This window comes from Amblyomma maculatum, chromosome 11 (genome assembly GCF_055883805.1).
Source record: "Amblyomma maculatum isolate TAMU_Amacu chromosome 11, ASM5588380v1, whole genome shotgun sequence".
Taxonomy (NCBI): domain Eukaryota; kingdom Metazoa; phylum Arthropoda; class Arachnida; order Ixodida; family Ixodidae; genus Amblyomma; species Amblyomma maculatum.
This window is the reverse complement of record NC_139354.1, coordinates 120,921,263-121,065,441: the sequence shown is the minus strand read 5'-3', so window position 1 is coordinate 121,065,441 and position 144,179 is coordinate 120,921,263. Positions and strand designations below refer to the sequence as shown.

Sequence of the window (144,179 nt, the reverse complement as noted above, 5' to 3'; positions counted from 1 at the left end):
GCCTATAGGGGTAACGTGAATACCAGGGTCCTAGCAGGCTGATTCTGACATAACCGTCCCATATGAAACGAGAGACCCAAGTTGGCAACTCCTGCCAACTGCGACAGCGCCACGCCGACCGCTTCAGTTGGGAGCCCATCTCTCGCTTTTGTGTCACGACGGGTACGACGTCACAGTCACGTGGGTAAGTCGTGGCTATCACCGCGCTATGCTGAAGGCTCGAAACCTAGAGTAGTATTGCTTTCGAAGTAAAACAAAGTACAATTACCAATTACAAGTTCACGAATTTTAATTTGCAGTTTCCGAGTACACTATTTTACTGCTAAGGTAGTGGTAGCTAGCATTTTGAGAACAGGGCTATTTCATCTCAATGCCTCTGCACGAGATCACTGCACTGAAACTTTTGACGAAATCAACACCGCTCTCTAATGACGAAATAGAGCTACAGGACGCTGCGTTAGGGCATGAAATCGGGTGTAATAAAACTATGTTTTACCTGCCCTCAGGACAAGAAATGCGCTCTCAGGCGTTCCTCTCTGACAAAGAATGCGGAATCAGTACATAAAATCAGCAGCTGTTCATAATCTTCTTCCTCTTGTACTATTTTTGTTTGGTCGTCGCGTCTGGGTTAAGCTCAAAACCCTATTATTGTTCACAATCGCGCAGATATTGAGGGAAAAAGACTGTGCAGCCACCCTCTGGAGATAGGTTATCTTTTACAATATAGAAAGGAGGTATAACGGCTTTGGTCAATTGGGTTGAACGTCCCAAAGCGACAGAGGTTGTGTGATAGTAAAAGAGTAGAAAGCATATGCAGTGTCTCTACCCGAAATCGCCTCTTTATGCCAAAAGAGGAGTTAGATGCCCATGAAGAATTTATTTATAGACTTATGTTGGTGTTTGCGTAAAGGAGAGACTGGCTTAAAACAACAAAACCAACAAGTGACCCGAAAGCGTTTCAAATTATGCTCTCTTACACTACTTGCAAATTTGCGCGAACACTGCTCTGAAAACTTGATGCCATAAATACGTCGAAGCAATCTTCAGCTCAGACATGTTCGCTTCAAGTGTGCTCTGATTTCTGATCTAATTTAGAGAGAACTTGGGGAAACGACGTATACCTACGCCAAAATAGAGATTCCTGGAAATAAAATATGTTTTGTTTCGAAGATATTTTTTTTTGTCTCGTGGCGGGCACCGGTGCGGCTGTGTAAGGTATCTCCGGAGTTTAAATTAAGCTGTACATAAACATATCCAATTGGCAGTGGTACAGTGCAGCAGGCGTGCATACTTAAGCAAAAATACTTTGCTTCTAATCTCTGTGCCTTGGCTGTCTCGTTGTCATAATTTCATTTCCTTGCATATCAGGGAAGCATCGCTTCATACAAAACCTACCTTCAAACACTAACAAAAACAGCTTCTAAAATGTAGAGTTTCGCGCCGAATGACTTGAGCACGATCTGGACCACACTGTTTTGAATAAATGTAGATATGGGAAAAATATTTTAGAACTTTGGAATAGCATCTTTGCAGTATTATCCTCCCTCGGGGGAATATTGTACGAGCGCAATAAATGACATTTATATTTGTGGTTGTTATCTTTATAACACGAAAATTTTACCTGTCCCATTACAAGAACTGCTGTCTATATCGTTCATATGTTCACAGAGATGGTCCTAAAATACTGAAGTCTCAAATATAGAGTGACATTATCAACCGGGTTTTGTGACGCACTCAAAAAACTGAGCATTTACGATGCGCTGCTGGATCCATCCAGTTGATACCGAGGCCTCGCAGCTTTAAACAGCTATTTACCTATATATATATATATATATATATATATATATATATATATATTCGCCAAGGACCAAACTTTATATGGCAATAGTCTGCAGATAATAACACGACAGTGTTAAAGATATATATATATATGTATATATATATATATATATATATATATATATATATATATATATATATATATACACTCCAACTCCAGCCGTCATCACCGGATTTTCGGTGGACGGCATCTTTAACGCTGTCGGGTTATTATCTGCAGACTATCGCCATATGAAGTTTGGTCATTTGCGAATATATATATATATATATATATATATATATATATATATATATATATATATATATATATATATATATTCGCCAATGACCAAACTTCATATGGCGATAGTCTGCAGATAATAACCCGACAGCGTTAAAGATGCCGTCCACCGAAAATCCGGTGATGACGGCTGGAGTTGGCGGCGGCATTATGACCAACAACTCTCCAACAAAGTGCATGTAGGTGGTAGCTGGCAGCTAACATGACCGAGCACTAACATCGCGTAAGGCTGCCTGACATTACGCTAGGCAGTAGCTACCTGCACGGGCCTATCTTTCATATGGGAGGGTGATATCAAAGGGCCTGCCCCGACACTTGCATTAACGTTACCCCTAGGCCACATAGGCATGCTCATACGGCTTCGTTAAAACAAGGTTCTGTATGGGTTAGTAGAGTACTATATAGCGTCATACCCTCAAACGCGAAGCTTAACTGGCATCATAATTTTAATATAAAAATTGTGACACAACTAATTCATGACCGTCGTCCCGGCTTGTGTACTACGAATTCTCATTCCACATAGCATAGACTGCGGCATATAGACAGCGGCGAACCGGGTCATGTCTATCGGCGCTGTCCCTACCGCCGACTGGGCCTCGAAGGTTTTTCCGCCGATTCTCCGCCGCCTCGCTACGGCGAACGGCCCCGAGCCGTTGAAGATTTCGTCAATGACCAGCGCCGTGGTGTTCCGTCTCGTCTGCGGCAATCTCGATCACCGTTGCCCAGGGCTCGCCCTTCGTCATCTGCTGCAAGGTCCTCATGGGCAGCGCAGGGCCGATTGCCCAGCTCCCAGCGGGAAAACTGAAACCAGCGACCTTCGGGGGTAGGCTCGCTGGAGATCGCTGCGCGGGAGACCATCCATCGACGCGGACACGGAAAAACTACGAATCGACATTGGAAAAGTACGCGGTTGCCGATTACATCGCTACCTCGACGCCACCACGACGCACCCGCAACGACGACGAATTACCGGTGGAACCGACGACGCAACAATGCACCCTCAACAATGAGGAATTGCCGGTTGAAATGATGAAGTGACAATGCACCCGCAACGACGACGAATTGTCGGTGGAACGGACACCGCAAAAACGCGCCTGCAACAACGACGAATTGCAGGTGAAGCATACCGCGTACACCGACGCAGAGCACTCAAACACTCAGAAGCCTGAGATTCGCGAGCAGCTGTCGTTGGACATACCAGTAATACTGGATGGTCGCCATGTTCGAGCTTTGTTGGATACTGGCGCTGATTATTATATTTTGAGCAGCCAGTTTGGCGCGATTCTGAAGCAGGTTTTGACTCCGTAGGCTGGCATACACGTTCGCACTGCGGGTGGTCATCTGGTTACTCCTCTAGGCATGTGCACTGCCAGGGTTCAAATTCAAGAGTCGACATTTGTGGTAAGCTGCTCGTTCTGAAAAGCTGCTCACATGACCTAATTCTGGGCGTAGATTTTCTTCGTGAATATGGCGCAATTATTGACCTCCGTGATTTTAAGGTCTCGTTTTCTACTGAGAAAGCAGTGGCCCTCATCAGTACACAGCGACCACTCAATGTGCTTCGAGTTTATGCGGACAGTGTCACGCTGCCACCCCGAACCAGCACCTTCGTTAATGTCAAATGCAATGCACTTCACGATGGTGACAAAATAGCCGAAACTAACGTCTCGTTACTGTTGACGCAGGGAGTCTGCGTGGCTCGCAGTTTGATCCATCTTAACTGTGGTCTGTCCAAGGTATACCTGTTACCAATCGTACGCACGAGTATCGACACCTTTTTCGGAACACTTCCGTAACTTTCGCGGAACGCATATCTGAAGTCTCCGAGTGCTTGTCCACAGAAACTGTGCCACCACCCACATCCCTCGACAACCTCGATATTAGCTCAGAGCTATCGGTGAGCCAGCGTGAACAGCTGTTTTCATTGTTACTCGAATTCAGAGAGTGTTTTGCATTATCTTCAAAAGTGCATCAGACTCCCATTGCCAAGCACCAGATCGTGACATTCGATGATGTGCACCCAATTCACCAGCACCCCTACCGCGTCTCTTCGACCGAGCGTGAAGTTATTAAGTCACAAGTTAAACAAATGCTCGAAGATGATGTTATCCAGCCTTTAAATAGCCCATGGTCCTCCCCAGGTGTTCTAGTTAAAAAGAAAGACGGCACGTGACGTTTTTGCGTCGATTACCGCAAGCTGAATGCCGTAACCAAGAAAGATGTTTAGCCCTTGCCGCGGATTGACGACTCTCTCGACTGCCTTCGGCGTGCGAAGTACTTTTCGTCAATCGATCTAAAAAGTGGCTATTGGCAGATTGAGGTAGATGAGCGAGATAGTGAAAAAACGGCCTTTGTCACACCCGACGGACTTTAGGAATTTAAAGTTCTACCTTTCAGACTTTGTTCCGCGCCGGCCACTTTTCAGCGGATGATGGACACTGTCCTCGCCGGGCCTAAATGGCAGTGTTGCTTAGTCTACCTATATGACGTGGGTCTTCGCAGAATCGTTTGCACAACATCTTAAGCGCCTGCGGTCAGTACTCGAAGCCCTTCGATCTGCTAACCTGACACTTAAGCCACAGAAATGTCACTTTGGCTACCGAGAGCTTAAATTCCTCGGTCATGTCGTAAGCGCTGCCGGCGTGAAGCCCGACCCTGACAAGTTTACTGCTGTTGCGGAATTTCCGATTCCACGTGACAAGAAAGCTGTTCGCAGATTTCTCGGCTTGTGCAGTTATTACCGGCGTTTTATCGATGACTTCGCTGATCTTGCTGAACCGCTGACTCGGCTCACCCGGAGAGACACCCCTTTTGTTTGGAGTCACGAGCAAGCTGCTGCTTTTACAGAGTTGCGTCTTCGTCTCCAATCGCCGCCTGTTCTAGCCCATTTCGATGAGCACGGTGAGACAGAAACCCACACTGACGACAGTAACATTGGCCTTGGGGCGGTTCTCGTGCAACGCCAAGAAGGTGTGGAACGAGTCGCCGCCTATGCCAGCCGTGCTTTATCCCGCGCCGAGATGAACTATTGAACTACTGAGAAGGAATGCCTCGCCGTTATTTGGACTGCTGCAAAATTTCGCCCCTACCTTTATGGTCGCCCATTTAAAGTGGCCACTGACCACCATTCCTTGTGTTGGCTGGCCAACCTGCGTACTCATGCGGCCGTCTGGCGCGATGGAGCCTTCGCCTACAGGAGTTTGACCTCACTATAGTCTAAGTCCGGACATAAGCATGAAGATGCTGACGCGCTCTCTCGTGCGCCCGTCGAGCTCGCTTCACCACACAAGGGTGACTCTGGCAGTTTTCTCGGAGCTGTTGATGCTTCAGATATGTCTCATCAGCAGCGTGCTGATCCAGAGTTACGAGCCCTGATCGATTATTTAGAAGGTCAGCACGCCCCAATACCTAAGTGCTTTTCTCGGAGCCTCTCAACTTTCGGCCTGAGAAGTAGTGTACTCTTTAAGTACAGCTCTAGATCCGATTCGAGAACTTACCTCCTCGTGGTACCCGCAGCTCTGCGAGAGAAAATCCTTTCCGCGTGCCACGATGAACCGACTTCTGGCTACTTGGGCTATACTCGCACACTTGCTAGAATACGAAAGACATTCTTTCGTATTCGAACGATGCAGATAGCGCGAGTCGCTGCGCTCTTTAAAAAAGGCGATAAAAACGACTTAGGAAACTATCGACCGTTATCAATCCTTCCCGTCTTTTCAAAAGTCTTCGAAAAAGTTATTTTAAAGCGACTATCCGAATTTGAGCAGAAACATTGCCTGCTGACTGATTGCCAGTATGGCTTCCGTAAGGGTTTAGGCACACAACTCGCACTGCTACAACAAAAAGAACACATACTAAATCAGTTTGAAGAAGGAAGACTTGTGTTAGGAATTTTTATTGACCTGTCAAAAGCATTTGACTCCATTAGTCATCAACTTTTAATTAAGAAACTCCAACACTATGGCTTTCGTGGTAAAGCCGCATCTCTTTTATGCTCCTACTTGGAATTTCGTAGACAAATAGTCGTCATAAACAACCACAGTTCTAACCCATTATCTATTTCAGCAGGCGTCCCACAGGGCAGTATATTAGGACCATTTTTATTTAATATGTACGTGAATGATATTGTGAATATTGATGCAACCGTGAAATTTATCATGTACGCGGATGATACCAGCATATTATTAACCGGTAAAACTAGTGACGACCTTGTTGATGCTGCTAATTTAACATTAATAAAACTAGACGAATGGACGCGTAAAAACAGCCTGACGATTAATGCAAACAAAACAAAAGCCGTATTTTTTCGAAGTAAAAACAAAAACCTAACAATACAAAAGTCTATCTACTTAAATGCCACTCCTCTCGAAATAACTTCCAGTATTAAGACATTAGGTGTTATCTTTCAGCAGAATATGTCATGGGATGTCCACGTGGACAGTATGCTTATTAAGCTGGCACAGGTAATTGGGCTAGTATACCGCAATCGCAATTTACTACCACCAAAAATCTTACTGTTAATTTATAATACCCTATTCTCCTCCCGACTCAATTATTGTCACTTAGTTTGGTCTACGACAACTTATGGAAATTTGCAGAAGCTTCACAAGTTGCAGAAAAGGTTTGTAAGAGTAATAGAAAATCTGCCGTTTTATTCACATACGTACCATCTCTTTCCCAAATACAACATAATTCCTGTTACCAAGCTATTTGATTATATCCTTTGCAAGGCAATTAAGAATGAAAACGCCAGCAACAGTTCATTTCTACATCGTCTAGCCAGGTTACAACAAAACGCTACTACACGCCAGACACGTTACACGGAGCTCTGGAAAGTAAGGACGTTTCGCACAACATACGGCCTACAAACACTACAGAATAAACTACCCCGGTTACTAAATGATTTAAATCATAAACATATCCAACTTGAAAAGGTGACGTTCAAAACACTCCGCCGGTATTTCAACATGTACTAGGACACTTCGCTTGCCATTCCTGTTTACTCTGTCACATTGTTGTTTACCCTGACTGTACCGCTTGTCTGTATTCACTTTGATTTGAATTTTATTTGAAGCAAAAATGTGCTTAATTTATCTGTTACTTTCGCTAAACTCATTGCCATCGCACATGAATGTTCCATTGCTTTTGTAAGTGCTTTCTAGCTTCATTCTAACACATTTTCTGTATAATTTTATGTAGTTTTTATGAGTGATTGTAATTGCAGATGTTTTCATGTTTTGTTTCTATTTTCTTTTTGGATGAGACATGCCGTTTCATTGCGCCTATGATGCTGTCAAGTGTATAGGGGGGCCTCCGGCTTTGTCAAGCTGTCGCTTGTGACAGCTTTTACTGCGGGTCTCCCGCGCCATGTATTCATTTGGCGCAAATAAACCATTATTATTATATTATTATTATTCTACTGGCCCAGCCTTGCCACTGTAGTTAAGCGCTATGTCAAGAGCTGTCGGCAATGTCAGCGTCGGAAGGTTCCGCAATCAAAGCCTGCAGGCCTCCTCGTGCCCATAATACCACCACGCGCATCGTTTGATCAAGTCGGCATGGACCTTCTCGGTCCTTTCCCCGCGATCCTCCGGTGGCAACCGTTGGATAATCATCGCCACAGACTATCTGACTCGATATGCCGAGATCAAAGCGTTACCTAGTGGTACAGCATCTGAAGTTGCCCATTTCTTTGTACACCAGATCATGCTGCAGCACGGTGCTCCGACCTGTATTATTACTGACAGAGGGACAGCCTTTACTTCACAAATGATGGCCGAAGTTTTTCATCTCAGCGGTACGGCGCATCGGAAAGCTACTGCTTACCATCTGCAGACCAACGGGCTTGTGGAAAGGCTTAATAAGACCATTGCGGACATGCTGGTGATGTATGTCGACGCCCAGCACAAGACTTGGGATGCTATCCTACCATATGGGACATTCGCGGAGACGACACGCTTCGCGCCGTTTCGCCTAGTTTACAGCAGGGAGGTTCGGACGATGCTGGACTCAATGCTCCCTTGCGAAACAGATACCAAGCTTTCTACCGACGCCGAGCTCTTTTCCCAAGATGTTGAGCAAGCACGCCAAATAGCACGCGTCCACATCGCCCAGCAACAGGACAAGGATTCACGTCGGTACAACCTCCGCCCCATCAAGCTTCCTACAACACCTGGGACCAGGTGTGGGTGTGGACTCCTGTTCGACGCCGTGGCCTATCAGAAAAGCTGATTTGTCGTTACTTCGGACCATATACAATCTTCCGGGGCCTCAGCGACGTTAACTATGAGGTGCTCCCAGATGGCCTAGAGCAGAGAGGCCGTCGGCTACCTCGTCCAGAGACAGTTCATGTCCTACGAATGAAGCTGTATTTTATGCGGTAACTGAAAAACGGCATCTGCAAACTTTTTTTTCTTCGTTTGCTTTTGTCCACCTGTGTGCACGTGTACCGTGTGCGTCACGCTTAAGGAGGGAGGAATTCCAGGGGGCGCTCGGAGCGAAAGACGTTGAAGTGGCGCTCGGAGAAAAAGACGAAGTGAATCGGCTCCGGACTAGCAGGACGTACCTAAAGCTTGAACCGTGTAATTCTACCTGCACCGGCTCTGTTAACCTAGCCCCAGTCGCCAATACCGTGACATTATATCTGCTAGTCAAGTTGGAGGCTAGGTGACTATAGCGACTAAAACTAACGAAATATCAAATAAGTACAGTTTTTGCCAAACGTAACCGAGCAGACAGCCGGAAGGCGGAGCATGCGCAGGGCCGAGCGATGGCCGTCGATGGCCGCTGCTATCCGACTGCGAGTTTAGGTTTGCACTCTCGCTTTCCTTCATGGCATTATAAAATGTAGGCAGACAGCATGTGTGGCGTACGATTCCATGCCTTTCGAACGCTATGCTATTCATAGAGGATGCTGTGCACATCAAAACTCGTTGAGCACTCATTTTGGGCTGGCTCCGTGATGCCGCGCTCTTAGTTGAATGCTATTCGTGTTGAATCTCAGTATACAGCTTGTGGGGTATTGAATGATATAAAGGGGGACGGTCTTCCGCACCGCTCCTAGTACTCCGCAGGTGCTGCGCGTCCTTGATAGCGACCCGCGGAGGGAACAAAGAGGACAAAGGACGGGGAAGACACAGCGGTAATACTCGAATGCTATTTATTGCACTTGCAAATAATACAGAGCATGCTGGCTAGCTATACATCAACAAGGTTTTCCTTGGAAGGGCAAGGCTACATAAGAAGGGCTTTCGACTCACCGGCTGGGGAATGGGGGTGCGATTTCGGCGGCGGACATTTGAACGCGCCGTGAATATGGCGGCCGGGATCACCAGTGCGCGCCGCATTCTTCGGACGAAGCCATACCATGGCGTTTGCCGCGGGAGGCGGCGAGAGCGTGCGGTATTTACCGGTCGCTTCGCCGTTGGGAACCAGAAGATTAGCGGTCGTGCACCACGGGTCCTCCCGTGTGCGCTGCGTACTCCGTGCCCGCTATCCCCCGGCATTTGCCGGGAGAGGCGGCGGGAGACGACCGCTCTCGTTGCCGGCTGGATCCAGAAGCTCTCTCTCGTTTTCTTGCGGGAACCCGCGTAGACGTCTTGGTGGCGCACCCATCGCTGGTCTCCTTCCCCCAAGGGGAGGTATTTACCTCCTCTCCCAGCCGGCGCTGCCATGAAGCTCGTTGGGGTGGTGGTGGTCGGTCGCGGCGAAGGGGGAGGAAACTGGTTTTCCACATCCCTCCCTCCTTTAATGTTCACCTATGGTTGTCGAGAGCTGCTCCTTGGACACCATCCGAGAGGTAAACGCCAGGCTTAGCAGGGCGATCCAAACATTGGTGTCATCCGACGAGCAGCAAGGTGAAGGGGCCCCGGCTTTTCATCGGCAGGTCCCAGAAGCCAGCGTGACGGGAGGGTGTTGTTCCCGCTGGCGCGCCTTTGTTGGTAGGTAGGGGTTGGCCTCCTCTCCCGTCAAGCCGGACTGGTTCCGTGAGACTCCGAGCTTCGGTGATTCACGGCCGCAGGGCAACAGGCAGGGACGTAAACAATGGCAGCAGGTCCAGGCGGCTTCACTTGATATCTGCACAACCCTCTGGATCTCCAAAAAGGTTGAATAAATTGAGCAAATGACCATTTGGTAAAATGCGGGCCAATGCGAGTGCCAAACAATTTTATCCGGCACCGCACTGCGTTCCGTTATTCCGAACGAAGCACGGGCATCCGCGGTTCGTTTGCCGGCATAATAATCTGGTTCCACGAAATTTCCGATTCTCCTTTTCAGCCCAAAAATACCAAGTTCATTTGAACGAAGTTAGCTTTCTCTAATTCAGCGAGATGTTCGGCTACATCGAGGTGAATATAAAACAAGCAAAACGCATTTGCGCATGCTGTATGCCACGGTTATAGACTGTCCTCCGACGTGCGACAGGCAGCTCCCAAAAAGAGCCTTAAGCCTATTCGCTCTAGCGCTAAGGACAATACCTAGAACGCAGCGCCCCGAGGATGTGCATCTCCGCCAAGGAACCCAGGGTGGCCCTACTCGCTCGCTGCCATCCAAAGGCAACTTCTGAGCGAACGGCGCCCACCGCGTCCAGCGGTGTCGGAGCGCCCCGGTGCTTTCCGGCAATCACGGCTGCAATACCAGTCAGCCGATAGCGGCACCTGGCTCCCAGAGCCAGAGACAGAAGAGGGAATATTTACAAGTTACAACTACTATATACAAGAAAAGTAGGGCCACCGTCCCGGCTGAGGCACTCACTCGCTTCCGGCGTGCTGTTCTCCGTGGACGGCTCGGTCTCGTGCTCCATGTACGGACCTCGTGGCTGTACCTCTCAAAGGTCTCGGGAGTCGGCATACACATAAAACACACACACACACACAAATAAAAATTGCTCCACACACACACACACATACACACATGCTCAACCATTTGTTCTCGCTGCAACTATTCTCACCTCGCCGTCAAGAAAGCATATTAGCCTTGCTAGCATAGCGATGTCGGGTCAGGCCTAATGTTAAAAGTCCGGGCAGGCACGCCGCGAACTGACTATCGTCCTTTGTCCCTAGGGAGGGGTAAGTAGCTCAAGTGCTTCTGCACGAGAGAACCACGTTGAGGCGCCATTGTGGGGTATTGAATGATATGAAGGGGGACGGCCTTCCGCACCGCTCCTAGTACTCCGCAGGTGCTGCGCGTCCTTACTAGCGACCCGCGGAGGGAACAAAGGGGACAAGGGACGGGGAAGACACAGCGGTAATACTGGAATGCTATTTATTGCACTTGCAAATAATACAGAGCATGCTGGCTAGCTATACATCAACAAGGTTTTCCTTGGAAGGGCAAGGCTACATAAGAAGGGCTTTCGACTCACCGGCTGGGGAATGGGGGTGCGATTTCGGCGGCGGACATTTGAACGCGCCGTGAATATGGCGGCCGGGATCACCCGTGCGCGCCGCATTCTTCGGACGAAGCCATACCACGGCGTTTGCCGCGGGAGGCGGCGAGAGCGTGCGGTATTTACCGGTCGCTTCGCCGTTGGGAACCAGAAGATTAGCGGTCGTGCACCACGGGTCCTCCCGTGTGCGCTGCGTACTCCGTGCACGCTATCCCCCGGCATTTGCCGGGAGAGGCGGCGGGAGACGACCGCTCTCGTTGTCGGCTGGATCCAGAAGCTCTCTCTCGTCTTCTTGCGGGAACCCGCGTAGACGTCTTGGTGGCGCACCCATCGCTGGTCTCCTTCCTCCAAGGGGAGGTATTTACCTCCTCTCCCAGCCGGCGCTGCCATGAAGCTCGTTGGGGTGGTGGTGGTCGGTCGCGGCGAAGGGGGAGGAAACTGGTTTTCCACAAGCTCCCGTAGATAAAGTGATCTGAAAAGTGTTTCTTTTTTTCTCGTTTAAAATGTTAGCACAGTGAGATAGAACACGCCCAAAAACATCGGAGTGGTTTTACCCGCGGTTTCTAGTCTTTGATGAGGACACTGCGTTGAGCTTAACGCGAAAGCTGGCGCGCGCGGCCTCAACGAATTCTTGCGCCGTTTAGCGCTGACCCATAGGTTCGACGCCTGATAAGATAGCTGACCATCGACTGCACATACCGTGCCGCATGACTTCAGGCCTAGAATCAAGAGCTGAGTAGTGCAAATATCTGTCCAGGCCAAGCGATCAGGCATTATAGTTAGACGTGCTGACGGTTGTACCTTGAATTTGGCTACATACGAAGCAGTTCTCACATGATCCACAAAGGAGAAGCTAAAAACTTTCTGCTTATACTGTACACTACGCAGGGAGTTGTGTAATGAAAAAGACTAATGTTAAGAGACTGGAAACATGCAGAGCGGATGGAGCAAGAAACGGAAGTTGAAATATTGAGTCGCAAACAAGTAGAAGAAAAGTATGTCACCAGGGTTTGCAATGCAAAGACTTGCTTACCCAGTGTCGGTAGGTTGATGTAAAGTTATGTTTTTTAATATGATAAGGACTTTCCCAGCGATCACGTTGTTGCTGTTTGCCCACGTCCCGTTGAAGTAGATTGATAAAAAACAGGCCTTTTCCCTGTAGGGGGTCTAGACAAAGCGGATGCTTATGATACGAGCTTAAGATGAATTTTCTCCTGACTCAGTGCCTACCTAGATTCTCTTTGGGGAGATATTCAAAACATGTTTTTTTTTCTATCTTGTTATGGGAATCTATAAACATATGCACAAAGAGCAAACAGTAATTATCCCTCTCGACTACCTCTTATTCAGACCTGTTTTGCATGTGGACGATGCGATGTAGTTCAGTTTTTTTTACAACGCAGCAACAAAATGCTTTTTAAGATTGTAACTGAACCAGAGACTATTTCTAGCTACTGCATAACGTCTCGGCGTGTTATCACCAGAGAAGCAGTGACATGCGAATAAAGCTTAAATGCACTAGAGTCAAAGTATTCTTCACAGGCGCCAGATTGCTGTACATTACCGCACGACACGGAGATAGCGTAGAAGCACCTAATAAAGGGAAAGCATATTTTATTAGAGCAGTTCGACGTGTTTTATGTATGCCGCGTGAAGGGCGTCCATGTCCGAGCAAATCCCTTTGAATGACGCAGGTTGGACAGGGAAGGGCTACCGAATGTTTAAAATCCACGCGTTGTGCGTCAGTCGAATATAATTCTTATGCTAGCATGCTTTTAGAGTTTGGAGAGATCAATGTAATTACACAAGTCATCAGCAGTGTCTAATAACAAATCCTCACCTTGTCCTCTGGTTATTTTCTTGATATTCATGGGTCTGTTTTGGTCATCATCAGGTCTTCTTTGCTGTGAGGATTCAACCAGACGTTAATAACGGCCAACAAAGAACGTATATCAAGCTAACAGGCAGATATTAAGATGATGCCATTAAGATTCCATGATAGAAACGGCGTAACTGGCTTCGTCTCCTGCTGATGTCTCACCTGGTATTCCCATCATCTTCGATGCTCAGAACTATATATGATGTCTTATTTTTACACGTGATGGCCTATAATAGTCGGGGCCGTGAAAACCTGTTCACTCCAGTTGTGTAACTTCTAACCATTCGTTTATTAACCTCAGATATTGACCAACTATTTTGTCACATTAGAGAGGAACGAGTCACTGAAAAAGTATGCAGATAGGTAATAAAACATCTATTATTTACAGCAGTAGTATTGCTTTGTTTGAAGTTGTGATAGCTTATGGCTGCAAGCACGTATCCTTGCGAATTATAATGACGTTCGTCTGCTATTGTCGAAGCATTGATATACTGAAGGAAAGGCTTGCGAATTTCTGCCATATTCTTTATTTCGTAGCAAGCAATCAGTGAGGCATAAACCAGCGCTTTCTATTACGAGTTTACGAGACGGTTTGTTTGTGACATCCGGCACAGTGTTCCAGTCTTTCTTATAGGAGCATTTCCAGCTTGCGGACTTCAGACAGCGTACAGCGCAGGTCCTCATACGATTTGGGTTGCAAAGATATATACCGAACATCATCATCATCATCATCATCATCATCATCATCATCATCATCATCATCATCATCATCCCTCTGACTATACCCACTGCAGGGCGAATACATCTTCCATATTTCTCCAATCAACCTGATTCTGTACTAGCTGTTTCCACTTGACCCCTGCGAACTTCTTTATCTCATCCGCCCACCTAACTTTCTGCCGCCCCCTGCTACGCTTTCCTTCGCTTAGAATCCAGTTTGTTACCCTCAGCGACCATCGGTTATCCTCTCTTCGCACTACATGTCCTGCCCATGTCCATTTCTTCTTCTTAATTTCCACTACAATGTCGGTAACTTGAGTTATTTCTCTGACCCACTCAGCACGCTTCCTATGTGTTAACGTTACCCCTACCATTTTTCGTTCCATAGCCCTCTGCTTTGCCCTAACTTAAGTAGAACCCTCTTCGTTAACCTTCATGTTTCCGCCCCATAGGTGAGTACAGGTAAGATGCAACTGTTGTATACTTTCCCCTTGAGCGATACCGGTATGCTGCTAGTCATAATCTGCGAGTGCTTGCCAAACACGCTCCATCCCAATCTTATTCTTCTTGTTATTTCCTTTTCATGGTCCGGATCTGCGGTTACTACCTGTCCTAAGTAGAAGTATTCGTCTACTGCTTCCAGTGCTTCGCTACCTACTGTAAACGGCTGTTCCTTCCTGAGGCTGTTGAACATTACCTTAGCCTTCTGCATATTGATTTTCAAGCCTACCTTTCTGCTTTGCCTCTCTAGGTCGCCAATAATTCTTTGCAGTTCATCTTCAGAGTTACTTAGCGAGGCAATGTCATCAGCAAATCGCAGATTACTGAGGTATTCTCCATCTACCCTTATACCTACTGCTCCAATTCCAAGTCTCTAAATACTTCCTCTAAGCAAACTGTGAATAGTACTGATGAGATTGTGTCTCCTTGCCTAACACCTGTCAGTATGGGAATTTCGTTACTTTCTTTATGCAGAACTAGGGTTGCTGTGCAGCCACTATATATACCTATACAAAAGCACAGTTGAAGAGGTACTTGCCCGCCCAGTTTCCATATACTTGTCACACAAACCATTTCATATATATCGGCGCGTGTTTACTTGTCGCCGTTCTCATCCACTGAGCAGGGGAACCCAACGGCCGAATCTCCTGCTGTGTGCTGTTTGCAGTTTGCGAGACCCTCCTTCAAAAGATCAAGAGCGGAACACGAAGAAGTACTGGAGAGGATCATCGGAGGTCGCGGGAGCCGCTTGTTGTGCCTTATATTCACAAAACCTCGTACAACTTGAGGAAAGTAGCCAACAGGCATGGCGTGAGTGTCGGTTGTAGGCTTCCAACAAGTTGGGAAAGTTGCGCCTCCGAAGATAAAGCACGACTCTCCATTTGCAAAGTGTTCTGTTGGAGGGGTGTATGCTATGTCTTGACGTGTGGAAAGCTGTACGTTGGCCAAACTGGCCGATCAATCAATGAGCGTTTGGGGGAACATGCACAAAATTTGTCAGATTTCAAAGACAATTATGTACATTTGGTTGCGCACGTAATCAAGTAAAACGGATGCGGGGCCAGGTTGAATGAGACGAAGATCCTTGGAAATAGTAAGGATAAAACGGGACGTGTTAGTTTGGAGGCTTTTCACATTAAGAAGTTTGGCAGCAGGTGTATCATCATCCCCTAATTATCTCTTCTGGCCTCCGAAATTAAGTTTTTACATGCTGTTATTCATTAACGAGTTTTTTTCTGCTCCCTTGCGTTCTCGATGGTCGTTTCTTGATTTCCCCTATCTTTCTCCCCATCCTTCTTTCTCTTTGGAAATTTCAGCTATAGAAAATCCCTCGTGGATTTCAATAAATTTAGTTGTTAGTAGCACCTGTGTCTTGTCTTCTTTCTTTTGATGTGTTTAGTTCGGCGCAGTTGTTCACAGTACAAGTATGAACCGACTAGCCGAAGAAACGGTGTTAAAGAACCTCGGGCAAACGCCTTGGCGGCCTCGTTACCGGGATTCCTGCAATGCGCAGGCACCCATATAAACTCTATATAGAGGGGCGGGTTGGCGGTGGCTGAGCTCAGTACTCTGAACGTAGAGTGTGAACTCTACCACGCGCAAATTTTAGTATCGTAGTTTTATTGTCAGAAATTATGTAGCGTGCTTCCGTGTATCTAAGCACGTAGGCGATTGCTGCTTTCTCGGCTTCCTCCGAGGAGGTGACCGAGTGGAGGGGGACAGTAGCAAGAGGTTGCAGGAAGGAATTGGTGATGACCAATACCGCTCCTTCTTTCGTGCATGAGGCGTCCTCCCATACGGCGTCCGTTTCGGAGCCGTAGTATTTGTGGAGCGCCTTTGCTCAGGCTCGGCGGCGTTGCTCGTGATACTGGAGGTGCATGTTGCGAGGGACATGCTTGACGAGAAGGTCTCGGTGGAGGGGGCGAGGTACAGGAAAGATAGTAGAGTCATTCGCTGGGACGCGAATGCCTAAAGTCTCCAGGATATGGCGACCGGTGGAGGTCTTGGTGAGACGCAGGTATTGGGCTTGGCGATGGGCCTCCACAAGCTCCCTAACTGTGTTGTGGAGGCCAATCTGTAGAAGGCGTTCTGTGGAAGTATTGATTGGGAGGTTTAGGGCCGTCTTGAACGCCGTGCGCAACATGACGTCCGAGGCATCCATTTCTTGCCTGTTGAGTCGGAGATAGGGGACTGTGAATAAGGAACGGCTGAGGACGAAGGCGTGAATTAGACGACATAGGTTGTTTTCCTTCATGCCTCCCTGATAGCTTTAAACTTGGCAGATGAGGTTCGATATCACGCCTGTCACCTGCTTTAGTGTCTTGAGAGTTAAGGTGTTCTTGACATTGTTCTGGATGTGAAGTCCCAGAACCCGGAGCGTATTCGCTTATGGGACGGGACGGCCATTGAGTTCAGTCGCAGTGGGTGTGGTGGGGCATCCGCAGGTCGTGGGGTGAAGTACAAGTATTTCAGACTTCTCTGTGGAGCATGAGAGTCCGATGCTCTGGGCGTGTTTCTTGTATGAGTGATGCGGCGATTTGTAAGGTACCCTCTATATCGCCATCGCTACCGTGTGTGGTCCACAGTGTGATGTTATCCGCATAAACGGTATGTCTCAGATGACGTATCGTGTACAGTTTCCGGCCGAGAGGAATGAGGGTAGAGTTGAATAGGAAAGAAGAGAGGACGGACATCTGTGGAGTACCAACGCTCCTGAGAGTGTAGGGTGGGGAGGCAAGGGAGCCAAAATGATCCTCAGCCATGCGGTCAGTTAAAAAAACCTGAATGTAAGTGTACATTCGTAAACATATGTTACGAGGAGAAAGGGCAGTTCTGATCACCTGATGTTCGACGCGAGCAAAGGCTTTGGACAAATCCAAAGCCAGGACTGCCTTTGTGCGACCCAGAATAGCTGGGTCGAAGATGTCGTGGGTGAGCTGCAGCATGGCGTGCCGAGCAGAGAGATGGGGGCGGAAGCCCACTATGCTGTATGGGCAAAGGTCGTTGTTCGCAATGTGCAGTGTCAATCTCGCAAGTGCCACGTGCTCGAAAAGTTTCCCTAGATACGAGGTGAGCGGGATTAGGTGCAGGAATTCTGGTTTAAAAGGCTTGTTCAGTTTAGGGTATAAGTATTACCTTGGCGCGTCGCCAGGACTGGGGCAGGGTGCCCTCTGTCCAGCATTTGTTGAAATAACCTTGCAGCACTTCATGTGAGCTTTAGTGAGCTCCCTATCTTGTTGCATTACATTAGCGCTGGGTTCTGTGCTCCAGGGCTGATTTGAGTGATATTGCTCATAGGTTTTGTTTTCAAATAAAACTGCGAGCGGTACTTCGTGTTTTATAATTGCTTGATAAGTATAGCACCTTAATGAATACAGATGAATGGATCATAAAGGTAACACAGAACCCTCACAACTAGATATTGCAACGTGTGGTTGACGGCAGCGCGGCCGCATTTTGCCTGCTGAAGGTTTACCAACTTAACTATTACATTCCTGAGCATATATCTTTAGAACGAACTCATCTCGCGGAAATAATATTAGCAACTGCGTAGGGTATTCCGAGGACAGCGCAGAAAGTTTAGTTAATAAATGTCATGAATTTAATGTTTACAATGAATATGCGATGGGAGCAGCTTGAAATTATTGGAATGGTACCTAACACCGTAGGAATCTTTCTGAAATGTCAGTTATTCCACAGAAATCCGATTGCCTCTCTCCTTTACAAAGGGAGCGTAACCAAAGTAAGTACAAATAAAAATTCTGGCGGCGATGTTATGAACAATGCTATAACGATGGCTCAAAGGAATTTTTGATGAATGCAGATTTCTAAAAGTACACGAAATTATTTTTGTCAATATAGATTGCTGTGATAACAATATTTCCAAAAAGCTTCAGCTGAACTAGTTTGTATATTTAACAAAACTTGAACATGGGCTAGATGGTGCATTGCAACTTGACGAGAGGTAAAAGCGCACAGGAAGACACACTCGAGTGAAGACGACACAGCTCACGCACTAACTCTCTTCTGATTCATTTCCAGCAACAGCAGCAAATACATACTGAAAGGGAGACAAGCGCAGTACATATCCGTAACAGAATGACACCGTCAAAACAAGGAAACAAAATATTACAAAGCAAGATCAAGAAAACTGATTTCTGCCTTCCAGAGCCACACCGACGCATCGCTCACACTTATCTCCCCTTTTCCCAGTGTGAAAAGCCTCCAAAAGTTCACGCGCAGTTATCGCGGCCTCTGCTCAGGATCTTTATGGCACTCAGTCGCGGCTCGCACGCAGGGCAGTTCTCGGAATGGGCTGCCAAAGTTGTCCCTCCACCACTTAAAGCCCTCAAATATTACCCTGCCCGGCATTTATAATAGCGGCCGGTTTGGCCTATGTAGGCCTTCCCATAGGTCAACAAGATCTCATAAACGACCCCCATGCAGCAGTTCACAAATCGCTTTGTATGCTTGTTCTCACATCAGCTCGGTTTTCCAACACGCGAAATGGTGAGCATAGTTCGGCCATCTTCGTTGGTGGGCAGCATGCAGCATTATGCATTCACGGCACCACAATAGGTTTAGCCGTATATTTCTCCGGAGCAATATTTTTCCCAAGCATGGCTCGCTTGGTTTTCTGAAGAAGGGCTTCCTTCACTGACATAATGACCGCGCAGGGGTAACCGCTAATAGCAATTGGTGTATTTGCTTATTATAATTCGACTGCACAGCATGCGGGCATGACTTTGCGAGGGGAAACTCCTAGGCATAGCTAGCGATAGCTCTCTTTACAGTTTTTAAATCTCCTGATACGTAGGACAAGATTCCTTTCCGTGCCCACGGAGCGTACATCCAACAGACATGACCATTCCCTAAAGTAATGCTAATATCCTAAAACTAAAAAAGGAGTTCGTGCGTAAACACCAAACCTCTCCCATTCTGCCGAAGGTTGTCCAAAATACTACCCGCCGCGTCAGTGTACGTCAAGTTTGCTAGTTTGTTAAGAATAATCAAAAACTCATCCACGTACCTAAACACCTTTAGCACACCTTTCCCATTAAAACTCAGCTAAGGAAGTCTTGCACAAAAGCATTGCAACAAATATTGCATCATAAGGCACCGAATAAAATAAATCTTCCACGTCTAAGAGAATACATAGCCAATTGGCGCATTATCCTCGAGAAGGCTAACTCATTTAAATTCTTTGTTATGAAGGGACCTTGAATCTGCAGTGAATATAAGTGCTTCTGAAGGTACTTGCTAAGTACATGCTCCAAAGTACTATTTAAACTCACAGCTGAGCTGAAACGCACACTCCGCTTATGTGTGTTAGCCGTAAAAAAACACTGAAAGGGCATTGCACTAAGGTTATGGAGACTCCCTTTTCTTTGTGACGTGGTTAGTTGGTTGGTTGGTTGGTTCACAGGAAGGGAAAGGCGCAGTATCTGTCACACTCGCTCTGTGGACACCTGAACCGCGACGTAAGGGAAGGGAGGAAGCTGGGAGTGAAAGTGGAAAGAGAGAGGGGAGCCGTAGTGGAGGGCTACGGAGTAATTTCGACCACCTGGGGATCTTTAACGTGCGCTGACATCGCACAGCACACGGACGCCACTTCGTTTCGCCTCCATCGAAACGCAGCCGCCGAGGCCGGGATTCGATCCCGGGAACTCCGGCACAGTAGTCGGGCGTCTTACCACTGCACCACTCCGAGTTTTGCTTTTTTGATTACTGCATGAAGCTTTAACCTGGAAGCGAGATCAAAATGCGGCTTGAAGCACAGCAAAGTGTGCATTTTTATTGCCCTGCAAAGCTAATCCTTTTGATAAAAGCAGATGATATTGATACATGAGAAGGTTAGTGCACGATGGTTAGTCCAGGTTGACGCAGAACACAAAGCACAGAATCACAACAGCGTTAACCTTCTTCTATCACTAAACGTTGTTGCCACTTTGTCGTCTTCTGTGTCACTGTTTCTGATCGTTATCTTCTTTAACATCCAGCGATGCAGGGCATATATGTCACATCACCCCCCCTCACGAAAAGTACAGTCCCGGTGCGCACTAGGACGAACTACTGCAGGGGTAGTACTGTTTCATTTTGGCGACATGAACAATCTCGGTGCGTGGCATAGAGGACTGTCGCGGCGGATGTACAGGGGCGACCTCGTATGTCACAGGGGTGGCTGGCCGTAAAACACGGTAGGGTCCTGCGTAGCGTGGCAAGAGCTTCTCACACATCCCAACTTTACGAGCGGGAGTCCAGAGCAAGACGAGAGAGCCCAGAGAGTAGTGGACGTCCCGGTGGCGAGAATCATGACTCCGTTTTTGAGAATTTTGGGAGGAGGCCAGTCGTCGGCGAGCAATAACACGGGCTGCGTCAGCTCGGGAGACAGCGTCACGAACGTAGCAACTGCCGTTAGTGGTGGGAGGCAATACGCTGTCAAATGGAAGGGGAGGGTCGCGGCCGTATAGAAGATAAAACGGTGAGTAGCCCATTGTGTCGTGATGAGAGGAATTGTACGCAACGTTACAAACGGCAAATTAATATCCCAGTCATGGTGATCATCCGAGACATACATAGACAGCATGTCCGTGAGCATGCGGTTGAGGCGTTCGGTGAGGCCTTTCGTTTGTGGATGGTAAGCGGTAGTAAAATAGTGCTAAATGGAGCAGTACCGAAGAATTTCGTCGACTACTCGAGCAAGAAAGAAACGGCCACGGTCAGTGAGCAGCTGGCGTGGAGCACGCGGAGCAGGATGACATCGTGGAGAAAAAACGCAGCCACATCAGTTGCACAGCTGGTGGGTATCGCTCGGGTTACAGCGTAGCGCATAGTATATTCCGTGGCCACTGCAATCCATTTATTCCCCGACACAGAAGGTGGAAAAGGCCCGAGGAGGTCAAGGCCAACTCGGGAAAACGTACCACCGTTCTTCAACAGCGTCGTGCAGCTGTTGAAGAACGGTGGTACGCAGGTGTTGGGGGCTACGAGCAGAAGCTCGGCGCCATCTGGTCGCATATTCCGTCGGTATAAGGTGCTGTTGTTGAGCACAAACAGAGCAAGAGTAGCATCAAGGTGATCAGTGCTGAGGCGATTGATTATGCTGCAAAGCTTGGGATCTAAGCGCTGTTCATGGCGAATGTTTGAAAGGTCAGAGATTGCCAACACATATGTGTCATCGTCGCACTCGCTCGCAGGTGGGGGATCTGCCGGGTTGCGGGACAGGCAATCGGCGTCAGCGTGCAGCCGGCCAGACTTGTGGGCGACAGAAAAAGTGTATTCCTGAAGGCGGAGGGCACAACGACCCAGGCAACCAGTAGGGTCCTTCAGTGTAGAAAGCCAGCATAAGGCATGGTGGTCGGTAATGACGGAGAACGGGCGGCCAAACAAGTAAGGGCGAAACTTTGTAATGGCCCACACGAGGGCTAAGCACTCACGTTCTGTGATCGAGTAATTCCGTTCAGCCACAGAAAGGAGGCGACTGGCATAAGCAATGACGCGAGTGCGACCCGTCTGCTGCTGGGCAAGAATAGCACCAATACCGTGACCACTGGTGTCAGTGCGTACCTCCGCTGGTGCCGAAGGATTGAAGTGTGCCAGGACGGGCGGGTTTAGTGAGGGCTGCAATGAGCGCAGAAAAGGCTTGGGATTGTTCTTAGTCCCAGCAAAATGGAGCGTCGTTCTTCAAAAGATTGGTGAGTGGACGAGCCGTCTCCGCAAAGTTAGGTAAAAACCGCCGAAAATAGGAGCAAAGCCCAAGAAAGCTACGCACGTCACTGGTACAACGGGGTGTAGGAAATGCACTTACAGCACGTATTTTGTCTGGATCGGGTTGAACACCACGGGCGTCAACCACGTGACCGAGCACCTTGAGTTCACGTCGGCCAAAGCTACATTTCTTCGAGTTCAGCAGAAGGCCAGCACTTCGGAAGACGCCGAGAATGGCATCAAGGCGATGGAGATGGCTCTGGAATGTAGAAGAAAATACAATGACGTCATCGAGATAGCACAAGCACGTCGTCCATTTCAAACTGCGCAGGAGAAAGTCCATCATGCGCTCGAATGTTGCGGGCGCATTACACAAGCCGAAAGGCATCACCTTGAATTGATACAGGCCATCGGGAATGACGAAGGCGGTCTTCTCCCGGTCCCGTTCGTCGACTGCGATCTGCCGATAACCGGAACGAATATCAATGAAAGAGAAATAGCTTGCACCATGCAAGCAGTCGAGGGCATCATTTATCCTGGGGAGCGGGTAAACATCTTTCTTTGTAATTTTGTTGAGGTGTCGGTAGTCAACGCATTATCTCCAGGTATTGCCCTTCTTTTTTAACAAGCACGACAGGCGACGCCCAGGGACTGCCCGAAGGCTCTACAATGTTTTGTGCTAACATCTTTTCCACTTCATCTTGTATGACGCGTCGTTCAGAAATGGCGACTCGATAAGGTCTTCTGTGAATTGGGCGGGCGTCTCCGGTGTCGATACGATGTGTAACGAGGGACGTTTGTCCTAAGGGGCGGTCAACAAAATCGAAAATATCGCTGTACGAATTCAGAAGACTCGTAAGTGCTGTAGCACTGTCAGGGCGCAAATTAGGTGCAACCATTCCTGATATGCGAGCCTCCGGAGATGGGGACGGTGCAGGTCGTGTTGACACTTTAGCAGTAGGGTCAGGCAAAAGAGTGGCAACTGTGACATCAGACAGTGGGGTCAGTTCGGCGAGAGTAATGCCCTCAGGAAGAACGTGCACAAAAAGGCCGAATTTCAAGACTGGAATATAAGCGTTGTTATTTTCTACGTACACGACGTTATGAGGGAGAGCGATACTACGCTGCAGTGTCACGTCTGTTATGGGGCAAACAACGTAGTCGCCATAGCAACGGAGGGGAAAGGCGACATGAGCACATACACTGCAGCTTCTGGTGGCAGACGAGTAAATGTAGAGGAGCGGAGACGGAGCGTTGAAGTATCAGAGGCATGTTTGTCAGGTCAGAGTGGCAGGTCCAGATGAAGCAGTCCAGAAGAACAGTCAATGAGCGCGGAATGTGTAGTGAAAAAGTCGAGTCCTAATATGACGTCGTGAGGGCAACTGGTGAGGACTGTAAATAGGACAGGGATATGGCGGTTGGCAATGGTAATTCTTGCAGTACTCATACCAATCACAGTAGCTGTATTGCCATCAGCAACACGAACGGTAGATGAGGAAGCGGGTGTGAGGACTTTGTTGAGGCGTTGACGGAGCGAGGAACTGAGGATGGAAATGTGGGCACCAGTGTCAATAAGGGCAGAAACTGGACTCCGTCCACAAAAATGTCAATGAGGTTACGTCTGGGTGCGAGGGTCAGTTCCGAGTTGACAGTCCGGGTCGGTAATGCAGCGTCACTCCCGGGCGCTGCACTCGCTAGTTTCCCGAGTGGGCGCCGGCGTATGATAGGGAGGAGTTGCGACGAGGCAGCGGTGAACGAGATCGACGAGAACGTGGAGATGGAGATCGGCTGGAGTGACGGACACTTGAGACGGCTTCGGTGTGAGGTTCATCTGGGTGAGCAGAGAAGTGTCCAGGTCCATCATATGCTGGGCGGAGCTGTTCAGGTTGGGCAGGGAAGCGTCGAGGTCCGTAGTAGTACCGATGGTCAGCGTTGTAATAGGAACGAGGTGTGGGGAAGGTGCGACTGCGGCAATAACGGGAAGTGTGGCCGGCTCGATAGCAAATAAAACAAACTGGCCTGTCATCTGAGGTGCGCCACTCTGTAGGATTGCGATTAACGTAGCGACGTGGGGGAGCTTGGCTAGTGGTTGCAGCAGCCGCTACAGGAACAGGATGCGATGGTGACGAGGGCGGTACGGGGTTGGAGGAAAGACCGACGTTGGCAAGTTCCTATCGGACAACAGCCTTGGCCACGGTATCAGGCACTGGAGATGGGAATGGTGCAGGAGCTAATGCCTCGAGTTCTCGCCTGACGATCCGAGTCACTGTTCCGGACTGAGAAGGCTGTTGCAGAGGAGCCAGATCATCACAGGATGATGTGACTGCCGTGTTCGGAAGGCGTTCAAAGCGATGTACCAGGCGTCGTTGTTTAGCCTGCTTAAATCTTCGGCAAACTTGAAGCACCGACTCGACGGTAGAGCAATCCATGCAGAAGAGGATGTTGAACGCGTCATCTGCGATGCCCTTGAGGATGTGCCCTACCTTTTCACTTTCCAGCATGGAGCTGTTCGCTTTGCGACACAACGCGAGCACGTCTTGGATGATAGGCCAGGTAGGACTCCGTGGTGGATTGAGCGCGAGACGAAAGTTCGGTTTTGAGCGCGAGACGAAAGAGCCCGCCCAATGGGCTTCCCGAACAAGTCTGAAGCTTTTGCTTGCAAATTTCCCAGGTTACCAGCTCATGCTCGTGATTTTGAAACCATGTGCGTGCGGTTCCCGCCAAATAGAATATCAGATTGGCCAGCGTGATGGTCGCGTCCCAATGATTGTTCCGGCTGCATCGCTCATATTCATCCAGCCAGTCATCCACATCTGTCTTGCCTTCGCTATTGAAGATGGGAGGGTGGCGGATATTTGTGAGGACGAGTGGTTGCGCCGTTGTTGTTGCGGTGGTAGGAGCTGCCTCAGAGGTCACAGTGGCCGTTGTTGACGTTGTGATCCCAGGTAGGTGGCGGCCACTCCGCAAATCCAGCTTTCGGCTGCTTAAATGGATTTATGTGTACACACGGGGATCTTTGGTCACCTCCACCAAGATGATACGTGGCAAGGTTAGTGCACGAAGGTTAGGCCAGGTTGACGCAGCCCACAAAGCACAGAATCACAACAGCGTTAACCTTCTTCTAGCACTAAACGTTGTTAACACTTTGTTGTCTTCTGTGTCACTGTTTCTGATCGTTATCTACTTTAACGTCGAGCGATGCAGGGCATATATGTCACAATATATTCATGTAATCTGTGCAAGGAATTTTAACGATATCCTATATTTGCAGTGAAGTTATGATTACACATTTTGTCCCTTTAGGTAGAAGTTGCTTGACATGAGGGGTAGAAGTGTGCGCTGTTTGCAAGAAAACTTTTACAATCGTAATTATTTTGGAGTGTTCGAAATCAGCAATGTGCAAATAGGGTTTTCAAATATATTTAATGGCTTTCACAAGTGCCTTATCAATAAACACAGATTCTGCGTACAACACAACCATAAAAATCATGTAGGCATTGGTTGGGTAACAAAGAATCTCTACAAGGTATAATAAGATCCAATTTTTGAACCTGTATATAAATTTCACAGAGAGACGTATACGCTCCTCAGTAATCTTTTTGCCACCTGTAATACGGAATCAAGCTGATATTCTTGAGATAATGAAAGCGTGCATCTTATGACATCGGCTGTTTTATTACTGGCAAAATAAACTTTAGAATTAAAAGAAAGGATAAACATAGTATTATTATTTAAAATATGTTGGTTTATTTCAACTTCAACTTACTTGTTACACCAATTTGTCATGAAATCACTGAATTTATTCACAGGCGTGCATCCTTACCAATTATGAAAGACACTATTTAGCTGTGGTCTAGCATGTGATTAAACGTGGATTTAAGAATAAAACAGCGCAAAACACACAGACGAAAGATAAACGTGGAGTCTCGCGAGAGCAATCTGAATGGCTACGCATAGGTTTGGCTTCACTTTAAAGACATGGCTTTTGCCCATAGTAGTTTACTGGATGGTTTCAGCTTTATTTTTTTTTATGCACTAGGGGAGTCACTTCCCGTATGAGCAGCCCTTGCCTCTTGTCGTTGTCACTGTTAACATTCGTGTGTAGAAGTCTTCTAGTGGTATGCATCGTCTCTATGTCGAACTCTGGAGCGCATCACCGTCACAACGTTCGAACGAACCTTCGTGTTCTTAGCCTTTTTCTTCGTCGTCTTCTTCTTCGCCTTCATCTTCTTATTTCGGACAGGCATGGCGAAATGACCAATGTAGCTCTCGCCAATAAATTTTTTTTCGTGAAAATATAAGAGAGCTTAGGCTTCGGCCTAACGACATAACTCGGTAGCGGCCTTTGATTTCCTTTAATTATGCCCTTAATTATTATCAAAATTTCCAACGTAGCAAATGCTGTATGATATACATAAAAGCCGTACTTGTTTCGAATTCATAAGAACAAGCCTCTCTTGGCCAAAGTGGCACTATGTGTAGCTCAGAAAAAAATGGGCTCGGGTCCTGGTAACGGATTGAAATTCTACTGAACGCTTGATCGGTTAATTTTCCGCTAAATATGTTAATAAATCTGGATACGTTATGTCATGCCACGACCTCTACGTCTTATTTGATTGCATGTTTTATTCACGTATTCTTCTCAATACTTGATGCTTGACATGAGCGCTGCGCAGTTTGTAATTTGATGCCCGCGGTCAAATCTTTGTGATGCCATGATCTTGTAGACATTTATAATTATCTCACATGGCAGTGCACGGAAAAGAGTGTGACGGTGACACCTGGTCTTCCGCAAACAGACACCCTTATGCTCTCGCATAAAATAATACCCCTAAAATGCATAAGAAAGCCCTGCATCAATTGGAAAAGATCAAAAACGCAGGATACCTCCAGTGTGTTCTCGGGAACATAACTTAGAGTTCGCAGCTAAAGTTACCCTGCCAATAATAGTATAACCTCCGATAATGGAAAGCCACGAAGGGAAAGGCTTAATTGAGTCTTGTGTCATGAGCTTCTAGCTTATTACCACTGACCACATCACGATTTCCTTCTGCAGGTCACATTCCAGCTCAGCAAATGGGCCTGCTGCCGCCATCGCAACTTTCTTGAATGATATTAAAGGGAGTACCAGGAAGTCAGAGGAATAATGAATAAATAGTGCGCTTTTCCACAACGGGACCTAGATGTACTAAAAATAAAAAGAGACAGGATGAAAAGGAGTCAAACACTATCTCTTTTGTTTTGACCTGGTTTCAGGGACGCGAGTGGAAGCGTACCTGAAAGGAGATGATGGGATGACGTGCCTCATCAAGGACAACAGCAATCCACTATGGTAAACATACGTTATAGGAGTTCAGCCTCCTCGTGATGAGACAGATATGAAAAATCCATATAAACAGGCCTTGGATTTTCCTAATTTCACAAAGAAGCAAAAACCTTCCTCCTTCACAAAGAAACCAGAAGAACCACTGCCCGCGGTCATTGCAATTCACCCGCCAGAAAATGTAATTATAGAGAGTAAACTAAGCCAGCAGTTGCTGGCATAATGTTTGGCCAAGAAGAGCAGTAATCTCTGTGAGAGCCGGAACGAGACACCTGGATCAGAGATTTGCCGGCATCGGCAGTTTGTTTGGCGCCGCCTATACCTTTTCTTTTCCCGCCTAGTTTTTTCTTACCTACAGGCGCTACATGCAGGCAACCGTTGGCCCAGAATCCGGAAAACCCAATTGAGCCTTGACCCACAGACCGCAGTGCGGGAATATAGGTCATAGAATGCGAAGGGAGCGATACAGGGACAGGCGTTAACAGAGAGGGAAGCTGAATGCGGAAGAGTTGTGGGATGTGAAATGAAATAGGACGCAGCAACCAGGGTGGTTTCTTATCTCTTAAAATAAAAGAAAGCACGAAAGCATAAGAGCTGCCAGAGAAAAAGAAAAGACCCTCGCTGTTTTTTTTTTGTTTTTTTTTTTTTACTCGGGGAGATTTGCATCGTTTAGAGAGCACACGGAATAAACTAGCACATCAAGCGTCGTTCAGCGAAATAAGAGCACATTCTCTTTTCCTCCTGTTTGTTCTTGTTGCCAGCGGCTGAAATAATTGTGACAGAGGAAAGGAATGGGAGGATTTTCGAAGTATAACGTAAAATTTGCGGCTTGTGCTTTACGGACCAAAAATGATAAAAACTTACTATTCAAACGAAAAGTGGCAAAGAATATGCGAGGGAAAAAAGATAGGGATGTTTAATGGTCGTTGTTAATACCTAAAAAAAAAGGGTACAAAGGAAGGATCAAAAAATGTCAGATTTTCAACGCTTTGAGTAAAGTTGCATTTATAGTTTCCTTGCCGTGACATGCTTTTTAATAATTAGACGCTTAGGTATCAGAGACCCGCGTGAAAGTTCTAGATTCGTCTAAGACAAAAAGAAAAACCGCGGCCAATATAGCATGCCAAAAAGCAGCATTTATGGCACGATATCAATCCACCATAAAAATCTACCCTTGTGCATTGCATTGTGCAATCTCCCATTGTGCTGTAAAATAGCTTTGCGCGAAATATTGTTCAGCATTTCTTGATTTTATCGGCAGGTAGCCTTTACATATATTTCTAGCTTGAGCCCGTGATGGCAACAGATGACAATAATAAATATGGGGATGTAAATAAAAGTAGGAGTGCTTTTACTAGTATATGATTGCATCTTCCAAGGCACATTTAAAAATATTTTATGGGGAGTTTGCATGCTCATGTCTCTTGTGGGATGTTTCAGAAATTACATCAAATAAGACGGATTTTACATTCTCACAGGTCTTTTCATATAGAGTGACAATGACACATTGCGGATATCGCCTTCGTTGTAGGGTAAATGATTAAATAGTTGTTCCTCGGAAGGCAGCTTACCCAGTTGGTGATATAACACGGATTTTATATGTACCCAGCCTTTTTTCTTATAAATGCACAATTACACAATGCGGATATCACATTCATATAGTTGAAATCGATAAATGTATTTCACTTTACTTTTAATCCTGCATGCGCAAAATATACATGATAAAACTGGGTCTTTAAACGCAAGTTCATTCAAAGTACACAAAGCTGCTGCCAAGAGCCCAAGCAAGGCAAGCGCGCGCACCCGAAAGTTTCCACACGCGCATACTTCGTCGTCGCAACGAGGCAGTCTCCGAGCTAGCTGTCGGTATATCTCACTTCCCAAGGAACGTGCCTGATTTGTTATAGCGTGAAATCTACGCTATTCCCCATGTGAAGTTTTCTTCGTTTTGCATACAATTTTTTGTTCATTACTCCTTCTCCGATTTAGCCCACTTAAGAATGACCTGATAAAAATATTCGTTATTCTTCATATTTGTTTTTACAATTAAAGAACGTTTACCTAATGTTAATTAACTGCTTGTGACTGAGATTACGCCCTGCAATTAAGCAGCAGTTACTAGTACTAAAATAGAGCGTGAAGCACAACTAGCACAACTAGAGCATTAGGCGAAACTTGAAGACGAAGCAGCTTTGATGGCAAGGAAGAGATAAGAAAAAAAATTGATGACAACCGATCTTAGAGCGCGTTGCTCTTTATTCTGATGTAAAAAAACGGAATGATTGAGCGCATGCTAGGATAGAGAAAGCAAGAAAGAAAAAAACAATTTCGATCAGAAGACGACTGATTAGCGCAAATAAAAGTAATAAGGAATTGAGAGCAGCCAGACTAGTTTATGAACAGCGGCTAGGTGATATATATATATATATATATATATATATATATATATATATATATATATATATATATATATATATATACGAAGGAAAGAAGCCATACCCGGCGAGGCCAAGGACAGCATTGGGGATTGTACTTTGTCTTTTTTTTTACTTTTTTTTTACTTCGATACTCACATAAATTAGTAATTAGTAATGTAATCTGTTTACGGATAAATATAAATAAACACAAAGTAGAAGAAAAAAACAACGCGCCGATGGTGGGAAACGAACGCACGATCTCCGAATATCGCGTCCGGTGCTCTTCCAACTAAGCTACATCGGCCGCTGTCCCCCCTGCTACTTGCTTGGGTATTTATGTTATCTGTATACGGATCTTGAGAGTGTTGACCAGCGCCGCCCTCAACCGAAGCGGCGGACGTGGAACGTCCTGTGTTACCGCCAGCGTCTCGTAGAACGTGATCAAGAGCGGAGGAGAAAGCTGTGCTAGAACCTTCTTACGCTACCTATGGCTTCAAGACTGCCAGAACCGAGACCCCCGTAAGCTATAAGCAGATAAATGAAGGGGAATTGAGGGTGCTCGTTATAATACACGAAGAGAAGAAGCCAACAGTCGGCGAGACCAAGGAAAGCATTGGGGATTTTACTTTGTCTTTTTTTTTTTACTTTTTTTTTACTTCGATAATCACATAAATTAGTAATGTAATCTCTTTAGGAGAAAGATAATTAAACACAAAGTAGAAGAAAAAACAACGTGCCGATCGTGGGAAACGAACCGACGACCTCCGAATATCGCGTCCGGTGCTCTTCCAACTAAGCTACATCGGCCGCTGTCCCCCCCGCCATACTTTCAGGTAGGTTCGTAGATCATATTCATAGATGTAATAATATTCCTAATATTCTCCAAGGCAACTGGTGCAGTCACAGGGCAGTGTTTTGTAGAAGTAACGCACTACTCAAAGCCAATGTCGCAAGTAGGCCTGAGAAAAATCGAATTTATACTTCTCAGCAGCTGAACAGATTAGCACAGTAACGCTTGAAGTAAAGAATAGTAATAACAAGTATGATTTGCCATGATGGGGCAGTAAGATAAAACTTGAAGATTGAAATCACCACTTTTGGGGGCAGTATATCTTGAAGTAATCATAGAGAACGCGCTGAATTTTCGTGTGTGATTTCGGTGAAAAAAAAAATGTCGATATAATTTACTGCACTATTGAAGTGACGGGAATGGGTTGAATAAAATCCACCTTGAGAGAAAACGCGAATTCCAGAAATTTTACCCGCACTGAAAGTGCTTCCTTTGTGGGTTTTTATAAACTTTGGTAAAAACAATGTGTCTAGAATTTTAAAGTTGCCAAATGATTCCTTTATTATAATTAGCCCCGGACACAGGATAAGAATCTCAATTATCTTGCATGATAGCAGCTGTCAAGTTTGGGCTAATAACAAGCACAATCTTCTAGGAAATCCCGTTTCTGTGTGTTACAACGCCGAATTTTACGATTAGCATGTCATATTCTACCGGGAAAATTTTAGCAAGTCAGCGCACCTGTATCGTAACTTTCATGCGTAAATCGATCATAAAGTGTTTACTCTTGGAAATAGCAATGTTTGCTCTTTATTCCCCTGTAGAAGTAACCCGAATATCTGCTTCAGTACTCTCATGAACAACAAAAAGAGCCGTCACAGGCGTAGCGCGGTACCTTCCAAAAAAGCATAGTTTAACCCCTAAACCCGAGGCAAGTTCGAACGCTGCCCACTAGACATGGTCAGCTTCATTCTCATCGTGACACAGCCAGCAGGCAACAAGAGTCAAGCGCGTGGCATCTGTCCCCCCCCCCCCTCCCCCTTCCTACTCCTACCAAAACAAAAGCATATTCCTCACTCGAAACAGTGTGTAAAATAGCAGAGAGAAAGCCAAAATTCAAGGACACTTTGGCGAACTAAGTGATTAAAAGCGAACGCCTGAGTGCTGCATTCTGCTACGCGACTGTTGCGCATGTAGCGATGAATGCTGCTACGAGTAAAGCAAGCGAGTACTCTTTCACATTCGGCGAGTGCATTTATTCAGTGAATTCTGCTTGGCAGAGACGAGATCGCGCTCCTTGCATTTTCTCAGTTGCTCTACGTTTACTGTTGTGTGGTTAATTGTGCCGAGTGCGCGGCAATAATGAGTAATTAGTGAAATATTTACATAGCTCTTTCTAATTAGTAATTATTTTATTAGTCTCTACTTATTGTATAGTAAATGAATATTTAAGTAGGTGTTCAGTAATTAGTAAACAACTATTTCAGTAGCCATTCATTGATTAATCAGTAAATATTCGGTGATTGTTATTTATTACCAGTACTTATTAGTTTTTAATTAGTCACTAATTAGCGATTGGTCATTGATGGCATATGGCCATATAAGGCACGCATTCGCGCATACACTGGTGGGGCTGTGTGAGTGGTCGAGACCTCCATGACGTCATCCCGTCTCGTACAATCAAAAGCGGGACACTTTTGCTGAAGACAACAATTTCGCCTTAAAAGCAGGGTGTCGAACCAGAATTTCTCGGGTGTGGTTCGGGTTCATGCCTTTCGGGTTCGGGTTTAGTTTTGGCTCCGGAGGGTTCAGAAAACGGGCTCAGAAGGAGTTCAGAAAACGGGTTCAGAAAAAGAACAAAAGGAAGGCTGGAAGGAAAAATTTTATTTAACCGTATACATTACTTGCTGGTTTTTGGGACGTCTTCAGAGATGTCTGCTTGTTGAATCCACAAAAACAAAAAACCCGTCGAGTGTATTCTTGGTCCACTTTGTTTTAATACTGGGTGGTTTTTCCTGTTTCAGTTAAATTGGTTCACAGGAAGGGAAAGGCGCAGTAACTGTCACACTTGCTCTGTGGACACCCGAACCGCGCCGTAAGGGAAGGGAGGAGGGTGGGAATGAAAGTGGAAAGAGAGAAAGAGGAGCCGTAGTGGAGGGCTACGGAGTAATTTCGACCACCTGGGGATCTTTAACGTGCGCTGACATCGCACAGCACACGACGCCTCTTCGTTTCGCCTCCATCGAAACGCAGCCGCCGCGGTCGGGTTCGAACCCGGGAACTCCGGCACAGTAGTCGGGCGTCTTACCACTGCACCACCCCGGCGGGGCTCCTGTTTCAGTATATAAAAATTCTAGAGGGCAATTTGGACCACTAAAGTGTGATGAGGCAAAGAGCCTTATAGCGCGGTGGATCGTAGCCCTCCACTACGGCACATTTACCTCTCTCTCTACTTTCACCCCATTTCTTTATGGCGGCCATGCCCCGCCGGGGTGGTGCAGTGGTAAGACGCCCGACTACTGTGCCGGAGTACGCGGGTTCGAACCCTACCTCGGCAGCTGCGTTACGATGGAGGCGAAACGAAGAGGCGTCCGTGTGCTGTGCGATGTCAGCACACGTTAACGATTCCCAGGTGGTCGAAATTACGCCGTAGCCCTCCACCACGGCTCCTCTTTCTCTCTTTCCTCTTCTCCTGCCTTCCCTTACGGCGTGGTTGAGGTGTCCACAGAAAACAAGTGAGACAGTTACCGCGCCTTTCCCTTCCTATAAATCAATGAATCAATCAGTGGTGCATGTGTTATCGGAGAATTGTGACAGATACTGCGCCTTTTCTATCCTGTACATCAATTTCAAATACCTCTGATGCCTGCTGTACTGACGCCTCCTAGACATCTGGGTTTGCTTTTGTTAGCTGTATAGTGCGGCAAACAAGGGAGCGCCAAATGAATGGTGCCGCACGGACGCCCTGATAGGACGACCGGCGGGGTCAGCTTCGTCTATGCATGAATCGCCTGGTGACGTCATGGCCAGTAGTGGCGGTACATGGCGCACCGCTTGTCGAACACAAACAGCATTCCATTGAACGCATCAAAGTTCACCGGCGTTCTACAATTCGTTTGCAGGAAATTAAAGGCGCAGTATCTGTCACTAGCGGAATCCCGCTATCCTCACGACAGGCAAGGGGAATTACGACGAGCGTTTCCCGATCCAGGACGTGGCGCAGTTGGTAAATCGCTCGCGTGAGGATCCAAGGAAGGAAAGTTCGATACCTAGGGAGACAGCGTTTATTTATTAATTTTTAACTTATCTCCCTCGAAAGTGTGACACCCTCTGCCGACAGCATCTGTAGACGATGCTGCATTAAAGGCTTTCGCCCCAATAAACGCTAAAAATTCATATATTACTACATATCCTGTTTTTGTCGTCAGATGTGACGGGCTCTTATCGGTTGTACAGAAGTCAACAAAATGTTTACAATCAGTGACCGAGAATTAGAGCAGAATGGCACAAAAATAATGATTATTTTCATTCGCACATAACCAACTAAAGCTGTCATGCGCCGTAGGTAATAGAAAATAATGTTTCTTGCCGCGCTTTTCAGGTACAAAATATTTCATATGAATTTTAGTTTAGAGCGAAGCCTCTACTCCTACAAGCACAAAAATGTTTCGCCCCACTGCCAGAAAAGGACTTTGAAATCAGATTAAGTTCGTACCAAGCACACACCCCAAGATTAACTATGTATATACTATGTGTGACTATACAGGGTGTCCAAGCTAACTTTAGCTAATGGTTAAAAAATTAAACATTTATGATAGGCCAGACAAACCACTTGCATACAGATGCCAGCCATCTTGTGCACCACAGGAAAGCTTTTGTTTTGCAATCAAGTCATTATTAGGATAATTTTTCTAATTTACTAATTATTGCATTTAGACAACAAATCTGATTTCCAGAGTTTGAGATGATCTTCTAAACTCCCATTTCACCTTTTTCCGATAAAGAAAGCCTCACGTGTATTGTTTATACAAGGCTTAAAAAAAGCCTTCGTAATAGAAAAAATATCACGTGACTGGCGCATTGGTGCACCACGATTGTGCTGATCTCAACCTGGCTTTCAGGGAACGAAATCAGCTGCAGCATTGGCTCTACGAACCAGTTGAGCGGAGGGCCGATATATCTGCTATGGTTCTTCGTCCGCTTCATGCAGTCGGCGCGCGTGACGATGAAAGTCAATAAATGCTGCCAGCTTTTTTATTTGCTGGCATGAAATACCGAAGGAAGAGCTTATTGTCGAGGGTTGTTGAGGTTATCCGGGTTCGATGACAAGAGAGGATGTACTTTAGTTCAAAAATGCTCTCCCGGCTCTGCCTTGGGTATATGCACAGCAAGCACTATATACTGTAGCTAGTGAATACAGTTTTGGCCGCCGCAACTTCTATTCTCAAAATTTCAAAACACTCGAGTATTTGCTTATTTTGGGCACCTCTTCAAATGCGTAGAGCAGGCTCTGTACTTCTTCAATTTTGAGAGAACTGCAGCTATCTCCGACGCCTTGCAGGCAGTCTTCTCCTTCCATAAGAAACGCTTAAAGCTGAGCTTGTAATCTATTTGGGGCTGATTCTGCTGCAGTTTGTAGATGTACTTAAACGCAGCCAGCGATACTACGAAGCCGCTTCCGTGTAGTGACCAAATGAGGTTTTTTTCGGTACATGTCCTCGCTAGTCAACACAATGTTATATCAAAGGCCTCACGCTGCATTTCAGCGGTTGTACAATTACTACCATTCCCTCTGTTTTTATCCTTAGGGTCCAGTCGAAGGCTCCTTCGCTCCATTTGACCTCGTCCCTCTCCCTACTTTTCAAGGTATTTGTCCCGAACTTCCTCGTCATCGCGCAACCTGCAGACCATGCTGTTTAGTCATTATCTACATTTTCTCGCAGTAGTGCACTTAAAGCTTTCAGTGCCACTTTCTAGCCAGTCTTAGGTATGCGCAGCAGTGACTGTGGATAATGTGATTAAACACAATTTTTTTTCCGACACTAATTACAGGCCGAAACGACAGCACACCAAATAGAGCTTATGAATTAATATTCCTAGTGGTAATTTCCTTGCTCCACCCAGTGTTCACATTTGAACATCGGAGTTCATTCCTAGCATAGTTTAACATTGCAAGGGAAATAAAACAGACATCGCTAGGGACAAAAGGAAGATAAAACAAAATAGGAAATCGACTTATGAATTCATCTTTGTGCTAAGTTCAGTTACAACTCAAGAATAGAGAGTTGATTTGCTGCCAAAGGTGGCCTTCCAACCATCAGCCTCGGCTTATCATTCTGAAGTCAACTAAATTTCGTCTGCTGTTGTCACATCGCATACGGCTGCTGTGCACATGCCATGTGACTTATTGTGACGTCATCGAACGATGGAAAAATAAAATGATTTGCGTGACATCTTAAACAGATTTATTGTTTCGTTTTAAGTCGTACATAATTATATATTTATTTATGTAAATATGTTATTCAACTTATGAATTATCTGTAATTATTTCACTGCATAGGAAGGCTCTCGAATGCGGCAACATTCTCCATGAGCGGCGCCATGGAGCAGTGCAGTGGAAACCCATGTTCAGGATGAAATGACACCAGAGACTAATGCTATGCATGTGGCGTTATATTTTCCTTTATTCTTGTGATGTTTTAGCAAGGAACAATTTTTCAATATAGTGTTAGTGTTTGCGATGTGCAGTGGCGCGTCGGAAATAAGCGAGGAGAGCGCTCTACAAGCAGCGATAAAAGAAAAAGTAATGAAGGTTATTTGCCAGCAAAAATGGATCGGAACAATACTGCGAGTCGCTTCGGAACTGGTCCTCCGATTAGTTCTGGTTCCAGTTCAATTCCAAGATGGCGGAAAAAAATTCGGGTTCGGCTTGGTTCCAATTCCGGGCGAAAATTCGGCTCCGGTTTTCGGTTCGGTTACAGTTCCACGCCCTGCTTAAAAGAAATGTAAGATAGAAACATAGAGGCTAAATAACTTAGACCTAGGGACAGAAAGCGCGAAGAAAATAAAATGAACACAGAAAAGGGTGGAAGCAAACAGTCTGAAATTCAGCACGAAGAGCACTCCATTCACTCGCAATGTACGGCTTTAGGATGACAGGCTGCACAGTGTCCGTTAAGGGTAGCCGACGGCCACACGTCCTTCGGCAACGGTGTCATAATTCCCTTTGCCGAACGTGGCTGAGCGCCTTAAACTGCCAGTGCGGGCGATGAATTTGTTCTTCGGACAGTCTGCACACAGAGGTCCATATGTCCACTCGGTTATTTGGGCTGTATGCCAGCTCGGAGTGGCGACGTTTGAAATCTATAATTTCAGTGATTTTCTCCCCCCAGAGGTGTATGTGAAACAAGCGGCGAGCCTGTTCGGCTTATTTCACGAGCGCGATGAAGCCCGAGTCTGGTGGGACGTTGTCATCTGGACACAGAAGCATCACGTCCTCAACATCAGCGATTTTCTTCTCGACTGTATAGCCTCAAAAGGTCAGCTGGTATATGTTTTTCATTGTGAGCTCGAAGAGATTCCCTGTGAATCAGAGGCCTGACTGATCCTAGCAGGCGAGGAGTAGGGTGACGATGGACACTATATTGGCGCGGGGGACATGGTGGAGTGGTCCGGGGGGTAATGTATTCTGTAACCGTCCCCGAATTCGTTCTCAGAGCCTTTACCGGAGATCGTCAGCAGAAATGCTTCGCAGCCTACGTTTATTAGATGGACGACTTGATAGATGTAACCGCCCTGGCCACACTGGTGGCAGAGGGGACGTCGATCTGCGTCGCGTCAAATATAGCCTACCTCACCACATGCTGTTGATTTGTCCTGCGTGCGGTGCGAATACTGGAGGCACTCGCGCTAGCGGAGACAGCGGCCGATGTAGCTCAGTTGGAAGAGCACCGGACGCGATATTCAGAGGTCGTGGGTTCGGTCCCCACTATCGGCACGTTGTTTTTTCTTCTACTTTGTGTTTATCTTTCCTCTTAACACATTACATTACTACTGTATGTGATTACCGAGGTAAAAATTAAAAAAAAAAAAAGACATAAAGTATAATCCTCAATGCTTTCCTTGGCCTCACCGACTGTTGGCTTCTTTCCTTCATGTATTGCAACGAGTACCCTAATTTCCCCTTCATTTATCTGCTTGTAGCCTATGGGGGTCTCGATTCTGGCAGTCTTGAAGGCATAGGTAGCGTAAGGTGGTTCTAGCACAGCTTTCGCCCTCGCTCTTGATCACGTTCTAAGTGACGCTGGCGGTAACACAGGACGTTCCACGTCCACTGCTATGGTTGAGGGCGTCGCTAGTGAACACTCTCAAGGTTCGTATACAGACAACAATAATACCCAAGTAAGTAGCAAGTGGGACAGCGGCCGATGTAGCTCAGTTATCTGACCTTATTATGCTAATGGCCGTCCACTGTATTTGGCGCTCGAGAATGGCAGGATACCATTGCGATCCTGACGCACGGCCAGCACGGATTTATTTTCGGGAAGGCATGAATAGATATATTGAATTTCAGAAACTTGCTCCTGAAGCTCCCGAGTGGCTCGGAAGATTGGAGCCATTACTGACACTAAGAGACTTTTAGCATGACTGCGTCACAACCCACCTGGCTAATTGTTGTATTAATGAATGCTCATTGTACCCTGTAAGTGGTTTTGTGTATTGTACCGAAGTCAGGCAATAAAGAAAAAAAAAGCAGATGTAGGTCAGTTGGAAGAGCACCGGACGCGATATTCGGAGGTCGTGGGTTCGGCCCCCACCATCGGCACGTTGTTTTTTCTTCTACTTTGTGTTTATCTTTCCCCTTAACAGATTACATTACTAATTTATGTGATTACCGAGGTAAAAATTAAAAAAAAAGACAAAGTATAATCCTCATTGCTTTCATTGGCCTCGCCGACTGTTCGCTTCTTTCCTTCATGCAAACTAAGAGTGTTTAGATAAGATAGATTCACTCCTTCTATGAATGTTAGGATCTATATTTAATGTGCTAATTTCAAGGGATCATAGTTGATGGGGAATTCAAACTTCATCACATGTTTTGGGGAAATCCAGACATACGCCGTCAATAAATGATCCGCTGTTTAACACAGACGCAAATCATTGAGTAAAAGGCAGACGTTGTGTATCGAAGGAGAACTATTTGCGAAAATCATGCTGGAATGAAACAAATCAGTTGCTTTCGATCAATGACAAGATGCTTGAGTAAATCGAATCTTCCGACAGGGTTCAAGGAAACGATGTTAAAGATATCGGTCTATAGTTAAACGCAGTTTGGGGTTACTAATTTGAAGATAGGAAGCACCTTGCCCTTTTCCATTCTAACGACAGTGAGGAGGGCAAAATATATTGGGTTAAGATTTGCGACAGAGTGACAGATCCTGAAGAAAATACGGGCTGGTTGGCACATGCTTAAGAAACGAGTAATACAGCGCTATGGGAGACGGGACACATGACCGCGAACAGCGCATGTGTCTGCGGTTAACCTGTCCCGTATCCCCTAGCGCTGTTTTACTCGATTCTTAAGTTGATTTATTGAATATTGCAGTAGGGCGACAATTTCAATTGCCTAAATAATTTTATAACTACTACTACTGGGAATTTTGGGGTATTCTTGGGTGGGGGGCAGGGCACTGGATTCGGGTTATGCCGACCTAAGTCGTGGCGGCACTCTTGGCTTTTAGGGGAAGGAGAGATTGGATGTGGGAAAGGGGTGGGGCGGGTGCTCATGATGCCGCTTTTGCCGTAATCTGCTTCTTCTCCAGCGCCATGGTCCGCAGGTCTGATGGAAAACTAGAGATGAGCAGCCAAGCCGGTCTCCTCCAGGAAGGCCAGCAGGAGCCGGTGGGGTGCCACGGGGTTCCTGGCGGGGTTGAGCACCTGATCCTCCGGGGCAGTAGGGAGACCAAAAGCAGCAGGGAGACTTCCATCCGTCGTCGGTGGTGGGCGTGTGTTGGGCACACACACGTGGTGCCCCAGCGCTCCCGCGTCGCCAAAGGAGGAGCGTATAGGGGAGGGGGCCCGGCCACGGACATACCACTCAGTAGGTATCCAGGAGCCTCCGGTGCGGAGGCATAGGAGGAGAGCTCGCTCCCTGCGGGCAAGACTGTCCAAGAGGCGGTGGAAGGTCCTCCTCTCGGCGATGCGCCTATCAGGATGCAGGGCCTTTACCACCTTCTTGAGGGGGAGCCTGCAAAAGTCAAAGTTGGAGACATCGTTAGATATACTTACTTTATTGGAGTGGGCCGCTTTGACGAGTGCGTCGGCCTCATCGTTGCCCTTATTGCCAGCATGGCCCGAGATCCTGTGCAGCGACAGAATGAAGCCTGCGTTCTCTAGGGCCTGGAGGCGCGCTAGTAGGTGGCAAGAAACAAATAACTCCAATTGAGTCAATCCTAATAGGTTCCATTATAAAGAAATCGCATTTGCATACAAAGGGTATCGGACCTGTATATTGTTGCGCAAACGATGACGCAGATCTCTTATTCAGCAGGGTATAGCGTTATTCGTGGTTCATGTCATCACTATTTTAATTTTTGAGAGATATTCGTGCTGAAAAATTCTATATAAAAGTTGTTAAGGAAACCGTGTACAGGTTTACTGTACAGGATCTGGGATACAGGATTGTGCGTTATTGCAGGAAATCCCTGTATTGCCTCGGAATGTCCGGAATGAACCCGCGCGGAGCTCTGATACCGGAATGGCGTGTATGGTTGAGGGCCCTCGTTTCCAGAAAGAAACGCGCCGCCAGGCTGGAAAAAGAATGCAACAATATAAAACAACCCGACTATACCTTAAAAAAAATAATAAAATATAAAACCTTTTTGCCACGTTAGGAATCGAACTTCGGTCTTCGGGGTCTTGAGACGGACGGCTCCATGGCGGGTTATGGTTACAGCGGTTATGATTCTTGCCCCGCCGGGGTGGTGCAGTGGTAAGACGCCCAACTACTGTGCCGGAGTTCCCGGGATCGAATCCCGGCCACGGCGGCTGCGTTTTGATGGAGGCGAAACGAAGAGGCGTCGTGTGCTGTGCGATGTCAGCGCACGTTAAAGATCCCCAGGTGGTCGAAATTACTCCGTAGCCCTCCACTACGGCCCCCCTTTCTCTCTATCCACTTTCACTCCCACCTTCATCCCTTCCCTTACGGCGCGGTTCAGGTGTCCACAGAGCAAGTGTGACAGATACTGCGCCTTTCCCTTCCTATGAACCAACCTAACCTAACCTAACCTTATGATTCAGTATATGTAGCTAATTCTGTTTTTTCGTACTTTCGTTATTTTCCTTGGCTGTAGAATTTGTGGCCGTAATTCACCGATCGCCCTTTAAACACGCTGAATCTTTTTTTCAGGCTATCACGAGGGTTCGCAAATGTCGGGTATCTTTATATTTATTTTTTTAATATTTATTGAATACTGCCAGCCTGAATGTCAGGCTTTAGGCAGGAGTGGGTGGTACTGAAGAATACAATTCATGAGAATACATAGTACATTCCGTCTTGCGAATGACGACAAAGAAAAAAAAAAAGGCATATCACTTGTACAGAGCAAAAAGCACGAAAAAAGTGAAGTGTAAACACCATGATATGACAATGTTAAACACCGCTATCTATCATGGAATGCACTCAGAAAAAAAGACAACTTCGAACACTCAACCACATTTGCAGGTAGGTCGTTCCAAGTACGGATAGTTTGAGGAAAAAATGAGGCTTTGAACACATTTGTTCTGCATAAAAATCGCTCACTTTCTTAGAATGAAAAGAACGGGTTTGTCGTTGGGTAACTGAATGAAAGTATGCATTTCTATCTATGCCAAGCTGGTTGTGGTAGATCAAATACAACATTTTTAATCTTTCTTGGCATCGTCTTCCCTGCAGGGTTTCTAAATTACCTGTTTGTAAAAGTGCTGTTGGGGATGTTTTCCAGCTATAACAATTGTATATGAACCTGACACATTTACGCTGGACATTTTTATGTTTGGTGACATTGATCTTTGTGTGCGGATCCCAAACAACTGCCGCATATTCTAAAAACGGTCTATTGAAATATCTGTAGGCAAGAAGTCTGATATCTGCTGGGGATTTAGCAAGGGTTCTCCTCAAATATCCAAGTTGCCTCATAGCTTTATTTACAGTGTACGTTATGTGGTCATTCCATTTTAAATCTGACGTGATTATAACTCCTAGATATTTGTAATTATTTACCCGAGATAACGTGTTGTTATCAATGTTGTAGCAGAACTTCAGCGGATTGACTTTTCGCGTCACAGTCATAGCTACTGTCTGTTTGTAGTTTATGCACATTTGCCAAGTTTTGCACCAGACCTGAATTTTACTCAAGGACGTATTTAACAGTACCTGATCATTCTGGCTGTAAATCTTGTGATAAAGTATACAATCATCATCGAACAAGCGTATTTTAATCGATATGTCGGAAGCAATGTCGTTTATAAAAAGCAAAAAAAAGTAATGGTCCAAGGACGGAACCCTGAGGAACGCCGGAATATTGCGTCGGTTTATTGCAGGCAAACCTCAAGACATCATAATTTACTAGTGCTGTTGAGTATTGCGTTATCTACGAACGCTTGTAAGTTTTCCTACGTACAGAGATATTCGGTGCACTAATACTTGTAAAACTTTGCTTTTAGCTTCACGTGCTACCAGCGGAGCAGCGACGTCGATGAATACACTTCCGACTGAGTGGTTGCTATATGTTAACATTTGTGAAAGCGCCGCCCGCTGTGCTGCTATCTGTGCATCTTTCGATGGTCAGCGATGTTTATTTTTTCTCTAGCATAGTTTAGTCTTCGCTAGCGAAATGGTATGTTCGTGCTTCCACTTTCGCATTGAAGGCTGGAGATCTTCAGTCGCAGATATGAAGACGCACCGCAAGATCGTACGAGCTGCAACGACTGTTGCACGCGCAAAGGGGACGCGATGCGCGTATATGCTTGCTAGCGCTCACTTCAACGGCCTCGTAATTTAGAGGTATTTGTGAAACGAAACGTGCTCTTTATATACAGAATAGTTGTATAATATATTAGATATCATGCTTTTTTGTGCCCTGGCGTGTCTGGCATGGTCATTCGGTTAAGCTTCATCGATCGGTCCGGCGTCTGTTCAGAAGCAGAAATACTCTGCCCGGTATCAGTTCAGCAATGACGGATTCGTCTGGTTAATTCATACAGGCTGAACCGAAATGAAACCGCGCGGAGCTCTCATTCCGAAATTGCCTGTATGGTCCGCGGCCCTTGCTTCAGAAAAAACAAACTGGACGTCAGGCTGTAAAAAGCATGTATGCAATTAAAATAACCCGGCTACCTTTGGAAACAAAAACACTAATAAAGATAGAAAATCAAAACTCATAGTCGGGAATTGAACTTCGTCCTTTACGACCAACAGGCAGACACTCTAACCACTGCCCTACGGCGGATACGGACAGGATGGTTATATCTCTGTTATGTCGTCGACGCCGCTCTTTCGTACTTTGTGTATTTTTGTAGGGTGTAGAATTTGTGGTCGTATTTGACGGATCGGCCTTTAACCACGCTGAGTCTTTTTCCTAGGTATCACGAAGGGTTATCCGTGCCCCCCATCTTTACAATGCATCGCTTTCTTGCAGAAAAACATCAGAATGTCGCAATTTACTAGTGCTGAAGTTTTTTGTCATCGTCTTCGAACGCATGTAATTTTTGCTACATGCAAAGATATGCGGTGTACCAACACTTGTAATACTGCTTGTTTTAGCTTCACCTGCTGCCAGCGGAGCATCGACGTCACAGACTTTACTTCCGACCAAGTGTTTTGCATACGTAGACACTCGAGGAAGCGACTCGCGATGTCCGGCTAACCTGTGCATATTTCGATGGTTAGCGATGTTTCATTTATTCTCGAGCGTATTTTTATCCTCGCTAACCACACGCTATGTTCTTGCTTGCGCTTTCGCGTTAAAGGTGGCAGATCTTTAGTCGGAGATATGAAGATGCACAACATGATCGTACAAGCTGCAGCGACTGTTGCACACGCAAAATCAACGCGATGCGAGTATATACTTGCTAGCGCACACGTCCACAGCTTCATATCTTCTGGGTATTTGTGAAACAACGCGTACTCCACATATACAGAACAGTTGTAACCTATAATATTGTTACGAAGCGGTAAGCCGATGAAGACAGGAGAGAGAACATGACCGATGGCGATGGTAGATGATGTTTAATGAATGTTCGCGGGCCTAGCGCGAGCGCTCCTTCCCGCTCCACTGCCCGCTTCTTCTTCCTTGTCGTCCGTAACATGACCCGGGGCCACCGAGAGATCGTCCCGATCGTGGACGAGGAATTTTAGCGATGTTAATGATTTTATGGCATGATGATGGGCGTGTCTGGATGCTTGAAGAAGAAGAGGAAGAAGGAAGAATAGAACGTCTTGCCGGTACGATTCTGATGCGTGGGTGATCCGCCTCCCTTGGAGCTGTCAACCAGTCGTCACCATAGTCCATGGGACCGATGGCTCGAGGTCACGTCGGGCAGCTTGGGCGGGGGTTGCGTGTTCGGGTCCATCGGTTCCTTCGGGTCTTTCAGGTTCTTCGTCTCGGTTCTGATTCATATGTCTGTTCTCCTTGTCTTCATGTCCGGACTGGGGGCTGGGCGGTGGTAGTTGTTCAGGTCTGGGCTTGGAGGGCTGGGGCGAAGCTGCTCAGCGATGTCCCTGGGCCCTCGGTGATGGTCCCGATTTGAAGATGGCCTCGATGCTCCAAGGCGAGGATGGGGATGTCGTACGCCGCACCTCCAAACAAATGTTACGAAGCGGTAAGCCGATGAAGACAGGAGACAGAACATGACCGATGGCGATGGTAGATGATGTTTAATGAATGTTCGCGGGCCTAGCGCGAGCGCACCTTCCCGCGTCACTGCCCTCTTCTTCTTCCTTTTCGTCCGTAACAATATGTACGGTTTCAAGCTTATTTAGGGCGCAGGCATGTTCCGATGTGGTCCATCTGGTTGAGCTTCACAATCCGCCCAAATTGTGTTGAAAAGCGGAAATATTCTGTCCCGCATCAGTTCCATTATTGACGGGTTTGTCCGGCTTCAGTTGAACCGGACATGTCCTGTCTTGTATATTAGCTCACTACAGGTTTGGTCCGCCCTGTATCGTATCCATACAGTACTGGAATGTCCTAAATGAGGTGCATACTGGAATCGGTCTGTCCTACTGTATTAACTACATACAGGATCCGACCGTCCGCATTGAAATTCATATCGGACATGACCTGACCGGTATAAACCTGTTTAAGCTTCATACAGTACTGGTCACACCGGTATACGGGATAATACAGGACCGGTGTAAACCAATTCGGCGCGATATCGGATTTTTCAATATGGATTACGTTTATTTTGATAGGTTTAACAATAATCTGGAACGTTGCGGTCTTGCTGGAGAGAAGCGACGGGAGCGTATTATTGTATGCTTGTTTTCCCTAAGAGTAATATAATAAAAAAACAATGTGTTTCGATATGGACACCAACAAACGAGTATGTTGGTGCATGTCGCTGACCGAAAAAAACACTTTTTGAGTGTCCTTTCTAGGGCGAAGGTAAAACATGGCGAAGAGCTCCTTGGCTGAAATCACCTGCATTAGGGCCCCGTGTGCAGAAAAGCCGGCATCCTGATTGTAACGCCAAAATCCGGAGAACGTAAAGAAACAATAAAAGTTTTCTAGAAACCCACGGAGACGTACTCAGTTCTTTCGAAGTGCGAGGCGGGTCCTAAACCACTCCGTCACAGAACTTCATTACGTCTCTAAGTATAAGGGTGGGCATAATGTTGCATTCTCTTATGACGGCCAGGTAATGTTTAGGTGTGTCATTAGAGAGAAAGTAACTAGGAAAGTAATAGTTAAGCAAGCAGCAAGGAGGATTGTCACTTTGCTACCTGTGATGCGGCGTGCACTGGAAAATTTTTCGATCCTACCGTGCTTCCGTAACAGATGGCGCGAGCCGCTGCCCGCTTTAAAAAGTTATACATCCATCCACAGTTTTCAAAGCATTGAGGTTTAAAGGTTTAAGAGTTATCGAGTTGAACTCTGAAATGCAAAGCTTAAGTGTCCTTCAATTACAGTTTATGACACACACACACACGCACGCACGCACGCACGCACGCACGCACACACACACACACACACACACACACACACACACACACACACACACACACACACACACACACACACACACACACACACACACACACACACACACACACACACACACACACACACATATATATATATATATATATATATATATATATATATATATATATATATAGCCTTGAAGGTACACGTAGACGAGGACCCGAGAATAAGGTCGGATTCTAGTTCCGATCACAGAGTCCAGCCGCAGCTCGCCTCTAGAGCGAACAAACACTTCGTCGTCGTCGGCACCAAGCACGGCAGTCGCGTGACGGTAGGCACGTAGCATTATTCCCCCCCGTGAAAGAAAAACATCGTCCCGATGACAAGGTGAGGGGAGAAAAAAAATTAGGTGTAAGGTGAACTGTACAATAACTCAAGGTCTCACTTGCAGGAAGCGCTAAGTCGCGCGAAAGTACGGCTTTAAGCGCACCACATGCACAATTTCAGGCCGCATCGGGTTCGACCGCTTAATCCCCTCACGGGAGCATCGCGTCCAACATCGTGCGGGCCTCCCTACCATATACGAGATGGAACGGCGTAAACTTTGTTGTTTCCTGCGGCGCCGTATTGTAGGCGAAGGTGTTATTTTATGTTCAACGTCGATGTACATTGAGATCATGTCCGCCAAAGTTTTGTTGAGTCGTTCCGTTAGGCCATTTGTCTGAGGGTGATACGCTGTTGTTGTGCGATGCTTGGTATGGCTGAGAGTTAAGGTGTCCCGCAGTAGCCGAGCTGTAGACGCCTTTCCTCGGTCAATGATGATGATCGACGGTGCACCGTGTCTGAGCACAATGTCGTTATAAAGAAATAAGCAACTTCGCAGACAGTACCTCGGGCGAGGGCCTTCGTTTCAGCGTAGCGTGTTCAGTAGTCGGTGGCGACTACGATCCACTCGTGTCCGTTCGGGGATAAAGGAAATGGGCCTAAAGGTCCATGCCCACTTGCTCGAAGGGTGTGAGGGGTGGTTCGATAGATTGTAACATGCCGAATGGCTTGGGCGCCGGTTTTTTTCGCCGCTGGCATTGTCGACAAGTCTGTACATAACGTCTAAGGCTCGGAGAAAGATGTGGCCAGTAATAGTTCTGCCGGACTCGGTTTAGGGTGCGTGTAAAGCCAAGATGACCTGAAGTTGGTTCTTCGTGGCAGGCCAGGAAGATTTCGTGTCTTAGAACAGCCGGTATGACTGGCATGTATGTTTTTGCACTAGACGCAGAATTCTTATAAAGCATCTTATTGCGGAGGCAATACGACGACAGCCCCCGAGCAAGATACCGGGGTATTGTAGGGTGCCCACCTTCAAGAGGGTCAATAATCAGTCGCAGCTCGGCGTCGGCACGCTGTTTGGAAACGAGTTCTGACGTAGTTACCGCTCCAAGGAACCTATCGTCGTCGGTGGCATCTGACGAAGGAGGGTCGACGGGTGCGCGGGAAAGGCTATCAGCATCGGTGTGCTTTCGGCCAGACTTATAAATAACATCGAAATCGAACTCCTGCAGGCGCAATACCCAACGTGCTAAGCGGCCACAAGGATCCTTTAAGTTTTTCAGCCAACACAACGAGTGATGGTCAGTGATGGCACGAAACGGTCGGCCATAAAGGTACGGGCAGAACTTGGCAGCGGCCCATATACTACCGCCAAAAATTTTTTTTTTCAGTGGTGGAATAGTTGCGCTTAGCACGGGAAAGTGCACGACTGGCGTGGGCAGTTACTTTCTCGACCACGTCTTGGTGCTGAACTAGAACGGCACCGAGGCCGACGTTGCTCGCATCCGTGTGTAACTCTGTGTCGTTTTTGTCGGCATCATCATCGAAATGTGCCAAGATCGGGCGTGACTGGAGCCGGCGTCGTAACTCGTCGAAAACTATCTGCTGCTCGGCGGCCCAGGAAAACGATGCGTCGTTTCGAGTCACGAGTGTCAGAGGGCTGGCCATCTGTGCAAAGTTTTTGATAAAGCGACGATAATAGGTGCACAGCCCCAAAAACCGTCGGAAAGCTTTTTTGTGGGCAGGGACGGGAAAGGCAGCAACGGCAGCAAGTTTCTCAGGGTCAGCTCGGACGCCGTCAGCACTCACGATGTGCCGAAGAAACTTCAATTCGGTGAACCCGAAGTGGCACTTTTGAGGTTTGAGAGAAAGGTTGGCAGACCGGACGGCTTCGAGAACAGTTCTCAGGCGGCGCAGGTGTTCCGTGAACGTCGGTGAAAAGATTATTACGTCGTCGAGATAAACAAGGCATGTCTGCCACTTAAGACTTTTAAGCACAGTGTTCATCATCCCCTGGAAGGTGGCAGGATCACAGCAGAGCCCGAATGGGAGGACGCGGAATTCATGTAGTTAGCTAGAATAGCAGCTTGGGCATGTTGGTTATGCATCTTGAGGTAACAGCGCGGAACGTAGACGGGAGCAGAAGATTAGAAGACGCAACGAGAAGACGACACAGCGCTCGTTGTGTCGTCTTCTAATCTTGTGCACCCGTCCACGTTCCGCGCTGTTACCTCAAGATGCGGAATTCATAGAGCCCATCTCGTGTTACGAAGGCAGTTTTCTCACGGTCCCCCTCATTAACTTCGATTTGCCAATAACCACTCCTGAGATCAATGGAGGAGAAGTACTTGGCTCTGCGAAGTCGACGGAGAGAGTCGTCAATCTGTGGCAGCGGATAGACATCCTTCTTTGTTATACTCCTAAGTTTCCGATAGTCAGCGCAGAGACACAGTGTTCTGTCTTTCTTTTCAACGAGGACTACAGGCGACGACCATGGGCTGCTTGAAGGTTGAATGACGCCATCAGAGAGCATCTCCTTGACTTGCAGTTGGATAGCGTCCCTCTCCCGAGGAGACACACGATAGGGCTGCTGATGGATGGGTCGAGTGCCTTCATGCTTGATAATCCGGTGTTTAATGACCGACGTTTGCTGCACTTTAGACGAAGACGTGAAGCACGGACGAAACTCCCGCAATAGATCCTGGATTTGCCTCTTTTCAGGAAAGGCTAGAATTGATGTCGACAGCGTGTACGGCATCATCCGGTTAAGCAAAACATTCGGCGACTTCCTGCAGATGGTCGACGTAAGCAATGACAGTGCCACGGAACAGATGTCGATGTTCATTAGAAACATTTGTAACAAGCACCTCCGTCTCTCTGCCACGAAGGAAACAAAGACCTCTTGCCACAAAAACTCCCAAGGCGAGTGAGAGGGAGACATTAGGCCCAACAACCCGGAGGCCGTGATGTCGCTCGTCACAGGTAACTCTGGCAAGGATGCTGGCGCGTGGTGGCACTGTGAGGCTATCATCGGCGACTCGCAGTGTTGAGTGGGACCCACGGTAGTCATGCTTTTCGGTGGCTAGTTTGGCGGAAAACGTCACCGAGCGGCTCGGGAAATCTATAGTGGCAATATATATATATAAGTCGCCGGGAAGGTAGCAGACATCCTGATGCCGACGATCGTAGTGCTGCTTGGAGCGGTCCTACGAGTCCAGAATACGTAATCGGGTGGCCCGACGAGCCACTTCAGGGCGGAAGGGGGTACTCGAAAAGGAGGCTTGGGGTCGAGAGAGAACGGCAAAATGGTGTCGAGAGAACGTCGAGGCGGACGGGCGTAGAGGAGGAAAAATGAACTGTAAGCAGTTGTCTCATGCTTCGAGGTGTCATAGGCATATGTAACAGAAATGCAATACCAATAGAACTACATATCTGAATGATAATTGCTATATTTGATTAGGATTAGAAATTGCCACAAAATAATAAAATACGTGCAATAAATGCAGACGGAGAAACTAAAATAAGCTCGACATTGCCAAGCATGAAAGCTGCAATTCAGAATACTGACTTCATCTCCGATTTTTTTTTTTTCAAAGAAAAATCAAACCCTAAATAAACAATTGGAAAAGACACACCACTCTTCATTTTTTCTGCAGTGGTACTATAAGTCTTTCAATGAATTTCATGAGTGCTCGCCCATATATATAGACTGGTTTAGCTCCTTCATTTACGATTTATATAAGCATTCGTTTTCTCGCAGATGTTTATGTAGCGTTACGATTTTTAACATCCACATCGTTTGGATATGTCTAATTACGCTGGCTATAATCATTGTAAATAATAACTACGCAGACAGAAAAAAAAATAAAACGATGACTTCGAATACGGTGGATTTTAGAAAAGTTTGTACTAAATCTTTGCAAGTCAAATAACAAACTCACTAGAGAAGAAATAGGCCATACCCCTGCTCCAAAACCTTTGAGCCTGGAGGTAAATACAGACGCTGCCAAAGCTACTCAAACAGACATTCGCCCAACTTGGGAACAGTCCCAGACAAAGGCCTTAATTCCTCTCTACTAGTTTGATGTGAGAGCTTAGTCTGCGCAGTTCGAATGCATTGTTTACCCTTAGGAGCGCGCACGCTTCCTTCTAGAGAATTTTGCGTCTGCATGGAACTTCTTCTATCGCTTTCTTGACAAAGACTACGTTCAAAGCCGATAACTTTGAAACACGGGATGTTGGTTATTCAGAAATATGGAACCGTATTCGTTCTATGGTAGTTGAGCGAGATTTTTCACCCTTCCCAAACTTTCTTCCCTGTTACACTTGTATGATGATGTGGTAAAATCTTAATCCCAAGAAAGAAGCCCGGACGACCCATTGTACATTTTTAAATTAAAAAGAAACAATTAAAAATGATTACGTTTATAAGCAAAGTGATACGTTGAAATAGGCTTCAAAAAATTAAAATTGTAGGGGTGCTTTTATTCATAAAACCCAAATGTATCGAGCTGCAACACAGGAGGAACTTACAGCGGTGTGTCAGGCATAGCGAACCACCAAGACAGAGAGCAAATTATTGACCATCGGGCGCACCAACACGTTGGTGCATGACGGCGGCTGTAGTGATCGATTAGCACATTACAAAATTATTAAATAGGGAAATGCAATCAGATATATGGATGCGAAGAAACAACCTTTTCCACCCTTTCCAAATCACCCCTAAATAATAAAAAAAAAAACGATCTTCTGGTTTATGATTCAATCGGTTTCTCTCACTTATATAATACTATACGCATATGGAATTTACGGCAGTAGTAATGCATATGCTCTCGCAGTACTGATATACGCGCTAAAATTGAAATTTTCTGTCTTGTTAAATCATCAGTCCTGATAGGAATATTCTATTTTATAGTGTCAGCTTGATCACAGTTCAATGTCAACTGAACTCTTCTATTCTCATTTCGATGTAAAAATAATAAATGCTAAACATGCCATTTTTACAATATAAACATGCGAGACTTTTTTGTTGCGTATAATGATTACTCACTGCTAGGTTCTAACTGCGCCTAAAAGTTTGCCTTTGCATTCTCGAAGATGATAGTCGACCTCTCAAATTTGAGATTTGAATTGTGGAATATATCGCAGAAGTTTATACAGTCTTGAACGCCATTCTTTAACTCATTGAGAATGTATTATTTTGGTCTCCTAAATATTAAAAACATTTGAATAATTCCAAAAATGTGCGCTTCATTCGGAGTTCATCCGTCTATCTTTTCTTTTTTTTTCATTTCTGCGTGCTAGTGCGGCAAATCTTCTTACACCGGAAGGACAAACTAACACTCAAATAGCCTTAAGAAACATTTTGAAATAAACCAGTTTGGCAAAACTTTCCCCGCAAAATGCGTATCTGAGAACTGGCAGAGAACAATGCGCTCCTTTTGACGAAGGAGAAAAAAATAAGTGCCATCAAACGATTAGCAGCCATGACACAATCAAATTTACGGTGTACGGGAAGACGTTTGTAAAAGCGTCAAAATGAGTTCTGTTATCAAAAGCTGTTTTTATGTTGTCGAAAATGTTTGCGCGTGGGGTGCTGATTTTGCTGTTAGTCCAGCACAGTTTATAGCGGCCGTAATGTGCGACACTAAAACAGTAACAGTATTTGCGGTGAAGCAAATCTTTGGTAAACATTCATCGTTATTACTTTTGTGTTACAGTCGGTGCCAAATGTTTAAAGGGCATGGCTTGCTGGGCCTTCACAGGAAAGCCTACAACTTTGTATTTTTATTTCAATGTCGAACAGTGCAGCTCTGCTCTCTCCTGGAGGCTTATACGAGGAAATTAATATTTCAAAATTGTGATATAAGAATCTGCTGTTGAAATACAATACTCCTTTGATAAATATATTACCGGTTCATATATGTAGGTAAACAGAAAAAAAGTAATTTTGTGGCCCGGGCCTTCAACTCAACCTCTGGCGCTGCTGAGTGTCCACCCTTGACGCAAGACACATATGAAGCAACAATGAGAAGCCTGAAACAGAAGCCATTGAAGTGTGTTCGGAGATGGCAGACCAGCCACGCGGGTCTCTATTGACACATTGCGATAGAAATTAACTGTAGTTCACCATGCTATGTCAAGGCATATACTATGTTCTCCTTGACAAGCTGCCTCATTGGGTGGAGCGATTAATTATGCCATCGTGTAAGAAAATAAATTAGGATGGTTTCGTTTGGCATAACAGCCCCAAAGAGACGCATGCTACCCGGAATCAGCAGTGGATGGCGTCGAACAATTTGAAGGTCGTAGGTTCTTTATCGTGTACCCTAACCACGTATAATCGCCACGGCCAGAAGCAGGGCGTCCAATAAATCATGATGTTGAAGGAAACAGAGTGGCCGAGGGGAAGTTCGCAGTTAAATCGCTCTGCGAAGTCTCCACCGGAAATGTTTTTCATATGCTTTGGTGCGTTATATTATGAAGTGTACTACATGACAATGGCACAGTCGCACACTGCAAATACTTCTTTATTATGTTTATCACAGTCCCATAACACGCGATTCCGACAGAAAGCAATTTTTGTCATCTACCTGTACTGCCGAACAACTGAATCTCTTATTTTTCCAATTGTTGTCTCTTTTCATTGACGCCTTTCTTTAAGGGGCCTTTTTTTTTATGAGTCTACCTTTCTTGAAGCATTTCTTATACTTATGTTTTGAGGTATCACCTAATTAAGATAAGAAAACGATTAATAATGAAGGTGATAGTTCTGGCGAAAATTTTCAATTGGAACGAAGAGGAAGCTTAATATAAAAGAAGTCACTTTTATGTCGCACATGGTGCTGAAACGGAGGGCAGCGTTGCACATGTTTGGAGTGACGCACAAATGGAAGAAATTGTGACCATTGTGAATGTAATTGCACTGGCAATAGTTTCAAAAGAAATTTTTAGGGCGAATACCGCCAAACACTCGTACTTTGATATCACACAAATTAAATCAAGCGGCGCTTATTAACATTTACCATGTTCAAAAATTTTTTTGGTTATAACACTATTTGCGTTCTCTTTTTAGTTATAATCTCCCTTGCTACAAACGCGGTAGACATTTAGCGCCTGTGAAATGTTCGTGCTTGTAGTTGATACCGCTGTCTTCAATCCGGGGTCAAAATGCATTCCATCTGCAAATTCTTATCACTTCAGTTCTGTTTTAATAGCATGTATGATAAGCAAGACTGTTAGAAAGTTCAGCGTTCAAACACAACTAACATAAATGTAGTTGCTATGGAATGACCAAAAACAGATGGTAATGTAAACACCGATTACGCTAGAGCAAAATCTCACTGCGCATGAAAGGCACCAAATTAGTGATAGATAGGTACATGAGTGTAGCAGTTGGATGGTAGGTACATGAGTGTAGCAGTGTAGCAGCAAGTGGTAGTTTCGCTAAATTACCCCAACATCTCCGTCTGACCTCACATCATTTGTAATTTACAATACCGTTATGCGACAGATTTTTTTTTTTTACACTGTGCATCCCTATGGCCTCGTCATTTTGAGCAGGCTTCGAATTTGGTTATATTTTACAAGCCAGCTTAGTGCTAAGTAAAACTAATCGCTGGTTTATTTGGTGCATTGCTTATAAAAGGAAAGGATAACAGCCCTGACAAATATACACTCACAAATAGGCCCACAGAACTGGTGTCTATTTCTTAGCGCTCTTAATATTTATTTTTATGAGCTTAGTGCTAACACTGAAAGGACAACAAGAACACCCAGTTTTTCCGCATTAGAGTTGTAGCAAATGGAGTTAAGTAATATTCAGTCCTATATGTTATTGATACGGCAGTTCATATTTTACGCCTGTACGTAATGCCATATACTCGTAGATAACTAGTAAAAATAACGAAGAAAGCTAAATCAAAACCACACGTCCTACAAGAAATGTTCCTGATTAACTAGTTGGCACATATAAATAAAAGAAAGCATTCTTAAAACAACCGTTCAAAACATCGTGTTGAGTGTTTTGGGAGGTTCTTGATGTATTCCTTTTTGACAAGAAATATATTCTTCGCTAAAAGGTCTTCATAAACAACCATAGCGACTCTGCACGTCCAGGTTTCAGAGATTATAGAAAGCGGGTATTCGATCCAAAACTCAACACCTCCTACTCATCCGTCAAATAAGTGAACCCTCTGACAGCCTCAAAAACATTTTGTCATTGGAGCCTGCACGCTAAGAATGTTTTGGGCAGTACGAGGAAACCAGCTTCAAGCCCGGCAGCGTTTTTTTTTTACCCATATTATTGTTTTCAAATTGGGGTCACCTCGTTCTGTCATTTTCTTACGCCCTCTTCACAAGCGTCGCTCGACGCAGCGTCTGTGAAATATTGGGGTGATAATCTTGAGGTGTCCATGCATAACCCAGGTTTCGGAGAGAACAACAAAGTCGGCTTTTTTTTTTTGCAAATTTGGAAGTTTACTTTCCCTACCGCTTTGAAAAGCCGTCGAATCGAAGCTTAATCGAAAATGGAGCTCCTCTTCATAGCAAGTTTTATTCAAGTGCACCAATACATGGAGAAAGACTTTGACGGAGGGTTCTTTCCAGGTAAACAATTTTATGTCACCGACCTTAGTCATTGAAAGAGGCGTTACCCTGTTTTCTGAATTTTGTATGAGTGTTTACGTAAACACATTTACTTCTTGCCTTTGCTTTTTGATGTGAAAACTACTTCACGAACCATTTAAATGAAATACCTTTCTGACCTCTGGCAGGCCAAAGTTCATACTCAGTCATTCTTCTACTGACAGCTTTAGGATCAGTTGTACGTTCGCAATGGGGGGTCATCCTGTAATCACGCTTTCTTTATTACCATAATCAGGCATGACATCTTTACAAAAACATATTTGAGTCGAAAGGCAATTTGCTAATTATTAACTGTATTCTTCGCATCACTGAATAGGCGCAATGCTGAGGGTAAGGCTAATAACATTAATATTAATTGGTGCACAGGAACGGAAAGGCGCAGTATATGTCACACTTTTGTCTGGGGACACCTGAACCGCGCCGTAAGGAAAGGGAGGAAGGTGAGAGTTAAAGGGGAAATAGAGAAAGAGGAGCCGTAGTGGAGGGCTGCGGAGTAATTTCGACCACCTGGGGATCTTTAACGTGCGCTGACATCGCACAGCACACGGACGCCTCTTCGTTTCACCTCTTCGAAGCGCAGCCGCCGAGGTCGGGTTCGAACCCGGGTATTCCGGACAGTAGTCGGGCGTCTTACCACTGCACCACCCCGGCGGGAGGGTAACGCTGAAAATGTAAAAAAAAAAATATTTTTTTTTATTTTTAGGTTAAGGCTGAAAATGTAAAAAAATATTCTTTATTGCTAGCCTAATAATCTTTTATGACACCCAAGCAAGCATTTCAAGAAGGCTCTAAGTCGTGAAACAAAATGTTTTTAGCATTGCGAATGGTAAGTAAGCGCTACGTGGGTGAGTCGTGAATGCGCACATTACTTTATTTGACTCTAAGGGCCTGTCGATAACTGTAGGAGAACCTGATTCGAACATAATCGAGTTGTGCCCGTCATCTTGATTGGCTGTGCTTAACGTTGGCGTTCACAGTGCACGAGGTAGCTAGTGAAGGGCAAGTATTCGGAGTCTTTTGTTTTTTACTGTGATCAAGTGGCCTGCCATTGGCCCTACACAGGTTCTAGAAGTAAAACAGACGTCACTGTATACTCCATGGGATTCCCTTCTAGCATAGCGAACGGTTCTCAATCATGAAAAGTAGCGGTAAGAGTAGTACCCTCTAGGGAAAGCCGAGCTTTCAGGCAGGCTAGACAGGGGCGCAATATGCACTGCGATCTGTGCTCATGCCGTCATGATCCGAGTTTGCACACGGCAGTCAATTAACAAAGATATTGTGGAAATCTCGTAAGTGACAAATAAACACTGAGAGATACATAAGCTCAAACTTTAAGGGCAACATTAGCGTATGCGACCACTTCGCACATAAAGCTGGGCAGCCTTAAGCAAGCCAAGAACGTCCTTGCATTGCCTTAATGCAGAACGTGAGACTCGGCTTCGAAGAGTGCTGGAAGGCTGATTCCTGTCTCACCGTCTAACTTCAAGTGAACGACCTCAATTGGCAGCTCCCACATCAATCCTAGGTCAGGTGGTCTTGTAAAGACGCACACACAACCGAAGAACCAATGCTCGGCTTTGCCAGCTCGCAGATAAATGCCCGTGATTTTTCTGTCACCGATACTGACGCAGATGTTCGGAGTAACTGGACCTTGAATGCTATCGCGTTAATAAAGTTCTAAAATAAAGCAACACCAGCGCCTTTGGAAAGCAGTGCATTCTCATTAGCACCGCTTCGCCACCGTTGAAAATCACTGAAGAGATATGTCGAGCGCTTTTCATGTGCAGGGTATAGAGCGGTTATGCCATCGCAGTCCGAGATGATAAACCATCGTCAGAAGAAGCTGACTATGCCGCTAAGAGGCATTTTCGATGTTGTCCGCAGCGTCTGTTCACTTTAGACGATCAAGAATAATAATACCCACTGACATAGCTTTGCTCAATCCAGGAATTGAGCTGGGCGTGGCTTGAACATTGCAAGTACGACCATATCATTTCACGCCGCGCCCGGGGCGCTTGTTATGTCATTGTCTGACTGGGGCTCTCGGGCAAAATTTTTGAATTTTCAAAGCTCCTGAGATGAACATGGGATGGTCCCAAGCCGTAGCAGCGCCGAAAATTGCTTGTATCTGCTGCAAACGAAGATGCGACAGACTTAGAATTTCGCTCTTTTTTGGTGGTCGAAAATGCGGTCGCAATTAGTGTACGAGTACAAAACGACGACTAAAGTCTCCGAAGAGTACGTACACTGGTCTCACCCACTTAGACTCGAAGAGCAAGTTATCTGTGTTCGCTGGTTCTACTGGACTGCTAGATTGTCGGGAACGGTTTACATATACAGGTGCACTGGAAGCTACCGGCCCGGTGCAATTCGTGGTTTGAGGGACGTTTCTGACGCGCTTATTGAGGATGTGTGCAGTATCAAGGCTTCGCTAAGTGTACAGACCATAGTGGCCAAAAATGGACATGCTAAGTAAAGTTTCCTTCTATGTACTATTGCGGACGTTTTGAAATTGTCGATCGTCGTTCTGTCGAATTTTCGAAATAAAGTTCCCTTCAAGCTGAAAACTAGAAAGATCATTGGAAGACGAAACACACATAAACCTTACGCAAGCGTTAAGTTTCCTAGCGCTTTGCGCTGGACGTGAAAAAGATAAGTATTCACCGCTTCCGAACATCTTCGTACACGTGGCAGAGTTGTTCGCACAAGACTCGACAAATTAAAAGTTCCGAGATAAAGTCTCATCAAATCGCGCGCTCAGTCTGCCAGACCAGGTGGAAAGAGGAGGCTTAGTAATCCGTGAACTTTTAATGTGAAATAAAATAACCCCAGCTGATCACGCGGCAAATGCGTTCACTCGCTGGCAAACTAAAAATTATAAAGCTGAAAAAGGTAATACAAATGGCATTCATTGCACAAGTGGCACATTATAAGATGCTTTAAAGTACCGCAAAACACACATTACAACTCGTTAAAATGCTTCTTGTGGAACTTACATGCTCAAGTAAGGCACTTGGTAGAACGAGAAACACGTGAAAGATTGCATGGGGAAGGGTGTGACCATGCCAGTCATAATAAATAGAGTGCCCAGAAAGCCCCTGTGAACAATATCAAGTGGTGATAACCTCTGCGCGAGTCGAGATAAACGAATTGCGCTGTAAGGCGTGATGAGTGATAATTTCAACTTAAAACGCTTTGGAAAATAATAGTTCCCCAGAAAATCCGGTACGGGCGTCACCGGCGTTGTTATCGACGCCGGCAATGAGAGAGAATAATCAAGAGCATGACTTTGAGTAGTGATAGCTGTAAGCTGACATGGCCGAGCACTAGTTTTTCAATGACTTGAGGCGACTTTAGGAGCCCACATGATATCAGGAAGTTGAGAGAAGCTGCCAACTCAGGTCGCTAATCTGAGGAGTGAAGGTGGTATAAGGACCAACCATCCAGTGCTCTTGGGCGCCGGTTGAGGCACACTACAACTAGTCCACGCCGGCACGTTTATACATCTTAATGATAGATGTTTTTTATTTGTGGGATGGTAGCCTACGCTATCACGTTACATCCTTAAGTGTGGAGATTAAGTTCGCCTATAAAGTTAAGGCGAAAGCCTTAATAGCATCATGAGTGACCGTACGTGAGAAATGTCACACTGCTTCCCGAAATTCCGCGGGGTACTGCGAGATTGTAACGTGATCACCTGGGAATGGGATCAGCCATGACCGGAGGTGATCTCATAAACGGGACTGACGTTATCATATAGTCAGGCCCGGTTATATCCGACGACATCAGCCGGCGATTCACGCTGATATGAAGCTACCTCATCAGGCGTACGTGCTGCGCATTTCATTTGGCACTTCCTCGAGAGCTGCAGCACACAGCGTAGAGAAGCAGGCTTACTAAAGAAAAAATCAGTGGGGTTTCAAAGAAAGGCTTTAACTCATCCCACTTTAGGGGTTGAAGGAGCCTTGAAAACATTTTATATGCCTTGATAACTCTAGTTCACTCATACGAAAAATGTCACAGCTCGGGGAGATATCGAGTGTAGCAAAACGTGGGGATATAGTGCATTGTCGTCGGTTTATGGTATCAAATTCGAAATTCCTAAGATGAAAAGTTGCTACATAGCCCCTTTAGTTATCCACTTTGACAGCAAGCGTTAATTACGCTCACAATAGCGTGTTCTTATGTATTATAATCAATGCAAAGAAAATCTACTTCATTAGAATAGCGTTCGCGAAAAGACAAGAAGTTGAAACGTAGGTCATGGAGCTCTCAAAGCACTACCCTGATTTAAAAATCCATCCTAAACATCTGATTGTGAACAAAGAATATAAACGATATCGGGTTGTAATAATTTCGTCTAATGTGGTTTTCTTGGATCGGTGTCGTCAAGGTTACGATTCACTTAAGGTATGGGTGCGCTACTGAGTGTTTACCAGTGTGCGTTAAATTTCCGATTGGTTGGTTGGTTCACAGGAAGGGAAAGGCGCAGTATCTGTCACACTTGCTCTGTGGACACCTGAACCGCGCCGTAAGGGAAACGAAGAAGGTGGGAGTGAAAGCGGAAAGAGAGAAAGGGGAGCCGTAGTGGAGGGCTACGGAGTAATTTCGACCACCTGGGAATCTTTAACGTGCGCTGACATCGCAAAGCACTCGGACGCCACTTCGTTTCGCCTCCATCGAAACGCAGCCGCCGAGGTCGAGTTCGAACCCGGGAACTCCGACACAGTTGTCGGGCGTCTTACCACTGCGCCACCCCGGCGGGGCTTAAATTTCCGAATGTCTCGAATTCAAGCGTCGGCATCATAACCGAAAGTCACGAGTATGTCTTTGGCAGGTGGTAGTTGGCAGTTGACATGGCCAGGCGCAGATTTGTCTTTAGGGTTGTGCAATGTCACGCGACCGATTGACATGAAAGATTTGGTAGGTACTACCAACTCGGACTTCTCGTACCATGTGGGAACCTATGAAGAATTGTGCCTTCCAGAACCCTTGTATTATGACTCATACGTGCTATATCCTTATGCCACGCAAGGACGATCTACGGCTTTTGTATGCACTGCATTATACTTGTGTAAGTTTGTAATAGCTTATGGCGGTATCCTAAAGAGTGCTGTGAGGTAATAAAGAAACAAATCAAGCAATAGTGAATAAGCGAGTGGCAAAATACATTTTTATGAACGAGGGTTCATGAGGGCAGCCGCGGGCCTTGTCCATTCACGCTGTAGCATTATGTCTACTAAGGGCAATTCTTAGGTCTCCTGTTTCCCAATTTTAGCAATGGGGGGGGGGGGGCGGAAATTGTACCTTGAAGTCTTTTAACGTTTCGTTGTACTGACATGCACCAATTTTTGAATTTTGTAGCACTACGCTAGGTCTTAGCAATTTCGCGGAGCCCCGGGGAGCCCCAACTGCGCATGCACAAGGGGAGAGTGACGTCACATGGAGCACATCTGGGGAGCCTCGTCAGAGACACCACCAGCTCCTCCGCTGCGCAGGTTGCTCAGAGGTGCCACCGCCGCCACGTCAGCTGCGCATGCGCCAGGAGAGCGTGATGTCGCATGGTGCACAGCTGGCGCGCCGAGGCCCCCATTGACTCTTCCGCGGTGTCTCTAAAGATTTGAACGGCATAAGCCTAAGCTTCCTCTCCTGTCATTCGATTTTTCGCCTTTCAAAGTTATGAAATAAAGAAATTTTGATTGATTGATTCTCATCGTTGGCCTCTTATCGGCATTCGTTGCAGTGCTACATATAGTAACGTACTTCTAAAGGAAAGTCACACAGTCCTCAGTGAGGAGCGGTCCAGTACCTGGATCCAGGCAAGCACAGTCAGCAAGCGCGGCCGCAGAGCGCTAGCACGAGTCCGAGGTCATCATCTGTTTTCGGAGAGCCGTACGTGTGCAAACTGGCAACGCTAGGTGGCAATATATTTATAATTGGTTTTCAAAAACTGAAAGGTGCAATATCTGTGCTTGAACGGTACACCACCGCTTCAGATCCATGGCGTTCGATGGACACTGTCAAGTTTGCTCCAGAATGCTGACAGCGCCCCAGACTGCACGATCCAACACAAACACGCACGGAAACCCAACGCCACTTACATAAAGTCATGCACAACTTTACAGGAACGACAACGCAGCTAGCGCACACACTCAGGGATCGATACCTGTGCACCACCAAGGACCCCCGGGCGGTCGCCTACTCGTATGCAGGCAAAGAGAACACGGAGCTGGACACTCCGTTCCAGCTCCACGACCTCCGGGCGGCCTTAAGCAAGATGAAACGCGGCACTGCACCCGGGCGCGACAGGTGGTAACAACTTTTATTGCCACGAAATGAAAGGAATTATTTCGGGCTGGGGCGAGTCTAGGGTGGCCTCCAGTCGGGAGCGACCTCTTGAGCTCGCGTGACGAGGGCCAGTTGCGTAGTTTTCCTTGGGCTGGCCAACAGCTTGTCCCATTCCTCCGCTGAGGGAGCTTGCAAGAGTGTCTTTGGAGGGGGATTGCTGGCGCATTCCCACAGTATATGGTCTTGAGTGGCCTGCGTCCCGTCACCGCAGTGCCGGCATGCAGGGTTGAATTCTCCGTTTGTAATTAACGATAGTCGGTAGGGGCTAAGAATGGCCTTTGTTTGTAGGCGTCTGAGTGTCGTGGCTTGCGCCCGGTCGAGGTCGGGGTGAGGGGCGGGGTACGTGCATCTTAGCTCGCGATAAAAGTTTGTTACCTCCGCGTATGTGCGCGGTGCCTCCACAGGCGCGTCCGTTCCCGATAGATCTCCCGTCTCCCGGTTGGTTAAGCCTCGGGCTAGACGGTCGACCCCTTCGTTTCCGGAGTTACCCGCGTGAGCCGGAACCCATACGAGATTGATGTTGTGATTGAGAGATCGGTTGCGCAGAATTCGCGCCGCGAGTGCGCCCACTTACTAAGCCAATACACGCGTCTTACACAGACCACGTCCGGTCGCCGCCTCTTGGACCGGCTACACATCAAACACGATTACCACATTGAGGAAAGGGTGAGAGTGCCAGAACTCTGGAGACGCGCCCTCCAGATCCGACCCCTTCCCCGCAACATGTCCAAAGAAGACCATAACGGTCGTCGCCAGGCGCGCGCGGAAGCGTTGGAGCGATACTATGGTCACCAGCAACACGTGTATTATGTGGATGTTGCCGGCCCTTACCATGGGGGGTGGTATACGGCTGCAGTCGTACACAACACAAACACGGTTAACGGGCTAACTTTCAAAGCCTACAGCACAACTCACGCGGAGGAGATTGCTATCGCTCTGGCTCTCAGTATTCCCAATTCGAAACACATCATCACCGACTCGCGAGGGGCCTGTCGGAATTATAGGCTGGGATGGGCTCCCCCGCTTGCCCGGCGTATATTGCAATCTAGCTGCCGATACATAGACCCAACTCCGCATAATCTCATTTGGGCACCCGGTCACCAGGGGCTCAGGGGAAACGAACAGGCCGATCAGGCCGCCCGTGCACTCTCTCCCCGGGCTATCTCCTTGTCCTTGGAAGCCTACTCCCAATCAGACAATCTGGCCCTTACATTCAAAGACATCACCGATTACTACAAGGAGGAGCACAGGCGCTACCCGGCCCCTTGTAAGGGGCTGGATCGCGCTGACGAGCGCCTCCTCATCAAAATTTTTACCAATACAGTACTGTGCCCGGCGGTGCTTAAACATTTCAACCCGTCCTTTGATGGTGCGTGCCAGTACTGTGGGAAGGTGGCTGACACCTTTCACATGGTCTGGGCGTGCCAGTCAAACCCATCCATTCCCCCCAACCCCAATCCAACTAGAGAGGACTGGGAGGCGGCCCTGCTCGGCTGTCAAGAACTCAAGGCTCAAAAGGCCTTGGTTCAACGGACGCGGGCGGCGTTGCTTGCCAATGGGGCCCCGGAATAGAGGCTCCACCTAGTATTGTGAGGGGGAGACCGATACGTCTCTAACCCAAACACCTCTGTAATCATTTAATTGTTATTTATAAATGTTTTAACCACCACCACCCCAGACTGCATGCTGCGTTTGGCCCCAGCGGCAATCACGCTCGGAGGGCCACCCCTCTTCATGGAAAGCGCATCGTGCTCATTATACCTCCCCTTCTAGACACCCTATCATAGTGGAAGGCTTCGGAGTAATTTAGACCACCTGGGGATCTTTCATGTGCACAGACATCGCAATATACACGGACGCCTCTCCGTTTTGCCGCTATGCATCGAAACGCAGCCGGCGGCGGTCGAGTTCCAGCCGAGGTACTCTCCTAGAAAGCCGCTGGTTTGATGTTGGTTTGGTTTGTTATTGTGGGGTTTAGCGTCCCAAAACGACTAAGGCTATGAGAGACGCCGTGGTGGAGGACTTCGGAAATTTCGACCATCTGGGGTTCTATAACGTTCACTGACATCGCACAGCACACGGACGCCACTCCGTTTCGCCTCCATCGAAACGCAACCAGCGAGGTCGGGTTCGAACTCGGGTACTCTGGCACAGTAGTCGGGCGTCTTACCACTGCACCATCCCGGCGGGGCGAAGATTGATGTGTTCAAAGGAACGCAGGATGAGTTCGATGCAACGCTTAGTTTAGCTTACGCTCCATATTCGGTTCAGCAGCATGCAAGAAAAAATGACAAATTACTCGCTTGGATTTCAGCCTACTTAAGAAATCATCGCCAGTTTGTAGTAATAAATAATTCCGCTTCCTCACCAGTTGCTATTGATACCGGCGTTCCCTAAGGAGCAGTTCTTGGGCCACTCCTGTCCTTGATTTTTATTTTTGATATTGTAGATAACATCTCAGTTTTTGTTAGATTCAAGAAGTACTTTGCTTTGGGCTAGTTGGTTCATGGTTGAAGTGGATTATGAAGACGGCGAGAAAGGGACGGGAACAAAAAAAGGAACACCAAAATAACAGGACTTTGTTAGATTGTATGCTGACGATTGTGTGTTATATAAAAGATTACTACTACTGAGGACCAAGTCCCGTTAAATAAAGATTTCACTAAGGTAATAACATAGTATGACCAATGGCAAATGTGCGTTAATAATGATAAAACAGTACCCATACGTATAACTCACAAAAAAAAGCCTCTCTTGCTTAACTATGCTGCTAAAAAAATTACCGACGATTACGTTACTTCCTAATGCGAAATTTGAGCGCAGCAAATAAGCTGTTTCACCTTTTCGATAGATTGAGGCAAAGAAATTGAGCAACACATGTATGCGCTATCACAGATTTTTTTTTTTTTTTTTTTCACACGTATTCCTTTAACAAAGACTCCACTAACAGTTCTTGACAGTCATGAAGGAAGCTTTGTGGCCGGATAAATAGACTGATATATGTTCGACTTGGTACACCAATGCTTGATTCTCAAAGACGAGATCTATACAAGTGCCTCGCGAGGTTGTCACAGCCGTGGGACGCGTTACGAGCGAGAGGAACGGGATACAAAGATGCGTCCGTGTGCTGTGCGATGTCAGCGCACGTTAAAGATCCCCAGGTGGTCGAAATTACTCCGTAGCCCTCCACTACGACTCCTATTTCTCTCTTTCCACTTTCACTCTCGCCTTCCTCCCTTCCCTTACGGCTTGGTTGCGGTGTCCACAGAAAACAAGTGAGACAGTTACCGCGCCTTTCCCTTCCTATAAAAAATAAATCAGTTTTTCTACGCGGTCATGCCCCGCCGGGGTGGTACAGTGGTAAGACGCCCGACTACTGTCCGGAATACCCGGGCTCGAACCCGATCTCGGCGGCTGCGTTTCGATGGAGGCGAAACGAAAAGGCGTCCGTGTGCTGTGCGATGTCAGCGCACGCTAAAGATCCCCAAGTGGTCGAAATAACTCCGTAGCCCTCCACTACGGCTCGTCTTTCTCTCTTTACACTTTAACTCCCACCTTCCTCCCTTCCCTTACGGCGTGGTTCAGGTGTCCACAAACTCGTGTGAAAGATACTGCGCCTTTCCCTTCCTGTGAACCAATTATTATTATTATCTACGCGGTCACGTTGTCTTGACTCGCTAGCGGCGGCAGCGGCATCAGACAGTCGCTGCTAACGCTTCCTCCGGCGACCCCTCCCCCCCCCCCCCCCCCAAACCCCTTGTGTTCACCGGCTGCTCCGCGCTTCCTGCGAGGCTTCGGTTGCCAAGCGCCGGCTCGAACTGAGGGGATGAAAGTGGGGAGGCGCTGGTTAGAGGCCGACGCCGACGCCGACGCGAAACCTAGGAACGAGCGCCAAAGAGCTGCGCTCTAAAACAATGCTTTCTCTCAAGTGTATACATACAAGTACCTTGTCCTGCGCATCTGCAATAACCTCTCCTGGACAGAGCATGTTGACAACGTTGCAACTAATGCTCTACGCAGACTATTTTTCCTCCGACGTGCTCTGAAGTTCAGCCCCCCCCCCCCCCCCAGTGTACGTTCACTTTCATATAAAACTATTATTCGCCCTGTGCTAGAATATGCAGTCAAAATATAAGATTTTTTCCCTAAATCTAACGTTTCTAAATTAGACAGTCCTAAACAAAGCAGTACAGTTTATTTACAATACATATAACCGCACATCTATCACTGCTCTTCTTACTTATAGTGGTTTGCTTCCAGTCCCTCACAGAAACCGCATCTGTCGCATAACGTCGTTTTTTTTTCAGTTATACAAAAGCCACAACAATATTGACACATCCAATATTATATCGTTGTTCGCGGGGTAGAACTTAAGACAACGGCAGCATTTTTCAGTAACACCGTTACACGCACGAGCTAACACCTTTAGTACTCCTTTTTACCTAGAACGATTACTGACTGCAATAATCTAACTAATGCTGCAGTAACACAAACTAAACTAAAAAGGTTTGCAAACAACCTTTACCTTTTTTATATTGTTCTTGTACCGCTACATACCTGTGTTGCATTTCTATTTTTGCAATTGTGTTGTTCATAATTAAGATCGGTGTGTTGTTTCCAGCATTGATGTACTTCTACATTGTGTACCCACCCTGCGAATGTCTTTTAAAAAGTATCAATAAATAAAATAAAAAAAACTATCAAATTTTTTGAGCGCAGTCTATTTCGCTCTTTGAAGAATATCTGCTTCTCATGAAATCGATATCACAAATGTCTTTTATTATACGTAAGGCATCTACCGCCCATCTTCTGTAATGCGTTTGTGGTTTCAAAGTCAAACACCATTTGACATCAGCAGTTCTATTGCCGAAGTAACCCACAATTTCTGTTCTTTTTCGAAATTCTGTTGATTGCTGTGCGCTATCTGCCTGTAGTTTGAGGAATCCCTATTGCTCAAACTAAGGTTGAGCAATAGTTGCCGATCGATTGATAAGATTGTCGGCAGCAAATGCCAGAAATTGTTTATGCGTACAAGGTATATATTAAGGTAATCGCTAATAGAAACAGGGCAACATTAGACTTCAATCAACCAAAGGATCAATGAGGTTTTCGGGAAGGATACTCTACCATCGATCACATCGATACTATCAACCAGGTGATAGCAAAATGCTGGGGGTATAATCAACCCTATAAGCAAAGCAGTAATCATTGATTACTAGAAGGCATTCGACGCCGTCAAAACTTCAGCGGTCATACAGGTGTTGCGAAGTTAGAGTGTATATAAGCCATTTGTGAAATATAGATGTGTGTATTCAATGGAAACGCAAAGACGTCGGCCGAAAAATTGAGCATATGGCCCGCTACTCTGCACCAGGTGAGGAAGACAAGGATAAACTTTGTGTCGCCATGGTGATGATGTTAAGATAATAGGCATGAAACAAATGCACAGGCTCTGTTAATTGTCTCATAAGGGCGAGTCCGGTCGCGTGTTGCTAACAAAACGGCAGAAAGCCCGCATTGCCAGTAAAGCTTTGTACTGTCTGGTTAAGCACCCATTAGTCCCCCGAGGGTGGCCTGCTGTCTAGACGCTTGAAGGAAATAACTAGTGTTATTGTTTTGCGCGCATACACTAGACATACCAGTATTATATGCTCGATGATCTCTGCAATGCTACAAGTTGAGCATTCCCTGAGGTCCACCTATCCAATTATGTGCATGTATTTAAGCGTGAAAGCCACTGTAAGCGCTCTCTATTGATGAGATGTGTATGATGACGCAGAATACTACTCGCAACTGAAAATGACAGTGTTAGTTCCAGTCTACTGAGACGGCTGTTTCAAATGTCTGGTTACTGGGTCCAGCCATGTGTGAACTGGAACATAGCTATATTGACTGCACAAACAACCATTGTTCTCCAGAAATAAAGCAATAAAATTCCGATAAAGAAGGACATTAGGCAAGAAAACACGATCACCCTAATAGCATGCACAGCTTAAAAAGTATTCAAACAACTGGAATGGGAGCAGTTAGTTATAAAGAACACTACAAAAACTTTCTATACAGTGATTACATTGCCTTGCTATGTGACTCAAGGGGCGAATTGAAGTATGACTGATGGCCTAGACAGGGAAAGCGGAAAGGTAGGCTTAAAATTAATATACAGGAGACCAAGGTTATGTTCAACAGCCTCTGAAAGGAACTTCAGATTTCAATAGGCAGCGGGCCATTAGAAGGGAATAGGAGAATATGTCTGCCTAGGACAGCTAGTAACCAATAATCCTGACCACGAAACAAAAATACCGATGAGAATAAGACTGGACTGGAGCGTATTTGAGAAGTACTAGCCGAATATTACTGGCACCTTGCTCGTATCACTCAAGAGGAAAGCATATAACAGTTGCATCTTACCGGTGCTCACCTAAGGGGCTGAAACGTGGAGGCGAACGAAAAGGGGTCTACTTAAGTTGACGGCAACGTAGACGGCTGTCCAACGGAAAATGGTATGGGTAAAGGTAAGAAATAGGAAGCGAGATGAGTGAGTCGGAGAAATACCTCGACTTAATGATGTTCTATGGCAAATCAAGAAGACGAAATAGGCATAGGGAGGACATGTAGTTTGCAGAGAGGACAACCGGTGGTGGCTACGAGTAACACATTGGATTCCATGGCAAAGATGTCGTAGCGGCGGGCGGTAGAATGTTCGCAGGGCTGGAGAGGTTAAGAAATTTGCAGGGGTCAAGTGGATAGAGATAGCAAAAGACCTGGTTGATTGGAGGAGTATGGACATACAGTCGAGACTACAGTGGACATATACCGGCTGTTTATGGTGACACTGCTTCATCAAACGATTAAAACAAGCGCATCTTTGTCTTACTTTACCTTCTGTAATCTACTCGCAGGAATGAATGTATGATGCGCCGTTTTCGTTTGCCGTAAGTAAACACATCGAACGTTTTGTAGTGAGCCCACCTCGTCGCTCCAATGTTAGAGAACCTGCATCTCGCCTTCTGCTAAGATGGCGTTAAAAGAGCAGTGCCAAGATTAAACGACACCCCTCTGTCTTTTTTCTTGCAAATAAAGTATTCTGTGGCTTCTTGAAAGCTTGACTGTAGAACCAGATGGAAACGTCACTGTAAACGGGGAGCTCTCTGCTCAAATTTCAGATGCAGTTTCCAAACATGATGGTGTTTATTAGTTGATAATATGTTTTTGGTAGATACTGCATCGCGCAACAACCCCCTAAGTGCATTAGTTGTCGCCTTCTGGTATAATTACCACGGTCTGTTTGTATTTTGGGACACGGCATGTTTCACCGACAGCGGTGAATACTGTTTAGCGTGGTTTTCAGCTGCGTATATTATATGTCTTTTACTCTACAAAGATTTTGCGCAGTGGCTTCCTGCACCGAAAAGGTCGTTTCTTAACTATTAAACTATTAACGTAGGTTCTTAGGTGTGTTAGAAATTAACAGGACAGCTAAATTTAAGAAAATAGCATTTTTAGGAGATACCGTAGTTTATTGAAGGGTCACAGGTTGATCTTGTTGTGGACATGATAGACGTAGCTTTGAAGCCTGCTCAACCTTTCATCTCTTGGTGGAGAATTTTAATTTCTCTTTTTTTCGTTGTAGCAGTGTTGTACCCTTTCATGGAAACACTGCGCCAATAATATGAAATTTATTCGCCGTTACCAAAACGTTACCCTGCGGGTGGGCAAAAGCGGCAACTGTGTAGCAGTTTTATACTTCAATATAGCTGCGTTGCTCTCGTATGGACACCTTTAGGGTCCTTCGAAAAACATAACCACTTGGAAGATAACCTGAAGATATGTTTAGTAGTGAGGAGACCGCGGTACGTGACAGTAAACAGAATCATATAGAAATTACCAAATTCGTTGTAAGGGCTTATTGTCACGTGCCGGTGACGATGCCGAAACCAACAAACGAAGAGACCGGCGCTGGACAGAATGAACACTTTATTGGGCTGACTTGCGCCCGCAAAAGAACTAAGCGATTCGGTGACGGTATCAGCAGCACGTGTGCTTTTCTGTCGTCCTAAGAATGCTCGTTGCATTTGTCTGCGCTGAATATCAAGTGGGCGAAGAACTATCTAGGACAACCGGCTGAAGAAATCTGGAATAACACGGAGAGTTGAATTTCGCTGCGATAATTCGGGAAAAATCTTGCTGCATCCCGCGCTCAAACGAAAGTGATAAAGCCGCGTATTGCGACAACTACCGGGAACAAGAACGCTCCGTGCGATACAATCAGAGTGATGAAGTTACGTTCTGGCGCTGTTAAAACAACAAATAAAGCTTGCAATGGATCGCGGAATTACTCGCCTTATAAGGATATATTGTCTCAATGTTTCAGAATAAAGTGATAACATAAAACCGAAACATTCGAAACTCTAAGCATATAAGCGTTCTTTGGAGCAGCTAGCATGGTTTAAGGCGTACAATATACAAGGTACCCGAGCGCCCAGGTCGCCACTGTGATGCTGTCGTGCCGTCAGGTATGACGTCAAAGTGCAGCAGTCGAGGCGGCGAAGGATTTTGTAAGGCCCAAAGTATCAGCGTAACAATGGTTTCCACGACGCTGAATCGTTGATACCAGACTGTCTCCTTGTTTGTACTCGGCGTTACGTTGTCGTTAGTTGTAACGTTGGGTGTCTGTGCGTTTCTGGTTTTAACACGCAGCTGGGCAAGATGTTGGGCTGCCTCTGCACCCGGAAGATTGACGGCTACGTCGACTCTATCCTTCTATGTTACGTTTGGTAACCTCGCGTCGAGAGTTGGCATGGGCTGCCTGTCATACACAAGTTAGAATGGGGTCGACCTGGTAGTCCCTTGCACGGCGCTGTTTTATGCAAAAATAAAGTAGGGCAAGATGATGGCCCAGATATTGCGTTAAGCATCGGTGTACCTAATACTCATGTCTGCGATGGCCTTGTCGAGACGTTCTGTAAGTCTATTCTTCTGCGGATGGTAAAGGCTGTCGTGATTTGAAGGCAACTGCATGAACGTCGACCAGCACATGAACAGCGGCATCACCCAAATTCCTCTTCTGTGGCGCGGGAAGTACCAGACCAGCTTCCCTCACTCTCTTTGCTGTTCCTTAGGCAGCCGCTACTCCCTTCTCGGCGAGTAGCTCTTTCATTTGTTTTATTTTTGTCTTAGCGAACAGGCAGTGATATCGTATTGCTTGTAACGTATTTTCACTAATTATTATCATCGTCAGCTAAGATTAGAGGTAAACCAAGTCCGCAATTTATCACAACGAATGGAAAGCTTACAATAGAAAGGCAGTCTGGTGAGTTCGTCAGAGGCGTGGTGGTTATAGCTTGTAACAGCGAACGACGGGTAGAAGAATGCAAAATCTTGCTATTCCCTGCTCGGAAATTCACCGCTAGGCGCCCGTAATGCTAGACTGGTCGACGTTCACACGGCAACCTTCAATTCGCGCTAGATTGTGCGCATATGTTCGTCGGTTACTTGTACGACAGACAGTTCAGATGACCTTCGTCACCTTCGCCGTAAATTCCGTTCCTCTGTCCGTGATAAGCATTTCGGGGGCCGTGTCTCCAGAGAATTTGTTCGGCGGAAAACTTGGCGACTTCTGCTGCGGAACCATTAGCCAGAATGATCGCTTCGGCATAGCGCGTAATACAATCGACAGCTACGATGATCCACTTGTTGCAATTGATGATGTTCGGAAAGCGCCAAGGAGTTCATCCCTATTGGTTGAAAGGCCGTCGTGGCTGCCGTAGTTCGAGGGAGGAGAAAAGCTAGACGCCTGTGCACTGTGCGATGTAAGAGCCCGTAAAGGAACCCCAGCTGTTCGAAATTTCCGGAGCCCCCCACTACCGCGTTTCTCATGGTCTGAGTCGCTTTAGGGCATTAAACTCCAGAAACAAAACAATTTGTTGAAAGGGCTTGGTCAGCGGTGGCATCGGTCAGAGGCCATATCAGGGGTGCTCGTGTCGACATTTTCTTCTACGGAGCAAAGTCGGCAGGTAACTGTGGCCACTAATAATTCTCCTGGATGCGGTGAAACGTGCATGCAGCTCCATTATGCCCTATTCTCAGCTCGTTGTGAAACGTCTGTAAAATTTTCTGTACGTTTAGAAGTTTTACGGTCTCGTTGGGCGCAAAAGTTTTAACGAGGACGTAATTGCTTAGGCGAAGGGCGTATGTGGTGTTTACGCTCCTGGAAGGCTTCCTCTTTTGGCTCTTCCGTTTAAATGGTGCCTCAGCCTTTGTAGGCACCGCGAAGGGCTCGGCAACACGCGAAAAGTTCTTGACGAATTGTCGGTAATACGCGCCCAGCCCAAGTAATTGGTGCACGTTCTTGTCACCTGGCTCCGGTAACTGTGCGATAGCAGCTGTATTTTGGACTAACTCCGTCCTTGTTTTTTAAGTGGACCAGCTCTTCGAAAGCGAGTTAGCACTTCTCTGCTTTAAGCGTTACTCTTGAAGGCTTTATTGCGTCGATCACTGTGCGAAACGTTTGTAGGTGGCCTTCAAAAGTCGAAGAGAACACAACCACGCCTTCTAAGTATAAAAGACCAATATGCCACTTTGAGCCACTGCAGTATCCATTACTCGCTGGAAAGTCGCTAGTGGGGAGGAGAGGCCGAATAGCTTTATTTTGAGCTCGATGATGCCGTCTAGTGTGATGAACGCGGCGTTATCATGGTCTCTTTCACCGCAATTTGCCAGTACCCGCTATTCAGGTCTGTTGACGAGAAGTACTTAGCGTTTCCAGTCTAATATGTCGCCGATGCGGGGAAACGTTGTTCAAGCAGCGATAATTGACGAAGAAGCGAATTGTGCAGCCTTTTGTCTTCACTGATGCCGCGCAGGAGCTTATATATGTCTGTATGACGTCGGCGTGAAGCATTTCCTCTACGTAATCGCGAATGAAATGGCGTTTTCCCTACGATACACGGTAGGGGCTTTAACGAAACGGCCTGGCGTGTTCATTTGGGATGATACGGTATATCGCCAACTGAGTTTGTCGCACCTCGACGCTGAAGAAAAGCACTAGCTTTAACTTTTAAAAGTGCGAGTTCGGTCTTGTCTGCCTCGGGGTACTACTGCGTTCACGTCGAATTGGCTTGTTTCGCTAGGTAAGTTGTATCGTCCTCGGGTTGACTAGGAAAGGCGAACCTATCTCGGGTCTCCGCTATCTCGTCTAGGAAAGCAATCGGGTCCTTGCTTAGTTGCAGGTATTATTCGATGAAAAACGTGACTAGCACCCGAGTTGGTTTACCGCGAAAATGGGTGACGCCACTTGCGATTCCGAGTCCGCGCTCCAAGTTTCCTCTACGGCACCTTCAGTGGTTTTCGTGTCGCCGGTACATGAATTGGTGAAACGAAATTGCGGCAAACGATCCTGATTCCAAAAAAGATGAGCCAGCGCGACAAGCAACAAAAGTTTGATTGCACCTTATATAAGAAAAATGTTCGAGTGAAACGAAGCGTGGTATGGATGAGAAGGTGGACAAAGACGACCATCTAGAACGCAGTGGCCAGGAAACAGCCCAGAAAAAGAAAAAAAAAGCGTTCCTTAGTAGATAGCATATATAGGCTTGAATGCATAAAAAACGTGGAAAAACGTTGCCGAAAATGCCGAGAGTATATCATACCAAGAAACTGGCGTTGGATTGAACAAACTATTTCTTGCGCGGACTTTCACCGACAAAAGCACTAAGCAATTCGACAGTGGCAATAGCAGTAGGTGCGCTCGTCAGCCGTGGGTCTAAGAATACCCGTTGTATTTGTCACCTTGCTATTTAAATTGGGGGACGAACGATCTAGATAGACAGGCAAAGAAACTACGAAACGCCTCGAATGACGCGGAAGGAGTTGTACTTCGTCTCCGAATACATCTTGTGCTACAAAGGCAGTGATAAAGCTCCGTTTTGCGACTACAAGCATGAACTTGACTGTTCCGTGCGCTAAAACCAGAGTCATATGGTAGTTTTGCAGGCTGTCGAAAACAAGAAACCCAAACCTTGCAATGGTTCGCGCCCATTGGAAGCTTCTAATACGACCCATTTCTAACACATAATTTTTTACAAGATTCTCTTAAAGTTTTTTAAATTCGATGAAAGACGGCCAACCATTCTAATGTATATATTGCAGACAATCATTAAGGGCACTCCTATATTAAATGCCTAGAGGGGCTGAGAGACTTCTTAACAAGAAAAATTTGGAACTTACCGACCTCTGGCAGAACTTCTGCTTTCGGACGAACTACATTGCAAAAATACTTTTGGCTCTGACAGGGTAAGCAAACCTAAAACTTTCCTTGTCATCACCACCATCATCAGGCGCACTATGCCCACTGCAGGGTGAAGGCCTCTCCCATATTTCTCCAATCAACCCGGTCCTGTGCTAGCTCCATCGACTTGATCCCTGCGAACGTCTTAATCTGATACGCGCACCTAACTTCCTGCCAGCCCCTGGTGCGGTTTCCTTCACGTCGATTCCTATTCGTTAACCTAAGCGATCATCGGTTGTCCTCTCTACGCACTACATACCCTGTACATGCCCATTTCGTCTTGAGTTCCGCTAACGTGTCATTACCTCGAATGGTTTCTTTAACCCACTCTGCGCACTTCCTATATCATAACTATACCTATCATGCTTCATTCTACAGCCCTCTGCGTTGTCCTCAACTTACGTGGAACCTTCTTAGTTAGCCTTCACGTTTCAGCACCATAGGTGAGTACTGGTAAAATGCAACTATTGTATATTTTTCTCTTGAGCGATAGGGGTACGCTGCTGGTAATATTCTGCGAGTGTTTGTTATTTCCCGTTCAAGGTCCGGATCTGCGGTTACTACCTGTCCTAAGCAGTCATATTCGCCTACTACTTTCACTGCTTCGTTAGCTAACGTAAACTGTTATTCTTTCCCGAGGCTGTTGAAAATTACCTTAATCTTTTGCATAATAATTTTCAAGCCTAGCGTTCTACGTTTCCTTCCTAGGTGATCAATCATTCTTTGCATTTCATACCCAGAGTTACCTAGCAGGGCAATGTCATCAGTAAATCGCATATTAGTAAGGTATTCTACATCTACCCTTATCCTCAACTCCTCCCATTCCAAGTCCATGAATAGCTCCTGTAAGCGAGCTTCATATTTAACTGGCGAGATTGTCCATTCTTGCCTAACACCTTTCTTTATAGGAATTTTGTTGATCGCCATAAAAAATCACACTCCTTCCTTTCGTGCCAACATTTCGTCCCCTCTAAAAATTTTATATGTTAGCATCACGTCCTCATCTCTTAAGTCCCTTCTTGGTATATTCTACCGACCACCAGATAGCTCAGAAACTTTCGTAACAAATGTGTATGCTAAACTCTCATATATAAGAACCAACTTCCCAAAGCCGACACTTATTTATTCGGTGATTTTAATTACCCGAATATAAACTGGAATACCTTAACAGCATCGGCACAGGACCCGGTTAATTTCGTTGAACTAACATTAGACTTTTCTTTAACTCAACTTGTTTCTAAACCTACGCTCGGCCTTAACATTTTAAACCTTGTTTTCACATCGGCTCCAGACAATGTTAGCCCAATCTCCCTCACGGATGGTTTCAGTGATCACAAGCTGCTCCATTTCACTATAAAAATGCCATCCCGCCCACGCAACCAACCTCAGAAATACATCTTCGACTATAACAGAGCGAACTACGATGCCATTAACCTCGGCTTACAAACTTTCTGCGATTCTTTTCTGCAACTCTTACGTAATCAATCTGTTGACGAAAACTGGCGTCAGTTCAAATAAAGTCACGCAGTTAATGAACACCTATATACCCCGCTTATGTTTCCGTGCTAGCTCATCTAGGCCGTGGTACCACAAGAATCTTCGTATGTTGATGAACAAAAAAAAACAACTTTTCAAAACAGCGAAACGGGTGAGAACAGCCGAATCACGGGAAAAACATAAAAATGCCGATAAAGAATACTGCTTGGCCATACGAAAAGCTAAGCATAAGTTCATGGCTCACGATTTGCTATCCCTCCTTAAGAACAATCCAAACAAATTTTGGAAAACGTTATCACCTTCCGAAACTTCTTCAGATTTTACATTGATAAATGAGGCTGTAGATCGCATTGCTCCAGATGAACGCCCTCAGACCTTCAGTAACTTTTTCGCCAATATGTTCTCGAAGGAAGACTATTCCAATATTCCATTGGCACCTGAATATGACTATGACTACATGAGCCGAATAGACGTTACTGTTGATGGTGTTGCGACATTGATTAACAATCTAAAAGTAAGCTCTTCATGTGGTGTTGATGGGATTAATTCTAAAACCTTCAAACATACAGGGGCTCATTCCAGCGTCATACTCACTCATATATTTCTCCAATCCCTTTCAACAGGAGAGATACCATTCGAGTGGAAATTTGGAAAAGTTATTCCAATTTTCAAATCTGGTGACCGAACTAATGTTGCTAACTATCGCCCAATATCGCTGACATGTATATCTTGCAAACTTCTCGAGCACATCATTGCATCTAACACGGTACTACATTTAGAAGGCAACGGTTTCTTTTATTCACAACAACACGGGTTCAGAAAAGGGTTATTATGTGAGACACAACTACTCGAGTTTACTAATGACCTGCTTCACGGTATGGACGAAAATCTTCAAATCGACTGTATATTCCTCGACTATGCTAATGCCTTCAAACGCGTTCCACACTGTCGTTTAATCGCGAAACTCTCATCCTTGCACCTTGATTTATTAAAAATTTCTTGGATATGAAACGTTTTATCATTTCGTAAACAATTCACTTCTGTTTATAACAATTCGTCCTCTCTAATTGATGTAACATCAGGCGTACCGCAAGGTAGTGTAATAGGCCCTTTACTGCTTCTGATTTTCATCAATGACCTACCGTTAAGCATCACCTCAACACTCAGAATGTTTGCTGACGATTGCGTCATTTATCGCAAAATTCGCTGTGCTAATGACCACACCGTCCTTCAAGAAGATCTACACTGCATTAATAACTGGTGCGCATCATGCCAAGTGTTCCTTAACACTTATAAATGCCAATTAATGACACTTAGCCGTAAGCAGACTATTCACCGTTTCACTTACTTGCTTAATCACAGTCCAGTCACCCTTGCGTCGTCATACAAGTACTTGGTGTGCACTTTTTACCAAATCTCTCATGGAAGACCCACATAGAAAAAATTACTGCCAAAGCTAACCGTACATTAGGTTATTTAAAACGTAACCTCAGAGGTGCACCTTCTTCCACGCGGCAGTTGGCACATCAAACATTTGTCCGCCCTCAACTTGAATACGCATCTTTAATTTGGTAACCCCACCAACATTACTTTATTCATTCCCTATAGCGCGTATAAAATCGTGCCGCTCGATTCATTTCTCGCAACTATTGCCGACATTCCAGTACAACTAACATTAAGGCGTCGTTATCCCTTCCATCCTTAGAATCTCGCAGAACAATAGCACTTATCTGTTTCTTTCATAAAATTCTTTATAGCCATCGGTTCTACACACTGCCTCTCACAAACCCGGCCGCACATCTCACCGATTGCATAATCACCTCAGTTTTAAACGCCTTTCGGGAAGAACCTCTGCATTCAACTCATCAGCCCTGCCCCATGCCATCATTTATTGGAATGGTCTTCCTGATAACATTGTTCACACTTCAGATTGTGTTATTTTCGAAGAAACAATAAGCAACATTTTGTTCTGAAGTGTGTTCTATAGTGTGCTTTTCAAATTTTGTTCTCTTTTCTTGTGTTTGCCATTGTATAATGTTAACGTTTTGAAAATAACGATGTTAAAATAACCATCTTCTACATGCTTCTGCTTCGCACCCCAGTTATGTAACCCCCCTCAAATAATACTCCAATCGGAGCCCGTGAGGTATTTGAATAAATAAAGAAATAAACAAATAAATAGATCGTAAAGCACCTTTTCCGTAAACCTTCTTGACCTTTTGCTTTATTGAAGTCCAAGATTGCCCTGATTCTGTTAGCGATTACCTTAGTAAACACCTTATAGATAGTCAGATAATACTGATTGGCCATTAATTTATCAAGTCCTTAGTGTCCCCTTCCTTAAATTAGGATAATGAAAGCGTTCGTCCATGACTCTGGTACCGTCGATGACACGCGCGATATCGCCCCGTCCTTCAAGAAATATGTAGTTACCTGCCCCTTCCCAGCTGCTTTTACCCTTTGACTAGTTTCTAAATCTCTTGTTCCTCCAATATCCAGTTTCCAATATCGGCCGGTCCGGAGTCAGATTCTTAGAACGTTTTGCTCCATTGCAGCTCTTGTCGTCACCTTGGGCAGTTGCTTCACAACCGCTGGGGGCTGAGGGCCAGGGGCTCGTTAGAGTATTTATGAGAGGTTGTAGCCAGTTACTCCACCGGGGTTGCCAAATTCTGATCCTATGAGGGAGTGCGTTTCCGGAGGTTTTCAACAGATAGATTGCACCTCAAACCATTTTATGCAGTTGCATCACCACGCGCATTTTTTTAATGTGGTGGGAAATTGTGCGGGACCGGGATTGAAACCACGGTCGTTTTGCACGCGAGGCGGATGTTCTATTCTACGCCACCGCTAAAGAACTAACTTTAGATAGAGCGAATTTATTCCACAGTCCTGCCAGAGTCGTGTTAAGTGGCCTATAGTGTAATATAGGTCTTTCGTTTTATCAAAATTCTAGTTGAGCAGTTTACCATCGATAAATCCGTAACTTACCAAGAATAGCTAGAGGGACCTAAGCTGCTTCTCAATGGGACACTGCAGCATTGCGTGCGAAAATTGGATTTCAGCTGCAATGTACGCTTTTTTTCATGCTGCTAACTGAAATAGGTACCTAAAATTAGGTAGGAAAAAAAGCATAAATACCCTTTTACAGTGTAAATACGAAACCGGCGCCACGGGGCTCCCTACGGGTTACGCCGCAGCCTGCGATTGGCCAGCACGTCACGTGATGGCATTCTGAGGGCCGGAGATAGATAAATGTGTTTATTGAAAGGAGGGGTAGAGAGGTTGGCCGGAATCATTAGAATATACTCTGTACTCAGGAAGGGCAAGAAAAGAGGAAAGAGGATATAACGGGTGACGATGTGGGAGAATTCATAAGAAAATAATTTTACGTGGAAATTCGATGTATTTACAGTATATTTACAGCACAGTTTGAACTGGCATAGCAGCGAGCAGCAACACGGAACCAGTCCAACTTCTTCGTCATCACCTTGTCCCTTCCGCGAGGCAAGGGGACACACGTCGTCGTCTTCATTGCGTAGCATGACCCCCCGGCGGTGTAAGCGTCGTCCCGGGGCTAAACTGGTAAAGAAAACACGGATTTGTATGGCTTCAGGCGCGAAACATGGACAAAGTCAGTAGTGGGGCGAGAGGAGGGGGACGCGGGCACAATAGAGGCAAGTTCATACGTCACATCCCTGACTTGGCGCACCACCCGATAAGGGCCACTGTAAGGGGACAGAAGTTTCTCCGAGAGACCGATGCGGCGTGCAGAAGACCGCAAAAAAACCAAGGACCCAGAGTCATTGGTTACGTGGCGATGTCGCCTATCGTAGGCACACTAAGTCTGAGAGGCGAGCAGCCGACTACAGGCTACTTGGTGCGCTTCAGTGGCTTGCGCAATGGCGTCACTTGCGTAGGTAGTTATGGGGCGGCCAGCAGGCGGAACCAACGTGTCCAAAGGTAAAGCGGGGTGCCTGCCAAAGAGCAGAAAGAAGGGCGAATAACCCGTCGTGTCATGCTCGGAAGAGTTGTAAGCAAAGGTCACATATGATAGCGCGAGGTCCCAGTCCTGGTGATCAGGTGATACATACATAAATAACATGTCCGTAAGTTTGCGGTTTGAAGCGCTCGGTAAGACCGTTGGTTTGGGGATGGTACGTGGTCGCGAGCTTATGCTTCGTAGAACTTGAACGCAGGATGTCTTCAACAACTCGGGACAAAAAGTAGCGACCGCGGTCGGTGATTAATTGACAATGATAGAGAATGACTCTGTGTAGAAGAAAGTCAATGACATCCGTAGAGCAGCTCGTGGGTAAAGCTCGGGTGAAGGCATAGCGTGTTGCATAATCGGTTGCCACTGCGATCCATTTGTAACCCGTCCGTGACGTCGGGAAGGGGCCAAGAAGGTGAGCCCAACACGATAAAATGGTTCCTAGGACACGTCAATAGGTTGGAGAAGGCTAGCTGGTGACTGCGATGGTTTTTTCCTCCGCTGACACGTGTCGCAGACTGCGATGTAGTGCCGGATACTGCGGTATAGTCCCGGCCAAAAATAACGATGCCATACCCGGTCGTAAGTGCGAGACACACCGAGATGGCCAGCTGTGGGCAGGTCGTGGAGCTCTTCAATAACAGAGCAGCGGAGCATTTTGGGAATCACCAACAGGAGGGGAGAACCGTTATTATGAAAGTTACGGCGGTAGAGGATACCATCCTGTACAACAAAAAGCTGGAGAGAAGAATCTGTTCTTCCAGATGCCAGGCCTTCAATGATGGCACTTAAAGAAGGGTTGTTGCACTGCTCGCCTGCTATGTTGGCGAGATTGGAAAGGGCGAAGACACAGGGAATCACCTCTGCGTCGCCGAGATCCGGGGGCTCTACAGGATAGCGAGACTAACAATCGGCATCTTGATGAAGGCGCCCGACCTAAAAACGACGTTGTAGGAGCATTCTTGAAGGCGCAGAGCCCACCGACCAAGACGGCCGGAGGGATTTCTCAGAGATGACAACCAACAAAGCGCGTGGTGGTCAGCGACAACTGAGAAAGAATGGTTAAATGAGTAAGGTCGGAACTTAGCGATAGCCCGTACAAGGGCGAGACACTCGCGCTCAGTAATCGAATAATTGCGTTCCGTGTTGGAGAGAAGGCGGCTAGCATACGCAATGACGCGGTCATTGCCATGTTGGCGTTGAGCCAGCACTGGACCGATCCCATATCCGCAGGCGTCTGTTCGAACTTCAGTGGAAGCTGAGGGATCGAAATGAGCCAAGACAGGGGGAGACGTCAGTAAGCTTATAAGCGCTGAAAACGCACCTTGCTGGTCGGGGCCCCATGTGAAAGCGGTGTCTTTCTTAAATTGGTCGGTGAGAGGACGAGCGATACGGGCAAAAGCTTTGATAAAGCGGCGGAAGTAAGAGCAGAGGCCGACAAAGCTGCGCACATCCTTCGAAGACTGGAGACGCGGAAAGTCTTTGACGGCTTGAATTTTAGCCGGATCAGGTCGTACTCCGGAGGCGTCCACTATGTGTCCAAGAATCGTGAGTTGGCTGCGACCAAACTGGCATTTTGATGAATTGAGCTGAAGGCCGCCTGTACGGAATACATTGAGTATACTGATAAGGCGTTCAAGGTGCGAAAAAAAGTCGGCGAGAAAACGACGACGTTGTCGAGGTAGCACAAGCAGGTTGTCCACTTAACTCCGCGAAGAAGGGAGTCCATCATTCGTTCAAAGGTCGCCGGTGCATTGCAGAGACCAAACGGCATGACTTTAAAGTGGTACAAGCCGTCTGGTGTGACAAATGCTTTTTTTCACGGTCCTGCTCGTCAACAGCGATCTGCCAATACCCGGACCGTAAATCGATGGGAAAAAAGTATTTAGCTCCATGAAGGCAATCTCGGGCATCATCGATTCTGTGGAGAGGGTACACTTCTTTTTTAGTGATACTGTTGAGATGGTAAGAATCGACGCAAAAGCGCCAGCTTCAGTCTTTCTTTTTAACCAGAACGACTGGTGACGCCCAAGGGTTCGTCGAGGGTTCGATGATGTCTTGAACGAGCATCTTGTCACCTCCTTTTTGTATTACCTAGCGTCCAGCACCGGATACGCGATAAAAGACGGCGATGAGTAGGAACAGCGTCGCCGGTGTGTATGCGATGTTGCACAACAGCAGTTCGAGACAATGGGCGCTGATCAAAATCAAAAATGTCTCTGAAAGATGCCAGAAGATCAACAGAGTGCATGAGCTTGTGGAGGAGAAAGGTTCGAAGCGATCATCGTGGCGCAGTCTTGGAGATCGGAAACTTCAGATAAAGAACAGTCAGAGGAGGGCGTAAACTGGTGGTCACAGCAGAGAGATTTCATTCATATGCAGGATACAAAGTGGCCAGCGAGATGCCTTGAGGGAGGGGCTGGATTTGCGACGCAAAGTTAAGAACAGGGAGGCATGTTTGGTTCGCGGTCACTATGACGACTGTATGAGCAAGGGCAATGCGTCGGTTTAGGAGAGCATCAAGGGTTTGGGTAACGATATACTGTCCATTGGGAATAGAGGGTATAGAGCAAAACGTAACATAAGTTGCGGCCTCAGGAGGCAGACGGACAAAGTCGACACTACAAAGTCGGTGCAGAACACGATAGGGTGGGTGGAAATTAGAGGGCAGGTCAAGTTGAACGACGCTTGTAGCACGTCTATGATGGCTGCTTGGTCAGAAAAAGTCGAGGCCAACAATAATGTCGTGAGGGCAATGCTGTAGAACTCTGAAGAGGACGGTAATATGGCGGCCAGAAACCGTACGCAGGCAGAGCACAAGCCAATGACCTTTGAAGTTGCTCCATCTGCAACACGCACAAGCTGTATAGGGGCGGGGGTCAGCACTTTTCGCAAGCGAGAATTGAGTTCTAGGCTCATGACCAGAGGTGGGCATTTGACCTCAAAAAGTGCAACCTCACCTCAACCTCAATAAAAATTTCCTGACCTCACTCAACCTCAACCTCAAAGCGTGAGGTTGAGGTTTGACCAGGTGACCTCACCTCAATTTTTCTGATGCCACCACCAACCTCACTCAACCTCACCTCAAACTCAAACTGTGAGTTTGAGGTCGGTCGCTCGACCTCAAAAAAAAAAGTAAAGGATTTTCACTTGAGAGCACTAACTATAAAACGTCATGGCACAAGTCCTGTGCAGTGACGCGCCAGAGTGACGACATAAATTTTAAACAACGTTGAATATGATGAGGCTTACTTGTAAAGTAAAAAAAAATTGAAATGAACATTTGCCAGCGGCGCTACTGATTCATAGCAGGCTGACCTAATAACGGCAGTATAATTGGTCAGTTTCAACTCTTCAAATTTTATTTTTATGTGTTTTGATATGGTGACTTTTGACCTAATTCCCGCTGTAATGCTTGTGTGTCGTTGGCGCTGCTGGATGCGAGCCCCCGAAGGTCTGCAGTGAAACGTCGCACATATCAGTGATCGTCAAATAGTGTTTCCTCATGACAAGCAAGTCATAATTTCTTGGTGAAGACATTTTCCTGCGATTTGAAATCGAATCGGATGACAAAATCACAAGCAATCTAATGTTTCTTCAGTGTTACGTCTCTGTTACAAAAACAAAAAGTAGATCGACCACTTAAGTATATATGGAAGTTGTAGTACCATTACATTATTTTATCAAATTGACTTTTGACGTGGGACTTATCACAAGAGGCGGACAGAACAAAATGTTGCCATATGCAGAGACGCTTAGTTACGAAAAGGTAAAGCGTGCTTGACTTTTGACATTGCGCTACTTTTGATAATCCTGACGAGTGGGTTGTGCTGTATAGAACAAACGCCGTGACAAATTATTGAAAAGATTACCCTCCCTTCTACTTATAATAATTAACGGTGAATTTGCAGCCCCAAAACATTCCTTTTATCATTGATGTAAGTTAAAGAAATAATACGTTGGATTAGGGATAATTCGCACATTACCTTGAGATGCCGAGAGAAGCTCAAAAGCTGGTTTCCTTGTCCACAGTGTTTCTTGTCGCAGTGAATGCATTCCAAGTTTAAAGTGCTTTTCGTTTCTTTTGCGTGGCTATTGTAACGGAAATGGCCTTCGATGTCTTTGTCAATTCGACAACTGCGCGCACTCATCATCGTCGGTATATTTAGATTTTTTCGCTATATCTGCCATAACCACACCTGCCATAACCGCAACCATGTCATGCACCCTCGACGCCGAACGCGACAATGACATAGACCTCGAAGAAGGGCAGGCCTCAGCTGGAAAGGGCGGAAACTTCCGTCATAAATTACAGCTAGTCGCCGACCACGGCATGGCTGCGTGTCTTCGCTTGAAAAAGACGGCCACGGTAAATGGCGAAGAACACAGCATGTTGTTTAGATGCTGCCTTTTCTTTTTTTGCCAATTTCGGGCGGCTCATCGGCGCCGTTTGGGGGCGACTTCCAAGCAGACGTTTCAGGAACGATTGGTGTCGATGAGAACGTAGGGCTGAGACACCAGCTTCCACTCGCGATGAGAGAACCACGCCCACTGGGAGAATGAAGCGCGAACACTTAACCCATGCTTCTGGAGTTGTTTCGTTTTTCGTCGACTGCACAATATTCGTCAAGAGAGGAAGGCTAGCGGGTGGTGAGCAGGGTGGCAACGCGTCTACACGGAGGAAGAGCAGAGTTTGAACACTGACTAGCGTGTCCCTCCTGCGAAACGATGAGATGCCTGCATGGTCGACAAGCGACAGAGGTCTGCGCAGCCGCCGTGGTGTTCCAAGAAGCCAGAAGGGCCTGTCTTTATATTTCTTTAGACCAACAGGAATACACCAGTCGGAGGTATAACGCACAGCCAAAAGCTAAAGAAGCCAAAAAAGAAAAGAATGTTGCGAGAGGAAGAATCTGAGAATTGTCTCTTCTGATTTTTTTTGTATTTTTTTTTCTTAGGCGGGGGGGGGGGAGGGGATGGGGAAGGGTGACGATTGGCCGTACCGCAGAAAAGCGGCCGGTTGTAAGTAAACGCGGGTGCACAAACGTGAGAGGGGGCACTGGTAAGTGACCACACAAAACGAAAATAAGAAGTGAGGAAAAATAGGGGTGGTGCAAGTGTACTGAAAAACTAAAGAAAAGAGGAGACGCAGATCTTCACTCGCGCATTCACACGCTTGAGCACCGCGCACATATCTCGCTCTCTCGCCCACACTGCCACTGTCTTATAACTCTCGGCCCCGTTGACAGAAACACACTAAAAAATACCTAAAACTCACAAACTCCCAGAGGCGCGCATATGCGCAGTGGCTTACTTTCTAAGAAATGTCGAGGGATTCCCGGGTCCGCGCTTTGTCCGCTAGTTGAGATCGGACTCCGGCTGCGGAGCGGAAAGAGCAGAAGCCAGCTTACGAACAAAACGCGCGCCCGCCACTTTGGCTGCAAGCTGTAAAACGGAGGGGAGGCCCTCGATAAACAAACATGTAAATGAAAAAGGCGCAAGCTCACGTATGGTATGAGAAAGGAATGACTGCAAGCAGTCGTCAGTAACCTGTCTGTTCTTCAATGATTCTTCGGGAAGGGCATATTAAATTTATCTTTTTATGTAAGGGTTAATTTAATGTCTAGTGACTAATAATAATAATAATAATAATATGTAATAATAATAATAATAATAATAATAATAATAATAATAATAATAATAATAATAATAATAAAAGAGTGGATTGCACTGATACAACTACGATCTACCATCCTATTGCTTTCTTTCGTTTTAACTCGTACCATACACAATAGCAAAAGCAGATTTTATTTACTAAAATACAGTCTTCGTGGGGTGACTTCTCGTCAAGCCATTTATGTCTCGTCTTTTCTGCATCCTTGTTCTTTCCATATGCCTCTCTGAAACCTCCTTTCTCGTGCCATCCTCCCCAAGCAATTCCTTGGTTGCTGGATGTTGCGCTTCCCTCTTTTCTACTATTCTAGCTTTTTTTTTCGAGAAGCCGACACACCCACGTAGGTCTGGAAACCCTTCGAGTTTGCACAGACTTTCTTTACTTCCCAACTCGCTCGGAATAGTGGCAGGATCTTGTTTCACCTTCTTTCGAGTTTGCAGCCGTCGTCCGACCCCACTCGTTTGCCGCGCTGAACTTTACGCCCCCCCCCCTCCCTCTCCTTTTTTTTTCGTGTCGAATGCAAACGCACAGACGCAAACTGTTCGTTATGTGCGCGTTTGTAGCCAAAAGAGTGTACACGACAGGCATTATGGGAGGTGTTTTGCCGGCTATTTTATAGCTGTGGGAAACAATACTTTCGACCTCAAAAGCCGACCTCACTAAGTTACGACCTAATTCAACCTCAAACTCACGCATGAGGTCGAGGTCTCATTTGCTGACCTCACAACGGCCTGAATTAGGGGAACGTCAGGGTGGTGGCCGTCGGCCAAATGTGGCGGCAAGGTAGCGGGAGCAATGGCCTCGAGTTCGCGGCGGACGATGCGCGTTACATTTTCGGTCGAAGTTGGCTGGTGTTGGGACGGCAAATCTTGACACAAAGAAGTCGGAGCAGTATTTGGAAGGCGGGCAAATGAGTGGGCTATGCGACGATTTTTGGTGTCTTCAAAAGGGCGGCATTCTTGATGATGGCATCAACTGTGTTGCAATCTTTGTACACAAGCAGGTTGAATGCATCCTCTGCGGTGCCCTTCACGATATGACCAACTTTGGCGGACTCCGACATTTTGTGATCTACTTTTTGGCAAAGGGTGAGGACGTCTTGGATGTAGGCCACGTATGATTCGGTAGCTGTCTAGAAACGGGTCTCAAGGGTTCGCGTGCTTTAAGCTCTCGACCAAGGGGCTTTCCAAAGTGCTCGCGGAGCTTCACTTTGCAAGTATCCCAATTGGTCAGCTGATCTTCATGAGTCTCGTACCAGGCGAGCGCAGTGCCCTCGAGGTAAAAACAACATACGCTAGCATGAGGGTGGGGTCCCAGCGAGTTTAGGTGCTCACGCGTTCGTACTTGCGTATCGATTCATTCACGTCCGTAGTGCCAGTACCAGTGAAACTGCCAGGATCTCGGGGGTGGGTGAGGATGACCGATGGCAAGGCCCCCGTTGATGTGGAGACGGTATCTAGATGAATCTTTGGGCAGGAAAGCAGGCGGCCGCTGTGGAATTCCGTCGTGCGAATGCTGACGGCGGGATCAACGGCCGCACATCCGCCAAGATGTTACGTGGAAACTCTATGTATTTAAAGTATATTTACAGCACATTTTGAACTGGCATAGCCGCGAGCAGCAACACGGAACCAGTCCCACGTATTCGTCATCCCCTTGTCCCTTCCACGAGGCAAGAGGACACACTTTGGCGTCGTCATCGCGTAGCAATATATACAAGCACGGATACTTGCTTTAGAAGCGCGAGTAAAGTCCGATGGCGCTCAAAAAAATCGGCAAAGAGCTTGCACTTCCTCGAAATCCATCCCCTTGTGCTCGAAGTGTCCAGCTGCTACTGCTACGACAGAGGCCTGTTGTCCAAACTCTTCTAGGAAACGACTAGCACTTTTCATGCACGAGCATACATAGGGCACAAAAATAATATATGGTCCACTGTCTCGGAGATGCCACAAGTTGAACATTCTGGAGCGTCCGCCTGTCCAATTAAATGCAAGTATCTGTGCGCGAAAGCCACGTTTAAAGGAAGCTCATGTAGTAAGCATGCATGATGGCACGGAAATTGTAACATAAAATGTCAGTGTTCGATCGTTCCTGAGACTGATGTGTCGGGCGTCTGGCTGGGAGCAATAAGCCGTCGTAGCAGGCTTCATACAGATTGTAAGAAGACACGTGGTATCCGTTCTTGAAAAAGGCACAGGTATATGGAAGCTATTGCTGAATGCTGAGGGCACGTTTTGCTTCAGCATCAGCCAGTTCATTCTCACGGAGTCCGCAGTGGGCTGAAATTATCCATTGAAAAATTATCCTGTGGCCCTGCAGTCGGGCAGATGTAAGGAGATCTGTTACGTTCAGTGCCAGAGACTGGTAGGCGGTGTGGCATAAGAAAGTTTCCAAAATTTGGAGTGCAGTTGTTGAGCGCTTGAATATACACTAAATTTAGATGGTTCCACACATATGAACTGAGGAGATTCGAGAAGGGCTGCAAGATCAGCAGATGTTGAAGTAGAAGTGCGCTCTAAAAGGTAATGGAGAGTCGTTTTCTGAGCGGGTATGACCACAGCTGCAAGGATGCCAGCGCTCAAACAGACCCGTCATTGCAAACGTTATTATAATTTTGATATTCTGACCGGGCGTGTGCCAGAGTAGCTGTCTGAGCCCGCTAATTAGCGTCATTGATTTTAAATATCACGGGAGCACGTATCTGCACCGAACATTTATCCATCACCTATGGTGGTTGGTCGGGGCGATATGGGAGGGTATATGCTTTTGGTACTTGCGACTGATGGCAGCGGACTGCTCTTGTAAACCTGCCGTCTGACCGCTCATCTAGAATCTTGCTCAGTGGGTCATAACGGTGTCGTGTAAGCATTTTTAAATATACAATAAGCGGTTCGCGTGACAAGTAGAGGGATATTGGGCGAGCGTGTGCCTATTCAGTTGTGTCTTTGTTAGAGGTGCATCTGGGCAGTCGAAGGCCTGCGCTTGCATGCCTGCACTTGCATGCTCTCTGAAGGCCGCAAGCATTTAATGCTCATATTGCCAGGGGGCGCTCGGAGCGAAAGACGTTGAAATGGCGCTCGGAGAAAGAGACGAAGTGACTCGGCTCCGGACTCGCAGGACGTACCTGAACCTTGGACTGTAAAATTCCACTAGTACCGGCTCAGTTAACCTAGCCCCCGTCGCCAATACCGTGACAAATCTGGTGGAGGTCAGGTCTGATGTCCCGTACCCCTCCGCTAAGCAGGAGTGCTGGTCATATATTCGAGGAAGCGCCTGTTCACCGCACCAGCCGCAGGCAACCTGGCCTACTACCTGAGTTTCCCCATCGGCCATGACTACCGGCAGCCACGACGTCGTCGCAATGTCTGGAGCGGCCCCTACTTCCGTGACGTTTCAGAACCCCCGCGTCCTAAAGACCTTTCACGGGAACATCTATGAAGACGACGATGACTGGTTGCAGCACTACGAAAGGGTAGCTACCTTCAACCTCTGGGATGACGCCGCCCGGCTTCGCAACGTCTACTTCAGCCTTGAGGATGGCGCTCGGACATGGTTCGAGAACCATGAAGACCAGCTGTTTTCCTGGAGTGAGTTCAAGCGTCATCTTGCGGCTACTTACGGTAGCTCAGATCACCGCGAATGGGCCGAACGCACTCTCCAATCACGGGTTCAAATGCCTAACGAAATCGTCGCGGCATATATCGAAGACATGACACGCCTCTTAAAGCGGGCAGAAATATCCGAGGACAAAAAGGTGCGCTACCTCATGCTTGGCGTCAAAGAGCAGCTTTTTGCTTGCCTGGTGCGCAGCCCACCGAAAACTGTCGCAGAATTTCTTGCGGAAACGTCCACGATAGAAAAAGTGCTTCAGCAGCGAGCTTCTACACAGAATCGTACCGTCCACGCCACCTCCGTCTCTGCCGAGTTACCATCGCATGGCATGGACGCATCGGCGCTACGGGAGCTCGTACGTTCGATTGTGCGCGACGAACTCAGACTGTTGTATGGCGCATCTCAACCAGCTTCTACCTCCATTGCGAGCGTTGTCAGCGACGAAGTGCAGCAAGCGTTCCAGCCTCCGTTTCCAAGCGGTGAACCTCACCCTGCTCCTCCTCTTACGCCACCTGAATGTCAGCGTCCCACATACGCCGAGGTGCTACAATACTCTCCACCCCAGTCGCCGACCCTCATTCCTGCAAACTTAGCTGCACCGACAACACCAGCCCCCGTGATCCAGTACGTAACGGATTCCCGACCGCCTAGACGGAAAGCAGACGAGTGGCGTACCCCCGACAGACGGCCTTTATGATTTCACTGCGGCGAACCGGGTCATGTCTATCGGCGCTGCCCCTACCGTCGACTGGGCCTCGAAGGTTTTTCCGCCGATTCTCCGCGGCCTCGCTACGGCGAACGGCCCCGTGCCGTTGAAGATTTCGTCAATGTCCAGCGCCGTGGTGTTCCGTCTCGTCTGCGGCAATCTCGATCACCGTCGCCCAGGGCTCGCCCTTCGCCGTCTGCTGCGAGGTCCTCATGGTCAGCGCAGGGCCGATTGCCCAGCCCCCAGCGGGAAAACTGAAACCAGCGACCTTCGGAGGTAGGTTCGCTGGACATCGCTGCGCGGGAGACCCCCCATTGACGCGGGCAGGGAAAGACTACGAATCGACATTGGAAAAGTCCGCGGTTGCCGATTATAACGTTACCTCGACGCCCCCCCGACGCACCCGCAACGACGACGAATTGCCGGTGGAACCGACGACGCACCAACGCACCCGCAACAACGACGAATTGCCGGTGAAGCAGACGGCGCAACGATGGACCCGCAACAACGACGAATTGCCGGTGGAACAGTTGACTCAACAACGCACCCGCAACGACGACGAATTGCCGGTGGAACGGACACCGCAAAAACGCGCCTGCAACAACGACGAATTGCAGGTGAAGCATACCGCGTACACCGACGCAGAGCGCTCAAACACTCAGAAGCCCGATATTCGAGAGCAGCTGTCGTTGGACATACCAGTAATACTGGACGGTCGCCATGTGCGAGCTTTGTTGGATACTGGCGCTGATTATTCTATTTTGAGCAGCCAGTTTGCCGCGATCCTCCAGAAGGTTTTGACTCCGTGGGCTGGTACACACGTTTGCACTGCGGGTGGCCATCTGGTTACTCCTTTAGGCATGTGCACAGCCAGGATTCAAATTCAAAAGTCGACAATTGTGGTAAGCTGCCTAGTCCTGATAAAGCTGCTCACGTGACCTAATTCTGGGCGTAGATTTTCTTCGTGAATATGGCGCAATTATTGACCTCCGGGATTTTACGGTCTCGTTTTCTACTGAGAAAGCAGTGGCCCTCAGCAGTACAGAGCGACCACTCAATGTGCTTCAAGCTTATGCGGACAGTGTCACGCTGCCACCCCAATCCAGCACCTTCGTTAATGTCAAATGCAATGACCTTCACGATGGTGACACAATAGCCGAAACTAACATCTCGTTCTATTGACGCAGGGAGTCTGCGTGGCTCGCAGTTTGATCCATCTTAACTGTGGTCAGTCCAAGGTACTTGTTACCAATTTTTCGCACGAGTATCGACACCTTTTTCGGAACACTTCCGTAGCTTTCGCGGAACGCATGTCCGAAGTCTCAGAGTGCTTGTCCACAGAAACCGTGCCACCGCCCACATCCCTCGACAACCGCAATATTAGCTCAGACCTATCGGCGAGCCAGATTGAACAGGTGTTTTCATTGTTACTCGAATTCAGAGTGTTTTACTCATCGTCAAAAGTGCATCAGACTCCCATTGCCAAGCACCAGATCGTGACGTTTGATGATTGAGCCCAATTCACCAGCACCCCTACCGCGTCTCCGACCGAGCGCGAAGTTATTAAGTCAGAAGTTAAACAAATGCTCGAAGATGATGTTATCCAGCCTTCCAATAGCCCTTGGTCCTCCCCAGTGGTTCTAGTTAAAAAGAAAGACGGCACGTTACGTTTTTGCGTCGATTACCGCAAGCTGAACGCCGTAACCAAGAAGGATGTATACCCCTTGCCGCGGATTGACGACTCTCTCGACCGCCTTCGGCGTGCCAAGTACTTTTCGTCAATCGATCTAAAAAGTGGCTACTGGCAGATTGAGGTAGATGAGCGAGATCGTGAAAAGACGGCCTTTGTCACACCCGACGGACTTTACAAATTTAAAGTTCTACCTTTCGGACTTTGTTCCGCGCCGGCCACATTTCAGCGTATGTTCGACACTGTCCTCGCCGGGCTTAAATGGCAGTGTTGCCTAGTCTACCTAGATGACGTGGTGGTCTTCGCAGAATCGTTTGCACAACATCTTAAGCGCCTGCGGTCAGTATCAGAAGCCCTTCGATCCGCTAACTTGACACTTCAGCCACAGAAATGTCGCTTTGGCTACCGAGAGCTTAAATTCCTCGGTCATGTCGTAAGCGCTGCCGGTGTGAAGCCCGACCCTGACAAGCTTACTGCTGTTGCGGAATTTCCGATTCCACGTGACAAGAAAGCTGTTCGCAGATTTCTCGGCTTGTGCAGTTATTACCGGCGTTTTATCGATAACTTCGCTGATCTTGCTGAACCGCTGACTCGGCTAACCCGGGGAGACACCCCTTTTGTTTGGAGTCATGAGCAAGAAGCTGATTTTACCGAGTTGCGTCTCCGTCTCCAATCGCTGCCTGTTCTAGCCCATTTCGATGAGCACGGTGAGACAAATCCACACTGACGCCAGTAACATTGGCCTTGGGGCGGTTCTCGTGCAACGTCAAGAGGGTGTGGAACGAGTCGTCGCCTATGCCAGCCGTACTTTATCCCGCGCCGAGATGAACTATTCAACTACTCAGAAGGAATGCCTCGCTATTATTTGGGCTGCTGCAAAATTTCGCCCCTACCTTTATGGCCGCCCATTTAAAGTGGTCACTGACCTCCATTCCTTGTGTTGGCTGGCCAACCTGCGTGACCCATGCGGCCACCTGGCGCGATGGAGCCTTCGCCTGCAGGAGTTTGACCTCACTATAGTCTAAGTCCGGACGTAAGCATGAAGATGCTGACGCGCTCTCTCGTGCGCCCGTCGAGCTCGCTTCACCACACACGGGTGACTCTGGCAGTTTTCTCGGAGCTGTTGATGCTTCAGATATGTCTCAGCAGCAGCGTGCTGATCCACAAATACGAGCCCTGATTGGTTATTTAGAAGGTCAGTCAGCCACAATACCTAAGTGCTTTTCTCGGAGCCTTTCAACTTTCTGCCTGAGAAATGGTGTACTCTATAAGCACAGCTCTTGATCCGATTCGAGAACCTACCTCCTCGTGGTACCCGCAGCTCTGCGAGAGGAAATCCTTTCCACGTGCCACGATGAACCAACTTCTGGCCACTTGGGCTATACTCGCACGCTTGCTAGAATACGAAAGACATTCTACTGGCCCAACCTTGCCACTGTTGTTAAGCGCTATGTGAAGAGCTGTCGGCAATGTCAGCGTCGGAAGGTTCCGCAATCAATGCCTTCAGGCCTCCTCGTGCCCATAATACCACCACGCGCACTGTTTCATCAAGTCGGCATGGATCTTCTCGGTCCTTTCCCTCGATCCTCCGGTGGCAACCGTTGGATAATCATCGCCACAGACTATCTGACTCGATATGCCGAGACCAAAGCGTTACCTAGTAGTGCAGCATCTGAAGTTGCCCATTTCTTTGTACACCAGATCATGCTGCGGCATGGTGCTCCGACCTGTATTATTACTGATAGAGGGACTGCCTTTACTTCACAAATGATGGCCGAAGCTGTTCATCTCAGCGGTGCGGTGCATCGAAAGGCTACTGCTTACCATTCGCAGACCAACGGGCTGACGGAAAGGCTTAATAAGACCATTGCGGATATGCTGGCGATGTATGTCGACGCCCAGCACATGACTTGGGATGCTATCCTACCATTTGTGACATTCGCGTACAATACGGCAGTCCAAGAGATGACACGCTTCACGCCGTTTTGCCTAGTTTACGGCAGGGAGGTTCGGACGATGCTGGACGCAATGCCCCCTTGCAAAACAGATTCCGAGCTTTCTACCGACGCCTAGCACTTTGCCTAAGATGCTGAGCAAACACGCCAACTAGCACGCGTCCACATCGCCCAGCAACAGGACAAGGATTTGCGCCGGTACAACCTCCGCCACAAACAAGCTTCCTACAACACCAGGGACCAGGTGTGGGTGTGGACTCCTGTTCGGCGCCGTGGCCTATCAGAAAAGCTGATTTGCCATTACTTCGGACCATATAAAACCTTGCGGCGCCTCAGCGACGTTAACTATGATGTGCTCCCAGATGGCCCAAAGCAGAGAGGCCGTCGGCTACCTCGTCCAGAGACAGTTCATGTCCTACGCATGAAGCCGTATTTTACGCGGTAACTGAAAAACGGCATCTGCAAACTTTTTTTTCTCGTTTGCTTTTGTCCAACTGTGTGTACGTGTGCCGTGTGCGTCACGCTTAAGGAGGGAGGAATGCCAGGGCGCTGCGAAAGACGTTGAAGTGGCGCTCGGAGAAAAAGACGAAGTGAATCGGCTCCGGACTCGCAGGACGTACCTAAACCTTTGACTGTGTAATTCCACCTGTACCTGCTCAGTTAACCTAGCCCCAGTCGCCAATACCGTGACAATATTAGAGAGTACCGGGAAACAGTACCGGAGGTAGCCAACAAACAGGGTCTCGTAAAGCCGTATTAAGGAGAGCTCCGTGCCCCGCCGGGATGGTGCAGTGGTAAGACGCCCGACTACTGTGCCGGAGTACCCGGCTTCGATCCCGACTTCGGCGGCTGCGTTTCCATGGAGGCGAAACGAAGAGGCGTCCATCTGCTGTGCGCTGGCGCACGTTAAAGATCTCCAGGTGGTCCAACTTACTCCGTAGCCCTCCACTGCGGCTCCTCTTTCTCTCTATCCCTTTTCAATCCCACCTTCCTCCCTTCTCTTACGGCTTGGTTCAGGTGTCCACAGCTACAAGTGTGACAGATACTGCGCCTTTCCCTTCCTGTGAAGCATTATTATTATTATTAAGAGAGCTCCGTTGCACCCCATTTGATGCCTGCAATGAAACGAAGAATATAGCAAAATTTGATTAGTCTTATCTTCACCATAATATTATGTTTCGATCAAGATAGTTTGCACTCAATGTTTACTGCCAAGAATCTGTTTGGAGACATACGGTATCATTAATCCATGAAGAGAAGTCGGATACACATTGTCCTGTAAATGCCATCACTGCACACTGACGTTAAAGCAAACCTTGGCGCCGTGGGTACATGAATGTCGATTATACAGCTCGCTGCAATCTCGCAGTAGGTATCGCCAGGTTCAACCAGAAGCCCATATGCAGATGTCGTTAGCATATGCACTATTTAGCATTTCCCTCGCCAGGCCAATGACGCAATATCAAATAAAGTTGGTCTGCAGAATCCTCCCTGTGGAGCTCCATGACTGAACTTATAGCGGGTAGTATCTGCATCAGGCGTAGTCATGTAAACAGAGTGGACGTTGATATAGCTCGCAATTCACAGGTACAGCCCGCCACCGACTCTCGCGTGGTCAAGTCCATCAATAATAGCATTATAGAGCATGTTGTCGTAAGCCCCCTTTATATCTAAAAAGACAGCAGCTACTAGTCGACGAGGACGCTTTTCGTGTTCAACTGCGACCATTAAGACGGCGCTGACGAAAGAAAAGCGTCCTCGAAAAAATCCTGACATCATAATCGGATAAAAATAATTAGTCTCTAGAAACCACTGAAGCCTCGTCAGCCCCATTTGTTCCATAACGTTTCCAACACAGCTTGTTAGGGCAACTGGCCAGTATGAGGTAAGCTCGAAAAGGAGCCTTCTAGGATTCGAAAGAGAAACCAGGAAGCTATCTTCCTGTGTTCAGGAACATTACTAGAAGCCCATATGGCACTGAACTAATTAAGTAGCGCAGTTCGACCGTCCTTGCCTAGATTTGATAAAGTTGAATAAGAAATCTCGTCCGGACCAGGCGCAAATGAATGCCGATAAGAGACAAGAGCGGCGGCTATTTTAGAAATTGAAAAAAGGCGTCAATATTGGTCGTTCGGTGAAGGTGGCCCAAAAACCTCTGAAACTGGTGACTGCCTGGGTTGTGCCCGCTACCATTTTACAAAAAATGTCGGCTACGTCAACTTCAATGCGGCGTTGATAAAGAGCCAGGGCACGGAAAGGGTGCCTTTCTTGCGGAGGTGCGCGCTAGCTTCTCGCAACATGCGAGATACTCGCCAGTGGCTTACGGGGATCCAGTGATGAGCAGAACTATATCCAGCATTGTCGTCCCAGCATCTCAACGTGGCGCAAAACTTGTCGTCGAGCTAGGTAAAAAAAGAACGAGGTCGTATTCAGATTTCGTTTCTTTCCACTTATTTTCAGCCTGCCCACAGACTGTGCGTAGCATTTGAAATTCCACGTCGATGCTAGACACTGACGCAGGCGCACAAACGTAACGAGTGTTCGCAATGAGAGATAACGTAATCCGGCCTTTTCTTTGAGATGGTGACTGTAGGTCCAAGCTGGAAGTCTCCACAGATGCCCTAAATGCAGGCCTATCCGTGCACTGCGCCCGGAAAGAAGTGGTTTTCTGCAACCGACTTGATGCATATGTGCGTTGATATTTGATCCCTCACATGTGTTTCCACTATCTTGCACCAATGAGAAGTGGATAGAGGCGTCTGGAAACCAACGCCATATCCAAGCAGCTGCTGTAAGTCGTTCCACGTAGAAGCGTTGTTTGTTGAGCCTTCGTTTATAGTGATGAGATCGTGCATATGCGTAAAGTCTGCCAGGGTTTCTTCCTGGATTGCTCAATACGGCACTACCCCACTGATGGAGGTGAGCATTAAGGTTTGGTTTGGTTTGTGGGGTTTAACGTCCCAAAGCAACTCAGGCTATGAGAGACGCCGTAGTGGAGGACTCCGGAAATTTCGACCACCAGGGGTTCTTTAACGTGCACTGACATCGCACAGCACACGGGCGCCTTGCTTTTCGCCTCCATCGAAAAGCGGCCGCCGAGGCCGGGATTCGATCCCGCGTCCTTGGGAACAGTAGTCGAGCGCCGTAACCACTGCGCCACCCCGGCGGGGTTGAGGTGAGCATTAAGGTCACCCACAATAATACGAGGAGCTGCACAACACTGGACCTTTGAAAGTAGATATTACTGGTACAAGCCATCTCCCGGTGAAATATAGGCCGCAGTTACAGAAAAGACTTGTCCTTGTAGGGTTAAGTCAAATAAATATGATGATTCATGTTGTGGAGCTGCAGAACATGGCGGACGTGCGCAATGTCTTGACGTATACAAACAAACATTGCTTGTTTCGTCTACTTTTTGGCGCCCCAGTTGAACATATCCAGAAATGCGGAAGGCAGACGGAAGTTTGGGGTCATTGATTACAATCACAGAAAAGCGGGTACTTCTGTACCCGCTGTCGGAAGTCGTCACTCAGATTACTACACAGGCCTTGTGCATTCCCTTGCATAACTTCACTGCGGCGCATGTGCATCGACTCAGAAGTGGCAAATTGTAAATTATTGCAATGCCGCCAAGAGTGACTCAAATACGTCCAAAAACTGAGCATCCGGAGAAGCTGCCAATGGGGCTCCAGTGTTGCGCTGAAGGCTGATCACAGCCCTTCACATCAATGTGAAAGTGACAATGTCAGACTTGAGGGACTATCGAGCATTTCGACGTAGGTATCCGCACCAGATAAGTCCACATAAGACGCAGAATCTCCTTTGTAGATATCGGAGGTCAGCTGTCAGCGTGGACAAACTTTGCTTGAAAACGTGCAGTGGTACAGAGTAAGGCATTTGAAAAGCAGTGCGTGCTACTATTAGCAGGAACTACATGGCCCTCAGCGAAACCTTTTCGCACATATACTTGGGAATAAGGGAAAACTTAAAGCACAAGACCACCATAACACGCCTACTGCTACACCGACATCATTGTTCAGAAAAAAGGTCTCTAGGTGTGGTGGCACAATTCTATCCTCCGAGCCCCCGGTGTCGTAGTTTGGCTAAACGAAAAAATGTAAGAACCAGAACAATGCTGCTATCATACAAATGAGCAGTTGGCGACACCCGGTAGCCTAGCTGTACGATGCAGGTAAGACATTGACGGAGCTGTTTTGCTGGAGACCAAGTCAAACCCGAGCAAAATATTGCTTCAGTCATAACACATTCAGGGACATAGACAACCCTTCCCTCTTCGTATACTCACGGCATAAGTTCAGTGAATCGATGGGTGCGTCTTTTAAATGCTTAGCTGCCACTCCACCTAACTTATAACTTCATAACAAAACCATATTTTGAAATGCGCTTTTTTAAAAAAGCGTTTTGGTCTCAATTCTGACTTATTTGCGTTCTCAAAAAAGAAATAAATAATTAAAACGTTTTCGTATGAATCGGGTAACTGTTATTCATGACCAGGCAGCAAAGACTTCAAAGTAACGTGACCACATGTAAACAAATTGGGTGTTTCTTGTTTAAAGACATCGAACCGAAACTTGCTTTTTACGCTCAAGGCCTGGTTGCATCGACTTCCACGAACAGGTACGTCCTGTGCGGGAAAAAATCTTGCAAAGCCGTCACAACCTGGTACAGTACACTGGGTTTTTAATCGCCTGCTCGTTAAATGACCATCAATGTGTTTAGTTGGTGTGTTGAGTCATATTTAGGATAGATGACATTGCGCGCACTCTTGCACACGAAAGCGAGACACTGAAGTACAACCATGCGCTGATGCTATCTGCCCATCCAATTAGGAGATTGCACTATGTGAACTGATTTCAGCCAACGCTTAACGCAACGGTTCAAGAACAAATGAGGCCTTAACTATAAGAAAGTAATCGGATCATACCCAGTAGTACAAGTCCTTACTCCCTTTATCTCATTTTATTAAAGGGGTTCTTGTTATTGATGACTGTCCTGACTCTTTTGTGCAAGAAAACTGAATAAATCGCGTCGTGGATCAGCCTTGTCTTTTTGAGAAACTCTGCAAGTCGTCACCATCACGAAAATGCTTCAAGCATAATATGTTTCCTTTGGTCGGCTTGAATGCATTTCCAACATCTGCAGCGTTCCATTGTGCTGCGAGCTTTTGACAATACGAGAAACGATGAAAGACATCCTCGCAGCCACTTGTATGGACGCATGCTGAATAGTATGGAATTGGTTGCACAAAACTACGTTGACATATTTGTATGCCCACTAAGCACGCTATAGGCGAGGAAAAGCGTACGCCTAAGGCTATGATAGAGTTACGTCACATCGGTCAGCATGGACGACGTTTCTCTCTCGGCTCTTCTCTACAGCGGTTGCGCGGAGCGGGAAAAATTTGAATGGCGGGTTTTTAATCTGCAACTGCACTGGTCTTATTGCATTATTGAAAACATGAGTTCACAAACGTGATCAACAAATAGTCTACTTCACAAGCCTATAAAATTATCACACTTGAAAACCACCTCGGTTTTCTTTTAAGATTACATTGTTTTAGTTGGTTTGGGAGGTTTAACGTCGCAAAGCGACTCAGGCTGTGAGCGACGCCGTAGTGGAGGACTCCGTAACGGTCGACCACCTGGGGCCCTGAGGCTACGCGCCCAGACACCGCACAGAAAATGGGCGCCTTGCTTTTTCGCCTCCATTGCAAAACGGCTTCCGAGGCCGGATTCGATTCCGCATCTTTGGGCGCAGTAGTCGAGCGCCCTTACTACTGGGCTACTACGGCGGGGCCTTTTAAGAGTACAAGCCATGCGTACGTTCGTTTGCTTTAGCTTCATTTTTTTTTTTTGGTTAGGGTTGTTGATTTCATTCAGTTTATTATTTTTCATAGTTTTAAATTCGTCAATCAACTATACTTTCAATATTACCCAGCAGTCACCCATCAAACACCTATCATTTATCGATCAACTACAGGCGTCTATGCTTGTGACCACCTTCGGAAGATTTCCGACATGTCTCGACAACACCAGAGCCATAACTAGTGTACGGAGACGGCTTTTCGACCGAGCGAGCTGTATCCGCTTCGTACAAAAATATGCTGACAAAAATGATCTGGAGCACCACACGCTCATAATACTGCAGACCCCTGTTTTAGCTTAGCTTCAGCCCTCTTGCTCTATGGCGTGATCCGTTAAAGGCGCAAAGCACGAAGCTGGAACTGGACACCAGGTACCATCTGCCGCGATAATGTGAATGAAGAATGGTGGCACACCCACTGGCAACAGTTTCGAGACGCTCGCATCGGCCGAAGCGACGCTATTGATCAATATGTCGGCATTGGTTAAATTTCATTGAAGTGCTTCTTGGCACTTATGCCTGGTGGGTTATCACATTATGGGGTATATAACTAACTTACGCTAATCAGTCTTAGCATATATGAGACAACAGAGCTACCAATTAGGGTTAATTATAAAGTAATTGACAGATTCTATTTACGGTAAAAAGGATCCAAAATCCGGGCAAGAGACCGAGAATTTATCGCTGACGCATTGTACCTTTAACGGCGAAGTTGAAGTGCTTCTCAAACTTTGTTTTTTGCGCTATGCATCAGAGGTGGAACTAACATCATTGATGCAGCATTAAAACGACACCCGCCTTGCTCTCTAAAGAGTTAGATAAATGATGTCGTTTTGCTTCTCAACCGTAGCAAGACAGGTTTAAAGGACAAGTTATATCTTTTAGGAAAACGAGTACATTATTGAATACAAACTAACGAGATGTCCCCAACTTCACACCTATTTATGAACCAGAATCGTGTTGAGACACAGCCGCCATCTTTATCACATCACTTTTCCTGTGACACCGCTTGTGGCCCAACTAAAGAGACTCATCGATGTCTCCTTTAGATGATTGTTCAAAAAATCGTGCGAAATTTCACTATCAAACAACTCATAAAATAAATCGGAGACCTTCAGCATCGTAATTACGCTACTGCGTTTTTCTGCAGGGGCCCTCTCGTGCGTGCGAGATGGATTACTGACGTAAAGAACGCGATTGCACAATCTGCAGGTTCTTAGCGATGGCCAGCAGGATCAATACCACTCATGTACAGGAACCGAAGAGCGCTATATTTTGGAGGGTAGCGGCGCGTAGGTTGCTTCAATGGGAGACAGTCCAATACCAGCCTCCAGCTCTGGACAGCGTAGCTGAAAAAGGACCCTTTTGTGTGCTGATGGATACTAGTTAGTGAGCGCACAGCAAGAGACGAAATGTCGCTGGAAATAGGAGTCTGTCAATTAGGCTTCTTCGAAAGGTAAACGAAAGTCAATGGTTAATATAATGTTCTGACCTCAATGCTGAAGACGTTGCTCAGTGCTTGCTTGGGGAATTTTTTTTTGTTCAGCAGACAAATTTAGGGAAAGGAAAGTTTCGTTATGTGTAATTAATGAAAGCGACGAACAGTGACTAGGCACGAACAAATAACAGAAGAGGGTAATTCGTGCAGAGACCATGGCATTATCGCATATAAAAAACATTTCAACGCGATCACGATAGTCAAGACTTAAGCGCAGTTATTTAAGCGTTTTAGAGATATATTGAGGCAACGAATTTGAGAGTTATAAAGCACAGATTTCTTTTCTCGCAGGTCAAAAGGACTTTCTCAACCGAGAAAAAAGAGCAACCGGCGAACGGTGCTGTGCTCGTGGGACTTGTTATTATTCTTTTGGGAAATTTTCTTTGCCTCTTGAATCTCTTGGCTCGTTGCTATCTTTCGCAAGGGAGCAACAGTGACTGGACTTGACAGCCGAACGGACACATATAAGCTGCGTTTAAAAACTTATTACGCAGACCTTGTATACAGAAGGAAAGTTTATACACAGGGAAACAAAATAGAGGGTCTCTTAGATGTCTCTTCAGATGTTAACGGTGAAAGCCTACCCTTCCCTTCCTATCAATTACCCCTAATAGTGTTGGCGTTCGTTGGAGCGCTACATATAACTATAATTTGTTTACAGGAAAGAGTAGGCGTATTATCGTCACACTGTCAGGCAAGTATGTTTATACGGTACACCATCGCTCCTGTCGTGTGGCGTTCTTTGACGCGCGTTCGAGAGTGACACTGCATATTTCAGGAATGCTTAACAAGAACATATCTCGCGGAATCTTGCGATATATGACAGATCTCGCTCACAAACCTCGTGCACAACTCTCATTCACGGGAGTTTGTTCTATGAGCGTAGAAAAAATTGCGCCTTAGAAAAAGAGAACCAACGCTGCCGAGAATATTCCTGGTGTGACCGAAGCAAGAATGTATTGGAATCAAGGCTGCTCTACACTTCTTTCAGCCTCCGTTACAGATTGCGTATAGTATGCACGTGTAATGCCTTTGGATCGGCCTGGTGGGTAAACATTCGGGCACGAGAGCCACGCTGCAGTGGTTAAGGTCATCTGTGGGGACAGCTTGACCGGTTTCTCAACGCTGTGCAGGTGATGCGTGGTGGAGTGCATTATTATATAAAAAAAGGCGAGTGGAACGTGGTTCTTCAGTTTTTTGAGCTGCCCAATATCGCTTGTGGCGTCACGCAAAGAACGAAGCGACCGGCGTCATGCACCCGCAGGACAACACCTTACCTTTATGCAGAACTTTCCGCGTCTTTTTCGGGGACCGAGCAAGTACTCCGTCTACTGCATTGCAATTCAAATTGAATGCCACCGGACTGACGACCAAATTCGCTTTCAATTACCCAGTTAGCATACGATCGCTGTCAATCCTGTAAGAACTTGTGCGGTGGTGGGTGCACAACGTATTATGTTCGAGCTGCCAGCAACGGTCACCAGACTGCTCCAAAAAACATGCAAGCTAGGCTTCCTGTATATGCGACCGTTACCTACCGGGGCATTTACAGGGACACTAAAGCCAGCGAAATGAACAGTGAAGTACAGCAGCATTAAAACAATGGGCGTCGCAGGCTGTTATACCCCACTCGAAAAGCTATTTTGCTATCATCACTCATGCGCACTGTTGAATGTTAGTGCTCTGTCATAAATAATAGTCGATGTATGCTATGTTATGTCATTATTGTTCAGGCTGCTGGTTCTACTCGAGCGCATTGCATTCGTTATTCCGCGTCTTCCTTACATTGGGTGGTATATACGTATATGAGAGGCGTGTTGACCTTAAAATAAATTGTACGCTAGCTCCCACCGACTAAAGTGAAATTTCTAGCAGTTGAGATAGGAATCACACCCGCACATACATATATAACATGGTTAAGTAACCCAATTCCTCGTTAGATCAAATGTTTTTACAATTCTTCACTTCGGAATCCTGTGAGCTGTTGGTATAGATATTTCAATCACTAACATCCTGTCTTTATGAGGCTGAAATTAATTCAAACGATACAAAATAAAATGGTCTCTTCTTGATAAATTAGAGAAAAAGAAAAAACTTTATTATACTGGAGTAATGAGCCGGCGTAGATGGAAAATGCAGGCCTTGTTTTTGTCCGCGCCCCTCGTCCGGGATGTCGTAAGATTCCGCCGCCTCTCGAGCCAGGCGTCCGGCAGCAGCTTGTGCCTACGCACTCAAGCACTCGAGAAGGAAGGTCTCCCCAGTCTCCTGAGTGGGTGTGGGGAGAGAAGTGGGGACTGCGTTGACAGGCCCACACCATGTGGGATAGAGAACAGTGCTCATCACAGTATGTGCACAAATGATTCCCTTTCGGATCGTAGTGACCAGCTTTGGCGGGACACCAGCAGGTGTTCGTCTGTAGCTGTCGCTTTGATTTTGGCTATAGTGGTGTCGCCTTCGAGCCATCGCTGAATATGTAAGCCCAAGTACCTCATCTCGTCAACCTTGTGGACATGACCATCGCGGAAGGTTAAGCACATTGCCGTGGACTCGGTCTTGCATCCACAATTACATTGTACTTCGGACACAGCAGGGGAACAAACGAGCCCACATTAGTTGACAGATGACTCTTCGCTATCGCTCTCCACCGTCCTCACTTTGGGGCTATGAAGATTTCATTTGCCCAATGAGATTTGTGTTATTAGTTTCTCTTCCAGTGTGTGCTTCTCTACGGTACGCGAAGCGGTCTGCGTGGGGAAGAAGCAGGGCAGAATGAGCGGAATAAACGCTCTCCCCGCGTACAGCAAAGAGGCCAGTCTTTTTTCCGCTACCGATATGTGCGATCAGCAATCTGGGCGCCTCTATCCGCGCCCTTCTCTGAGCACGTTAGCGACCCGCGTAGGAGTACTTGAGGCTGGCCCCTTACAAACACTATTTGAAGCATAGGAGTCGCCTTCTGAAAGACTATTACCTAACAATACCGGATGTCGATCTAAATGCGAATAAACCCATTATGCGTATGGACTCCATGTTTAAAAAGTTTGGCGTGATTTGAAGACCTCATATTATTACGAAATACGCTTGTTCTAAGAACACTAAAATATCACCAAGTCAGCGTTTGTCAAACATTTGCGCTCATTTTCGCAGGTGCAAATCGCATATGGTCAATGCCATGTACTTGTGCTTCATTTAAATAGCACATCATTACAGAGCTCTACGATGCAGCGCAAGGCATAACACCGAGAAGAAGAGGAGGTTTTGCCTACAAAGTTGGTTTTAATCGTACGCGATCATGCGCCAGTAGTGTTTAATGATGTCTAAAAAATCGCAGAAGACGAAGATGTGTACTACCATGCAGCATTGTCAAGTGCGTATTTCCCCGGCGTTCGGCTCACCTCTCCTGATAAATTTCTGTGACCCTCTTCGTTTGTCGATGACGTCACTGAAGGATGGCGCCATTCCCAGTCCACCTGTCGCCGTAATGTCACGCCTTGAAACCCTGATGGGAAGGGGGGAGGGTTGGTTGCGACGGGCATGGCTATGTAATGCTCGTAGGCGCTCTTTGGGTTTGTTTTTGACCGGGCATGTGTGAATATGTGGACCTGTGCACAGGGGAGAGTGCTTGGGACTCAAGAAATATACGCCTGCCGCCGAAGTACAGTCCGCTTTTGCTCTGGTTCCTCTATGTGAGGCTGGTAAATTAGAAGTAGCGCTGCAACACTGAAATAATTATATTGTAAATTCTTAGTTCCTCTTTTGGACAATGGTTCACGACCGCTTTCACTCCACAATAGAAAACGTACTCATGAGTCGCATGTAAAATCATATGGGCGGGGTAGCGATTTAGAATTTAAAGCAGCACCTTAGTGTTGATGTCAAAAAGTATCAGTTTCGTTTTTATAGTGCCAAAAAAGCCCCATATACATTGGTCCACAGTTTGCTACATTTCTACAGAAGCGTCGCAGAACACGCTCAAAATTGTTCATAAAGAAGGTAGCCCGGTGATTGCAGGCCACTTCCGTTTTTTGAGGGATACTCAGTTAGCGTGGCTGCATTCCTTGTGAACAACCTTTAGCGTGTTTTACAGTTGGTGACCACGGGCGACAGCCCGAAAGTCACAACCCTGTCCTACCAGTGCTGTGCCGCCCAAATCCTTGGTTCGACTTTGTGGCCCACAACCGACGTTCTGCCGCCGCAGTACCTGCACTAATGGCTCGCCCTACCTCCAGCTTGACATTCTGATCGATCTCGGCTCGCGACCACATGATTCCCACTGGTGCATAACGTCCCGGCTATAAGTGCGCTATGTCTGCATATACCATCTCAGTCATGTTTATTTCACATCAAGAATGTGACGGGCGAGAACAAAAAGCCTATGTTGGGATTGCCGGCGGCCCCCGCCCCCTACAGCATTTTCACTGTGCACAAAATCTCAATACTTTCACAACACTGTAGCACAAGCTATACCTGTGACATATTTATATTTAAACAAAGAGCATGCACGGCATCGAAAATCAATACATATGTCGAAGGCATAAAAATTCAGGTCGAGAGGGAAGGCACCACAGCAAGGCTTTCCTAGTAAAGCAAGTAAATATTTGATGATATAAGGAAGAAAAAGCAGACGAACACTAATTAAAATTTATCGCAATTGTTTAAAATTGGCGGTAATATGTAGGACAGCATCTGTCGTCGTAGTTCGCATTCAATTTGAAGACCAATTGTGTCCAATTCGCATATTGTAGGGGCATTCTATACATATTAGCCTACACAAAGTGGCGAGAAACGCAGTGCCTCGATTTAAGTTTGTTCTGTACACTTATGCGAAAGGACCTACAATGCTTAATGCCTCAAATATAGGTTTTGGTGTGTGCGTTATTTGGAAGGTTGGCAATTGCACGAACAGGTTTCCTGCAGTACTTAGAGTTTTTTTAATATTGGAGACAGGGTTTGCACCCTAAAATAGGAAACTGTAATTTATAACACTAGTAGTACCTAAGCTTTGACAGGATACCTACACCTATTAAAACATTGGCGGCTGTGCTATCAAGGTGAATATTCCGAAATAAGTTGTGAAATGTGATACCAAGGCGTTTAAGCAAGAGGAGATGTGTATGTTTTACGAACCGATTGACATCATTAGCTTCGAACAAGGCTTATTGGAGAGTCTAAAAAAAAGCACCTCTTTTTAGACTCTTACCACGAAGCACTGATAGCACGCTGAGCCCCAAATGCCAGTCATGCGCCTCGCACTTCCACGGCTACCACATTTTTCTCTATTCTATGCCCTAGACCGCGTTCTATGGCATGCTCTACTGGAAAGTCACTTCACCATAAACTACATATCGAGTCCGCTCCTCCGGTACCATTAGGCCACCGGGAGAGTCCTTCAGTTGTCTTGATACGGCTTGGAGTGCCGTCATCTCGCAAAAAGATCTTCATACTCTTCCAGAAAGGCCTCGCTGATAACTGTGGCTTGGATCTTCCGCCGACTCTCAGCCCACACGTTCTTCGCGCCGTCTCTGCCAAGTGTATCACCCCTTCTAAAGTGCGAGCGCCATCCAGACTCAATGCTGCTCCTGCGCCTAACTCCAGCGCACCACCGGACTTCAAGGTTTGGCAGAAGCCAGGCGTACCCGTTTTGGATTCCTGCACACCTTCTGTACCAACAACCTCGTCTCCTGCGCTTGTCACCTGATGGGCTGCTGGCATCCCTTCTCTTGCCAACCCTGCCAGTCTCTGAAGCTGCGATCCCCTCTTAGTCCCGGATCTTTGCAGCGCAGACATGGCCGCATTTTCCTGCAATTCTACACCCTTGGAAGATTTACCTATCAGTCCTACAAATGCTTGATGCTGATAATTTTCTTGCGCCCGTATGGCTTGTGGTACCCTCACCAACGTGTAACGACGAAATAGGATATGCTCAGGTCCACTCCATCAGCTCCACTTCATCCACCTATATACCCGAACCCATCTTCCCCAAACAACTAGCGAGAATATTTCACCCTGAGAGCGCAATCCTTATGCAGCCCGACCACCTTTCTCACGTTTGGAGCAGCGCAGTCAGCTGCGCTGCAAGAGCTTTTGCCCGTCACCCCACCTACCTTCTCGGACGCGCATCAAATTTCGCAGCACTGTGAGGAATCATTCATGTCTTCGACAGCAACTTTCTGGGCTGTCCTGCTTTCGGTGGCACCCGGTTACTACAGTCAAATACACCAGCAAGAGCCACGGTTTCTGAGCGCGCTGTCCAAACACACAACCACTTCTAGTCTGGCGAATGGTTCAAAAGTGGCACATAACCACTCTGTCACGTACGGCTCATTGTCGACCATGACTGCTCCGCAGTAGCCAAGCAATCCCTCCTGACATTAATGGCCTTTACCGTAGGCCTTTCAATTACATCTCCACCCCTGAACTGTTACGATGACTTATGTTCATATCTGTATATACCTTGGTTCCTATAGTATTCTTAAGAACTTCATATAAATAAGTAATGCCGAAAGTTGGGCGAGTTAGTTAACATTCATGATGGAAAATAGCGCGAAAGTACACGAAGGACGGAAGTAACACACGGGCAAGCGTTAACTCGCAACTGCAGGGTTCATTGCTGAAGCACGCAATAAATACAGGTCACGTGAAAAAAATAACAGAAAAAACAAAAGGAGAGAGAAGAGAGATAGAAGCAGCCTCCTAAATGGGAGCTAGGTCATAGCATAGGCAGTAACACACAGTAACACGTGCCACTCATTGCTGGGGTGGAAAAAAATCCTGGAGTTTCCCACAAATTACTCATCCTGTACATAACCCATGCATTGCTCTATCGTGCATCGCGCTAGAGGGAGTTCGAGGGTGGAAAGGGGTTATATAGCGGCGTTGCTCAGGTAACAGTCGAAGATGCTGGCGTAGGTATATCATGAGCTGGAACCCTCACGCCTCAGAGAACGGCTCCGACTGCCAATACAAACAGCAGCACCACGTGACCGGTCTGCTCCGCCATCTTAACCAGCCATATCTACCGGGCCTCTCTTAATTATAATGCTTTTTTTACTAACTGTCAACATGGGTTTCGGAAGTTTTTTTTTTTTTTTTGAAACGCAGTTTTTAACCTTCGCGCATGATCTAAATTCATTCCTTGTATACTGCATACTTCTTGATTTTCCGAAGGCTTTTGATAAGGTCTCTCATAAACTGCTTTTTCTGAAAGTAAGTAAACAGAACCTTGACCCTAACGTTCTCAGGTGGCTGCATTCTTTTCTTACAGATCGTTCGTAGTTTGTCACTTCGAATAACACATAATCCTTCACTGCTCCAGTTGGATCAGACGTACCACAAAGCTCTGTGCTAGGGCATTTCCTTTTTCTGATATGTATCAATGATGTACCTGATAAATTAAGTTCCACAATAAATCTTTTCGCAGATGACTGCGTCATATACCGTGAAATTAACAGTGATTCTGATGTTGCTCTCCTTCAATCCGATATCAATCATGCCCTTGAACGGACTAACAGGTGGAACATGGAACTGAGCATCAACGATTGCAAGTATATGCGTGCCTATCGTCGTAACGCTTTATTACCCTCATACCGTCTTATTAATAGTAGTCTTGAGTCCGTGCCTTGTTATAAATGTTTAGGTGCATTTATTTCCCATAATCTTAACGGAAATGCTCATATAGATCACGTAACCAACAACGCTAATCGCATGTTAGACTACATAAGTCGTAAATTTAGTCTCTCCTCCACCTGCGTAAAATTGCTCTCTTACAAATCGTTGGTTCGTAGTAAACTGGAATATGCTTCATTCATCTGGGACCCCTATCAAGAGACGCTAATCTATCAATTCGAATCTTTTCAGAACCTTGCGGCCCGTTTCATTCTCTCTAACTATTATCGTAGTTCTAGTGTGACTGCTATGAAATCAAGCTTATCACTGCCACTACTGTCTCAACGTAGAAATATATTCCGTCTTTGCCTATTTAATAAGATATGCTGTGATTACCCCGTCCTTAAGAGGAAATTCATACCGCAACTTTGCTACATGTCTGCTCGGATCGATCACCGTCATAAAGTTGGTATTCCTTCGTGCCAAACAAATCACTTCTACAACTCATTCATCCCCAGCACATCGGCTCAAAGGAATCGCCTTCCTAGATCGGTTGTTGAAATAAGTAACCATTCTGTGTTTAAATCTGCTTTAGCTAATCTGATGTTAACATAGTACATTGAATTCTTCCACACTGTCATTTGTTTATTGTTTTTAGTTCATCTGCTGTTTTTAATAAACGTCTTTCTCTTTTTCCCCCCAAATTCTGCTGCTGAATAGGTGTATGATGGTATATTTCAGCAACTTTGTTTCTTGACTGCTCGCAAAATTGTTTATATGTTTTTTTACGTGGTATATTTGTGTGCTTATATATTTGTTTGCTCATACGTCTGTGCCAGTAGCTATTAATTTGTATTCTTATACTGTTGTAACTTGGTTATTTGTGCCAGCCACACTACTGTTCACATTTGTTTTAATACTGACTGCTGTTCTTACTTTCTTTTTTTTTTATTGTACCCCACTCCCCTCTGTAATACCCTCGGGCCCTGAGGGTAAGGAAATAAACAAATAAATAAACAGAGGCGACCTGCAATCACAGGGTCGGCTTCCTCATCAGCTTGTCTTAACGAGAACTACAATTGTTCTTCCGCGAAACTGTTTGCAGAAAAATTCGACCGTTATAACGAATCACTATGAAGACCAAAGAAAAAAACCATTGTTCGGGAAAGCCTTTTTGCATTAATGTCTGCTTGCACACTCAACACTCTAAAGTGGAAGAGAAGTTAGTCAACTTCGAATTTTCTTTTCAAATTTTTATTTCAACCTTACTGTTTCAAACATTACATGGCAGAACTTGAACGCTACAGGTATATGAAACACTACGCTGCGCATGGAATGATTTCGGATCTCTTCACACACTAAGAGCGGTCAGCGCGTGCAGTTATGAGGATGAAAGCAGTGGAATCCACCATTTACGTCTGCTCATTAATGCTGATTTTAGCTTGTGTGCAGAACGCAAATTATCAGGAAGGAATGATTACCTGCCGAGGAAAGTTGCGATTTTGCTTTTATCGCTATTCCAAACGCGTAATGGATACATGGTCTTCAGGAGGCATGAAATGTGTCATCAAGGAACCATACACAAACCTTTTCTCTACCCTTAGCCAACATATACAAAAAGAATGTGAAAAGCCGCTTTCCCTACTTTCCTAGAAATGCATTGTCGTATCGGCGAAGCGCATCTCCAAACCCTGCACTTTTCCTCAACCAATGTTCTTCGTCTGTATTAGCTAAAAAAACAATAGCCAAAGGGTATCGGAAAAATGCGCTAAATACATTGGGGAATATGTTAGGGCAAGGGAGAATATTTACCCTTAATTGCTCACCCTTGAAACTGTAGCCTCGGAGGCAGGGATCAGTGTGCTGTCATCTCGGGGAGCTTATACACGGGTAAAAAGTCGTGTCGGCTTTTACTTCAGTCAATTTGCTCTCCTGGCAAATGGCACGTGGCCTGTGACACGTGGAAGCCGCCGGCTGGGGAAGCGTGGTACGTCCGCAGATTCGATCCCGGCATCCCAACAGCGGGTCTATAAGTCTGTGTGATTGCTGCTTATTGACGTTGTACTTATGACTGCCGTGGAGGGCGCTTCACTCGAGGGAGGTGCAATGACATTATGTCTTAGAAAAGTACTTATGAGAAAGGGCTTGAATTCTACTTTGAGCATTTAGAAAAATCATTTCAGACAATTTTCAAGCCCTGTTTGGTCAAACTGAATATTAGTACAGCTGCATAGAACCTATAATGAGCATTTTCCCTTAGCTTCCTTAACGATATAGGCCCAGCATATGACTGAAGGTTGATATAAATGAAAGCCTTCTCGCTTTATTGTGTATATCATTGTAACTTAGTACCGGAGGAGGTGACAATGCTTATAATCTACGCTAATTTGGCTGCTAGAGTACAGCCAACAAGCATTGATAGCATTGAAACTGCAGGGAAATATTGATTTTGTTTTTTATGGGGCTGGAGAAATAGTAGAATACTGAAGACATAAAACTACGCAGTAAACAGGACACAGCAAAGATGCAGACAGGACGAGCGTCCTGTCTGCATCTTTTCTGTGTCCTGTCTCCTTGCCAATTAGACTGTCAACACACACTTCCAGAATAGAACAAAAATTAAAAAAAATACTGGCGATACATTTGCATGCTATGGAGTTTACGCTCAAGCCTTACGTTTTGTTCTGATATGCTAGTTGATTAGGTTATATTATATGCAAACAAGTGACACAGATACTATTACTTTTCTGAAACTCTGATCATTAACCCCCAATGCAACTGATTGAACAGGCTTACTTTACATTGTTCGGTAAAGTTGACCGATCAACTCTTTGTTCTCGCTTGTATAATATTGGAACAACGCATCAATCTCACTATAGTGCCTTCACCACCTGTCTCTACAGCTAAAGCACATTACCCTCCCCTGTCCTCACTAGGGCTCGTATGTGCATCGCTTATGTGTGCGACGTCTGACTCGCGGCACAAGGACCACAGTGTGCTTGATTTCCATCTCACTCTTAGTAATGAAGCAGGATGCCTGAGTAGGCTACTGCACCATTGGTAGTAGGAGCACCAACTCTACCACGCAGTGCGACCTGGAGACACTACGCAACCATAGACGCATGATTACCTTGTCAGGTGTCCTGAAAATTCACAGCTCGTATGCAAGACCGGGCTTTTTCGATTGCGCATGAACTAAGTCAACGGCAGTCACATTGGGCGATCGCATACAACAAGGGGTTCTAATGCTCACGCGTCAAAAAGCACATCGTAACCCGGTGCCAGCAAAACATCCCAGCTCAAGATTTCGAAACATTTTGGATACTGACAGAGAGAGGCAAAGACTGAGTATATATGGTGTATGAGACAAAGCGAAGTTGGAATTCTGCTGCCGCCTGAGGTACGGTGCTCGTTAGGAAAACTTTGGCAACACGACGCGTTCAGAAGTAACAGACTCCCATCATTAAGGCACCACCTTTCTTCACCAATGAGAGGGAATACATCAATACTTAGGCAGAAGAGCAATAAGTCAGCTCAGATTCGCCATCCAAGCACTGATGTTATTGCAGTACAGAGAGTACGTGTCTCGGTGCAGCCCTTTGGTGATCAATAGGTCGCCGGCATATTGGGTAGTTGATGCACGTGCCGCTTTCTTTTGTGGCGCAGATACTCATTCGCACGTTTTTTTCTTGCTTTAGCGCTTCTTCGAATCCTGACCTCCAGGCACGTGCGCCCTAGTAGTTTGCATTCCGCGAGTGAAGTTTGGCAATGGTGTAGCGTAGGTGTATGCTAATAAGCAAGCGAGAACGATTGATTTGGAGTCTGATAACGACTGCTGCTTGCATTTGTACGCGAGGGCGAAGGGCCCGTGTCACCGAAAGGCCGGCTTCGGCGTTACTGTCTGTTGCAATGCGTAAATTCAGAATTTACATAATTTACGTTGGAGTCCCCCCCCCCCCCCCCCGGCATTGCATCGAACACTATCAGCGCGACCGCTGAACGCGCATCGGGACGCAACAAGTTTTAAGAAGCGGCGTTCGAGTTTACCGCTGACTTCACCGCTCGGCAGGCCACAAAAGGCAATATATAACAAATAAAGATAAGAACAAAGAAAACTATTTTGTGTGTGTGAAAAGCTACCGTATCTACTTCCGGCGGAGCTTATAAGCGTCACCCGAAATTTCTCCTCGCTTTTTCTGTCTTACTGTTTTTTTGCTGCCATAAAACATATAGGCAGCAGCGATACGAAGTACGGAAGATGTCAAAGTATGCAAATGATTAAAACAAGGCTGTCCTCTATCACCGCTGCTGTTCATGCTTTATATGATAAACCTGGAACGTAGGATACAAGAAAGTAACCTAGGTTTTAACTTGTCGTATAGATTAGGTGGACAGGCGTAGAGCAGCGCCTCCCGGTTTGATGTATGCAGATGATACTGTGCTACTAGTGTGAGTCTGGAAGAATTGCAAACTCTAGTTAAGTATTGCGGAGACGAAGGGGACGCTCTAGGCTAGATAAGTCGGGTCTGATGATTTTCAACGGCTCAACTGATCAGGGTCTTAAAATACAATGTCATTAAATACCCAGAGTAGCAGAATATAAATATCTCGGGGGATTGGCATACATTGGAACGCATGAGCAATCGCTTAAGGCCAAAGGTCGAAAAAATGGCGGTGGGGATACAACAGGTATCAGACATTGAGGGGTGTTTGGAAAGGAATTATTGTGTCCGGCCTTACTTTCGGCAATGCGTTTTGTGCCTAAAAGCAGAGGCAGAGATACAGTCGGTATTAGAAATACATTGGAGAACCGTAGGACGGTTAGCATTGGGTACTCACTACAATACCACAAATGAGACGTTACAGGTAGATATGGGCTCGGCATCTCTCGAAGTACGGGAAGCGCAGAGTTAAATATTATATGAGGAACGCCTGGCGAAAATGGACAGTAACAGATGGGCAGCTATATTATTTATATACCTATATCTAAAAAGCGTTGACTCATAATAGGGAAAAAGAACTAGGAAACTAACCAGTAGGTATGCTGGTCACAAGGACGAAGAAATAAAGAGCGTTAAGCAACAGGTGAAAAACACAGAAGGTAAAAATTGGATAAATTTTATGGAAAGAAACAGAGTGTGGAGCTATACCAAAAGCGGAGAAAGCAGATCAGGAAGATTTCTCTGATAACTCAAGAGGCAGTGCCCTACTTTTTGAAGCTAGATCAGGGTGTCTTAAACCACGCAGCTACAAAAAAAAAAATTACCATGAAGATGACACACGTGTAGTATGTAATTATGATCATCATCAGCCTGACTATACCCACTGCGGGGCGAAGACCTCTCCCATATTTCTGCAATTAACCCTGTTCTGTGCTAGCTGCATCCACTTGACCCCTGCGAACTTCTTAATGTCATCCGCCCACCTAACTTTCTGCCGCCCCCTGCTACGCTTTCCTTCCCTTGGAATCCAGTTTGTTACCCTAAGCGACCATCGGTTATCTTCTCTTCGCACTACTTGTCCTGTCCATCCCCATTTTCTCTTCCTAATTTGCACTACAATGTCAGTAACTTGAATTATTTCTCTGACCCACTCTGCTCGCTTCTATCTCTTAATGTTACCCCTACCATTTTTCGTTCCATAGCCCTCTGGGTTGTCCTCAACTTAAGTAGAACCCTCATGGTTAGCCTCCACGTTTCAGCCCCATAGGTGAGTACAGGTAAGATGCAGCTGTTGTATACTTTCCTCTTTAGCGATACCGGTAAGCTGCTAGCCATAATCTGCGAGTGCTTGCCAAATGCGCTCCATCCCAATCTTATTCTTCTTGTTATTTCCTTTTCATGGTCCGGATCTGCGGTTACTGCCTACCCTAAATAGACATTTTCGCCTACTACTTCCAGTGCCTTCTACCTAACGTAAACTGCTGTTCTTTCCCGAGGCTGTTGAACATTACCTTAGTCTTCTGCATATTGATTTTGAAGCCTACCTTCCTACTTATTCTTTCTAGGTCATCAATAATTATTTGCAGTTCATCCCCCGAGTTACTTAGCAAGGCAATGTCATCAGCGAATCGCAGATTACTGATGTATTCTCCATCTACCCTTAACCCTAACTGCTCCCATTCCAAGTCTCTGAATATTTCCTCTAAGCAAGCTGTGAATAGTACTGGGGAGATTGAGTCTCCCTGCCTAACACCTTTCTTTATGGGAATTTTGTTACTTTCTTTATGCAGAACTATGGTTGCTGCGCAGTCCCTATATATATCTTCAAGCACTTTCAAGTACGGCTCATCTACCCCCTGATTTCGCAATGCCTGCATCACCGCTGAAGTTTCAACTGCGTCAAATGCTTTTCCGTAATCAAGGAATGCTATGTATAAGGGCTAGTTATATTCCGAGCACTTCTCTATCACCTGGTGATGGTATGGATATGATCGATAGTAGAGTACCGTTTTCGAAAACAAGCTTGATCTTTTGCTGGATTGCAGTCTAAGGTTGTCCTGATTCTATTAGCTATTACCTTAGTAAATACCTTATACGTAACCGACAGTAAGCGTATTGGTCTGCAATTTTTAAGGCCTTTAGAATCCCCTTTCTTAGAAATAAGAATAATGTTTGCATTTTTCCATGGTTCCGGTACCGTCGATGGCACCAGGCACTGCGTATACAGGGTGGCCAGTTTTTCTAGCCCGATATCCCTCCCCCCCCCCCCCCCCCCTCTTCCGTCTTTCATCAAATCGGGAGTTATCTGATCCTCTCCAGCTGATTTTCCCCTTTTCATAGTTTCGAATGCCTTCTTGACCTCGTCCTTCGTCACTGGTGGAAAGTCTGACTGTTTCTCCCTACCACGAATCTCATTACGGTCCTCACTACTTTGGCTGCTGTAGAGATCTGTATAGAGCTCCTCGGCTACTTTGACTATCTTGTCCATATTCGTGATGACGTTGCCCACCTTGTTCATTATCGCATACATCTGGTTTCTGCCTATGATTAATTTCTTCTTTACCGCTTTAAGGCTTCCTCCGTTTTTTACAGCATGCTGAATATTCTCCATGTTATACTTCCTGAAATCGGCCACCTTCCGCTTATTGATTAGCTTTGATATCTCGGCCAATTCTATCTGGTCTGTTAGACTGGAAGCTTTCATACTCTGGCGTTTCTTAATCAAATCTTTCGTCTCCTTAGACAGCTTACCGGTACCCTCTCTAACTGTCTTACCGCCTACATCTACAGCGCACTCAGTAGTGATGTCTCTGACATTATTGTTCATTGCTTCTAGGTTAATGTCGCCATCCTCAGTTAGAGCTGAATATCTGTTCTGTAGCGAGATACTGAACTCTTCTGTCCTCCCCCTCACTACTAATTCGTTGATGGGTTTCTTTCTTACTAATCTGTTGCGTTCCATCTTCACATTTAGGCTAATTTGTCACCTCACCATCCTGTGGTCACTGCATCGCACTTTTCCGATTACCTCTACATCTTGTATAATGGCGGGGGTTGAGCACAGTATGAAGTCAATTTCATTTTTAATCTCCCCGTTAGGACTTTTCCATGTCCATTTCCGGCTCTTCAGTTTGCTGAAGAAGGTATTCAAGATTCTTAAGTTATTGCGCTCTGCAAACTCAACTAGTAACTCCCCCCTGCTATTCCTAGAACCAATGCCATAGTCACCTACTACCTGTTCTCCGGCCTGATTTTTCCCTACCTTCACACTGAAGTCGCCCATTAGTACAGTATACTGCGTCTTTACTTTTCGCATTGTCGATTCTACATCTTCGTAGAAGCTTCCAACTGCCTGGTCATCATAACTGCATGTGGGTGCATAGGTCTGTACAACCTTCATTTTATAGCGCTTATTAAGCCTAATTACGATGCCTGCCACCCTCTTATTTATACTATAGAATTCATCTATATTGCCCGCTATATACTTATTGACAAGGAAACCTACTCGCAGTTCTCGCCTCTCCGGTAAACCTCGATAACACAGTACATGCCCATCCTTCAGTACAGTATATGCCTCATTCGGCCTCCTAACCTCACTAAGCCGTATGATATCCCATTTCATACCCTCTAGTTCCTCTAACAGCCACTGCTAAACTAGCTTCACTAGCTAGGGTTCTAGCGTTAAACGTAGCCAGGGTCAGTTTCCAATAGCGGCCTGTCCAGCGGTAAATCCACAAAAATGAGGTAAATCCAGGAAATATGGTAAATCCACAAAAACAAGTTTCATCTTATACTCGAATGTGATGGTATTCATCTGAAAGTCGATGCAGGTGCAATCACATTTCCTGAGGCCCTGGGGTTTAGAGATGCCAGTGACCGGGGTAATGAACCTGTGGTGGAGCTGGTAAAAAACGATTGGATGGTTGGTGGCTTAAAAGCAGAAAAGTTAAATAATGTTAGTTACGTAGAAACAAAAATTCAATAAATAGAATGCTGGTATAGTTAAAATATCCAAAACAATATTTCTAAGCGGATGCTCCTATATTCTATCCATCCAGTCAGTTAGATTAGCAGGGTGCCTTTAGAGGTCAGACGCAGTGCACCGTAGGCTACTATTAGCAATCATAGTCGGAGTCCCGAAAATATCGATGACAAAATAAAAATAACCAGTCCAATACATAGGCCTTAAACGTTCCTCGCTAAGGACATTAAATTGTGTTTACTATTGCGCACTTCGTATTTTGAAAACCGCGCATGCATCCTGAAGTTCGATTCTGCACACAATGCTGCGCGTGAAGACTTGTAGATAGGGATATCAATATAAACGGCATGAAACTTGCAAATATTGAAACCTCCAGATATAGCTATTATACCTTTCATTTCAGGCCGAACACATGTGTAAAGCAATTACCATGATTCACCTGCTGTGCTTCGCTTTTGGTCAATTAAAAAGATGAAAAGAAAAGGTGGAATGTTTCGGTAAATCAACGCAGCTCAACTTGAATGCATAATGAAATTGATGTTAATTTATAACCAGACGGTCACCTGCTGTGCTTCGTTTTTGGTCAATTAAAAAGATGAAAAGAAAAGGTGGAATGTTTCGGTAAATCAACGCAGCTCAACTTGAATGCATAATGAAATAGATGTTAATTTATAACCAGACGGTTACCTGCTGTGCTTCGCTTTTGGTCAATTAAAAAGATGAAAAGAAAAGGTGGAATGTTTCGGTAAATCAACGCAGCTCAACTTGAATGCATAATGAAATTGATGTTAATTTATAACCAGACGGTCACCTGCTGTGCTTCGCTTTTGGTCAATTAAAAAGATGAAAAGAAAAGGTGGAATGTTTCGGTAAATCAACGCAGCTCAACTTGAATGCATAATGAAATTGATGTTAATTTATATCCAGAGGGTCACCTGCTGTGCTTCGCTTTTGGTCAATTAAAAAGATGAAAAGAAAAGGTGGAATGTTTCGGTAAATCAACGCAGCTCAACTTGAATGCATAATGAAATTGATGTTAATTTATAACCAGACGGTCACCTGCTGTGCTTCGCTTTTGGTCAATTAAAAAGATGAAAAGAAAAGGTGGAATGTTTCGGTAAATCAACGCAGCTCAACTTGAATGCATAATGAAATTGATGTTAATTTATAACCAGACGGTCACCTGCTGTGCTTCGCTTTTGGTCAATTAAAAAGATGAAAAGAAAAGGTGGAATGTTTCGGTAAATCAACGCAGCTCAACTTGAATGCATAATGAAATTGATGTTAATTTATAACCAGACGGTCACCTGCTGTGCTTCGCTTTTGGTCAATTAAAAAGATGAAAAGAAAAGGTGGAATGTTTCGGTAAATCAACGCAGCTCAACTTGAATGCATAATGAAATTGATGTTAATTTATAACCAGACGGTCACCTGCTGTGCTTCGCTTTTGGTCAATTGAAAAGATGAAAAGAAAAGGTGGAATGTTTCGGTAAATCAACGCAGCTCAACTTGAATGCATAATGAAATTGATGTTAATTTATAACCAGACGGTCACCTGCTGTGCTTCGCTTTTGGTCAATTAAAAAGATGAAAAGAAAAGGTGGAATGTTTCGGTAAATCAACGCAGCTCAACTTGAATGCATAATGAAATTGATGTTAATTTATAACCAGACGGTCACCTGCTGTGCTTCGCTTTTGGTCAATTAAAAAGATGAAAAGAAAAGGTGGAATGTTTCGGTAAATCAACGCAGCTCAACTTGAATGCATAATGAAATTGATGTTAATTTATAACCAGACGGTCACCTGCTGTGCTTCGCTTTTGGTCAATTAAAAAGATGAAAAGAAAAGGTGGAATGTTTCGCTAAATCAACGCTGCTCAACTTTAATGCATAATGAAATAGATGTTAATTTATAGCCAGACGGTGACACATCTGTAGCAGAAGTAAATAATTATGAAAAAGCAACCATCCTCCGTAAAATGGAGAGTGATTGTGGTCGCTACTGCAAGTAGGTGCCAAATGAGTATATATAAACTACAAAATGCACATGAAAGCTGCTACTTTCGTTTATGTGATGACGCTCGTAGCTTTAATGCCTGCCTTAACGTGCAAACACATATCATGCAACTGCCGGGCCTGAAAAGAACTATTTATTATTCCTCTTGATAGTCAAAACTGTAAGTAGATTCCCCAAAACATATATATATATATATATATATATATATATATATATATATATATATATATATATATATATATATCCTAACAATGGTTGTAGCCAAATATAGTTGAACCTTCCTTCTCTACATTAACAAATAATGTAAACAATGGCACCAGAGAATTTAAAATTTGCACAGAGTTTGTTCAGATAACTGAATCTGCTTCAGATATATTACGAAGACGACGGAAATTCATACTTGATGCGACGTTAAAGCTTTGTTATATTGTCATACCACCTCGCGATAAATGGTAATGCTATGTCTGTCCCTGGCTTCTCGCACTACACTGTGCTGGAGTGCGCATGCGTTGGCAGTTCACGAAAGAATATAAACGTGCACTGATCCATGCACCGCGGGTTGCTCGTCTGAGGCTGCCAGTTGTGCCACTCCTAATAAACCTGACTTTTCCTTGGCTTTGGTGTCTTTATACAACAAAGCTGCTTCGCATACATTACGAAGACAATGGATATTTATATATTTCAGGGCAGTGTGAAAGCAGCTACCAACCACATCGATGCACATGAGTTTTTGGCTGGGTAGCCAGCTCAATCAAAGGCTATATCTTAAGTAGTTACAACTAGCCTCAGCATAAACTAGATTTGCGGCTGCAGCTGTAATTTACTGCCACACACATGCTCCAGTGATGAGATCCTGACCGTGAGCATAGAATATCACATGAAAAACTGACTAAGAATACTGTACAGAACATTGTCCAATAAACTCGAACACACCTCAAATATACGTCATTTGACAAAAGAAAAACTGTCTCGCTGAAGTAGCCTTTTCAGAAAAAGTGTAATTCCCGATCATAACAATATACATATATCCACTAAGAAGAGTTCTAATTGTATTTTACCCAATGTCTATATTCTTGATATTTTCGCTCGCTGTATATAGTGTATCAATTAAGGAGTCTACAAAACAGCACTTTTCTGATTGCCTGAAGCTTAAGTTCACTGCTTGCTACCTGCAATTTGTGAGGATTTCGCCCTACGGTTAACCTACGCGACGAAGTATTTCATTTTCCTTTTTTATCCGACAAAATGACAGCATGGTCATTTGTCTCGCACATATATAATGTTTTTTAGATGCAACCCCTAGCTTGTTACAAAAACATCGCGGCTGCCTAGTATCGAGAATGAACTGTGAACTCCACAGTCTGCATTGAATCGAGCGCTGCTCACTGTGGCTCTTCCTTGCATGCTTAAACTCGTGTATTGCAGTATAAGAAATATTCAGTGTTTGGTAATTCCAAGGCATGATCCTTTTCCACATCTTTTCGCATCAAAACAGATGGCTGTGTGTTTGCTGGACAAGCAAACAATATTCGGATGTGAAAATATGCTGCAAGTATAAAAATACAAGCATATGTATACCGGAGACTTTACCGGGCACCTGAACCACCGCAACCCCGTACATGCCCCTCAAAAGAGCGATACAAACGTCCCCAAACAAATATTCTACGTAGTGTTTTGACACTGAAATTACTTTTACGTGTAACGAAACTGACCTTCAACTCCTCAGAAAACAGGCTTGACGCATTGGTTGCACCATTTATGTTATATAATGCCTCAGCAAATATCTTTGCCGGATTTTAGTATGTTCGTTTGGTGCTCACATTAAAGGAATCTGCGTGAGCTCGCCCACAGCCGATGCATACCTGGCATTTTATTGTGTTCTTTTGTGCTGCTTAAAAAAGCCTGGGCCTGCAACCAAATCGAGTCAATGTATTTTTCACTTCTCCTCCCGACGCACGGAACTGGTACGTGCGTGAACGCCATTGACCTTTGCAGTAACATACACATTCAATTTTCCTATTTGCACGTTCATGTTGGGGGGATTTATTAACATTTTTCATCTACAAACGTCATGGCTTGAGCAAATTGGCGCAGTTTAATAATGCTGGGAATGTTTTAGCTAGCAAAAGCCATTTGCAGGGTACGTCGGCGAAACGTAGTAAACGTCAACCACCGTATCATTAGCAAATGCTGTACGCTTCTGAAGCCTATCACATTTCATCAGCAACCAATCAGTAATCGGTAACCAGAGAAATCAATTACATGCATCTGTCAGCTGTCTCGCGCACCACAACCAATTTTTCGCCTGGTATATATTTCAGTAAATCATTAGGTTAATTTTTCTAATTTGCTTAATATAGACTTTATACAATAAAGGTGATTTGCAAAGTTGGAGAGCACCCTCAGAAACCCCCATTTTGTTGCTTTGCGATAAAGAAAGCCGCACATATACTTTTTTTCCCGAGCTTTAAAAATCCCGCGAATCACGGAAACAATCACGTGACTAGCGTATTCGCGTGTCCCGACTGCCCTGCTCTCAAGAGTGGCTTGAGAGAACAAAATCGGTTGCGACTGTGGATTGCAGCGGCAGGCCGATATGTCTACGGTGGATTCCTCGCGCGCGTGAGCCAATGGGCACATGTGACTATGCAAGTTACAGCGAGCACGGCCAGCGACCTCACGATGCGCTGGCGGAGCGGGTTCGCGAAATTATCAGCGTAACACTGGAAGTGGGATATTAAGACACGGCTGAGAGCGGTTTTCGTTCACTCAATCCACGGTTGAGAGCAGTACAATCATGGCGTACGAATGAGCTTGTCACGTGATTTTTTTTGTATTTCGCGGGTTTTTTTTAGAGCTTGGAAAACGATACACATGCGACGTATCTATGTTAAAAATAAATGAAGTGTGTGTTTCTGAAGGTGCCCTCCAAGTTTGCAAATCACGCTTGTTGCCTAGAGCAAATATTAGGCAAATTACGCAATTACCCATTAACTATTTCCGAAACAAAAAAATCGCCTGCGGGGCGCAAGACGGCTGGCAACTGCATGCCACTGGTTTCCGTGAGCTATCTCAAGTATTTATTTTTTTAACCCTAGGTTCAAGTTAGCTTGGACACCCGTTATATATATATATATATATAGCAGTGTCATACCAAACACAAAATGTGGATGACACAAAGTGTCAAAAGCAAACTATATATATATATATATATATATATATATATATATATATAGTTTGCTTTTGACACTTTGTGTCATCCACATTTTGTGTTTGGATTTTGTGTTTGTGTTTGCATTTTGTGTTTTTTGTGTTTGCATTTTGTGTTGTGTTGTCAAGAGAGTGAGAACTCCTTCTCCCTCTCTTGACAGAAGCCCAAAGGTGCGGACTCATTCACCTTTCTCAATTATATCCTGAAGAAGGACGGTCCACAGTCAGAAACTGTTGCAAGAATAAAATAGGATGATCGGGAAAGCTGTGTGACATCCTGTTCGATTTTCCCTGGCCCATTAAGCAAAAGCAAACTATATATATATATATATATATATATATATATATATATATATATATATATATATATATATATATATATATATATATATATATATAGTTTGCTTTTGCTTAATGGGCCAGGGAAAATCGAACAGGTTGTCACACAGCTTTCCCGATCATCCTATTTTATTCTTGCAACAGTTTCTGACTGTGGACCGTCCTTCTTCAGGATATAATTGAGAAAGGTGAATGAGTCCGCACCTTTGGGCTTCTGTCAAGAGAGGGAGAAGGAGTTCTCACTCTCTCTCTATGGAGAAACACACATCACTGAATAGATAAAAATGGCGAAAAGCTCCCGTAATTATCAGCTGGTAATGCAACAAAGAGGGTGAGAGAAAGACAGAGAGAGAGAGAGAAGAAAAAAGGGGGAAGGGGATTGAAAAGAGGAAGTGGAGAGCCGACGAATTTACATACGCGAAATGCTTCCCCGAAGAAGACGCTAAAAGCAAGGCAAGTCTCCCTCGGAAGCAGCCAGAAATTGAGAAAAGGTCAAGAGCATTTGGACAAAAAAAAAGGACCAACTTGGAAGCAGATAACGCGAGCATGTATACCAAAACGGCCCTTTCCCCAGCGGTGCCGGTTGTTCAAAAAACCGTTGGCACAAGAGGTATGTGTTTTAGACTCAGTTGTTCCACACCGTGACGCGCCAGTGACCGGAGCAAGGGCAACGCGCCGCCAAGGCGACGACAGAGCGGTCGGCCAAACGCTCTCTGCCGAAACCCAATCCCACAGCTGGGCATTCGTGGCAAGTCGCTCCCCCGAGCGTGTACCCAGTGAAGGCTTTGGTTGCGGGAAAGGAAACCGGCTAGAGTGGGCCGGGGGGGACGGGGGAGTACAAAGAGTTAAAAACTTGAAACTTGAAACAAAGCACTCATTTACGCCACATAACTATATATATAAAAGTGCACGAAGGGGGCACGTCAGGGCGCTGATTCAAAATTTATGAACGACGCATAAATTTCAAAATTTTCTATCGACTGGAAACTATGAATCGTAATTGGCGTTGGGACAGCGGCGTTTGCATGATCAGAAATTATTTTTAGCGTGCAACTAGATACAGCTGAAGTCTTCTCGGTTGAACCGCACTTTGTTCTAGTGGCCGTCCAGATTTCTCGCAACGCGCTGGAGAATATCTAGTGTGCCTTGCTTCATACACTAATAGAACACCACTGTCGACCAGCAGATGTGATGAGCTTGAAGTGCGGTAATAGGATAATATCTTGCATCACGATCGCTGTCTGGTTACCGCGTTTTTCGACGAAAATAACTTCGTTGCCGCCTCCTGAAAATTTTGACTGGGGTCATCGCCCATCCTTACAGAGGGTCTGTCAGTCAACTTATTCGAGCCGGCTCATGTTTCCATAGTTGTATGCAAGGCATTTAGAAAAAAAAAAAACGCTGTCGTCACACCTGTCTTTATTACTTATTGTAGACGATACCTTTCTTTTTTTTTCCTTGACCATCTTTTTACGTGCAATTTTTTATGTGTCGAAGGACTCCAGTGTTTCGCAATGTTTTGCAATGTGCCGTGGTCAGTGACCAGTGAGGGCCTCCTCGGAATCCTGAATGATGCGGCACTAGAAAAGTCAACTTAAACGCAAGGCAAAAAAGCTGTGAAAACTTGCTAATAAAATAAAATTGCTGGAGTGGAAGTGAAAGTTCGTGGCAGCGAGTTCAAGTAAAAATGAATTTTAGAATAAAATAGCTGCAATTTCTAGCTCTCGATAAAGAGCATGCATACTCTGCAAGAACTTCGGAAGGAAAACTGAATGTGAAATTGTCGAAGGCCACCAAGTGAGGAAAGATGTCTTAGATTGAAAGAAAAAATGAGCACCGATCTAGCCTTGGTTACGCTAATGGGAATTAGTGAGCTGGAACTTCGGCTTTCATTCATTTGCGTATGGTACTTCGTCATTAGCATGCAATCGTAATGTACCATATTATACGCCACACTATCCGACTTATATGAAATATCACTTTTAAACAAAGGTGCGCAAATGTACCTGAGTTACCTAAGTATACAGTCAATAAGAAGTTATATTTTTTCATACTTTAGGACAGGATATAAATCCCTCAGGAAAAGCTTGACAAAATTTGGGAATTGAAGGTAGCGAAAGAGAAGATACACCGCGAGTACACTATCAGCAAAGTGATAATGCCACGCTTACACAAGAATACGGCGGCTAATGCGTTTCGACACTGCCTAAAGTAAGTGGGCTAAGAACGGCATGAATGTGTAGGATATCAGCCCAAGAGTGGCAATACAATAACACCATGCTGTATTCACTGGTTCACCTGCGCCTCTTATCGTTTTAACACACGCTCACTCGAAATGCAGCGAACAGTTATTTCCAGTGTAGCAGAATGTCAGTAGCTTGTGCTCACTCTCTCTGTCGGTGTTGGTAATCAGCATTTTTGTAACGTGTCTGCGTATTTTGTGTTACCACACACGAGAAAAGAAAGATAAAGCAAGAGCACCTAGGTAACAGAAGTTTAGAGTGTTTTCAAGCCGTATGGCTGTTCGGCTATTGTTTCAAAATGCTTGTCGACAATAGAACAGCGACTAAAAGATCCGGGTGATAGCACCACGAGCAAAATATTGTTTGCTAGCTAGTGGAGCCGCAGCACAGCAATGCAGCTGCGCTTCAATCGCCGTAGCGCAGCATGGATGTTACAGGATTTCGTATATGTGAGCTGCACGATTATGCGGGAAAGTGTGAGATGCATCTCGCTGTACAACGCATGAGGTGTGAAAAATAACCATTTTTTTGAGCCAAGTCCTCAAACGTACACGACTGAAGCGCGAAACATGCGCACAACCTCTGTTGCAGGCTACTAAAATTTTTGCGAAAATTTGTTTAAATATAAAGAAAATGCATTTTCTCCTATACAATAATAGAGTTGAACGTTAGCTAGCTTGAAGGCTGGAATTTACGCACAAATATTATTGTATGTAAAACATTGCATAAGCTTGAATAAATGATTATCTTTAGGCTGAAATGCGCTGGCATTTACGGATGTTTAGAAACGCCTGAGTTTCTTTAACGTACTTTGTGACGGCAGTTTTGGCGTAATGTTCTCTCTTCGGTTTCGTTTTCTCGATGCCTACCACGGGGAACGCCTACAACAGCGTATGCCGTTGTTCGCTATTTAAAATGTGCTCATGTTTCGGGCGAAAGAAAACAGATCAGATGTCTTGCTCTGGAATTTGCCAGTTAATACAAGCGGCAAGGGTATGTCCATCATTGTTGCAGGCAGGCTCAAGATCCTTAATGCGCACTGCTAGTTCACCTTCAAAAAGACATTGGACTTCAATGCCGAATTGCTGTGTCTACTCGTCCCCTCTGTGTTCTTCGAGGAGAAAAACCAAATGGAAAAGTAGACTGATGATGATCAATATTGCTAGGGTTCAACACTTTATCAGATGCAATAGATCGTAAATTTTGCTTAGGTAATATTGCCCTGGTTCTTGAATACATCTGTGATTAGCGAGCACTCAGCAAGTTTTATTGTAGCTTTTCTGGCAAGTACAGAAATCCTCTATCATAAATAAAATACGCTTCATTGCAGAGGAAAATTGTAAGGTATTGTGAGACTGTGAAATAAAGCTGGTACTGCTTCATATGTTTTGCTGAAATTTTACCTCCAGCCAGATGGCGAGAAATATAATTTATTCGTTTTCATAAGTGTTTACAAAAATTAGAAATGGTTTTACCATGTTCTCGTACTCAATAAATTTATCCTCTTTTGTACATTGCATGTAAATGCTTTGAAGAACGTCAACATTTGAACATATGCTATAGTTGCCCTGTGTGTCCAGAAATATCTTGAACGCATTAGCCAAAGTAAAGAGCTCTCGAAAAAAAAATGGGGAAACAATTTAACTCTATCCTTGATTGCACGATGTTTCAGCTTTATTATTTCCTGTCTTCAACATCTTTCCAAGATCCCCTTCGGGCATATTAATCTTGTTATTCGCTTAATCTCCAATCTTCTAATTTATATCTCTGTCACCTTGCACATATTGAATAGCATACAATCCTAGGAAACCAGTTCTGTGAAAGTGCACCCAACCTGTATATCATTAAAAACCCGCTTTATTCAAGGTCTATACATGTTACTGCGTGATATAAGAATAGCGCGTCTTACCATTACCTCAACATTCTGGAATGGTCGACTTGCGTCTTGCAAACAAAACGGAAAGCAGAAGCGCGGATTCTAGTTCCTGCCATGTCATATGGTGGAGTAATTTGGCACAATCCGCCGACAATCAGTACAGCGTCATCTCATCGATAAACTGCCTTTTCGCTAGAGTCATGCGCTTTATTGTTCGCTCGCAACAATGTTAACACCGACATGGCCACATTTTTTAGAGAACAGATGCTTTAACGCTATGGCGTTCTTATTAGCATCTCAAGAAGAAGTTAGGATTCATTAATAACGATAACTGATTGACCTTTAAATCCAGCGACATCTAAATAAACGAAATGAAAGTCTGCAATGTATGCCTTATTTGCATATGTAATTCAGATATTCGTTCCTCTTCCAATGAAAGCAACTGAGTCAGCCTATTATCTGTTAAAAATGTTTTTGTAAGCCGTCCCCATTTCATGACTTGCATCATAGTGGAGACAGTACCCTCGCCTGGAGGTGACTTCCGTGAGACACCGGTCAAGTGAGCTCAGTGTTTCGAGGCTCAGGTGACATGTTTTGTCCGCTTTATGTTGCAGCACATGGTAGCGGAAAAAACTGTTTTATATGTTGCGGTTCTCTTCAGAAATAATGTTAAATTCTTGGCTTTAAAGCGACACAGCAAGGGTTACCAAAATGTCACTAATTTAGGACCCCTATCATACATGTTGCTTGCATGCACTGCCTACGTTATAGCGCCAATTTAAGGTGTTTGGTTATCTAGAAACGGAAGATGAGGAGAGGTAATCGAATAACAGTAGTTTTCGGAAGGCATTACATAAAGATGTTGACAAATTAGTGAGAAATCAGGAAGGCATGCTTGTACAAAGAGATATCTACATCAAGCCACAATGGGGTTAAGGAATAAATGATCCATAAGGGACATCCCAAATGCTTTCTGTACGTACCGTCGCGTAGGCCAGACATCATGAGACGAGCTAACCACGTTCAGCTTTTTGCTGTGAGTCAACCATATCCTTCATAATGTCGCTCTCCTCATGTCGAAGAAACGTGATCTCGAGCTTCCACTAATCAACATAGCCATGGCTGTTTTTGCACTGATACTTTCCCACGTACCGGGATAAATGCGTGGACACAAATCCAAACCACATTCAATCTCGACACAGCGGAACGATTAGTTTACGTCCACATCCAAAACTTTTAGAGTGGTAGCTCTACTCCTATTATAAAACCTCCTACGAGTGCCTGCCGATGATCTCTGGCTGTTCTATTTGGCCTCTAATGAAACACAGGAGTTTCTAGTCACGTACTCTGAGCGTGCGCCGCCGAGAGCTCCGGCAGATTCGTGACGCACAATCGTCGCCGCGTTGCGGAGTGGACTAAAGAAGGCATCCCAGATATGTGTGCCACCGCGGATAGGTTAGGAGGACGGTAACGGCATCCAATCGCAAAAGCGTGCTGCCGCAGCAGCTCCGCCTAATCAAGCAACATCGGGTTATGTGCGCACGGTATTAAATCAGTGTTATTTGACACGTGACACTGATCCAATGCCGGGTTCTCATCACCAGATGTCGCATGACTAATCGGAGTTGCTGCGGCGGCACGTGCCTGCGAGTGAATTCCGCTACCCTCGTCCTCACCCCTCCACGGCGGCGCGCACACCTGGCATGCCTCCTTTCCTCCCCTTCGCAAAACGATGACGACGATGCTACAACGGATGCAATGTGGAAGAATTTCGGGCGGGACTTCTGATGAGAATCGAATACATGAAAATTTTGGATGCGAGACCTTTGGTAAGTCTAAGGCGGCACACATAACGTTTGTGGGAACTATACTCACCGGCAAGTTAATCATAGGAACTGCCTGTACGCTGCGGTTACTTATAGTTGCTAGAGAAGGGCTGTAGTTGCAAACGAGTGGGACATCGAGCAGACACGTGTAATCCTTCGAACGCCAGTGTGTGTTTTCGGTGCTGGAGGATAAGCCTGCACCACTGTTAAGGAGGTTTGCAGACGTCCTCACCGCACACCATTGCGTGAAATGGGATGCATAGCACGGGGAGCCGAAACTGCAAGTTTCGTCTAGCCCGTAAGTAGCCGATGGCCCGGCAGCAGAATACCAAGGACAAGAGCCAATCAGGCAACGAGGAATGACGGGTGCCCGAGGCCCACAATGCCGATATCGAGCTGTGCGAGACGCGGAAAAGTGCAGAGAACAGTCGGGTTCCTTTCCGCCACTGCCTTGACCCGGGTTGTGCGAAGAGAACACGATTATAGTCATGGAAGAAATACAAGCAGCGCGAGACAAAAAATGGGCTGGTGAAACGTGGATCCCCATATTGAGTCTGCTGGAGAGAAAGTGCTTGAAAAGCAATTACAGCAGAAAGCAGACATGATTAAAAAGACCAAACCCAGTATGGCAGAGATGGAACGAGCGCTTTACAGCTGCAAAGAACCTTGGGGCAGATGCGCCGGTGCTGCAGGAGCACTCAGAAGGCAGCACAGGCGGCAACTTCTTGCGTAGAGGAGACCACATAGAAGTGTAAAATCGAGGGATGTAAAGAGGCCACTGCCAGCGGGTGAGAACACTAATGCAGAGAGGGGCAGGAGCGTCGGCGTTGAACGCCTCCCGCCGGTGGTTAAATTCAATAGTCTTAGGCCGGATGGTATTGCCCTTGCGGCAAGATTGGGGAAACTAGAGGAAAGACAGGATCAGTTTACTCTCTGTTACGTATAAAATATTTACTAAAGTAATCTTTAACAAAATCAGGACAACCTTAGACGGCAATCAAGCAAAAGATCAGGCAGGTTTTTGAAAACGGTACTCTACTATCAATCACATCCACACCATCAACTAGTTGATAGAAAAATGCTCGGAGTTAACCACCCTTTATGCACAGCATTCATTGATTACAAAAAAAGCATTTGCCTCCGAGAAACCCCCGCGCTCATGCAGGCAATGGAAAATCAGGGTGTAGACGAGACATGTGTAGGCGAGATACTGGAAGGCGTATATGGTAGTTGCACAGCGTCCAGAGTTCTGCATAAAGAAATTAAAAACTTTCATAGAAAGGAAGGTGTTAAGCAAGGAGAAACGTTCTCTCCAATACTTTTCACTGCTTGCTTAGAGGAAGTATTTAGAGACATGGAATGGGATCAGTTACGGATAAGGGTCGATTAAGAATACCTCAGTAATCTGCGATTTGCGGATGATATCGCCTTGCTAAAGCAGGGGATGTAATGCAAAGAATGATTGAGGACCTTCACAGGAAAATTAGCACGGTTGGCTTGAAAATCAATATGCAGAAGACAAATGTAACGTTCAACTCCCTCTGGAAGGAACTGCAGTTTATGTTACGTAGCGAAGCAGCGGAAGTAGTCCGCGAATATGTCTACTCACGACAAGTATAGTAACCACAGATCCGGAGAATAGGATTGGGATGGAACTCATTTGGCAAGCACTCGCAGATTATGTCTAGCAGCATACCGGTATCGCTCAATAGGAAAGTATGCAGCAGTTTCGTCTTATCTCTACTCACCTATGGGGATGAAATGCGGAGCCTAACGAAGAATGTTCTACTTAAGTTGAGGACAACGCAGAGGGCTATAGAACAAAAATTGGTAGGGGTACAGAAAGGAGGCGTGTAGAGTGGGTCAGAGAAATAACTCAAGTTACTAACATTCTAGTGGATATCAAGAATAAATGGACATGGGCAGGAAATTTAGTGCGAGTTGATGGTAACCGATGGTCACTTAGTGTAACAAACTGGATTCCAAGGGAAGGAAAGCGCACTAAGGGTCGGCAGAAAGTTAGTTGGGCGGAGGAGGTTAAGAAGTTCGCAGAGGTCTAGCGGATGCACCTAGCACAGGACCGGGTCAATTGCAGGAATATGGCAGAGGCCTCGCCCTGCAGTGGGTGTAGTCAGGCGGCTGCTGCTGCTGCTTCTGTTAATTACGATGATGATGATGATGATAAAGATGTCTTCACCAATAATTTACGGACGTTCCAAATTCAGGTTATGGGCATGTTTCAGCAGCTGAATGCTATGCTGGGGGCCAGACAGCATTCCGGCGTTGCCAAATGCCGACGTTACTCAACCCCGTGCATCATCATTGACCCTCGTGAGCAAGTTGAGGTTTGGGCTTGGAATTAGAGGGGCGACAATCACACGCGGAGTAACCCGCACTTACATATACAAACCTGTACAGCAAGTCGGGCATAATAACTTTCCCGGAGGCCAGTGGATAGGTGATATAGGCAGGGTGCAGTCTTTATGTCAATCTACGCTGATCGCGAGCGCGTGCCTCCTCGAGGTGAAGAAACCGATGTTCTCCCGTTGAGGCGAGTTCTGCCAGTTTTTCTGCCGCTCTGTGCGCTGTGACTTTTGTGACTCTGTGTCCCGCGGTGACTTCTTACTAGACTTCACGCCGTCACATCTGGTGGCAGGCGCTCGGTAGTGACACCCATGCTCCAAAAACATCCAACCTGTCGAGGCTCCAGACCTCAGGGATATCCTGCCATCGAGATGACGCCTACTCATCAGGGTAGCTGACGGCTTCGATGTCTTGAGTCCGAATTTGCTCTTCTGCAATTTTTCCGTAGGTCGAGATCGCCGCCATCTTCTCAAGCACCAACTTCGGCGACAACACAACCGCCTACAATGATGCAGGAAGATACCACTGCGCCTTCCTCCGTGTTGCAGCAGCCGCGGGAGATATCCACTTCCCAAGCCTTTCCAGGCGACGACCCGGAAGACTGGTTAAATAAATTTCAGCTAGTAGTCTGGTACAATCGTTGGGGCGGCTACCAGAAACCGCAGCATGTATTTTTCTTGCTGGACGATGCAGCTCACACATGGTTCAAAAATCATGAGACTACTATCACAACATGGTCTTCCTTCAAGGACCAGTTCCCACGAGCTTTCACCACTGTTCTTCGCAAAGAAGGTGCCGAGCTGCTCCTACAGACAAAAGAGTTCACCTCCCTAACGAGAGCTTCCTCGTTTACTTCGAGGACATGACGAGGTTATTCCGTCGCGCTGATCCAAACATGTCCGAAGAGAAGAACTTCGCTATCTGATGAGGAGAATTAAGTAACCGATCTTTGTTGGATTAGTGCGATGTCCCCCCTAGACAGTTGGGGAATTTGTGTCCGAGGCCACCAGCATTGAGAAGGCGCTAGAGGTACGATCCAAACACTACGAGCGGCCGTCCATCCCTATTGCTGATGCCATCGATGACACTGGTACCTCTGACGTGCTCCGCGAGACCATACGGGCCGCCCTACGCGAGGAGCAACAAAAACTATTTTCGGCGGCAGCACCCCCGCAAGTATACTGCCTTTCGCAGATGGCTTGGAAAGAGGAAGAGCCACTCCCGACAATACCACCACAGGCCATGACCTACGCCACCGTCACTCATCGTGCCTGCCCACCTCTCAGTCAGCACCAAGAAGCCCCTGCAAACATTCGTCCAGTACCTCCCGCTCGAGCTCCTCAGGTGCGTCCACGCAAAAGCGACGTCTGGCGCACTCACGATCATCGCCCGCTGTGCTTCCACTGTGGCGAGGCTGGTCACGTGTTCCGCAACTGCTATTACCGACGAATAGGTCTGCCGGGGCTTAGCGCCGACGCGCAAAGGCCGCAGCGTGGTGAACGGCCCCCTGCCATTGACACGTACTTGGCTGAAGCATCCGGAATGCCACATGACTACTCCCGGTCACCTTCACCGCGCCGTTACTTCTCGCAAACCCGCCCAAATGCCGGCCTGACGCGGGTGCGCTCCCCTAGACCCCGTCGGGAAAACTAGAAGCGGCAACCATTGCAGGGAAGGTTGCTCATCGACGAAATTCTCAAGCTCCTACACCGCTGCAACCGGGTGGTCACACTTTTTCACGACGACATGACGCGCCCCACAATGATTCGCTGCCTCGGTACTCCAGTTCTCCGACAACACCAAATCAGCTAGTCCCTCCACGCAGCCGTGACCAGACCCCGTTAGTTCCGGCAACACCACAGCTGTAACCGCCAACCTGAACATTTCAGTGGACGGAACCGACGTGACAGCGCTGTTAGATACCGGCGCCGATTATTCTGTGATGAGCGGGCCTTTCGCCGCCACTCTGAAAAAGGTGGCTATGCACTGGACAGGCCCGCAAATTCGTACTGCTGGAGGCCACTTGATAACGCCGACTGGTACCTGCACTTCTAGGGTAACAGTTCAATAAGAAACGTACTCAGTAACTTTCGTCTCACTTGCCCAGTGTCCCCGCGACGTCATCCTTAACATCGATTAGTTAGCAAAAAATGGGGCCGTTATCGACTTGCAGACTTAGTCAGTGCCCTTATCGACTGAGAACGCAATACACAGTGATTGAGAGCGACCGATAGAGCTACACATTTTTGATGACCACGTCACTATTCCGCCCGATTCCAGTATGATGACCTCCACGGCTGCGAAGATACTGCGAAACTTTGAAGGTGTCGTGGAGAGCAAACATCTTGGTTTTAGAACGCAGTTTTGATGTAGCCAGATGAGTCGTTCGCCTCGAAGACGGCAAACCAGATGTCCTACTCACGACGTGTGGCTGTGAGAACCAGCATTTAAGCACTGGGACAGTAGTGGCCCACATATTCGGTATCACACACGTTCGACACGCCTCTGGACTTGCGACTCTGTCATTGACCGAGGTGGAGAGGCCTACCACCAATTTACGCTTCGATATTAACCCTGCGCTTCCTCAACTGCGGCATTGCCAAGTGAAAAAGCTCCTGCGCTATCGGGCGATCTTCTGCAATTCTTCGCATGTTGGCAGAACCGATCTCGCCAAGCATCGCATTATTGCGGATAATACCGTGCCACCTCTCAGACAGTCACCTTGCCGAGTTTCCCAGACTGAACGCGCCGCTATCACCTGCCAAGTGAAAGAGATGCTTCGCGACAATGTCATCCAACCCTCGCAGAGTCCATGGGCTGCACCTGTCGTTCTTGTGAAGACAAAGGAGGGTAAGCTGAGGTTTTGTGTGGTATACCGCCGGCTAAACAAAGTCACGAAGAAAGACGTCGATCACCTGCCACGCATCGACGATACTTTAGATCATCTCTGGTCCGCGAAATATTTGTCTTCAATGAACCTGAAATCCGGATGGTGGTAAATAGAGGTAGATGAGAGGGACCGACAGAAAACGGCCTTTATAACTCCGGATGGACTCTACAAGTTCAATGCTATGCCGTTTTGTCTCTTCTCTGCGCCGGCTACTTTGCAACGGCTGTTTGACACCCTACTTGCAGATCTCAAGTGGCAGACATGTCTTGTTTACCTTGACGACATTGTGTTCTTCGCTCCAACGTTCGAGGAGTACCTTGGACACCTTGAAACTGTTTGCAAGCCATACCATCCTCTGGCCTTAGTTTAAAGAACGAGAGGTGTCATTTTGCTTACACGGAGCTCAAGTTTTAGGGGTGCGTCATAAGCCATGGTGGTGTCTTGCCGGATCCAGAGAAAACGACAGCTATTGCCAACTTCTCTCCGCCCCAAGGCCAGAAAGCTGTTCGACGATTTCTTGGATTATCCGCTTGCTACCGACGCTACGTCAAAGATTAGGCTCGACTCGCTGAGCCCCTAACACGCCTGACGAAGACAGACATGCCTTTCACTTGTGACAGGCCACAAGTACAAGCATTCAGACAGCTTCAACGCCGCCTACAAACAACTCCCATATTGGCTCACTTTGACGAACACGCCGACACAGCGCTTCACACCAAAGCAAGCAACATAGGCCTGGGCGCCGTTCTAGTTCAAATCCAGGGCGGCCAAGAACGTGGCGCCGCTTAAGCCAGTCGCTGTCTGTCTGAAGCGGAATCGAACTATTCTGCAACAGAGAAAGAAGGTCTAGCTATTCTGTGGGCGACGTCGAAATTCCGGCAATATCTTTATGGGAAACCATTCAAAGTAGCTACTGACCCCCATGCCCTATGTTGCCTCGCGAACCTAAAGGATCCGTCAGCCCGTCTTGTAAGATGGAGCCTCCGACGACAACAATTCGACATTGCTGTCACGTACAAGCCTGGGTTGTCAGCATTCGGACGCCGGCTGCATCTCGCGTGCCCCACACAGATGCAAATCTTGATGACGACATACTGTTAAAAGCGATCAGCGCAGAGTGCCTCGCTGAAAAACAATCTGCAGATCCCGAACTTCGTCACATTATGGAATATTTAAACGGTGCATGTACAACTACTCCGAGAGCTTTCAAGCGTATTCTGTCATCGCTATGTGTGCCAGCAAAAAGTTTTCCGCCAGCAAAACGCCGTAGCTGATTGTTGTACCATGTGTCTACGTGATGAAATTGTACAAGCTTGCCACGATGAACCAACATCTGGACATTTGGGAGTCACCCGCACGCTTGCAAGGCTCAAGGAAAAGTACTACTGGCCTCGTCCTAATTAGGACGTTTCACACTATGTCAAAACTTGTCGCAGCTGTCAGCGTCGTAAGGTGCCAACAACCAAACCCACCGGATTCTTGAAACCAGTAGACCCGCCATCGAGGTCCTTCCAGCAGATTCGTATAGACATGCTAGGACCATTCCCTTTCGCATTTCGGTAACCAGTGGGTCATCATTGCTACGGATTACTTTAAACGATACGCGCAAACCTCCGCTCTACCAAATGGTACAGCCTTACAGGTTGCAAAGTTTTTCATCCATTGCGTTGTCCTGCGTTATGGCGCACCGGAAATTGTGATCACTGGCAGAGGTGGCGCATTCATAGGCGAATCGCTGCAACAGAATTTGATTCACAGTCATACTAAACACAGGAAAGCGACACCATACCATCCTTAAACGAACGGTTTGACTGAAAGCTTGAACAAAACACTCGTTGACATGCTCTCCATGTACGTCCACGTAGAGCACAAAACGTGGGATGAAGTGCTACCATACGTTACCTTCGTATTCAATACGGCGGTCCAGGAAATAACGAACATGTCACCTTTCCACCTGTCCATGGTAGTGAGGTGACCATGATGCGTGATGCCATGTTACCTCATCTAGACGACGACAACCAACAATTTGATGTTCACACCTTTATGCACCTCACGAAGAGGCCCACCAGCTTGCCAGGCTGCGAATTTATATCCAGCAATGCCGCGATGACCAACGATGCAACCTGCGACGCCATGATGCGGTACACAACTGGAGACCGTGTCTGGGTCTTGTTTCTGTACGTCGGCGAGGCCTGAGCGAGAAACTCCTCTGTGTCTTACTTTGGCCCGTACAAAGTGGTAAGACCAGTTGGAGACTTTAACCTACGAGATCGTTCCTGATGGATTAAAAAGACCCAACGCTCCATGCTCCCTGAAGTGGTCCACGTGTCAGTCTGAAAGCGCATCACGACCGGTAGCGCTGACTTTCTCTGCGCCGAGCAACTTTCCTCCGTGTAATGTTTTTTTTTTCTTTTCTCATCTCTAGCTCACAGGTCCAGCATCGGGACGATGCTTCTTGTATCCGGGGGGGGGGGGGGAGGGAGGGGTGAAATGACACGGTGCAGTCTTTGTCTTCACTCTGCGCTGATCGCGAGCGTATGCCTCCTCGACAAGAAGAAACAGAAGTTCTCTCACTGAGGCGAGCCCTGTCTGTTTTTCTGCCCCTCGGTGCACTGTAACTTCTGTGACTCTGTGTCCCGCGGTGACGTCTGACTAGAATTCACGCTGTGACAATGTTATAGAGATTAAGGGGTTTACATGAACACAGATTTATCCAGGGTCTCAAGCGTCTTTGAGATTTCCTACTCCAACGCAGCACAACTGCAATTCAGCATAACATAAACGACAGAAGAGAGGACTACGTCCTCCTAGATAGGGCTTCCTTAACTAAATGCTAAGACTTTATTTCTGCTTAATTTCTTTTGCTCTCATTAAGACAAATAGGTGAGCTTGCTAGAGCTACTGATAAAGTCGCAGCTCCTAATTGCTAGAGCTCATCTTATTGTGGTCGGAGATTTTAATGCGCTCTTCCGGAGTTGGCTTAGATCAAAGCCAGCCAAAAGGACAATCGGCTGAGGCAGCGGACCCAGAACCTGCTGTGGACGATCTTGAGCAACCTATTAGGTACCACAAGGATGGGCAACAGCATGAGTATGGACACATCTCCTGACTTCACGTTTATGAAGGTTGACGGGATGAAAAGTGGACACCTTCAGGGCAGACACTGGGTATTGATCACTATATCCGCTCCACGGCGTTTGCTACTGCGAAGATGAAAGAAAAGGTGAAGGTGCCTAAAGTGACTGCTTGTGACAGATTTCGGAAAGTCAGGGAGAACACGGCTAACGCAAAACTCGTGTACATAAGAGCCTGGCTTGAGACACTCAAGCAGGATGGAACGAATACTTCAGAAGAGGTTCCGATGGAGGAGTGGTTCCGGTGGGCTCTAGACTCACATATGCAGCAAACGCATGAGAGTTTCCTGAGGAGGTGGAAAAAGCACAGCTTAATGGGGTCCTCCGTAGAAGAATTGGCAAGCTAGAACCATTCGAAACTTATAATTGGCCTTCATTGCGAAGGTAGAGCTTGCAATGGAGCAACTTCGTACTACTTCGGCAGCGGGTTCTGACACGTTTATTAACGAAATCTGAGGAAACAAGACATTAAGTAGGTAGAGGCACTCATAGAATTGATGAACAAGTATTCGAGGCCAGCATATCCCGGCAGAGTGGAAGCATGCTAGGACTCTATTCCTTACCCGGGGAAGAAACTGTGCATTGATCATTTTCGGCCCACCTCGCTCCATCCTGCGTGGGAAGATTGATGGAGCACTTATAGTCAACACGCAGACTCCAGGCTTATGCTGAGAAGGAGCAGTTGGTAACTGCAACGATAATTGGCTTCAGGGCCAATTTAATCGCCTAGGACGTAAGGATAAAGATTGGAAGAGACGTGGTTCATCCTGGGTACGGCACGCCACCAAAGCTACATTCTCGGTTGAACTAAGGCTGAACAATGCTGCACATGATGCAATATCGATGAACCCATGAGACATCAGGCCAGGGTGGATGGTAGAGCGTTCCTGCATGTCAGACCATTTTTGGAGGCAGGACTGCGGAGATTACACTCCGAGAAGCGAGATTGGATCCTTTTCTTTCGGGGGCAAGGGTACGCCTCAGGATATGGTTTTATCGCCGTTCATTTTTAATCCAGCTTTGAACAAGATTCCGCCAAAGCTGAAAGGAATATCGGTATTAAAACACGCTTCAAAAGCGGACTACATTACTCCGTGGTTCACCAGGAGTAGCGAATTCAACTTGGGATATGCTACAACAGACAGTCGATGTTTTGGAGGAGCGCCGAGCTAGCAGGAGAAGCAGGACTGTCGGGCTTATTGTCCTAGCCCGATTTTTGGGGGGTTAAGGATACACGCGAGGTACTATGTGCTGCAACAGCCGATAAACGTAAAGGTGGGGTTTGCCGGACACTGATGACCAGGCGAACAGGATACTCGGCATGCATTTGCAGGCCAATAGGAAGAACATTAAATCCTTAGAAAAGTTAAACAATGTGTTGAATGCTACCGTAAGCCTGATTAGTAGTATCGCCATTCGTAAGAGCACGATGTGGGGAAAATGGTTATGTCAGCTGGTACAGGCGTTTGTGATCTTTAGAATAGTTTGTGCGGCGCCGCATAAGACTATGAAGGTGATGGACAAACAATAGGTGACAGCTATGATTAGTGAGGTATATAGGGCGGCTTTTGGTTTCCTGAACAATGCATCGAACGAAATGCTGCGGGGATTAGGGGTGCACAACACCCTATAAGAAGTAAAAGAGGCGCATGTCATGTTACTCGGTTGGCTTTCGAAACCAAAATGTGGAAGGGACATATTAGAGAGGAGCGGCATTGCAGTTGAGGCTCCAGCCAGGGACTTGCAAGTTCCGGGATGGCGGGAATGGCACAAAAACTTGTACATAAATCCTTTGCCCAAGACTACGCATCCGGTACATTATGAGGGCCGCAGGAAGGCAAGAGTCATAGCGTTACATGATAAGTACAGGAAGTAGAACGGGGATAACAATGTATATGTCGCAGACTATAAAGGACAACGACGCATTTGCAGTTGCGGTTTTGGAGCGGCGGGGACAGTCGGCCCCCACTAGATATGTCGTAACACGCTCTAACAAAACTGCAGACGAGGAAGATATAGCAATAGATGTATCTAGTACTCACACTGATCTAATGTTCAGCGACAAAACATTGATATTAAATTGAGCGAGGAGCAGAATATATATTACAGCAACGCAAGTTCTTAATCAGGCCACGAGACGAGTGCCTAGGGAGGTGAAAAGTTCATGAATATCGGTACACATTGGGGACCCTTGGAACGAGGTAGCTGACATGAACCCAGAGGTTTCGTCAGCCAAGCAGGTGATCCGGTTGTTATGAGCAGGTTCATGAGAGATGGGCTGGTGTCGTTTCATGACGTCACAAACCATTTTAAACTTCAGCGAAAATTGTATCGGCCCCCCGACGAGCAGTTGATTAAAGCACAGGTATGCGTCTGGACAAGGTTTCAAACAAGGTATTTCCGCAGTCTCTACATATTGACCAAACTGTACCGGGAGGGGATTCCACTGGCAATCTATGGAGCTGGCAATCTATGACCATTTTTATGGGAGTGCAACATAGCGCGGCGGACTAAGGATCTTATGCGTGATCGTACTATCAAGCTGTGGGAATCCGTGTTGGCCACCTAAGATCCGGTAGTCTAGACCATAGCGGCGAAGTGCGCCCCCCAGGTTGTCATCCGCCGCGTGTTGATGGCCACCTAACTCACAACGTCCTCAAGTGCTGTCTGACTGAATAAAGCTTTTTCATCTATCAATTCACTTGACAAGCGAAATTCTGGTGCTGGGCCTAGCTCTTCCATAGTTCTGCGACGATGCCGCACCGTCTACAACCAATAATTGTTTCGGGTGACTAGTATCAGAGACGACGTTCGCAGACAGAGTAAAAGCAGACTTTGGCTTAATGATGGTCTTGGATGGAAACTTGCCTACCACACAGTGGAACACGGCGTTGGATCTGATAATTGCTAAGGTGCCACTAGATCATATCAGGCTAGCAATAAACACAGAAACCGCGGCATTGTACTACAGTTATCCGAAGGCTGTGTTGTTATTTTTACAGCTGAAAGAAATCAATAAAATAAATACTGAATTCAGCATTGTGTCTTATATTGACAATGGTATCCTCGACATTTGGTTGAGCTGCATTGGACCACACTAGATATACTCCGTTTGACTGACTTTGTACTTTTGATACATCGCATTTCCTCGTAACATGTTTATAATTACAGAAATCACAGAAAACACCGATACTCATAACTATTAAAATCAATTGGAGATCTGGTACATGTCTGCCTTTACTTTGAGCAGTTGTTTCGTTAAGAAGGCAACTTCATTTTTTCTTATGAACGCTTTTTAATGGGGGCAAGACGCAAGGAACCCATGCGCTGCGCAATGTCAGCGCACGTTATAAAAACGTAAGGTGGTCAACATTTCCGCAGCCTTTCACTACGGCTTCTGCGATGGCCTAAGTCGGTTTGGGACGGTAAACCCCACAAAGCATCGGAAATGTTCTGAGCGCAGGTGAGTGCCGGTTGCTCTTCTCCTTTCAGGTGCAGCCAACGAGTACGGAAAACATGGGCTGAGAAGTGTACTTTTGGGGCCAGAATTTTGTTTGCCCGCTAATATTCTTGTAAACTTATCGGAAAATGGCATCCTTATTACAAAACGCAGTGTAAGAGTTTACTGATCTCAAACCAGCCATCAGGACACACCAATATGCTTATGACGACTGCAGTCGACACTGTTTTCTCACGTATCTAGCCTTCCTATTCGCGCGTGAATAAAAAAAATTCCATAAGAGCCTCCCTTGTCTATTTTCGCTTTCCTAATGAAGTAGTTAACTCATGGCAATTTGTTTCAATTGTCGATTCATTTGGGCGCCCATTTGCATTAAATTCTCTAGCGAGGACATTTGTCTCTCTGCTCTGAGTTCTTCGGAACTGACTAGTTTTTGCTGAACAATGTATTCATACTGACGGGCACGTCTTCGCCTAATAACAAAGGCATGCAGCGAAATACTGTGCCGCACAAGAAAAGAGCTACGTCTTCGAAAGTGTACATCCTATCTATACTTATCTTAGTGTCTAGCGTTTCAAAAGAAGCTACTGAGTTGTAAAACATTCTAAATGTTGCTATTCAAAATCTCGGGGGTTAATCATCACGAGTACCAAAACAACTTGACTAGCCAGGAGCCTCCTGGTATTTACCAATTAATTTTTAACTTGAACTATTCGGCTGTGCTTTCGGCCTATTCACGGTGAAAGATAGCGAGATCCCCCAAGCGGTATATTAAAAGTAAAATGCAGGTGGGAAAAGATTAATGATCTATCATATCGATAGTGGCATAACGTGTTCTAGTGCGCAGACTTCTGAATGACAAATAAATGTCCTTCAATGTATTGCCATTACAAACCTAAAACGTAACTACAGACGGTATTATGGCTCCTGAATTCTCAAATCTGTAGCAATCGAACGGCCTCTCAAATGTGATCCGCTCCGTTACTGTAACATCTTAGTGCTGTAATAGTTTGAAGAAAATATTGCTACGTGATGTGAGTAAAGAGACAAAAAGCACACTGCGGTACTTCCACTGGCCAGAGTTTAGGTAGCTATATGTCTACTGACTATAAAACACATAGTATATATATATATATATATATTGTATAAAACGCTCAGTGAAAAGAAAGGCCAGAACTCAAGTACAGGAAACTGAGGTAAAGTACATCCAAGAAAACCAAGCCAGATCCATTTTAGTGCTTCCATAATTCTTAGCAATGAATGGCTGCTAGAAGCAGTCCAGAAAAAGGGCTGCACTTCGTTCCTTGTGGTACATGGTCTGGTTATGTCAGCAATGCGTCTAGGTTAGGGAAACAAAACGCTTATTTGAGAGAAGCTAGGCTTCTCATCCTCTGATTGCAATCTTCCCTTTTGGTGCAAAACAGTAAAGCGCTGACTGCAGTTCTGGTGTAGCGATTGTTTACCCTAAAAACAAGTTGAAACGTTCAGGAGTATTTTCGTGGTCGTATCATAAGTAAATTTTGCAGAATACCCGGATAGCTTATGTTTTAGCAGCTCTAAAAACGTATACGGAATGAACCGCTCAGTAAATGTTTTCGCCTTGATCTCGAACAGGAAACGCAATTTTAGCAGTCCCCTTTGGTAGACCTGATCATTTTATACATTCTTTTATGGTTCATAAAATGACTATAGCTCTAACCGACTTCTGTTGGTTTTAGTAAATAAGGGCAAAGAGTTTCAAGACTTCTTCGGTCGTCAAAAAATAGTTTCATCAACAACACTCAGAAAATTTTGGCATTTAAAAACCAACAGAAATTTAAGAAAGCTAAATTTTAAATATTGCCAGGCCTGCGCATGTTTTTTTTTTTTCGTAGGTAATAAACTGTCCTTTGGAGCTGCCATAGTTAATGACAAGTAAACCTAGGAGTATGCGCCTTGCAAAAATTCATAGTAGGCGAGCAATGGTAACATACAATGTCATATTGAAAACGCTAGGCCATCAAATATATTGTTAATTAACAAAAAGCTCTGACTCGAATGTACATTCTTACACTATTGTATGTGGTTACAAAAACCGCGAGCTTGATTAGGCAGCTTCATCAGCGCATGCCGTTAGTCCATTCAACGAAGGCAACGCAGCGTGGCCTCTCAGAACCACCGGGCTAACTCAAGCAGGAGAGCTAGCGGTCGGCTTTTAAACATTTCCCGTCCTTTTCTTATTTCTTATTACGTCTTTCACGTAATTCTCTTATTTCTTATAACTCCTCTGAACACCCATTCTTCTGCATTTTCTCTTTTGTGTTGGCGGTAAAGGTGCATTTCTTCTGGAGAAACTTTCCGCAGTTGACCAATTGTCATTTTGTATAAGGTGCACAACTTGCGGGAGCAAAACTTTGTTAGAAGTTGCTCTCAAGTTCCCTTTCTTTGGCTCCATGCTGGGTAGTTGGCACAAGGACCAACAATAAATACACTTCAGGATCTTTACATTCTTGCAACTGATCGCCTTACTAAGAGATATCTTGAAGATGCGCAGAAACTACACATTTAGCCTCATCATTCATTTTTGCAAATCCTCTTGCCGAAGTCATTTGTTAAAGCTGCATTATGAAGAAGCTAGCGAATGATGACATTGTCATATAAATGCGGTACTGATATCGCCATAAAAAGTGAGAGATATTGCCCTTTCGATCCGCTGACACCAAGTTTAAAATACATCGTGCTACGTATTTCAGACAATCCTTTCAAGTGCCTTAATTACTAAGAAAATACAGTAAACAAAATATATATCATAATGTCAAAGGCATGTATTGATTTGAAATCAGAGAAGGTAAAAAAACTATTCGAAGGAATCCAATCGCCTTCATATTCATATGACGTATAATTCCGGATTATATGCAAGCAGGTTACACAGAACTTAAATTGCGAAATTAGATTCTAAATATTGTTTATAAGTTACAGCAATTTATTACAAAACATGATATGTCTTTATCGTGCATTCGAGTCGCTGTTTAAGCCACCATACCACCGCGTGTCACTGTGTAGCCTACAACGACACATTGATTGGAAGCACTCTTGCCTCTTCATAATTTATTACAGTCCGGTAGAACTGGAGATTGCCGCTACAATTGCCCGGCAAATCTGTCCAGATAGTGGGTGCCACTGGAAGTCAAAAGGTAGCATTTGATACCAGTGCGTGATATTACAGTTTGCGCCGCACTGTCCCCATGAAGTGAGATTATTGGTGACGTCAGGTCAATACGTCGATTCGATTGGCTACGAGCACGTGTTCAGCTTTCCCACAAAACGTTTTTTTTTTCAATGACTGAAGATTACAGCCTTGTACAATATCGATGCGTGATTCGCGCCATACGCTTCATTGCCTACGCCCGCGGTAATGCCCTTTCAAAAAGTTCTTACACTCACAACACAGGGGCCGGTTGCTTTAACTTAATGGGGATTTATGCGCTACTTGCCAGACAGGCGCTTGTGCGCTGTGGGGTCCTTCACCTGTAAATAACACATAAAAAAATAAAAGTCTATGGAAGGGCATCGTAACTGTATCAAACACCTAAGTGTGCTTTTTTGCGCTGGAGACAAAATGGGAAGGATCGTGACGAGACCAATGCAGTTTCGCAAGACTTTGCAAATGCTCTATGTAGATGTGGAGGAAAAAAAGGAAATGTTCAGTCTGTGGTTTGAATCAAAACATGAAAGAAAGGTTCCAATTTGGGAGTAAAATGTTCGGCAATTCTTAAACACAACTTCGTGTCATGAAAACCAAAATACAACTTGTTTTTTTGCGGGGAAAAATAATTAACGCTAAATACGTTCAATTTGCGTTCAGTAAACGCACAAATATATTCACCTGTAGCACTCTCTTACATATTATTCGCTTTAAGTGCTTCGTAGCTTGAAATACGCACTGTAAAATTATTTTTGGTGTTGAAGAAATAAAAATTTGAGAAATTACCCACCCAAATAGATTCCTGCCACTGCTTTTTTTTTTTATTAACAAATTGTGCAGGGAAAATGTTTTTACGAGTTCTCGATTGCAACCTCTGCAAGCGTGGACTATAGGCACATAATTTTTGCCGTAAATAACCACGCTACGTGAGAAACAGTATGCGTATTTGCCTCGTATTAGTGTGCTGATAGTTCCTGCGAAAACATTGCCAGCATTGTGAAGTGATCTTTTTTTTTTTCAAATGTGAAAATATGCGAGCTTCATAGAAGGGCCGAGGCGGGCACAATTATTTATTACAGTTATATGAATATTATAGCTACCAAACTACATAGTTTCGTCTGTATTTTTAGATGCGGAATGAAATTTTTCGGCATCTTTTTCTTTTTATTCTAGCGGTTTGCCAATTATACAAAATTATTTCCTACTACAAGATATCAAGCCTGTTTTTTTTTACTAAACTTTATACTAATAATAATATTCTTTTGTCATTTTGTATACGGTTCGAAAAGGTTCAGGCTTGTGAAACCCAATAGGGGGCTTCACTGACTTGGTTTCGTTGTCAGACAGAAGGACAAAATGGCATAAAATCAATTTAGAACACTGATTGCTACAGGATGCCAATAACACAATTATCAAAAAAACTCACAAATTTAGCTTGAGCATAAGCTAAAGGAAAATATACCTTGCAACAGATT

General features: G+C 45.9%; 1 protein-coding gene across 4 annotated transcripts; it reads right to left on the bottom strand.

The window, feature by feature from the left end:
- Positions 1-39,307: 39,307 nt before the first annotated feature.
- Positions 39,308-126,095, bottom strand: LOC146174870 (uncharacterized). 4 transcript variants are annotated; one of them, XR_014702003.1, is made up of 2 exons: positions 125,880-126,095; positions 39,308-40,091 (listed from the first exon to the last, which is right to left on the bottom strand). XR_014702003.1 is itself a non-coding variant. In XM_084584046.1 (2 exons), the coding sequence occupies exons 1-2, from the start codon at positions 125,960-125,962 to the stop codon at positions 39,695-39,697; spliced, it is 474 nt and encodes a 157-aa protein (XP_084440172.1). In that variant the 5' UTR covers positions 125,963-126,095; the 3' UTR covers positions 39,308-39,694. The 4 variants fall into 4 exon arrangements, 1 of the variants encoding a protein (XP_084440172.1); XM_084584046.1 differs by having other exon boundaries at positions 125,886-126,095; XR_014702005.1 differs by lacking the exon at positions 39,308-40,091 and adding an exon at positions 55,322-55,335 and having other exon boundaries at positions 125,886-126,095.
- Between the last annotated feature and the right edge of the window lie 18,084 nt (positions 126,096-144,179).

Bases quoted from the DNA above. Each gene is read 5' to 3' on its own strand.
- LOC146174870 (XM_084584046.1), bottom strand. From the start codon at position 125,962: ATGGCAGGAACTAGAATCCGCGCTTCTGCTTTCCGTTTTGTTTGCAAG. The intron at 40,092-125,885 runs GTAATGGTAAGA...TGACTTTTGCAG, and splicing joins GACCATTCCAGAATGTTGAG to GCTCCCCCTCAAGAAGGTGG.